At 39.0% G+C, this 144,179-nt stretch overlaps 1 protein-coding gene across 5 annotated transcripts; it reads right to left on the reverse strand.

Moving 5' to 3' along the window:
* Nucleotides 1–15,223: 15,223 nt before the first annotated feature.
* On the reverse strand, nt 15,224–106,567 carry plekha1b (pleckstrin homology domain containing, family A (phosphoinositide binding specific) member 1b). 5 transcript variants are annotated; one of them, XM_060842039.1, is made up of 13 exons: nt 106,461–106,567; nt 53,821–53,981; nt 53,049–53,105; nt 47,134–47,179; nt 46,461–46,558; nt 40,624–40,758; nt 39,481–39,618; nt 38,554–38,622; nt 36,227–36,291; nt 32,600–32,663; nt 25,326–25,412; nt 24,305–24,375; nt 18,171–18,480 (listed from the first exon to the last, which is right to left on the reverse strand). In XM_060842039.1, exons 2-13 carry the CDS (start codon nt 53,959–53,961, stop codon nt 18,261–18,263), a joined length of 1,191 nt encoding a protein of 396 aa, XP_060698022.1. In that variant the 5' UTR covers nt 53,962–53,981; nt 106,461–106,567; the 3' UTR covers nt 18,171–18,260. The 5 variants fall into 5 exon arrangements, with proteins under 5 accessions (XP_060698021.1, XP_060698023.1, XP_060698025.1 ...); XM_060842041.1 differs by lacking the exon at nt 18,171–18,480 and adding an exon at nt 18,534–18,555; XM_060842038.1 differs by lacking the exon at nt 24,305–24,375 and having other exon boundaries at nt 15,224–18,480.
* Between the last annotated feature and the right edge of the window lie 37,612 nt (nt 106,568–144,179).

Genomic DNA, 144,179 nt, shown 5'->3' on the forward strand with positions numbered 1-144,179 from the left:
AGGCTTATTGTAGAACAAATACTGTACAGAGATTCTTGAAAAACACAGGGGGTCTGTTCGAAAGAAGGGTCACTGGACCCGAAATGTTAACTCTGTTTTCTCTCTATAGATGCTGAAAATGTGTTGCTGGTTAAAGCACAGCAGGTCAGGCAGCATCCAAGGAACAGGAAATTCGACGTTTCGGGCCAGAGCCCTTCATCACCATCTCTATAGATGCTGCCAACCTGCTGACTTTTTCCAAGAATTTATATTCTTGTTTCGGATTTCTAGCTTCCCCCAATTTAGAATCGTGGAATCCCGACAGTGCGGAAGGTTGCCACTCGCCCATTGAGTCCGTACCGACCCCCAAAGACCATTCCACCCAGACGCAGCCCTCTACGGTATCCCACCATGGCCATTCCACCTCGCATACACACCCCTGAAACCGAAAGACAACTTTTGCATGGCTAATCCCCTAGCCTGCACATCTTTGAACTTCTTCGTTTTACCTTCCTCAGAAGAGATTTGTTGGTGTCAGATTTCCAAGATCAGCAATATTTTGCCTTTAATCAAAGGCTTCTTACAGGATATTTTCAGACCGGTCTTCTGTTACATTGGCTCAATGACAATCTCTGGTCGCCTGTGGGGAAATCTCAAGTATCAGTCAAATATCTAGATGTTGCAGAGGGACGTCTCAACCAGAACCAACTCAAAGTGGCTCATTACACCTAAATATCTCCCAAATCATAGTATGTTTTTAGTAACGAACCTACATCTATTTTGCATTTGGAATAAATGCAAACAAAATTTGTTATTGCATTAGTTATATAATTTGTTGCAGCATTAGTTACATAATTCAGTCTCTAGCTTAACACTCAACTATTCATCTTTGCATCCATGTAACAACCCAAGGCGCTTCATGAAAAACAATATTTGTAACCAACCCATTAGACGAATTAGGACATACCTCATGCCATGTGGGACACTATCTCTGCACCTCAAGAGCACTCACTGTTTCAGATTATGAAGGTTCCCAGTAACTAAACACGGTTTATGGTAATCAATTATTCGACTTGCAATTGGGTAACATTTTATTTGTAGACAAAATTCCAGCTTTCTTTCCCAATAAATATACTTTGTTCAAGAAAAATGGGACAGGATACCTAACTCACCAAATTTGCACAACTGAAATGCAGGTGTGGCACAGTAACAGATTAGTCATGGTAAATGCAGGCTTTCAGGGATATATTGTCTGGATGTTATGCTCTTTGGAAGGTCATTGAATACTCAGTATAATGGCCTCTATCTGCACTGTCGGGATTCTGTGATAATGACTCTATATATACTGCTAAATGTAAATGAAGATCAAGAGTGCATTGATGACTAATTTCTTTATGCCATTTATCTTTTGATTCAGGGTTAAGCAAATGGAAATATTGAGCTTGTCGTGTAATCTGAATTGCAATTAGAACTCATTCAAGAACATTGTAACAGATGTAATCTTAACAAGATAATGCGAAGGAATACCTGTATATTTCTTGCACTGCTCAGCTAAAATGTTCTGCTGTCTTTTGTCTTGCAAAAGGTAAAAATGTGTAATATTTTGGCACAAAAGCAAAACACTATAGATACTGGAAATCTAAATTCAGCAGGTCTGAGAACACCTGTGAAGATAGAAAAGAGTTAATGTTTCAGGTCATAACCTTCACATCCATATACTGAACTAGTTTAGTTCCAGAATAACGTTTTTGAAGATGGTGTTTTATAAATCTGGATGGAACATTAGCAATGAATCCTCCACCATGCACTGACTTGTTCCAGCAGCTGTCAGTTCCTGTGAATGGTTCCTTTCTCATACTTAACAAGTATACAACAATGCTAATTGTGTTCTCTTCTAAAAGCTCATTTCACAATTACTTAATATGCTCATATAAATGAGAGTCTGGTGCTGCTATTTACAAAAGTGTACCTTGAAATATTAACCCATGTTGTTTATAATGCTTTGATGTGAAGCGTGCTGGTGTTTGTAGGCTTTTGTCATGAGTCAAAACCACAGAGTCAGCTACCCCCATCATACCTTTTCCTTCCAGGAGTCTACTGCGCTCTCCCAAATTCTCATTTTTCTTCAGTTTCTTTCCCATATCCCTTAAAGTTCTCTCTGAAATAGTCTTGTCTACAAGATTGACTTCTTGAATCTTGTGGATAAACTGTCAAAACCCCAAATCCTCCTATCCATCACTTGCAATAGCTTTTTCTTCCTGCTCTATTTCTGTCAAGGACATTCAGCTGCAGGGTTTTTCAGTGACCAACCTGCAAGGTGGACTTCAGGATATGCAACAACGCAGAGTCGCCGAGCAGAGGCTGATGAGCTGAGAATGGCATCAACCAGGATCTTGAGTTCATGTCACACTATAAGTGACTCCAGTAGGGGAAGATTTTGATTTTAAATCTCTCCTCTTGGTTTCCAAATGCCTTCAGGGCCTAGCTGCTCCCAGTCTTGCTAATCTTCCAGATCTCAGGGAGCATCTAATTCTCATCTTTTGAACATCCCCAATTTTAAATCACCCTGCCATTGATGACAATGCCTCCGTTTAATTAAGGATTTAAGCTCTAGAGTTCTTTCCATTCATCTCACCCACTATTTTGCTTTCTGCCTTTCCTTAAATTGCTTCAACCAATTTCTTTGAACAAGTCCTTCATCATCTGACCAAATATCTCGTTAGATGGCAGTGTCATTTTTTTTTTGAAGCACCTTAGAATGTTATACTAAAGGCTCAATTTTTGTTTCATGCACTGTAAATGTTCTTTTAGTTCTCAGAAATTTACTAAATATTATACTCAGAATAGATGAACATTACCTAGCTTCAATGTTTATTTTCAGAAAATTGTTATGGAGTCAGTCATACAACACAGAAACAGATCCATGAATCCAACTTGTTCCTGCCAGCCAAGTTTCTCAAACTAGTCCCATTTGTCTGTATTTGGCCCCTATCCCTCTGAATCCTTCCTATTCATGTACCTGTCCAAATGACTTAAATGTTGTAACACACCTGCGTCTACACTTCCTTTGGCAGATCATTTACAAACCACCGGCTAGAAAAATTTGCTCCTCTGGTCCTTTTTAAACTTTTCTCCTCTCATCTTTAAAATATGCTCCCTAGTTTTGAACTCCCCTACTAATGGAAAAGGCCTTACTATTCATCTTATCTATACCCCTCTCAGTTTTATAAACTTCTAAAAGGTCAATCCTCAACCTCCAACATTCCAATGAAAAAAGTCCCAGCCCATTCAGGATCTCCTTATAACTCAAACCTTCCACACTTAACGTGTTCTGATTCTGCCAGAATAAAGTTTGACAACAGGCACCTCTCTAGCTGTGCAGCGCAGTTGTGCTGAAGTGCATGTAAATTGATGAGATGTTTTTAAGAGAATGAACTTATTTGTAATGTTTGAAGATATATTCAAATTCTGTTAACATGTATACAAAGTTGAAATACTTCATTAGTTGTAATTGAAAAATTTGCTTTATATACCATTAATTAAGCACTGATCCCATTGTTTTCCAAAGCATAAGCGATGAAACTAGCCAGAGCAGCAACTGTGGAATAATGATGTGAAAATCCTTCACAGAAGTTTCCAGTCCCCCTTTTTCAAAAGCACTTATTTCCCAAAGCATATGAAATAACATTCTAGAAAGAACATCAACGCAAAAAATAATAGAATCCTGAAAAGCAGGTAATGAGAAGTGTGCCGATATAACCTTTGAAGAGGTCCCTCATTAGTCCCAATTCAATTATTTTCCTGGTCTTACAATTTTCTCCATTTCAAGTATCAATGCAATTCATTGTTGGAAATGTTGCTGAATCTGCCACGATGAAGCAGTCTATTCCAAATTGCTGATATGTCTGGCCATCTGCTCATCCTGATTTTGAAGATAGAGGCCATCTGGCAACTATGAATGCTTGGCTGACCTCTAGGAATCATGAATAGTTTCAACCAGTAGGGATTATTCGTAGCATTGCTTTCTTGTCAGTTTGTCAACATGTACAAGTACTTCATCTTTCTTTGCAATTGTTTTCATACTATTTTTGCAAGATTGGGAGATGTTAGGGAGTTTTCAATAGGAGTTTTATTGGCTGTACTTAATTAACATTTTCATAAACTAAATTGAGCAATTTAGAATGGCTGATTCTTTTATTTGAATGCATTTCAAAAAACTTGCCATCATATGTTGTTTTCTCAACTCAATATCAAGAGGATATTGTAAACCTGCTACCAAAGGAAATATGACATTAAATCAATGTAATAATCCAACCACAGAGTCATACAACATACAGATTCTCCATATCATAGAATACAGAACAGATGCATTTGAATCCTCAAAAAAAAAGGCCAATTTTAAGTTTGCCTAAGGATAGAACCCTAACATCAATCACTGTATCGGTAACATTTATCATACAAATAAAATAGTTAAAATTGGAAAGAGATTTAAACAAATCAACAAAAATGTCAAGGTTCACAAATTGAATAACCTGGCAAGGTTCCAAGAGACTTCAGGAACTTTAATCCACCTCTGCAAAATGGCACAGGTGACCAGTGAGTCATGACCTGCCATATTTTGCTAAGGTTTTCTGGAGGTGAAGGGGTGGAAATCAGATCAGTTTAGAATTGTAGCTTCCAGATTTCCCAATTGCTCCTGCCGACATGGGGTTGATCGCTCTTGGAAGACAAATTCAGCCACAGTCTTCTCTGTGCCAATTTACACAAATGAGAAACCGTTCCTTTACTTCAGAAGACAGCATTATATCTGTCAGTCACTGGGGATTATGGCAAGTCTAACTATCATGAGAACTGGCGATGAACAGAAGATGGCAGCAAAAATCCCACATAGCAGCTTACAGTCATAGAGATGTACAGCATGGAAGCAGACCCTTTGGTCCAACCTGTCCATGCCAACCAGATATCCTAATCCAATCTAGTCCCACCTGCCAGCATCCAGCCCATATCTCTCCAAACCCTTCCTATTCATCTACCCATCCAAATGCCTCTTAAATGTTGCAATTGTACCAGCTTACACCACTTCCTCAGGTAGCTCATTCCATACACTTACCACCCTCTGCGTGAAAAAGTTGCCCCTTAGGTCTCTTTTATATCTTTCCCCTCTCACCCTAAACAAATGCTCGCCAGTTCTGGACTCCCCAACCTCCATGAAAAGACTTTGTCTATTTATCCTATCCATGCCCCTCAATTTTGTAAACCTCTGTAAGGTCACCCCTCAGTCTCCGAAGCTCCAGGGAAAACAGCCCCAGCCTCTCCTTGTAACTCAGATCCTCCAACCCTGGCAACATCCTTGTAAATCTTTTCTGAACCGTTTCAGGTTTCACAACATCTTTTCAATAGGAAGGAGACCATAATTGCACGCAATATTCTAACAGTGGCCTCACCAATGTCCTGTACAGCCGCAACATGACCTCCCAACCCCTGTACTCTGACCAATAAAGGAAAGCATACCAAATGCCTTCTTCACTATCCTATCTACCTGTGACTCCACTTTCAAGGAGCTATGAACCTGCAGTCCAAGGTCTCTTTGTTCAGCAACACTTCCTAGGACCTTACCATTAAGTCTATAAATCCTGCTAAGATTTGCTTTCCCAAAATGCAGCACCGCGCATTTATCTGAATTAAACTCCATCTGCCACTTCTCAGCCCATTGGCCCATCTGGTCCAGATCCTGTTATAATCTAAGGTTACCCTCTTTGCTGTCCACTACATCTCCAATTTTAGTGTCATTTGCAAACTCACTAACTGTACCTCTTATGCTCGTATCCAAATCATTTATGTAAACGACAAAAAGTAGAGGGCCCAGCACCGATCCTTGTGGCACTCCACTGGTCACAGGCCTCCAGTCTGAAAAACAACCCTCCACCACCACCCTCTGTCTTCTACCGTTGAGCCAGTTATGTATCCAAATGGCTAGTTCTCCCTGTATTCCATGAGATCTAACCTTGCTAATCAGTCTCCCATGGGGAACCTTGTCGAACGCCTTACTGAAGTCCACATAGATCACATCTACTGCTCTGCCCTCAATCTTCTTTGTTACTTCTTCAAAAAACTCAATCAAGTTTGTGAGACATGATTTCCCAAGACAATTCTTTCAAAAAGGCAGCCAACAGCACAATACAGATTTACCATTTGCATACTTGGATACCATGCTGGCCAGATAGCATGCGATTATCAAGTGACATGCAGCTCTTAACACTGAGAAAAGATAGCTTAAACATGTACTCAGTAAGTAATCAACTAGGAGCAGCTGAAAATCCAGCAAACAAGACAAAAATGTATCTTTTGAATCTAAAAAGCCCAGAAAATAACTACAAATTAACAAATCTATTATTGCTTACAGTCAGTGATTTCTTCAGCTGCCATTACTTGGTAACTTAAAACTTATTTAATCGGCAAGTTTTCTTGTACATTATCTATTTCACTCCAAGCTATGCCTGTTCCATGATATTTAACCTAATAAAAACAGGCTGAATATTTCTGTTCCCCATCTATATATAGTTAATGAGTTGAGAAGGTTTGTAGCTCAGGTTGGAGGTGCTAGATGTAAGCTTGCTTGCTGAGCTGGAAGGTTTGTTTTCAGACGTTTTGTCACCATATGAGGTAATATCGTCACTGAGCCTCTGGTGAAGCACTGGTGTTAGTGACCAGCTTTCTGTTTGTATGTTTAGTTTCCTTGGGTTGGTGATGTCATTTCCTGTGGTGTCATTTCACCAACCCAAGGAAACCCAAACACAAATAGAAACACCAGTACTTCACCGGAGACTCACTAATGATCCAGTATATAGTTAAACCAGCTCCATACAAAAGCATTCCATACACTTTTTAATCAAAACTCAGATGTCCATCGCTGGTAGGACCTCCTTGGAAGTTGCTCAAACAGGCAAATAGGACACCTCAGGATCCTGATTTGAAGCATCAGCAATTACTTTCAGTGCCACTATACCAAATGCCATTATTGAGCCAAATGTTGTTTATAAGCAATCCCATGCGAGCTAGAAAGTGCCTTCCAAAGCTTAAGCAGATAAGGCCTGGAATTCCAAAGGAGAGAGAGGAGGGTTAAATCTTCAGAAAATGAAGTGGAATCACATTCAACTAAAATTCCTCCCAGTTTCAAATCCAGTCTTAAGTTTTAGGATGACAGCTTAAAGTCTGGGGAGTGAGCTGGCAAGCGAACAGAAAGTTTTGGATTCAAGGAGACTTTGCCAAGAGATTCGCTTCCAGAGAATGTTGTTATTTGATTAAGAACAGGAGTATTTCCACATCTAATAACATATTTTCATCATGCTGATTAAACAAAGTCACCACCCACTTGTCTATTTGTGGGGAATTACTTCTGAATAGCTTCTGAATTTCTCTACTCAAGTTATTCCACTTCAGAAAAAAAAAGTGTTAGGGATTAAAATTTTATGAAAATATTTCAATTAAATGTGGAGGACAGCTCTTTACAACTGCTTTGAAGGAGATATACCTTTATTGATCACCCCACTGTTAGCACAGTTTATTACATTTTTCAAAGCTTAACCTTTTCCTACTAGAAGTTTGGGATGCACATATTTGAACCATTATGAATGGCAGGTTTTCACTGAATATTAGATTGCCAATCCCTACTAGAAATGGTACATGTTTGAGATCAAAATTGAACAAATGAAAACAAACATTTTAGGCTGGAACAAGAGATTACATATGTTAAGAGGAAAAGTAGACTCAATTTAGAAATCTGGAAAATTGGATTCATAATGAAACATCATTCACTGTAATGGAAAAGAGAGTAAAGAATATGCACGACATAAAACACAATGAAGGTATAATGTTCAATAAGTCAGATGCAGAGTTCTTAACTGGAGACATTTTAAAGATGGTACTTCTACACTAATGGAATAAGCACAAGCTAAAGAAAAACTAGTAGACTAAACATGACATGAGAGGCCAATATGCATGAAATAAGAAAAACTAATGAATCTGTAGAAAGGTAGATGGAATGAAATCACTGGGCAGAACACAAGACCTACAATAAACAAACAATTGAAGAATGTCAGGCAGCATGGTGACTTAGTGGTGAGCACTGCTGCCTCACAGTGGCAGAGACCTGGGTTCAATTCAATTCAATAGAGAGAAAACAGACATTTCAGGTCCAGTGACCCTCCTTCAGGATATTAAAGACAGAAGCAAAAGTATTAATTTATCAAATTAGAAGATAAAGATGATGACGGTTGAAAATAAGAGTTGAGCAACTGAGCAGTATAGCAATAGTTAAAGAGGTGCTAAAAAAGGCTGGAGGCACTCCAAGTGGATGATGTGCATTTCTAGATTGCTGAGGAGCAAGGGAGTAAATTGTAGAACCATTGACAGAAATTTTTGATGTGTCTGAACACAGCAGAAATTGCTGTGGAAATTGGACTGGAAGACAGTAAATATGATGCCATTGTTGAAGAAAGGGGCAAAGATTAACCTACAGACTTGTCATCTTAACAATAATTGTGGGGAAACTGATAGAGGCTGTAATATGGGATAAGAAATATACACATCAGTAAATTAATATCAGACAGTTAACATGATCAGGGCAGATCATGTCTGACAAATTTAGTTGAGCCTTTTGACAAGGTGACAGGCAATGGATGAGGGTAGTGCTGTGGATATTGTATATTTGGACTTTCAGAAAGCATATGTGTCACATGGCAGATTGTTTAGCAAATTAGCAATGTTTGGAATTGTTGAGCCCTTCATTGCATGGATCATAAGGTGGCTAAAAGATAACACGTAGGGACTGATGGGGATTTCTTGGACTGAAGGCAAATGGAGTGCTGTTCCCCAAAGATGGTGTTGGGATCTTTCTTTTTCGCATTTATATAAACACTTTGGAGATGGGTGTCAAGGGCAAAATCTCTACATTTGTAGACAGAACTCAGCTAGGGAATATAGTAAATTGAGAGGATGATGCTGAGCGACTTCAGAGGGTCATTGACAGATTGGGCAAATGGGCAGACACCAGACAGATGCATTTCAATGCAGAGAAATTAGGTTACGCACTTTGGTAGAAGAAACATTGAGATGTGTTGGCTCAAATGGTACAACTTTGAAGGAGGTACATGAGGAGAAGGACCAGAGAGTTCAAGTGCATAATTCTCTGAAGGTGGTCAGGCAACATGAAACAATGTTAAGACAGCTGATGTGATCCTTGGGATCTGGAGGCGGAGTCCAAAAGCAAGGGAACGAATTGCACTGATGAGACTTCACTTAAAACAGAATAGAAATAGGCACGGTAAATGAAGCACAGAAGATAATACCAAAATTAGCATTACTGACATGAATACCTTCAGTCATAAAGCAGCTTTGCAGGGACAGATTGAACCTATTTAATGAAGTGATGTCCTCATTAAGCGAGGATATTTCAAAATTTCTTTCAAGATATGATAGTAAAATAAGGTATTGAACCTACTTATAAATTTTATATCAACATTAACCAGGAAGTATTGTGGGACCAAGTAATCCTTACTCTTTGTTTTAGGAACAGGATCTCATTTGAAAGCCCCATGTTAAAAAATGTAAATGTCCGATAGAATAACTTTTTCAGTTTGCAGTCAAGTGCACACATTCCACCAAAGTCGCAAAATACAAAATGGCTAGTGAGACAGTATTTTCACTGATAGAAGTAAAATTTTTCTGATGCCCCAAAATCAAATCTACCATTTAATGAAATTAAACTTTGCTCAATACAAAGGTAGATTTTGTTATGTTTTGTTTATATAATCCTTGCATTAAAATTTGCAGTTAAGGAGCTAGCTGATCAAACTACATGACTCGCAATTATTATCAAAATACTGATTTCTTAGTTAATACCTCAGAACTAAGATGCCTGGAGACTCCACTCTGCAAAAGTTCTAGGTCATTTACATAAGGCAGGAAAGCAATTATTTCATGCTTAGTTTAATGGGTGGCTACTTACAACATTGTGGTCTCAAAAGATGACACACCAGTTATTCTTAGCTCTTATAGGGAAATGGCTGTAATTCATAATTAAGGATAGGTAACTGAACACCTTGAAACTCTTCAGCTGATTAGGAAAAAACCCAACAGATTTGTAAAGGATAGTTTGTGCCTAGGAAATCTGATGGAAGCTCTTTTCAAGAACTAAGGTGAACAGGGAATGCCCATGAATGTCATTCATATTGACTACCAGAAGGCATGTTATACAATCTTTTTGAATTAAAACTCTTGATATTAAAAGGCAAATGATCAACTTGGTTAGGAAATTGATCAAACGGGGGAAGGAATAATGAATAGGTATGAGAATTGGCAGACCTGACTGCTAGTGCCTCACAAAAATCTGCAATAAAAATAAATGCTGGAAATGATCAATGGAGAGAAAAACAGAAATGCTAGAAATATTCAATGGAGAGAGAAACACAGTTAGCATTTCATGTCTATGTCTCATGATCACAAATTAAAAACTCAACTCAGATCCTTTCTCCACAGATCCTGCAAGACCCAGAGTGTAAATTTGAATATAAAAGGACAGTAGTCATGTTGCATCGATCTAAAACTCTTGTTCGATCACAGCAGAGTACTGCAAGCAAATCTGCTTAGGAAGGCTATATTGGCTTTGGAGCGTTGTTTTACTCAAATGATATTTGGACTCCAAAGATTGAGCCATATGGTAAACCTGATCGTATTTGCTGGAATTTAGATGCTTAAAGGGTGATTTCAAAGTTTTCCATTAAAAGAACAAATATAGTTTCTCCCAATCCATCTTATTTCTTTAGTTAGCGAGTCTAGGACTAGGGCCTTCAGTCTAAAACTAGAGCCAGACCTTTCAGGAGTGCAATTCAGAAAAAGAAGTTCTTTGCTCAAAGGGTACTGGAGGTTATAATTCCGAATGTATCTCTGTGGGAGAAAATGTATCGATTTGACTTTCATTGTAAGCAGAACAATCCCTGAAATGTCTTCCGAACACTGGACTATTGAAAGTTCATTTGTAGTTGGTTATTTTTAGTGTAAGGTAGCATGAAGAATCAAATCTGAGCAGTCGAAGAATTTTCTTTCAACCAATGGTGATTAGAGAACGTTTGATCTGTTATTCTTTCTGACAAAGTACAAGATTTGCATCCACACTGAATCATCTCTGCAAATAACAGCTGATGGCAAATAAATTATTTTTAAAGCTGATATTGATAAACGTAACCAAAAGCATACAGAGATATGAAGCAAAGATGGGTATGTGGCTTATGATAGCAATGATGTCACTGAATGGCAAAACAGAAACGTTGGAATTGGAACCTATGGCATACCTAATCTCACCAATGTATGCAGAACATTGAACACAAGTTCCAACTAATTCAAGGGACAGCTTTATTCAGGGTTGAAGATTCCACATTCAAATAACCAGACAGCAATTTCAGTGTTTCATCAGAGCCTGACTTATGGGTCACATTAAAGTTTCCCACTTTTCTGGTGCAAGCCTGCCAGAATTGCAATAGTGGACAAGTACTGCCAATTTGCAGCCACTATTAACATTATTACTGTTACCAAACAGTGCCAAAAATATATTTAAGCAAACAGATTTCCTAATTAAATATGCTTGAGGAGGAACTTGCATTTTTGTAATACTTCAGCACGTGTTGAAGTACTTCTTAGGCAATGCATTGTTTTTGTAGTCATTACTTTATATAGTGGAGCACCTCACGCAATGACAAATGCTCTGTAAACCTGCTTTGAGTAATGTTGCATAATGGAAATATAGGCTCTTTCAGGCCCTAAAATTGGCACAGGCTGATCATCTTATTTAGAAGCTAACAGCTTTAACAGTCCACTCTGTCCTTAAGATGCAGAGAGCAGCTGGGCTGGGCAAGATGGACTGATTTCAATTAGCTCGCACATTGCCCTTGGTAAAGACTCCTGTTGTATTTTCAAACAAATAGGAGACTCCTTGGACATGTCTTTGACATTCACCTACATTTAAAAGAATGAAGCCTATATTTCTTGTATTTGAAAGAATGCTAAGCTCAAATTTATTGTTAGGAGTTAAAATTCCTTTCAAAAGATGGATTCATAAAGCTAGGCATGGCTATTCATAGTCATGCTATGAGTCACAATATTCTGGTACTGTGTAGGTGGCTCAAGCTAAAAACTCGTCAGATGCTCTTTATTGAATCAGAAAGAAATGATAGTTATATTCAAATATAAATACAATTTGAGTTTTAGTCAGGGTTTCTATTGTAACTTTACATCATGTTAAAATTGGAAAATCATGAATTACTATTTAAATTCCAAGCTTCATCAAAATCTAAGGAGAAAACATTCTCAGTGATGCAAACATAATTCAAAACTTTTCAAGAAATACAGCAATCAAATCAAAGTCAAGATATTCCACATTTAACCACAAGACGTCGCTGTTTTCTTTTGACATGGACCAACTAAACATGTGCATGATGCACCCTTCTTACTTCAACCTATGGCTCAGTGCATCTTTGTTCTTTACTTTGGCTTCTTTGCACTTTATTTACTCAGCTTACAAAAAGTAACAAAAATTTTAGCAATGCTCAACCAATGATGCAAGTTTCTGAAGCTAAGCCATAAGACAATACAACAAAAATGTAAATAATCTATTAGGCGGCCTCTCCCAAAAGATCATGGTCAATTTACATCATTAAGGATATAAAAGGACACATGTCACGTACAAATCTAAATAGAGTAAAATTAAAGTTTGTATGCAGAGGACAATTGCTGTGCAGAGTTCTTCAAATAGTATATTTATGCCACAGCTGAAGAACCTACAATCAATTAAGGCACAAATGAAAGGTACACTCACCTTTGTTTTACTCCGATATCAGCAAGCTTCTTCATTCTTAGCGAGTTGAGGGAGACAGCAATATCATTAACTCAACTGAGTTAAATCCGTGCAGCTGAAACCACTACTTTCAAATGAATGGTCTTTAGCCCTAAATGTGGTAATCCTACTTGGAGGCACATCCTGCAACAAGCGAAGAATCTCCAAATCTTCAGCGGAGGTAGCAGTGTAACCCATGCCTCTAAAGTACACTACCTTAGTTCTAAAGCTATACAGCACAAAAACAGACCCTTCAGTCCAACTCATCCATACCAACTAGATATCCTAAACCAATCTAATCCCATTTGCCAGCATTTACCCATATCCCTCTAAACCCTTCCTATTCACATACCCATCCGATGCCTCTTAAAAGTGTTATTATTGTACCTGTCTCCTCCACTTGCTGTTGTTTGTTCCATACATGCATAACCATTTGTGGAAAGGTTGCCCTTTAGGTCTCAGACTTTTATTTTACTAAGAGCTTTTACGAAAAAAAAGCCTCAAGAGACTTCCCTTCAGCTTAAGTATTTAGTAAGTTAAGCTTTTAGGGAAGATTTCAGTGGCAGCAACCCAAGTAAAAAGGAGCAATTCTGTGAAATTCAGCACAGGCGCCTATGTCCTCACAGAACTGGCAAACATTCAAATTTAGACATGTGTAGCCCTAATGTTGCTGAGTTCACAAAATCATGGCCATAGTTACTCTAAAGGTTGCATGATTACGACTTATCCTGGTTTAAGTTTCATGTATACCTGGAAATCCATTACCTTCACTACACTAATAAACTGAAAACTACTAAAAACCTAAAAGACAAATTTGCTACAGATGTAGATTTACTTTTTTCAGGGTCTTAAGTAATACTCCCTTACAAAACCTGGCACTTAGGACATGTATATTTGTTCATTTGTGAGATGTGGGTGTCACTGTCTGGCCAGCATTTATTTCCCATCCCTAGATGTCCTCAAGAAGGTGGCTGTGAGCTGATATTATTCATATATTGTCTACTTTAATTGTGCTAATGATAAAAATAATTTAGCTTAGAAACAGACCATTCAGTCCAACTCGTCCATACCAACCAGATACAATAGACTAATACAATTTTACAAATCCAGTTTCCTTACTATGGTTTAACACTAGTTTTGCAATGAAATTCTGTATAAATGTTGATTCTAAAATCCTGTTTTACTCATCCTAATTTATTGAGCATAGAATTCTCAGGCTCCATTTATCAAAAATAAGTGCCTGCATATTGATTAAAAATAGTTTAAAAGCCACTAAGAAGCCAGCAAATTCATTGTTATATTAGATTTGTGCACCCTCAGAAGTTCACACTGCTTGTAGGAATCTGCTGTTGTACAACATGGGTCAACTTTGGTTTATTGCAGTAAACAATGCCAAGCTGACAGTAAATAACTTGCAATGTTATGCACATTTACTGAGAGACTCCTTGAATATTTCTATAATTAAAATTCTTAGCCTACCATTGTGCTCTAATGATTGACAGTGTACATGCACACTGCAAGGTCTTAATTTTCTAAATTATATGCATTTGCCCCACACTGAAGGCTAGCACAGCTAAATATGTCAAATAGTACATGCTTAGCACAAAATATACAGTATATAGATGGTATTACTTACTCTTCATTCTGATTTCATAGGAAATCATAGAAGATTGCACCAATTCGTTTGGACCTAAAGCAATAGTTTAGTGAAGTTGTAGGGCCTTCATTAAAGATTGGAAACAATCGCTATATGAAAGTCATCATTCTCTAGGTAACGTAGAAAAATATCCACGCAATCAATTTAGGATGGAAAAGTTTCCTGTAGGTGGAGTCCTAATACCATAAGGCCTGACACATCTGCTAAAGATTTTATACTCCGCAAATCAAGAAAACAACGAATGGAAGTTGATTTTGCAAAGAAACTTTCTAAATATCTCCATCTGATATCTAATCTACAAATATGAAACAAGCTTTTTAAATCTGTGTCTTGCTTTCTTCCTTGGAGAATGCACCCAAATATTCACTTAACTGCCCAATCATCAGTCACTTGCTTGCCCGTATTTGTCTCTCATGAAGAAGGCAAAAAGCTCAGGGGGAATAGTTAAATAATCCCACAAGCATTCGGATTCTGAAAACAGGCTGTCAGAACACTCAAGGCTTTTAATTCTTGTACAGATTTATAAAATAATAGAAAATGTTGCTTCTTTAGCAATTGATGTCCCAAACAGCAATTGATTGAAACGAGTATGGGAAAGGCCTTTGAAATAGGAAGAGTTTAACTGCACTAAGAATGCTTAATGGTGGAGCACATTCAAACATCTGGTTGAGAAAGGCAACAACAATATAAAAATCACCACATGGTTCTTTATTGTCTTAGATGAACAAACATCATTCAGGACAAGCCATACATAACCGTCAAAAATAATTTAAACATTTTTATAGAATTATATAAAAAGTTGAGCAAAGATAAATAAAAGCTTCTGTTAGCAGACTAATACACATTTTTCCAACTCAACAAATTGTAAATTTTCAGTTCACCAGTAGTTAAATACCGTCCACCACGATAGTGTAAATGAAAATCAAGACTTTCACCCAATTCATATATTTGCAAATATTTTCAATAAACAGGAGTAGCACATGCAATTTCAGAAGCGGTACCTGTGCCAATAAGCTTAGCAAATTTACAGTTACAAAAATAAAATATTGAACTAAATATATCAAGATTTTACAGGAGCAACAGATAATTTTTCCCACAGGTTTTTCAATTATTTCTAGTCAAACAATGTTTCCTCGTGGGAAAAAAAAGAGTTGGGTAAGAAATCACACCTATATTTTTCAATTGAATTAATCCTTTTAGTGAAAAAAACAAGGTTTATAGCTACTAATTTTTTTTCAACGTCACAGTGAAAACACAGGAGAAAGCAACTTTAGTGTATTCAATAGGTAATGTCAGAAGCACACCCGTTCTCAGTTTAAAAAAGTCATCTGTGAAATTCTAATTGTGCTACAACTTTTGATAACTCTTTGACAAAAACCGTTCTAAGCAGCTGAGACTTGTATTCAGCAACACAATCTGCAACTGACGATTAACAGAAAATAATTTTTACAGGTATAGTCAAAACTACACTGATTGATAAATCAAGCCAAAGCTTTACATTAAATGCATTTTATTCTGGCAAAACAAACTTAGACAAGCAAACTCAAAACTAAGGCATATTTGAATTAAAAAACCAAGACAAAAAAGACAAAATAAAGCTGCATTTGAAACTATCCATGTCAGTACTTTGTTTTTCCTCAAGTGTCATAGCATCACAGTTATCAAAACAATTAAGCCAACTCTTTGAACTTGGTAAAATCTAAATGTATAGAGATCCTCCACTATCAATTTCTCTTTAGACAAATCTTTTAAACAATTTAATTCTATTATATATTTTGTTTAAAAACTATAGTAACTAAATTGCGGCCAATTTATAGTATTAAAATTATTAAAGCTACCATTATTTATGAAAATACACTAGAAAGTTATTTGATTGATGTAAAGAAACATTGCAGGATAAGGTCCAACAATGTCATATTTTCAAGAGCAACATTAAAAAGTACCCTCACAAATTATCTTTAAAGTTACAACTACACAACCTTCCACCAGGTTTGCCCCTTCCCAGCAAGTTCCAAGCTAGATTCCTAAAAATTATTTCTTAGCTCAGCCTTGGCATCCAAGACACTCCCTCCTCACAGAAAGTGGTAGTAATGAAAAGGAAATTAGAAAACCACCACATTTCGGCACCCAAGCCTCAACACATCACAACAATGGTGACCCCAAATTCTTGACAAAGTAACTTTACGTTAGTGCATTGGTAGAAGTCATTGGAGAATCATGCAAAGGATTCAGCTGTGCTATTTAAAAAAAGGACATTACGTCAATTAATTCCTGAACAGACTGCTCTTTAACATCAGGCACAAAAACAAAATGACTGGTAAGAAACAGATGATAATTCAGGAAAAATTATATAAAGCTAATTTTCTATACAGAATAATGAAAATTAAATGCCAATTTTTAAAAAATAATATGGATACAGTATTTGTGAAATAAATATTTTAAGCCAAACATTTTTTATGAGAAGTAAGTATATCCTATAAGGTACAAACTGCAGAAATACTAAAAGGTTTAATAAGTCTGAAAACTTTAGATTTCTATTCATACTAATAAAATGGGATTAAGCAGATGCAATATATTTCATTTTGGCAAATAACATGGTATTTTCACCATAAATTAAAATTATCGTTATGGACTCAACCTTTGCATAATGGTCTTCTCTACATTCATATTCAGACCAAGAGTCCTTTCAAGACTTTACAACTATTTAAGTTTCACCAGTTTAAGTTGTGTTTCTCATGGTGGGGGGGTGGAGAGAGAGAGAGAGAGAGAGAAAGAAATGCACAAATGCGATGAAATATAGTTGGTAGATTGAATAATGCATCTGTATATTTATCCTGTGTACATAATTATGTACCTTAAAAACCTCAAAATTTAATGTTTAAATTATATGCAGTGTCAGTACAAAAAGCCTCCAGTAACTTCTGCAGTTCACAATTCGTGAAATATATATTGCACAGGAAACCACTAAAAGATCCATAATATTCTAATAGTTTAAACTTGAATTATATTAAAACAATTACATTTACGACTTCCTCCAGGAACTGAGAATTCAAAGTTCAAAGCTCAAGAAATTAAAAATGTAACATTGTACAATACAGATCAAATATTGATACATAAACAACTTGTACCCAGAGATTAAAGACAGGCACTTTAAGCAGTATGGGATTTTGGTGCATTAAGACACATACAGGCCACAAGATAAGGATCATACACAGTACAACCTGAAGCTGTCAATGTTGAGCAAAGCAAAGTCTAATATTTTCACAAGGAAAACCCTCATTTTTCTTATAATATAAAAAAAAGACTAACCTGTACATTTAGTGACAAGGTGCAATTTCTTTGGAACCACAATGGTACACCACACTGTTCTTTAGGCACAAACAAAGTTTTTTTTTAAAACAAAAATAGAGTAGGCAGATAACTGAATACTAGATTGATCCAGATCCATAAATGCCACAGCATGGAATCTGCTAGAGAGGTCAGCAGATGCATTTCACTATGCAGACTAATGAGGTGAATTTAGAAGCAAAGTTTTGAATGAGAGAATAAGATAATCCTCTTCCTGACTGATCTACTCCCATTTGAGGTCTCAAACAAACGATTTGGATGACAGCACTTTTACCTTCAACATCTACTTTTAAATGTCACTGACAGGAAGACTGACATCATCCAGATCCAGTGGAGCAGGATAATTCTCTGGCATGCCATTTTTACCTTGAAGGACTGAATCTTCCTTTGTCATTTTGGCAGCTGGTTTTCGGGTAGAGACAAGCGGGATCTTGTGCTGCCCTGGCTGAGCCATGGTAGAAGACTTGTGAAGTCCTCGCTTCTCCTCGTTATGTTGGGGATTGTGGTCTGCGCTGTGGCTGGCGGAGGCAATGAGGGGATTATAGGCGGCTGGTGTTTTTGAGGATGATGAGACAGTACTGGATTCTGTTGTGGAATTGTCAGAAGGCTCCTGTAAAGAGGATTGTTGGTCAGACACACAAGGTCATTAGTGGCATGTCAGTATTTCAGAGTCAGATTTTACTCTCTGTAAAACAAAAGCAGAAAAAAAACCACAAAGCAAAGCATCAGCAAAGGCATTAAGCATAAATGCTGTAAAAAGGAGAAGCAAAGCATTTTGCCCAGCAAGATAGGGCCAGTGCCTGTAACATAAGTGCAAGAATACGCTAGATGGTACACAAAGCTGTACGTGCCAAAATAAACTTATTGATGGACTGTGGAAAGCCAGGATCCCCAAAGTTTTTGAAAGGAGTTACTAATTTTGTAAAATTAGTGGAATATCATGCAATCCGTGCCTTTCACCTGACCTGTCAAACTGGTTTAGAGGTTTCTCAAAGTGTGTGTAAAGTGTAACTAAATCAAAAATACACATCATGTAGCTTATTTTGTCACACTAACTGTTTTAATTATCACTAATAATTACTTTTAAATTTTGTTTGCCAGGTATCCAAGGAGAGGCATGTCATTGATATTAATATTGAGGGAGGAGGATGTTCCCTCCCATCCCCAATTGTGAATGCTTGTACTTACGAATGCAATCCCACACAGGGATGTATTAATAAATTTTAAAGATCTGATGTATTAATATTTCCTCATACTTAAACAGCTACTTTATATTGCTGGAAAAGCGCAGTAGGTCAGGCAGCATCCAAGGAACAGGAGAATCGACGTTTCGGGCATAAGCCCTTCTTCAGGAATAAGGCGGGTGTGCCAAGCAGACTAAGATAAAAGGTAGGGAGGAGGGACTTGGGGGAGGGATGTTGGAAATGCGATAGGTGGAAGGAGGTTAAGGTGAGGGTGATAGGCCAGAGAGGGTGTGGGGGCGGAGAGGTCAGGGAGAAGATTGCAGGTCAAGAAGGCAGTGCTGAGTCCGAGGGTTGGGACTGAGATAAGGTGGGGGGAGGGGAAATGAGGACGCTGGAGAAATCTACATTCATCCAGTGTGGTTGGAGGGTTCCTAGGCGCATCCCTTGTGGATGCAGGGTTCCTAGGCGACCTCTCCGCCCCACCCTCTTTCCGGCCTATCACCCTCACCTTAACCTCCTTCCACCTAACGCCCCTCCCCCAAGTCCCTCCTCCCTACCTTTTATCTTAGTCTGCTTGGCACACCCTCCTTATTCCTGAAGAAGGGCTTATGCCCAAAACGTCGATTCTCCTGTTCCTTAGATGCTGCCTGACCTGTTGCGCTTTTCCAGCAACATATTTTTCAGCTCTGATCTCCAGCATCTGCAGTCCTCACTTTCTCTGAGCTACTTTATATTTTCCTACACGGTCTTCTGACTTGCGTACAAATTGACTTGCGAATGGACATAAGAACACAGCCTGTTTGTTTGATTAGATCTTCAAATAAAAAGTAATTCAGGCTTCTGTAGCTGATGAGGGGAAAAAATGAATTGACACACAAGAATAATAGGCCATTCACCACAGTGAAACTAACAGGGCTCACTAATAGACTCACCCAGGTATGCTTAGCTCTTTTAAAATTTATTTTGAAGCTGCAAGTGGCTGCAGGTGCAAGTCAAGTGAAAGTGGGAATTTGAATCCCAAGTCAACAGGACAAGAAATTTATCAACTAGTTAGACTGTGCAAGTTCATTCTTTCATGTTTTTTAATAAGGTAATTTATTTGCAATATAAGTGGAAAGAAAACATTTACCTCTACTACATATTAGTATTGATTGCGAAATTGATAATACAAGGACTGGGAAGGAAGAATGGGTACATTCAATGGCAAACCAGAAACTAGGAGAGAAATTTGGAGAAAGTGGAGAAATAAAACAATGACAAAGCTTTTAAAAATTTAAATTGTTGAAATTTCCAGCATCAAATCATAAGACATTTCTAACAGTTAATTTTCTGTGTCATTGAGTTTGATTGGTAGTAATTAATACATCCTAAAAATGAAAAGGCCAAGGCTTAGAGAATTGGATGACCTGTTCCACCTGACCACAAGCATGGGTGACTTGGTTACAATGGGATTTGGAGGCCCAGGTCTTGCTGAGCGAGTAAATCACTCATTGTGAAAATGAATGAAAGAACAAATAAGCAGACTTCGTTCCCAAAATTTTGCACTGAAAAAGAGGATTCAGTGAATAATAAAAGCTTCATTGTTCTCAGAGATCCACCAAGCATAAGTGCAGGAGGAAAGACAATTTCTGGTCAAAGATGCTTCCCATGGCAATCCAAGCAATCTGGAGAGATCTGTGCACTTGGACTCCATGCAATGCTGGAGGATGGTGGTGTGTGTTGCACGCAGGCTTCCTCAGTTCAGGAATTCTCTGCTAATTGAAGTGGATGATCAATCAACATCACAACTCAGCAAAATGGAGATGTGATCACACTGAAAGTTGAGAGTAATGTTCAACTACCTCCTGTAAAAACTAATTTGTAGATAGTAAACAGTGAAACATGTCTGGGGAGAGGTTTTCAGTTGGGAATGTCTTTCTATAGAATTAGTTGCATACTAAATATTGTCAGAATCGACCAACAAGAAAAAATAATCTGAAATTTTGTCATGTAATTCACTTCAGTTAGTCATTGGGAATTCGCTGTCCAGGGACCTTTAACAATTTGCTTAGCAGCAGAGTCAAGTCACATTCGACCTTCTCAAACAAAGAAAGCAAATGATAAAACTTAGTAAACAAGAAAGAAACAAAAGCTCTTCATATGACTCCTGGACATACAAATCACCAAAATATCTAAACTTGTAAAAGCATTCTCTGGGGATCAAGGGATCATGTTTCAAAGAACAGTCCAACACGCAAGTTCCAAAGTAGGCTAGCTTGATAAATCAATCTCATGAAGTTAACGAGTTTTGAGAAGATTTGTAGGTCAGGTTGGGGTTCTGGATGTAGGTTTGCTCGCTGAGCTGGAAGGTTCATTTTCAGATGTTTTGACACCATAACTAGTTAACATCTTCAGAGAGCCTCCGGATGAAGGAATGCTGTGTTTCCCGCTTTCCATTTATATGTTTGGGTTTCCTTGGTAGGAAACTTAAACATATAAATGAAAATGAACCTTCCAACTCATGAAGCAAACCTACATCCAGATTCTCAAGAAGTGAACAACCATGAATGAATCTGATAAACAATATACCATAGACAGGAATGCTTAATATTATTGTCACACATGGCTCAGAACAATGTTGAAGTAACTATTCAAAAGCAATACATGAAGCACTAAAGTTCATTTGGCTAGGATACAAACAGAATTAAGACCATTTGACTTGCTTGCTAATTGGGGTACATTTTAAAACTGCTGCAATTAAGACTTAGAATTAGATTTTAAAAACAAAAATTTTAATTTTCATCTTTACTCATTTTGATAAAGACTACAAGTGATTAACTCAGTTCATGTGCCACTTCTGCTTGAAATTCAGAGTCTTAAAAAATGCAGCCCCTCTCCAAGTACAACATTGTATTATTCAAAACATCTCCTGTAATTAAAGCGTTATTTTGGACATACACATTGAGATTTTGACTAACATTTAAAATATTTTACTGAAGTTTTATGACAAATTTGAAACAGTATCATCCTAACTTTCTATAAATCCTGGCATTTCACAGGAATTTAGCTCAATTGTCTCTATTTAAAGCAATTGTGATAAACATTATACCAGGTTGACAGGCACAGATGAAACTCTTGTTATCTGTGATCCATTACTGACTGCTGATTACTGTCCATGGGAGCACTAACAAAACTGAAAACTTTAGTCCCAAAAGGCGCACAGGAAAGAAACTTAGTTCATGAGATACTTGCATGTAATGACAATTACACTAAAATATATATCAGGATATACTTATGTAAATATGCCAACCACATATTTCACATAGTTAAACATCTCATTTCAAAATTTTTGCAAATCGTTACTAAAATGTAGAAATCATATGCAAATATTTTAAAAAGCAAGCTAAAGAAAAAGGTATTTTAAAAATCAAGATAGACTGACAAGTTAATACATGACTAAGGAAAATCGAAAATAGTACAACATCAATTCATCCAGAATTCACCCAATTAATATGTTGATTAGATGAAGCAAAGAAAACCTTAAGCGGTTAAGTTTTTTTTAAAAAATAAAATTTGTCTTTGCAGACTATGCTATAAAAACACTTATCTACCAATTGTGTTTTAGTAAAATATCAGAAACAACTTTTAGAAAGATACACCAAATCTAAATTACCACATTTGCACTAAATTAAATACATTATCAAGAATAAAGATAACAAAATCTTTTTAAAATACTTGACATAGTTGAATAAGAACAAAGTGAATATTAGTAGGCCTTCCTTTAGGCTGCAAAAAGAGGCCTTTGCTCTCACCTAGTTTGATAATATTTTAATAAAGCACATTTCGTTTCTGAAAAAATTTGTTTCAAACAATTCACAAAGCATGCAAGAATTTAGTGAAAGTGGCAATTTGCAATGAAGCATCTTCACAGCATGTATCACCATGTACATATTAAATAGTTTTGGGATCTGTTAAATATTAACTATTAAATCATCCTGTCACTATCCTGACATCTCATGCAAGAAGGTCAGACAACTAACAATTAGAAACAAAAACAAACCCCAAATATTTTGCACATTAAATGAATAAACTTAAAAAAGCAGTTTTGAAAATAAAACACTGAAATCAGCATAATAAAACAGGAAGATCTAACCAAATCTAAAAATTCTACACAAAGTAAAATTCAAATTTATGCCATCTTATATAAGATGATAAAACATTTCACACAAACAATCACACAAATATGCTCATGCAACGCAGTTCTCTCACAATGATCTCATACATCCCAGAACATATTTAACATGCAAGGACAAGAATACAAATAGTACTTAAGGTCAGTAATCAATTTGTTAAAAGAATTGTTAACAAAGCATTAATATATGGCTAATATATGTGCTATTGCAAAGGTAAAAGATCAGCTGTGCCATAAATAAAAATGAGGAAATATGAACTCTCATGCAAATTAATCAAAATGGCAACACACCATGGAGGATCGCAGGTGAAGGCATATCTAACTTTTTCTTGACAGTTATGGTGTCCCAATAAAAAAGTACTATACTTTTTATTTGTATTTATGTAAATATTGTGAAGGAACTTACAATTAAACTACCAATTGGGGATCAGTTTTTAAAAGAGCTACTCACTTTTATAAGTTTAACTTGGAAACTATAGAATGGTTTGCGATTTTCTGTACTTTATCATTTAACAACTCCCCTCTCTCGTAATAATTGTACCTACATCAAACCTTGCTAAGTCACGATGACATTGAGTCATCAAGAAAACAAAACTCAGGTCATATTTTTCAAAGTTTTTTTTTTTAAAAATCCCTCTTGTCAGATGGAATACTCTTCCAATGCACAGAGCTCTATCAAGAGCCCCTGTCGGTATATTGAAATGAAGGGTAGTCACATTACTAACGCTATAACTATCTGACAGTGAAGCTTTGTCTGGCCATAGAAATACAATTAGAGTTTCAACTGAAATTTGATGGCATATTCCTAGTTCTACTTGTGGCACATGCTAGGAAGGAATCAATGGTAGATGTGAATTACATGGATTTCAAATCAATAAGTACTTCAATTAATTTGCAGAAGGAGAAAGTGGATAAAAGTATTAGTTTAAATTTCTGATCATTAATCAGCAACTGAACTAATAGTTTGAATGTTCACTATTTTATGCCAACCAAAGGACTAAAATTGCTTCAAGCACACTCAGCAATTACTAGATTCTAATCCTCCTTAAAAGACTTGCTTTACATGAGAGCTCACATACGTGCCGCATTCACCAGTTCTTGATGTATACCTCTGTATACAAGGATTCGACAGCCTTCTGGCTTGCCGCATCTGGAAGAACAGTGCAAAGCTCAGATTAGAGTATCCTAAACTCACAAAGAGCAGAGAAGTAGTAGAAAACACAGTCATAGACTTGCACATTAAGATAGATCTTCGAAAGCCAATCAAAATCAATGTATTTCCTTATCCATTTTCTAAATTGATTTGATATTTTAAATGTTTTGCACTTTTATACATTATATTTTTTTGTAGAATCTAGAACCAAAAAGAGACTTATGACTGTGTAATCTCTAGTGGAAAGTAAACCAAGAAAGCTACCTTGATTAAAGAAATAAGAGGAGGAAATACTGTAATCCATGTGCAGCATAGTTTGTTTGTAGAGAACAAACTTGCAAAAGCAACTTCAACCACTTGAGCTTTACCAGCACAACATTCAATGTTAAACTAGTGCAAACTGACATGGTCAGTTTAGAATATACAGCGCACGCTGGAAGAAACACACTCAGAGTTATATTTGATGTGCCCATTTGAACAGAAACCACTATTTAACATACATAAAAACGCCCTATCACCAAATAAACTCATTCAAACTTTCTCTAGCTACTGTTTTGCATTTTCCATTTTACAGAAATATCAACTTTACTAGCAATCACATTCTCCTGCAAGCATTATGTTTATTTTAATATGTCTAATTAACAAAATAGCTGGAGATTTGATTACATAAAGGATGCAATAAAGCAGGAAGCACAGAAAACCAACAGAATTTATGTAATTGATGCTAGTTTTCTAGACACTATAAATTATTGATAAACAGAAGTACAACAGAAACAAAAAAAATGTTTAAGAACTACTGGATAGGGGGACAGAAGATTCTAAGGCACGCCATCTTGAAGTTAATTTTTCTATCATTTACTTTATTAAAATTATATTGTCCATGCTTGTGACTGTTCTTGTAATATTAGTGATTGCAAGCATCTGCACAAAATAATAAAAAGACATACAGAAGCTGATCTTCCAGGGCCTCGCTGCGCCACTATTGCCCCAGATATTGCCTTGATCCAGTTGTGCATATCTTCAGGACTGTCAGTCTAAAAAAACAAGAATCACAACTGACTTGAAGCAAAATGTGTATTCATTTATTCTATATTGTCAGCAGAATACCACTCTGAATCTTCACTATTTTACCAGAATAAACCATTCAATATTTAGCATTTACTTCCAAACTAGAGACGACATTATGCTTGTTTTCAGGAATAAATTATCTAGTGACACACATTAGCCTTAGCTATTAAATGCAAGTTTTTCAATTTTAGTTCATTAGCGAATGCCAGATATAATGTACAAATAATCCCAGCTAAGATATCTTGGGTATTACCTTGTTTTAGGATAATTTAAACTTACATCCAGAAAAGATTAGGAAAAGAATGCTTTCAGCAGCCTGCTTTACCTAAAAAAAAAAGTTTAAGTGGGCAAGATGTTCACTAACAGTGACGCTTCCTCAGACTGTAAAAGCACTCACCAATCCTGCCAGAATAAGTGAAAAGTACCTTGTACTCATTCCATGGAAACTCTATTAGCCCTTTCCTGATGGCAATTAACATGGCAGGGGAATTTATGAAATGGAATACTGAAAAGTTACAAAGATTGAAAGAAAGTTGGAGTGCAATGAAGAACAGTCAAAAAGTTACCTTGTTTTAGCTGAGATCACCCACTGATGCCAGAAAATGCAGTTATAGAGTCACAGATGTACAGCATGGAAACAGACCCTTCAGTCCAACCCGTCCATGCCGACCAGATATTGTTCTTAATTATTTTGTAATGAAATGAATCTAATCATAAACTACTGCTTTGTATATTTATCTATGAAATAAAGCTGTGAATCACATCATTTCATGCTTTGTTTTGAACTCTGCCTTGAGAGACTAAAGAAATACAAAACAGGAAAATCAAAAGCCCAGGACAAACTGTCAAACAAATTGATAATACGCAGTATGAATTTCCAGAGAAGCAAAATATTCAGACTACTACATGAAACTAAACTGAAATGGCTCAAACTCAACAGTTTTTTAATGTCCAATATAATGTAATTATTTAGGCGAGTTAAGTAATTGATAAAAACTTGAAAGATTGCAAAAGGTGTCATGGTCTGTCCCTTGATACTCTCATGGCATAGATTGTTTTGGGACGATAGTCTGAAAAATTGCTTCTGAAAATGGCTCAGTAAGAGCGATAGGATCACAGAAGTGAAAAGATCTGGTTTCTCTCATCAGCTGTAGAAACTGATCATTGGCCAAATATATTTACTACACCTAAAGTAACCTCCAAAATGCAACTGAACTTTGATCTTACCCAGCCCTTTCTTATAAAAATAAGAGAGCTCGCTATAACAAATCCAAAAACTGAACTCAAAATATCAACTGTGGTCTTCTTACCGATGCAACCTGACCTGCTGAATTTCCCTAGCATGTTCTGTTTTTAGTCCAATTCTCACTCCATTAACAATTCAGATATCCAAGTTTTCCTGGATCCCATCTGTATGGGCATTAATCTCAAAAAGCATAAGTCAGTGGGTCAATGATTAATGATCAATGTTGGCACAAGGCTCCACTGCATTGCTTGGGACCTCAGTATGACCAGCCAGTATGTTTCTCTTTCCACAGATACTGCCAGATGTCCGGTTTCTCCAGCACTTTCTTTTCCTCAACTTCAAAATACCATAAAAACAGGATTTAAAGACGAATATGGCATTCTCTGTACCTTTTAATGAATACATCCTGAAAGGTGCTAAGTCATCAGACTACTTCTATCAGTCATGGTCATGATCATGTAGAGGCTATGGTACAAGTCGAACAATTCAGCGATTGCACCAATGCACATATATTCACCAAGATGATTACTTAGCAAAACTAGAAAAAACAAATATTACACAATTGGCAATTTTTAAAACAATGGAGATAACGGTCAAGAACCAGTTAATCTTCCAGGTTTTTGGATCAATAAACAGAAAATGTGCCATAGCAAATTAGTGGAAAGAGGATATATAATATTGTAAAAAGTAATGATAGGTGAATGTACTCTCACTCTCTCAGCAGAGTAGGTAAGGGCTGTTTGGCAGTGGCTGCTTGAAGACTCGGTGACGTTTGTTTAACGGTTTAAATTTGAAAGTTTTGGTTTTAAAAAAGCGCGGAGTGGACCCGGAAGCTGGTGTAGCACAAGCTTACCTAGGTAAGTTGTTTTTTTTTCCCCTATAAAGGCACGCAGGAGAGGAACCCTAGGCACTACAAAGGTAGAGCCTCCCACCCGCCACCCTCCTCTAACCTAATAATAAGACCCGTCATGGTAAGAAGGTAAGTGCTGCATTTTGCTTATTATAGTGTTCAGATCTAGCTTTTTTTTTAAAAGGTTACTTTTAGAGGGATGGCAGTGAAGGCAGTGCAATGTTCCTCTTGCAACATGTTTGAGGTGAGGGATGCCATAGTTGTCCCTGTTGATTACACTTGCAGGAAGTGCACCCATCTCCAGCTCCTCCAAGACCGTGTTAGGGAACTGGAGCTGGAGTTGGATGAACTTAGGATCATTCGGGAGGCAGAGGGGGTCATAGATCGGAGCTTTGGGGAAGTAGTAACTCCAAAGATTGCAGACAGATGGGTGACAGTAGTGGGACTGGGAGGAAGCAGCCAATGCAGAGACCCTCTGCGGCCGTTCCCCTCAAAACCAAGTATACCGTTTTGGATACTCGTGGGGGGGGGGGGGGGGGGGGACGACTTACCAGGGTTAAGCAATGGGGTTCAGGCCTCTGGCACGGAGCCTATCACCGTTGCTCAGAAGGGAAGGGTGGAGAAGAGCAGAGCAATAGTTATTGGAGACTCGATAGTTCGGGGTACAGATAGGCGGTTTTGTGGGGGCGAGAGAGACTCACATTTGGTATGTTGCCTCCCAGGTGCAAGGGTATGTGATGTCTCTGATAGTGTTTTCCGGGTCCTTAAGGGGGAGGGGGAGCAGCCCAAAGTCGTGGTCCACATTGGCACCAATGACATAGGTAGGAAGAGGGATGAGGATGTTAGGCAGGCTTTCAGGGAGCTAGGTTGGAAGCTCAGAGTTAGAACAAAGAGTTGTTGCCTCTGGTTTGTTACCCATGCCACGTGATAAGAGTGTCGAGGAATAGGGAGAGAGAGCAGTTAAATGCGTGGCTACAGGGATGGTGCAGGAGGGAGGGATTCCAGTTTCTGGATAACTGGGGTTCTTTCTGGGGAAGGTGGGACCTCTATAAACAGGATGGTCTACACCTGAACCTGAGGGGCACCAGTATCCTTGGGGGGAGGTTTGCTAGTGTTCTTTCGGGGGGTTTAAACTAACCCTGCAGGGGCATGGGAACCATGTAGCTTCAGGGTGCAGGACCTGGAGTTTAGGGAGGTTAGGAACATGGCATCAATCTCAAAGGAGGGTGCCTGTAAACAGGAAGGTGGCTTGAAGTGTGTATACTTCAATGCGAAAAGTATACGAAATAAGGTAGGTGAACTTGCAGCGTGGGTTGGTACCTGGGAGTTCGATGTTGTGGCTATTATGGAGACATGGGTAGAGCAGGGACAGGATTGGTTGTTGCAGGTTCCAGGGTTTAAATGTTTTAGTAGGGTCAGAGGTGGGGGTAAAAGAGGGGGAGGTGTGGCATTGTTTGTCAAGGATAGTATTACAGCGGTGCAAAGGACAATGGATGAAGGCTCGCCATCTAAGGTAGTTTGGGCTGAGCTGAGAAATAGGAAAGGTGAGGTCACCCTGTTAGGAGTTTTCTACAGGCCTCCTAATAGTCTGAGAGAAGTAGAGGAAAGTATTGCAAGGATGATTCAGGAGAAGAATGAAAGTAATATGGTGGTTGTTATGGGGGACTTTAACTTTCCAGATATTGACTGGGAAAGCTATAGCTCGTGTACATTAGAAGGGTCGGTGTTTGCCCAATGTGTGCAGGAGGGTTTCCTGATACAATATGTAGACAGGCCAACAAGAGGTGAGGCCATACTGGATTTGGTTCTGGGTAAAGAACCAGGCCAGGTGTTAGAATTGGAGGTAGGTGAGCACTTTGGGGACAGTGACCACAATTCGGTGACTTTTACTCTAGTGATGGAGAGGGATAAGTGTGCACTACAGGGCAAGAGTTATAGCTGGGGGCAGGGAAATTATGATGCGGTGAAGCATGACTTAGGATGCCTGGCTTGGAAAAGTACGCTTCAAGGGGAGGGTGCGATTGATATTTGGAGCTTGTTCAAGGAGCAACTATGGAGTGTCCTTGATAAGTGTGTACCTGTCAGGCAGGGAGGAAAGGGTCGTGTGAGGGAGCTGTGGTTTAATAAGGAATTGGAATCCCTTGTTAAAGGGAAGAGGGCGGCCTATGTAAAGATGTGGCGTGAAGGTTCAATTGGGGTGATTGAGAGCTATAAAGGTAGTCAGGAAGGATCTAAAGAGCAGCAAGGAGGGGACATGAAAGTCCTTGGTTGGTAGGATTAGGGAAAACCCAAAGGCTTTCTATAGGTATGTCAGGAATAAAAGAATGACGAGGGTAGGAATAGGTCCAGTCAAGGATAGTAGTGGGAAGTTGCGTGTGGAGGCTAAAGAAATTGGAGAGACACTGAATGAATACTTTTGTCAGTATTCACTCAGGAACAGGACATTGTTGCCGATGTGAATATTGAGTCACAATTAATTAGAATGGATGGCTTTGAGATATGTAGGGAAGAGGTGTTGGAAATTCTGGAAAGAGTGAATACAGATAAGTCCCCTGGGCCTGATGGCATTTATCCTAGGATTCTCTGGGAAGCAAGGGAGGAGATTGCAAAGCCATTGGCCTTGATTTTTAATGTCCTCATTGTCTACAGGAGTAGTGCCAGAAGACTGGAGGATAGCAAATGTGGTTCCCTTGTTCAGGAAGGGGAGTAGGGATAACCCTAGTAACTATAGGCCGGTGAGTCTTACCTCTGTTGTGGGCAAAGTCTTAGAGAGAATTGTAAGGGATAGGATTTATGAACATCTAGATAGGAATGATGTGATCAAGGATAGTCAGCATGGTTTTGTGAAGGGCAGGTCGTGCCTCACAAACCTTATTGAATTCTTTGAGAAGGTGACTAAGGAGGTGGATGAGGGTAAAGCGGTAGATGCGGTGTATATGGATTTTAGTAAGGCATTTGATAAGGTTCCCCATGGTAGGCTACTGCAAAAAATACGGAGGTATGGCATTGAGGGTGAGTTGGAGGTTTGGATTAGGAATTGGCTGGCTGGAAGACGGTAAAGGTTCATCTCGGGGTGCAGTTACCAGCGGTGTTCCGCAAGGATCTGTTTTGGGATCATTGTTGTTTGTCCTTTTTATAAATGACCTGGAGGAGGGGCTAGAAGGTTGGGTGAGCAAGTTTGCGGATGATACAAAAGTCGGTGGAGTTGTTGACAGTGAGGAAGGATGTGGCAGATTACAGCGGGATATAGATAAGCTGCAGAGCTGGGCAGAAAGGTGGCAAATGGAGTTCAATGTAGCTAAGTGTGAAGTGATTCACTTTGGTAAGAGTAACAAGATGATGGAGTACTGGGCTAATGGTCAGATAATTGGTAGTGTGGATGAGCAGAGGGATCTTGGTGCTCATGCACACAGATCACTGGAAGTTGCCACCCAGGTAGTGTTGTGAAGGAGGCATATGGCGTACTGGCTTTTATTGGTAGAGAAACTGAGTTCCGGAGTCCTGAGGTCATGGTGCAGTTGTATAAGAGTCTGGTGTGGCCGCAACTGGAGTATTGTGTGCAGGTTTGGTCACCATACCATAGGAAGGATGTGGAGGCACTGGAATGGGTGCAAAGGAGGTTTACCAGGATGTTGCCTGGTATGGTAGGAAGATCGTATGAGGAAAGGCTGAGGCACTTGGGGCTGTTTTCATTGGAAAAAATAAGGTTTAGGGCTGACTTGATAGAGGTGTACAAGATGTTTAGGGGTTTAGATAGGGTTGACCATGAGAACCTTTTTTCACGTATGGAGTCAGATATTATGAGGGGGCATAGCTTTAACTTAAGGGGTGGTAGGTATAGGACTGATGTTAGGGGTAGGTTCTTTACTCAGCTAGTCGTGAGTTCATGGAATGCCCTGCCAGTAACAGTGGTGGACTCTCCCTCTTTATGGGCATTTAAACGGGCATTGGATAGGCACATGGAGGAAAGTGGGCTAGTGTAGGTTAGGTGGGCTTGGATCGGCGCAAATTCGAGGGCCGGAGGGCCTGTACTGCGCTGTATTTTTCTATGTCCTATGTAATGCCGGACTGGAGATAGACAGTACTGTGTCGTATGGTCTAAAAACACAATCTAGATAATAAGCTTCAATATTATATGCCACATTTTTAATGACTATCAAAACCTAAAAGCAGTGTTCAAAATCTGCAGTTAATTATTATTCTTAGTGTCACACAGCACAAAAAAAGACCGTTCAGTCCAACCAATCCATGCTAACCAAAGTCGCAAACTAAACTAGTTCCACCTGCCTGCGCTTGGCCCATATTCCACTTCTTATCCATATACTTATCTTTTTTTTTTAAACTTTGTAACTATACCCACATCCACCACCACCTCTGGAAGCTCAGTCCACACATGAATCACAAAAAATAAACTGCCCCTCATCTTTTTTTCTAATCTTTCTCCTCTCACCTTGAAGATGTGCCCCCTACTCTTGAAATCCCTCACCCTCTGGAAAAGACACCTGCTATTCACCTTATCTATACCTCTCATAAATGTCTATCAGGTCACCCCTCAATCTCACTCCAGTGAAAAAATTCCCAGCCTATCCAGCTTCCCTCTAATTCAAACCTTCCATTCCCAACATCATCCTGGCAAAGCTTTTCTGAACCTTCATGTTGCTACTGTCCTTTTTTATCTAAAGTCAATAATTTGCCTTGCAAGTTCAATGTATCAAACATCTTTTAGAAGTCCATGTACACCATATCAACAGCTTTATTCTTGTCAACCTTTGCTGTTAACTCTTCCAGCATGTTAGAAACAATTTTCCTTTAGAAATTCATGCGAGTCTTGCAAATTAACAAACATTTATCTGAGCGATTATTAATTCTCTTCTTGAAGTAATGAAGTCAGGTAATATTACATGCATCTTTTGATTACAATTTCACCTTGTGCTAATGGGCTTTTTTTGCCCAAAATGTATTTTACTTTCATCTGAAACACGTTTAAGCAAACTGTACTTGTTCATACAAAAATATACTTTTAACTTTTATGCAACATAAGTAACAAACTTACTTACCTGGACATAAAATGTTCTAAAACTAGTAACTATCTCAAACAAGTTATCACGCAGCAGGATTTCTCTGTAACAGAAAAAGTATTGTTTTAAACAATCATTTTATTTTTCTATCCGTATCATTTAGATGAAAAGACTGTCAAACTGGCCGACTCGTACACTTACCAACACCAGCTGATACACAAGATTAATCATTATTACTTCCTCCTCTTAGGGGGCAAGTACCCAGCTTAGCCAGTTCAGACAGCAATTGCAATTCAGAAATTAAGTCAAATCCATACCATCCCTCTGCACCACAACATACTTTTAAGCATAAAAACACATTTTAAATTCAGTGAATTAAATCTGATCAGTTTATAACAGATCTGAGCTGACTTCATATTGTTTTCGGACTTGCTTAACTTTTCCACAACTGGATGGAGCAAACACTAGTGGAATACAAAACAAAACCAAAATGACTTACATAGTGATCAGATCTGGCAGCAGCTATGGAGACAAACAGTGAATGTCTCAAGTCAGAACTCAAGGAGAATAGAAATTTGTTAGGTGTTGGGATGGGGAATAGAGACGTGCAGGAAAAACTAAAATGAAGGTTTGGAATAAGAGAGGGCTGAAAAGGCAAAATCAAACAATGTCATGGAACAAAAAGGTAAAGAAATGGCAATAGCTATTGACAAGAACACACACATTTGTCCAGAGGAAGCATGAATGGCAGGATAGTCAACAGGTCTGTTAAAAGCAAAAACACAGAAAACCAACTGCACATTGTAGTATTCCAGTGATGCTCAACAGACAGGGGACAGAAATTGAAGTGAGGTGGAGGTATTCTACAAAGCAACGACATATTCATATTTGGTCTCTGCAATATAGAGGAGACCCGAATTATCGACATATTCAAAAATGAGTTGGAAGGGCCTAAAACAAAAGGATGCTCCATGCCCACAAAAAGACAAGTGTAACTAGTACCTAAAGCAACATACTTTAAATGAAGAAATTATGAACACTTTCTTGTCAAATTGTCTGTGACAAAACAAATTCAGTCAGATGATGAAGGGTGCTAGTCGACAGATGTTGGTTAGACCTTTGCTCGAGGTAAAACTGAATAAATCTGTTTTGGACCAGACCAAACCCCTTCAAAACATATCAAGATAGTCTAGACCCTAACCTTTTCTTATTTCAAAGGCATTCCAAATGTGATTTAATTGGTCAAACTACTCAGCTTTAAGCAACTGTTCCAATATACCAACATCCAATAAACACCCTCAGCAAAGGCAAATAGACAGGAGATCTCAAAAACACAAACCCAGCAGTATGGAGATAACAAGCTTTTGGGGAGGGGCCTTCTTCAAAAATTGTATTTTTAACTGAAAAGCAAAACCTGGCTCTGTCCTAACTCCACCCACTCATGCTTCTTTTGTCTACTTAAAAAAAAGACCTAGCTAGACAGCTGGGTTCAGCAAGCAGCTTCATTCAAAGTTTATAACAGCACTCTCCAGGTGCACGTCCTGCCCTGATTTGCCTTTCCAAAATGTAGCACCTCACATGTCCACAAGATATCCCAACCCAATCTGGTCCCACCTGCCAGCACCCAGCCCATATCCCTCCAAACCCTTCCTATTCATATACCCATCCAAATGCCTCTTAAATGTTACAATTGTACCAGCCTCCACCACATCCTCTGACAGCTCATTCCATACAAGCACCACCCTCTGTGTGAAAAAGTTGCCCCTGAGGTCTCTTTTCCCCTCTCACCCAAAACCTATGCCCTCTAGTTCTGGATTCCCCCACCCCAGGGAAAAGACCTTGGGTATTTACCTCATCCATGCCCCTCATGACTTTATAAACCTCTATAAAGGTCACCCCTCAGCCTCCGACGCTACAGAGAAAACATCCTCAGTGTAAATCAGCCTCTCCCTATTGCTCAAATCCACCAACTCTGGTACCAACCTTGTAAATCTTTTCTCAACCCTTTCAAGTTTTACAACATCCTTCCAATAGGAGACTAGAATTGCACATAATATTCCAAAAGTGGCCTAACCTACGTCCTGTTGTAGTTGCAACATGATCTCCCAACTCCTATACTCAATGCTTTGACTTAAAAAGCTTTGTACATCTCTGGGACTAATTCCATCAAAAGAAACAGGACAGAATAAATCCTTCTTAAGGCACATCTCGTAACAGACCTGCAGACTATTCTGGTGGGGGTTGGAGGTGTAGTGACTGAAGAATGACAGTGAGCAGGTAGCAATTAGAGCCAGGAACTAGAAACAGTTGAAATAATGTAATGTCAGAAGAGTTACATTGAGCACACAAGGGATGGGATAAGAGGAGAAAGAAATAGGATCAGGGTAGGCAGAAATATGTTCAGTGAGACAGGCACAGGCTGAAATGATGGGGTCTCAGAACAGTCACTTTCATCTATTTTAGAAAAGTAGAAGTGGGTCATTTGGAGTTAGGAATCTCACCCCTTCCCATATAATCATAAGAGGCGTAACACTTCACTCACTGCCCAAGGACCCAAATACTCCAAGATGAAGCAGCAATTCATTTGCACTTCTCCAATTCAGATTACCATTTTTGTTTTTCATGACACTGTTAGCTCTATACTGGACACATCAAAAACAACTGGTGATTGTTTTTTTTGTGGACTGAACAGCGATATGGGTAAAGCACTGACCCGAACATCTGCTTCCTTGCCATTTTAATTTACCTCCTTGCTCTCATGCTCAAATTTCTGATCTTATTCTGCTGTAGTGTTCCAAATGATGCTCAAGGAATAGTATCACACCTTTCAATTCAGCACATGGACTCAATACCACATCTCTCTGCCCACCTCCCCCCCCAAACTAGGAGTGTGTGTAGTGGTGGTGGGGTTACAGACTAAGAATCCAGGGTAGATCATTTAGGACCGGGATGAGGAGAAACTTTTTCCACTCGGAATGGCAAGCCTGTGGAATTCTCTGCCAAAGAAATTGGTAGAGGCCAAAATAAGGAGCAGTTTCAGTTCTTACGGGTACAAGTTATGGGGCAAAAGCAGATTCAGAATATTGAATCGGATGATCAGCAATCATCATATATTTGAATATTTGGCTCTGAGCGTCAAATTGTGCAATGTTTTTATGTGTACATTTGCAGTACAGATAATACTTAATGATTACACTTAATATTAGATATATTACGTAAATCATTTCTGAAGAGTCACATTAACTTTAATTCTAAGATCAACTATGTTAAACACTAATCATTGATTACATCAATTGATCCGATAGGGCAAATTGGTTGGTATGCTACCTCCAGCATGCAAGTCATGAAACTGCAAAAAACAAGATTTAAATGTCAATTTAAATTTCAGACAGGAATTCTAATTCCCTTACACCCTATCTAAAGGTTCTACATTACACCCCACTGGTTTTCCTAAATGAATCTTCCAATCAAAGATATTTTCCCGAAACTGAGTACCTGCTCTTTTAATTGTCTTCATGTAAGTACACCCAGAATACATTTAGCATCAGAGTTCCAGAATTTTGACCCGGCAACAGTGATGGAATGAATGATCAATTGAGCTATAACTAACACAATTGATTCAAACAGAGGCTATTTCCTGCCCCCATGTAACAGGATAACACTAACCTTTGTTTACACTCCTGAACCTTAATAACTTCTTTAAGTGGTATACTACGAAGTGGTTCCTTATCCTGCAAGAAAAACAACTTGTTTTAAAAATCACGTTTCCACCCTATCAGACAAATATTTTAGAACTTTAAGGAAACAGACTACTACTTACGGATGCAGCATTGTCTAACAAGGATGTTGGTTTCATTTTTAAAGTTTCCATTTTAAAAGTACAGTCAACAAAATTGCAATCAGCAATTTAAAAAGGTGGGTTTCACAACTGTAATGTACCAGGAAGTGGTTAAAGTACCAGTCTTGATTCAGTGCATAGTGCAAAGTAGAGTCACCGAGGGACTGTGCAAACTGTTTCATTTATATATTCAGTAAATACAATGTCAACTTATGAATTTGGGGGAAATGAAAGAAAGCTTTCAATACATGCAATCCTGTAGCAAATACATGAGAAGAAGGTGATGAAACATCGGAGCTGCAATCCTTTCGGGTAACCAAAACTTAGAGCAAGAAAAGAGGCTTATGATCAACATTTACTTTACTTAGAAGAACCAACTTCACCATTCCTTTTGCATACCATCTGCAGTTTTATCTGACCATTTTGCAGAGGTCTGTTGGCATCCTGAGGAACGTGTAATGTCACCAAGTTTAGCAACAATTAGCAGATAATTCAACATGGTTACAGCCCTGAGACTCAGGTTTGTTTTTAAATTAGTAATGCATACTCTTACAAAAGTAAGCGAATCAGAAAACAAAGCTACTGCTAATCATTTCAGTTGATCCATATGTTCACCATTGGGAATTCCACTAAATTGATACTAAACTCAAATGCAATATCACTGTCTGAGGTAGAGAGATCTGTTGAAGTAGAATTTAAATGTTTAGAGACTTTTATCACAATTGATTTTAAATTAACTTATTAGTTGTCTTGAAAAATATTGCACCAACGTATTATTTTCTCTTGGAAATTTATACACAGAAATAATAAACTATATTATTTTCCCTTGGAAAATAATATAGTTCATTATTTCTTTGTATAAATTAGGTGAACTTCATCAGATGCTCAACAGGTTTGAACTAGTAAAGAAAATCTGGGTAGTGGTTTAATATTTGTTCTTTAAAGAGGAAGAATTCTTTCTCTACTGTTAAACATGTTCTAACAATTCTGTATCAGTCTCTCAAGAGTAGTAAAAGCTTTCTATGCATTCTTCTGAGTTGAAATTTAAATAAAGTTATCCTGCACAGTACAAACTGACAATAGATTATCGCAAATTCAGATGATCTCCCCAAGTTGCAAAATATTCTGCTTTTGCTAAAAAGTATGTTTTCAAGCTGCATTATATACAGTTTGTAGCTACAGCGATTACAATTATATACAGTGTTTGACAGCTTCAATTCCCCAAAGTGCTTTACAGTACACTTTCAAGTATAATCACTGCTGTACCACAGGAAATGCAGCCAACAAATTGCATAACGCAAGGTCCCACAAAATGTTATCTTATGCCCTACATAATTTCATGTTCCTATATTTCTGACTGAGAAATAAAGTGCTGGTTAGGACACAAGAAGAACTCTTCATAGTCCATCTAACCAGAAACATTGTGCTTAGTAGACAGAAGAACCTTAAAGGCAATTTCCCCACCCCCCACAAAATAGGAGATATAAGAAGTTTTCTGGCACTCTGAATACATTTTCATTCAAGTACTCATGATTGCTGCTGCAAATAAGCATGAAATTTTGTACTGCACTATATGCAGAAGTTTGGTTAAATCAGCCACAGTATGTTGCAATAACAAATGCACCATGGTATAGTTAGTTATGAAAACACAGTCTTTTAAAGGTTCATTTGGATTTGGTTACTTAAATGGTGCCAATTAAGAAAACCATGTTCTACCTACTCTCATATGTTAACAGTGGTTTTAAAAGATTATTAACATGACACCAAGCAGCTCAGGTCTGTCTTACTACGGAAATAAAACAAACGTAAAATTAGTAAACTAATTCCAATGAGATTAACTAACCTGTTATTTATATTACTTTTCTTTTAGCAATAACATTTATACCAATAAAGACTCCTTTACATACAGTGAGTAAGCGCTTACCATTACTTCTAAAATATTGTAGGTGCCATCTTGAAACCTGAAGGTGGACAAAGTAAGCAAATTTGCATCAGCTTGAAATGTTTCCTGATGCAAAATTTTCTGCAACTTTATCAGTAAGAATTGATCAATAAAGTTATGTGATTCCATAACTTTGTAACTATAGCGACATCACTACGTGATGATCACAATGACGTTAGCTTGTAAAATTATTCAAGATTAAAAGTGGCATACCAGATCAGATTTGTAATAGCTTATGGAGTTTTCATCTAGTATGAAATGTCTTCTTTTCCAGTTTTTCATCTGTAAAGACAAAAATTACAATTAAAAATCCAAGTTTTAGCAAAATGTGGTCAACTTAGGTAAATTTCATCATTCTAATCATTTAGCTAAAAAGCTCACTTGAACTGTATTGAATAATTGCGTGCAAATACTTGCCTATAGTGTTAAAAACTGACAGATTACAATTAAAAATCCAAGTTTTAGCAAAATGTAGTCAACCTGGGTAAATTACACTTTAACGATTTCATACTTCAGTTATAACAGCTGAATACTAAATTTTTCAGTTATGATCATTCTGCGTTAAAATAATCTTACAGTCAGAGTAATATAGCATGGAAACAGACCTCTCTGTCCAACGCGCCCATGCTGACCAGGTTTCCAAAACTGAACTCGTCCCATTTGCTGGTGTTTGGCCCTTTTCCCTTTCCTATTAAAGTACCTGTTCAAATGCCTTTTAGATGTTGTGACTGTACCCCCTTTACCACTTCCTCTGATAGGTCATGCCATACATGCATTACTCTGCATAAAAGAAGTTGCCCCTCGGGTCCCATTTAAATCTTTCACTTTAAACCTATCCCCTCTAGTTTAAGTTGAAAGATAGAAGGGATTGAAACATATGAATAAAAGGGTACATTTGTACAATGTTTAAATGTTTCCAGCCTTTGTTTATAAAGGCTTGTTGTATAAAGTCATGGTGCTAATTCTTAAACAGAATCTAACTGAAACATGCTGAAACACCAAGAACTGATCAATTCTAAGGTAAAGCAAAATACAAAGCTGCCTAACAAAAATAAAGAAAAATCACATTAACGTGTGCCATTATGGCAAGGACCTACAATCAGGCAGAGTTTAATACCCAAAACAGTCCTGGTTACTCACCACTGCTCCTTGTTTAACACAGTAACCACTTTTAATGATTGCTTGATCAGATGTAGGTTTGCCAATAAAATATGTTAACTGACTTTGAGAACGTTTCAAATTACTTTTCTCCATTCCTTCAAGATATTCCATCCCCTCCTGCCAGAAGAGACAAAAATTGAAGGCATAATAAATCACAACTAAAACCTATTCTAACATTATCAATATTAGTTAATGCCATTTGTCATACTTGTTGATATGATTTGATGGATCGGAGTTAACATATTCACATTGTCTGCATCCTTTCAGCCTAGACTGACTTGAATAAAATGCAAGTCAAGACCCCAAGACTAATTTTACCATAACTTGAGACAGAATCATGTCTGTAAATTAGCAATATGGATAGAAATGTTTTAATTATTGGGAGGAGTACTGTCAATTATAAAAGTCTATTTAAAAAGAAATGGGCAATTTTTCAATGACGCTGACATAACTGTACCCGCAAGATTTACTTCCACATGATTTCAAGCTATAAATGTGCAAAGTTTGAGGCAAGACCACTTCCAGAATCTTACAAATGATAACAATAGGCATAACTGTAGCAACCCAAGAGTAAAAACAAATTCACCTTCAAATGTTTCAACACCCACAGTAAATCACAGACAATGGATTTGAAAAGTTAGGTTACTTAAATCCCAGATACATAAAATATCAATTCCCTGTGTAAATGTGAGAGCAAAACTGATGCAATGCAAAGCTTTTTTAAAAAAAAAGGACGGGACTACAGTATTATGCCTCAGCTCCAGTTACATGATCACCCACCCTTCCCAAGTTTATTGTTATGTTCGTATTTCTCACAACACCATTGCATATATTAGATTAGCCATTCTTTCCATTAATGTTTAGCAGCTTTTTGTGATGTAACCTACACACTATGATCACTAAAATTAAATCAATTTATGGCCAAGGATTCTGCATACAATTATTTCAGGCAAATACACATTGCACTTTAAAAAAAATGTTTATACATATTGATTTCCATACTTTTATTTAATGAAGGCTAAACTTTCATACTGTTTTAAGTTTTACAAGTTATATTGCACTAAGATATTTTACTTTATTATAATTTGATAGTTACATTAATAGGATCATTTTGTCTTTTACCTGATTAGTCTGTGTAATAATTGGAACACCACCAATAATTTCAGTCTTGTATGGCCCTGGCTTCCTTCCACATGGTCCCTCCATAAGGCAATTTTGGTTATCTGTGTTCACTTGAACATCTAATGGTTTTGGTACCTGTTTTAAAACATAACCATAGCTGCAGTGCAACTAGCAACATACGCAGCATGACTGATACATAACAATTTTTTTTTATCTAGTACTTAAGAAATTAATAGCATTATCCAAGGTCAGTGGCATTGACAGCTTTCAATTAAAAAGTTTACAAATAACTAATCTTGATATTTTCAGATAGTTATGCAAATTCTAGCTAGGTCACTGATGACGGTGCAGGTAGGCTTTATCAGGAAAGCAAACAAATTACTAACAGAAGTAAAAAGCATCTAAACCCGATATTTGCCCCTGATGCTATTGGCAATTTAGCATGACCAATTCACCTGACCTGCACATCTTTGGATTGTGGGAGGAAACTGGAGCATCCGTAGGAAATCCACGCAGACACGGGGACTCATTGTTTGCTTGCTGAACTGGTAGCTTTGATTTCAGATGTGTCGTCACCACCAACCTGATCCACAACCTGAGCTATTAGTCTTTCCAAGGTAGCAAACATAAAATATCAATTTGCACCAGTCCCAATACCAAAGTAAATAGCTCGAGAATTAATTGCTTTAATTAATTCAGAATGTAAACTATTAAGCACAAAAGCATTTTATGAAAACCAAATAAATTCCACTGTGGGCTACTTCAGGCAGCAGTTAAGAATCAACAATTCTGTCATAGTTGTGAAAAAATGTAAAAAAAAAGGCAAAGTCCCAATGCCAGAAAACATTTGAAAAAAATAATAAACCTAACAAATTCAATCATTTTGACAAGTATTTCTCAGCTTGCTTTAAAAACCTATTCAACGTCTCCAAGTTCCATCATGGTGCTTACACATAACTTTTCTGGATTGTTAGCATTTGCCAATGGTACAATGCAAGGAGAGTCATAGAAATCATTGAAATCCTCCAGTGTGGAAACAGGCCATTTGGCCCAACAAATCCACACCAACCCTGCCATGAATATCCCACCCAGACCCATTCCCCCAGCTCTCTACATTTTTTCTGACTAATGCACCTAGCCTATACATCCCTGAAGACAATGGACAATATAACGTGGCCAATTCACCTAACCCGCACATCTTTGGATTGTGGGAGGAAACCCATGCAGACACAGAATTCGCAAACTCCACACAGACAATTGCCTGAGGCTGGAATTGAACCTGGGTTCCTGACGTTGAGGCAGCAGTGCTAACCCCTGAGCCACTGTGCCACCCCGCAACACAAAGCCCAAGTCAACACAGCAAAGAGTCAGGGGTCAGGTTTACAATGCTTGAGGAAGCTGCAGAGACAGAGGAGGTGGCCATGAGTTAATTAAATATGAGAAGGAGTATTTCAGCTGGAGAATGATAATTTCTTTTAAAAAAATTCATTTTATTCTTTACTTTGCTTCCTAATTAGTATGCATGGACAGTGATTAAATACTTCTGATGTAAACTGAGCATATGAGAAATCATAAGCCAGTGTATACCAGCAATTTCAGGCTGGAATATGGCAGGACTTGGGATTGCATAAATGGGGAGCAGAACATTGGATAAGCTGAAGTGTAGAGATGGAGAATAGGAAACTGACCAGCACGATGCAGGCCATTCTATTCTTAGCAACCCAGAATGCAATCTCTCTTTTTTCCTTCCACTATCTCAATCCCTTGTTATAGGACTATATAGAGTCTTACAGCTCGTCCATGCCAACCCAAGTTTCCCAAACCAGTACCACTTACTTGCATTTGGCCAATATCCCCTTAAACCTTTCCTATTCACTTACCTGTCCAAACATCTGAGAATGTTTTAACGCATCAGCATCTACCATTTCTTCTGACAGTTCATTCCACATATGAACCGCCCTGCATTACAGAAGGTTGCCCCTCAGGTCACTTTGAAATCTTTCTCCTCTCACCTTAAAAATATGCACCCCAGTTTTGAATTCCCCTAGCCAAGGGAAAAGCCCATGCCCCTGATTTTATAAACCTATGCACAGTTGCCCATCAACCTATCCTCCTAAGACAAAAGGTCCCAGCCAATCCAGCCTCTCCTTATAACTCAAGCCCTCCAGTCCTGACCATACTCTTGTAAACTTCTTTCTGAACCCTCTCCAATTTAATAATTTCCTTCCTGTAGCAGGGTTTGAAATCCTCAAGTCTAGTCTCATTTGCTACTAGATCAGTCAGACGAGACACGCATCCAAACATATTACAGGGAACGTTCCAAACCAAACGATCAGGGGCTGCCGATAAGGTACATTTCCCATTTAAATCAATGGGTTCACGCCCTATCTGCAATTTCAGGCTGCCGCAGTAGGTCTTGGAATGTATCCCTTGAGGGTAAGAAGGGAGACTATTGTATATCTAAACATTTTTGTAATGTAAAGTGACTTTCACTAAAATGAATGACTACAGCAAACTTTAATCGATAAACATTAAAAACACAGATCAGGGTCATTTACTCCATTATTTTAAATTCTAATCACTTCTAATTATCCACTTAAGTTAAACGAATTGTTTTTTTATTAAAAATGGAAAAACAAAGCAAAATTTAACAAAATATAATAATTTGACTCTAGTTAACGAGCTTGAAATATTCAAATGTTACAAGAATGAAATAATCAGGCAATGATGTGTATAGCATCATGGTCAAGTATGAGAATCATTGTTCTAAATACTTTCAGGACTCAAATGAAGTTCTAAATTTGCCTAATCCTAAAATGCATAAAATCAAAAGAGAAGTATTTCCTAAAGATAAACATTGAACCAGAAAAACTAAATTCCTGCCATCACCTATTTAGATTTAATTTGCAAAAACAAGTTTTTTTTAATTTTACACTCTGAGCAGCTCCACAAATGTACATCTTCTGAATAACCTAGCTGGAGATGAGACCAACTTGCAAGATGATGTTGAACTCTGGGATCAAAATGGCATTACTCATTAAAAAATAGCAAAGTTCTGCTAATTACTTTTCATTCAAGGTTTGTGCGAAGATTTGTAGCTCGGGTGCTCGTTGTTGTGGTTCTGTTCGCCGAGCTGGAAGTTTTTGTTGCAAACGTTTCGTCCCCTGTCTAGGCGACATCATCAGTGCTCTGGAGCCTCCTGCGAAGCGCTTCTTTGATGTTTCTTCCGGTATTTATAGTGGTCCGTCCTTGCCGCTTCCGGGTGTCAGTTTCAGCTGTCCGCTGTAGTGGTTGGTATATTGGGTCCAGGTCGATGTGTTTGTTGATGGAGTTTGTGGATGAATGCCATGCCTCTAGGAATTCCCTGGCTGTTCTCTGTCTGGCTTGCCCTATGATAGTAGTGTTTTCCCAGTCGAATTCATGTTGCTTGTTGTCTGCGTGTGTGGCTACTAGGGATAGCTGGTCGTGTCGTTTCGTGGCTAGTTGATGTTCATGTATGCAGATTGTTAGCTGTCTTCCTGTTTGTCCTATATAGTGTTTTGCGCAGTCCTTGCATGGTATTTTGTAAACTACATTAGTTTTGCTCATGTTGGGTATCGGGTCCTTTGTTTTAGTGAGTTGTCGTCTGAGCGTGAAACTGAAACACCTGGTCAGCGGATCCAAACACTCCATACAATCAACACAGGAATTCTTGGACGTCATCAGGAATACACACATAGACAAAGAAGAAACCATGATCTCATTCAACGTGACGGCACTGTTCACTTCGATTGACAAAACCCTAGCCAGAGAAACAATAGCCAACCTACTGGACATACAGAACAGAAAATAGGCGGCGGAACCTATCAACAAAGACGGCATACTTAAACTACTGGACTTGTGCCTCACTACACACTTTACATTCAACAATCAGATATACGAACAAATCAACGGAACACCCATGGGATCACCAATCTCGGGACTCATAGCAGAGGCAGTTATGCAAAGGTTAGAACAAACAGCCCTACCACAAATTCAACCCAAACTCTGGGTCAGATATGTCGATGACACGTTCGTAATCATCAAAAACACGGAAATAGAAAAAAAACACACCGGATCATCAACGCCACACTCACAGGAATCCGATTCACGAGAGAAGAAAAGGATAGCCAACTCCCATTCCTAGACGTGATAGTACAGAGAACACCGAACGGAGAATTCACCACAAGGGTACACAGGAAAACAACACACACAGACCAAGTCCTAAACTATGAAAGTAACCACCCCAACACACAAACGAAGCTGCATCAGGACACTATTCAAAACAGCCACAACACACTGCAGTACACCAGAACTGCAAAAAGAGGAAGAGGAACACCTATACAAGGTATTCGCCAAAAACGGATACCCGCGCAACTTTATCAACAGATGCCTAAGAGACAGACCACAGAACGAGGACATGCCACAACCAAAAGGACTAGCCACACTACCATACATCAGGAGCGTTTCAGAACTGACAGCCAGACTACTGCGACCCTTAGGACTCATAACGGCACACAAACCAACAGCCACGCTCAGACAACAACTCACTAGAACAAAGGACCCGATACCCAACATGAGCAAAACTAATGTAGTTTACAAAATACCATGCAAGGACTGCACAAAACACTATATAGGACAAACAGGAAGACAGCTAACAATCCGCATACATGAACATCAACTAGCCACGAAACGACACGACCAGCTATCCCTAGTAGCCACACGCAGACAACAAGCAACATGAATTCGACTGGGAAAACACTACTATCATAGGGCAAGCCAGACAGAGAACAGCCAGGGAATTCCTAGAGGCATGGCATTCATCCACAAACTCCATCAACAAACACATCGACCTGGACCCAATATACCAACCACTACAGCGGACAGCTGAAACTGACACCCGGAAGCGGCAAGGACGGACCACTATAAATACCGGAAGAAACATCAAAGCAGCGCTTCCCAGCAGGCTCCAGAGCACTGATGATGTCGCCTAGCCAGGGGACGAAACGTTTGCAACAGAAACTTCCAGCTCGGCAAACAGAACCACAACAATTACTTTTCATATCCAGTTGGACTTTTTTTCTGAGCCTTCACTAGCTCTCTAAAATCATGAACACTATTTTCATTTTAAATATAACTTGCAAGCTCAGGTTTTGCATTTCAATAATTTTGAAGTTAATTTGTGAATTTTTAATTTGATTATTGAAACAGGAAGCAATTTTTTAACATCTTGTATCAGTATCAATTTTAAAATTATTAGAAAGATTTTTGTTACTCTCTTAATCAATGTTACCAGGTATCAGAATAGCACTCTGTCATGATTTCCAATCTCAGAGTTTGGCAGGTAAATAATATGATGTGGAATCCTTCAAGCTTCAATTATCTAAATTTACAGATCATAATGGTGAAACCATCTTCAAAAGTGATTTTATAGCAAGACCAAAGCAGTACATAAAATGCCCAATTAGCATTTACACTTAAGTCTCTCAAAGTCCTAAATACTTCTTCCCTTCAACTAGTAACGTCTTTTAAAACGTCACTGGCATGTGAATATTGCAGAGGCTGCAAAGGACATGTTAAAACAAATGAATTGTCTCATTAGTATTTAGGTAACATGTTAAATTGTTGCTTCATTAAGCAAAAGTAAATGTCTCACATGTACTCATACTGGCAAATAAAAATACAATTTTGAAAACACTCCTCAAAATTTTAGTGTACCAGTGAAAGTATGAAATGGAGGTTAAAATAGAATTTAAAAACAGGTCAATTTTTATCCTTTTAGTGGCTGCATTAGTAAAACCTAAAAAAGCTTGACTTACTGTAATCTTGGTCGCTTTGTTCAGTATATTCACCCACTCAACCAAGTCCTGCTGATCATTAGCTTGAAGAAAGTACTTTCGCATTCCGGCATTAATGACTGTTAAGACACAAGTCAAAATCCTGATTTTAGACTCACTGATTTAAGTATGAATAGTTTAGTCAATGACAAATACATTTCTCTTTGAAAAGCACAATTAACATTCTGTGAAGGATTCATACACAAGTCCTAACACAGTTGACTCCATGGAAATCACACAGCAAGTTGAACTTTCCAAATTGGCAATTACCAGCATCTGGATGTCTCTGTACAAGTTGCCAATTCAGTTAATTTTAAACAGCAACCATGCTTAGAAGGCAACTCAAGTTATGTTCTGTGGGATACCTTCAGGCTGTGATAAGGTGTTACAATTAATACCGTTTTGCAATGCTACAGTACTGAACAGGAAAGATTTGGAGGAATATGGGCCAGGTGCTGGCAGGTGGGACTAGATTGGGTTGGGATATCTGGTCGGCATGGACAGGTTGGACCAAAGGGTCTATTTCCATGCTGTACATCTCTATGACTCTATAACATATAGCATATACACCTATTGGTAACATGATTAAATCATTAGTTGCACTGACGAATAATTATTTCAACTGAATAAACTGAGTTTTTAAAAAAATACTCACCAAAACAGTACTCTGCTTTTGGTCGCTGCTTTGTTGCATCACTGACCTAACAAATCAGAAGTACTAAGTTAACAAAATGGAGACATGGTACATTTGTCTTTTCTGTAAATTTAGATACGGAAGACAACAATTAAATGCAATGTAAAATTGGGATTTAAAAAGTGCCCTCAGGGTAGATATCTAAAACCATGCCTGTTTATGGCAGTTCATCTGTTGAAGTTTATTCATAATTATGAACTTTCCTGTTGCATTCGACGCTCGGTATAAAATGCTCATTACACATAAGTGTGCATCACTGATAGATATCGTGCATTATTAGTTTCAAGGAAAATTTACAACCATGCAAAAATGAAGTTCATTAGACAAGAAAGAAACGACGGCAAAGCAGCAAAAATCTAGATGCTATTTTTAAACCAACCCCCAAGAAATAGTGAGGAAAATGAACTACAGCCGACCACTTTTGGACTCTTTTTTTTCGTCGTTACCCTGCACCCAGAACTGCACCTGAAAGGGATGATGTTTCTCGGTGTCTTAATACAGTACTGTAATTCAGCAAACTCAGAAATCACTTCAAGTTACCTTCTAGTCTTTTAGGATAAAGTGTTAAATTTATCACATTATTTCATTAAAATACATGATTTTAACATTTACTTAGACTATACTGTGTTAGACTAACGATTTTGGTTTTGAGCTTGATCGGTATCTTTACTGGTCTGCCCCAACTCTTTTTTCATAGACCTTTTTCCATTTTGTTATTGCATGATTTCCCAAAATGCAAAGTTGCATGAGAACGCAAACATGCTTCTAGAACTTTAACTCAGTTGGTAGTGTATTTGTCTCAAGCCAGAAAATTATGGTTTCAAAGTCCACCAAGACTTTAACATGTTGACATTTCATTGCAGAACACAAGTTCTACCTTGGCAGAGACACTACGTTACAGTTGAGATGTTTATGTCCAGCCCTCTACTTAAGCGGTCATAAAAGATACAACATTTGAAAAGAACAAATGACGTCTTCCATATGTCTAGCCAAAATCTCAGTCTCAACAAAAACACTTTCTGGTATTGTTTGTGATAACTTGCTACATGGAATTTGATTGCAATAACAGAACTGAGCAAACAAATCAGAACGAAAAAGTTAAAAGATGTTTCACTCAACAAGCGTGCACTGGTATTCACAGAACAACAGGTTACAAATGTCACAGAAGTCAGAGAAGAAAAGATAGAAAAAGAAGCACCTAAGTTAAAACTTGTCACACATGGTAGAAATCAGACAAATCTGCACAAGGCATACAGGATGTTCTCCAATAATGCTTGTTTCTACAATGTGATTTGGCTGTAATATGATTGGTGATTTGGGGAACTTTTTTTTAAAAAATAAATGAACTCCCATTGACTAATACACTATTCTATCCCTGGCATGAAATGCTGCAGTGCGCTGAGTCCACTTTTGGCGTTTACTTTACCAAACAACCTCAAACAAAAGAGGTTAAATGATGGCAAATTTTTTCTGACTTTATTGTTTGATGCTTGAGGATGTTTTTAGAAATTATTGCAGGAGTAAAGATTTGGATTTCAAGATTCTCCTCATTCTGTGCAATGCACCAAGCCATCCTCCCACCTTTGGTAAACTTTCTGAAAACATTAAAGTGCTATTTCTACCTCTGAACACAACCCCCTCTCATTCAACCCATGGACCAGGCTGCAATAGCAACTTTTAAAGCTTATTATTTAAGGTGCAACATTCAGGAAGTGGATTGCAGCTGAGGGCAATTTTGGAAGAGCTTTTAATATTAAGAATGCTCGTGACATTATTGTGGAGGCTTGGGGTGAAGTCAATAAGGGCTGCTTGTATGCAGTTTGGTGAAAGTTTCTCCCAGATTTTCTTCATGATTTAAAAGACATTGAACCCTCAGAGAAACTTCACTGAAGGTTCACTATTGCAAAGCAAGTTGGATTTGAAGTGGAGAACGAGGATGTCAAGGAGCTGCTCAAGACCCGTTGTGAAGACCTCTCCACAACTGATCTACAACAACTTAGTGCTGCAGGGGAAACTGAAGCTGGAGATGAAGATGAAGATCAAGTCCAGGATGCAGCACCATAAGAGATTTCCACTTCTCTTTTCTCTTCTATCCTGAGGGAAGTAGTTGCAGCTCTTACAAGACAATGAAGACAATGCAGAATGCAGCAGGGTAGCAGTTTGTGGCATAAAGTGTCATTTGGCATCCAATGAACAGCTTCACGAAAGAAAAGATGGCGAAGCAGCAAAAACTAGATGCCATTTTTAAGCCAACGCCCAAGAAATAGTGAGGAAAATGAACTACAGCCGACCACTTTTGGACTAGTTTTTTTCGTCGTTACCCTGCACCCAGAACTGCACCTGAAAGGGATGATGCTTCTCGGAGTCTTAATACAGTACTGTAATTCAGCAAACTCAGAAACTACTTCAAGTTACCTTCTAGTCTTTTATGATAAATTTAACACTTTATCATATTATTTGATTAAAATACATGATTTTAACATTTACCTAGACTATACTGTGTTAGACTAACTATTTTGGTTTTGAGCTTGATCGGTCTCTTTACTGGTCTGCCCCAACTCTTTTTCCTTAGGCCTTTTTCCATTTTGCTATTGCATGACTTTCCAAAACGCAAGGTTGCATGAGAACGCAACTATCACATTATACAAAAACAGACTGTACCAAATATAGTATTCTTTAGTGGCTTAATACAGGCTAATAATGGTTAAATGATCAGACCAGTAACCAAAATCAGCGTATCACAATGATTTTACTTCTTGGCTTGAATACATCACATCAATATCCAATGGAAAATACAAAACTTGATTCCAATTGCAATTGAAATCTACAGATCTTTAAAAAGCAGTGCCATAAAACAGAAGCAAAAGGTGCTCAAGCACATGCACAGAATTACTTGAGGAGGAATTTCATCTCTGTACAGGTCTCACTTGGAGTGCTATGCCCATCCCATGTCATGTGTGACATTGAGTTTTTTTTTAAAAAGGGCACATAGCAGGACTGCCAGACCAATTGTCAATGTCAAGTACCTTAGTTACCCTAAAGAAGTATAAACTAAAGATTGATCTGATTGGAGATTCTAGCAGGGTTATAAGACTGAAAAATAGTAAAACAGTTCCTCTAATCAGGAGATGGAAGAGACAAAATCACAGGAAACTATAGAGTAGTTAGCTTGATGCCAGTCACGGGAAGGTGTTGACAACTGATATTAAAAAGGTGGTTAGAGTTGGGCACATCAAAAAAACTCAATCAGGAAGAGTCAGCATGGTTTTGTGAAAAGAAAATCACGTTTAGCAAATTTATAGAGTACTTTGAGGAAATCATTTGTGCCATGGATACACTTCTTGGATTTTCAGAAAACATTTGACAAGGTGCCAAACAAGACTAATTGTGCATGTAGAAGCAAATGGTGTTGAGAATAACATGCAAGTATGAATAGAACATTGATGGGCAAAAAACAAAATCTACATATAGTTTTTTCCCAGTTGGCAGAACGAGACAAGAGAAGTGCCACAGGTTCCTGTGCTGCAGCTTCAGCTTTTTTCTTTAGAACAAGTTAAACTGTTAGGTGAGGACTGCAAAGTCATGGTAGCTAAATTTTCAATTGTCACAAAGCTAAGCATGAAGGGAACACAAGGGGGTTGCAGATACATAGGCTGCATGTAGGCAAATGTCTGATAGACTATAATGTAAGAAAATGTGAAATGGTTCATTTTAGCAGGAATTTTTTTTTAAAAAAGTATGACTTAAATGGACAAGGAGGTTCTAGTGCAGGAGTCAAAAAAGGTAGCATGCAGGTACAGCAAATTAAGGCAGCTAAATGAATGTTATTCTCTAGAATGGCAGGTACTGAAAATAAAGTGAACACATTACACTTCAGTTTTACAGGTCATCGGTGAGACCATATCTCCAACAGTGTGCACAGGTTCCATCTCCCTTATTTAAGGAAAGATGTAAAAGCATTCATGATGAGGTTGTCTGTTTGCTCACTGACCTGGTTGGTTTGTTCTCAGATGTTTCGTCACCATGCTAGGTAACATCAATGAACTCAGCTGAGCCTTCTTGGTATTCTTCCTGCTTGTGATTTGTCTTGGTTTGTCGTGGTGGATGATAAAATTTCCAATTCGACTTCAGAGGTTGGTAAACGGGGTCCAAATCTGTTTGTGTTAATGGAGTTCCAGTTTGAATGCCAGGCCTCTAGGAACTCCCAGGTATACTAGTTTGTAATGTTTGAGAACAAAGCTGAGAAGAAATACCTATACAATGCATTCAGGAACAGCTACCTGGTAAGCACAATCCGCCAATTTGTGTATAGTGTGCAAAAACAGGAAGACACAACACGCACAGAGACTCTAGTCACCTTACCATACATCAAAGGCATTTCAGAGATGGGCAGACTACTCCAGCCCCTAGGCATCCTGGTAGCCCACAAGCTTAGAAGCACACTAAAACTACTGATGAATTTAAAGAGATCCCCAATCCACAGCCAGAACAAGCGTAATACACAAAATCCCTGCAAGGACGGCAACAAACATTACATTGGATGAGCTAGCAGGAAACTAGCCACCAGGATACACAGAGCATGAATTAGCCACCAAAAGACATGACTAATGATCACTAGTATCCATACACAAAGACACCAGATTGACTGGGACAATGCATCCATCCTGGGACAGGCCAAATAAAGAAATGCTCAGGAATTCCGAGCTGCCTGGCATTCAAATTGGAACTCCAATGGCAAACAGATTTGGACCCCATTTACCAACCTCTTAGAAACAGAATTGGAAATGGTATCACCCACCACAACAAACCAAGACAAACAGCAAGCAGGACAGAACGCTCCATTGGAGGCTCACTGAGGATGCTACCTAGCATGGTGACGAAATATCTGAGAACAAATCCACTAGCTCAGTGAGCAAACAGACCACCTGATCTACAACCTGAATTATAAATCTTCTCCACAATCACAAGCATTAGGGATAGTGCAGAGACTATTTCCTTGTGAGATACCTGGCATGTGTGGGCTGTCATCCATAGACATGTTGGAACGGACTGGACTGTGTTTAGTCCAAGGTCCTGAATGATCATATGAGGTGTGTGCGCCAGTGGGGGGTGAGAGAAAAGAGGGAGAGCAGAGTCCAGAGATAGGAAACACAGTTGTCAAATTAGGTACTGCCTTTTTTGGATAGAAATGGAGAGAAATGTTTGGCACTTTGCCACAGAAGGCAACAGAGTCAATATTGCTGAGTATTTATAAGGCCAAGAGGGACAGTTTCTGGTCAGGTAAGAGAATCAAAGGGATGGGAATGTGGAATTTACAACACAAGCAGATCAGCCATAATTTTACAATCTCTACAATCTTACTGAATAGCGGATGGACCCAAGACTGAAAAGTTTATTTTCTAAGTCCTATGCTTGTACTGAAGTTTATGAAACATCACCTGTTACTATTGTGATTTTTAAGTGATGTGTTTCAATTGAGTCGAGCCAGAAGGATGAGTTATCACAAATTTAAGTTGTGTAAAGTCAGATGAGGCTCCACATTGGAGGAATGTCTTTTCATAGGCAGGTGAGCTGGGTAGCTGCCTACCATTGCTAAGATTATCAAAATTGGCTTCTGAAGGAACAACTCTTAATTTCAAAAGCTACAAGTTTGAAGTACGTTCAAAATCTGAGAGTTTGTATCTGACCACTAATGCATTCCTGCAGTCTTATACAGCACATTGAGGTATAGGAATATCATCATTGATGCACTCATACAACCTTGAATTACATGCCCAATTACCTGATTTCTGGAATTTCTCTGCATTTCAAAACGCTACCATTTTGATTTTTCTATTTGTTAGGACAAACAAATTCCATCAAAACTAGTTAATTACCTTTGAGATGTAAGTAAGTTTAAGAGCCCCAACGTGTGATGCACCTGACGGCAGATTCTAAAAATTAAGCCAAGACAAAAAAAAATGAAATCAGCTACAGCATTAGCCTTTTCAGACAACGTGCTTATCAGCATAACAATGAGAGGTGCTGCAGTCATGAAGCCATTTCCTAACAAAAATTTCCTTCACTCGGCTGTAAATGTGTATCTACAAGACAAATTACTCAAGGAAATCAGAACTTTCCACTATGTAAACTACCATGAATTGAGAATGCACCATCTTGAAACCACTGATCAACCAAGCCAAGGTGTTTTTGTTACATTTTATTCAATGACAAAGGGCTTATGCAAGAACAATTCATAGAATAAAATCATTATCTTTTAGAATTTAAAATATCCTGACATGCAAATTTACAGTTTTTATTGTTCTATTAAAAAGGTGTCTTCAAACTTCAAAAATGTTCTGAAATCATTAAAAACAAACATTTGTTAAAATCTGCCTAGAATTACTGAATTGAGTTTGTACAAACTGCTTTGTTCCCGTTATTAAATAAGTAGGTTCAAAAAGCAACAATGAATTGCTGAGTTGAAATGCATACAAGCGCATCACTAAAATACATATAGAACGAGTATCACTTTACCATTCACATTGTATTTCATGAAGCAGTTTGAGGTCTGGTGTAAAACCCAGCCCAACGTGGAGCTGCCATTTATTCCAAAGTATGATAACAATATAAGTTTAAAAGTTGTTAAAAATGCATAATAAAACTGACCTGTGGATTGTCCATGTACCATAGCAAACTGTCAGCCCGTGTGTCCAGTATAAAGTATCGACGCAGAAATTTTCCACTGTTTTCATTTTCTTCAATGTCTAGAAATCCACAAATACGATTCTGTCGATCCACATAAGGCATTTCTGAAGCTCCACATCACACTACAAGAGAAATAGACTGGACTCAACTAATGCCTCAAATAAACTGGCATAATTTAAAGTGGATTCCAAAACGTATAGTACTACATTGTTTTTCCTTTTGGTAAAATGTTATGACCTCAAAATGTAAATGTCAGATTGCAGCATCGAATTTCTCAGAAGTTGCTCAACGCACTTCACACTGCGCAGTGTATTTGCTTAATTGGACCTACTATGAAAGCATATTCACAACGAAAGGGTAGCGCTAGCATAAAACCATATTATTGACTCAGTGTAGATACTAACCAGTCACTTTCAACAAAGTGAAATAGTATACAACTCCAAAACTGGGAATACATACAGGAAGATTTCTCCTCCCCGTCCCCCCACTGGCTGGATTTTCTTTTGGGGTTGAGGGGGGGAATAATGCAAATTGTATCAGAGTTATTTACAGCACACAGGCAGAGACCAGTGTTTATATTTCACAAAAACACTGCCCACAATTCATGGATCTTTCCATTATTCCATTTGATTTGTCTTTTTAATTTGCTATCCCTTTCCGTGAGAAAGGAAAAAGAAATCATATTTCTCATCAGAATGCACATTGAAGAAATCTGAAGATGAACTACACCCTATCTAATTTTGGCACATATCTTTTGAGCAATGCTGTACCCTCAATTTGAGGGATCAGGTGAATTTATATTTCCCTCAACCACTTGTTCAAGAGTTCAGGAGTCTGAAGCTAGCTTTTCTCTTCCTTCCCAACATGTACAGTATTGGTACTCCAACAGATGAACATTTTGCATTTTCATACTGCTCGTGTGAAGAAAAAAAAACCATATGAAATGGCTGCGACTGCACATCAGGCAAGGATACTCCTGAACCTCAACATTGATGTTACTGCATTAGTATAAAATTCAGGAAAAATATTAAATTGAATACATGCAATATTCTGAATGTACGTCGTTCAGGTAATGGCTTCAGAAGACAGCTTTAACAATGCATCAGAAGCTTTCCAAAACTATAATTCAGCACTTGGACCAGTCAGTTGAACTTCAGTGGTGGGGAAGCTTCAAGCATGTTACTCAGGAGGTTACTGGTAGGCACATGAAAAAGTTGGATTGATGAAGAACATGGATATCTTAAGGGAAAAATCATATTTAGCCAACATGGAGCTTTTGAAAAGGTAACAGAAATGATCAAGATGATAATGCTGTGAATGTAGAGTACATGAACTTCCAGAGAAAATTTGATGTCGGGCCACATATTAGATTTGAGAAAAGTTTAGTTCATGAATTAAAAAGGAGCAACAGCAACATGGATAAAAGAATTAGCTGAGCGATAGAAAATAGATAGCAATGGTCAGCTGATATTTTTCATTTCCTGGGGGTCAGTATTGGAACCCTTGGTATCTTGATACATACCAATGATTCACACTGTTATACAAGGCACAATTTCAAAGTCTGCAGAAGATAGAAAACTTGGAAGTTTTGCAAACTGTAAGGAGAACAGCGTAGAACGTCACAAAGATGGTGACATGTTGGTGGAACGAGCAGAAAGGTGACAGAGAAAGTTCAATGTGGGATAAGTGTGAAATAATTCAATTCTGGTAGGAAGCACATAGGGTGCAGGAAGAGGGGGGGACCTGGGTGTATGTGCATAGATCACTGAAAGTGCCAGAACAGTGAAATTAATAAAACATACAATATTGTGAATTTTATTAGTAAGGACATACAGTACAACAGCAAGGAGTTAAGTTTTTTTGTCAGAAACTTCAGTTGAGGATAGATAAAGGAGTTTAGTCTGTTTTCCTTGGGCAGAAGGCAGCTAAGAGGAGATCGGATAGTAAATTTCAAAACTGTAAGTAGGCTGGATAAGGTGGTTAGCAGGAAATGATTTCCATTTATAAGGATCAAGAATAATTTGCAAAGGAAACAAATGAGACATGACAAAAAACCCTTTCACACAAGTAGTTTGGATGTAGGATGGTCTGCCTGGAAATGCGATGGAGACCGATTGAATTAATACATTCAAGAGGTCGCTGAATAATTATTTAAATGGAAACAATGTGCAGGGGTAAGGGATGTGACAATGCTGTCACTAAGGTTATTTATTTTTAAAATGGTGGTTGTAAGGCAGAGGTGGCAAACTGGCTACTGAAGACAATTTAAATAAACTAAAACAATCTGCGCAGCCTTTGGGGTCTCAAAAGAGTCAGAAGGTTGTGAATGATTCCTAGCAGCTTTTCTCTCCAATCCTTCACTTGGAGAATTTTTCTGCTGGATTGGAGAATTGCAGGTATGAATCGATGTCTGAATTTGCCTTTTTGCCAAAGGGTGTGTTTAATGGGATGTTACTATACTGGAACAGTTAATTATGGGTATTGTATCTATTATTTGGTTACATTTTCCAATAATTAAGTTATTCTAAATTCCTCTCTTTTGTGTTTAAACTATAGTGTTTAAATAAATAGCGTTCTGCTTAACATCAAGTAGTTTTACCAGTGGAGTCTCATCTGGAATATGGCACTTCACATGTACCTTTAAAATAAGTAAAGTTAGGGTCTCGGCTGCCTTAAAATAGAAGAGTCTGGTCTAGTCCGGTCTCTAACAGGGGACATGGTTTGCATTATGTCACAATTCTAATTTGGAGTACAGGATCCCACAGAATTCATGCATCAGTACTGAATTTTAATCTTGCTCCAGTAAAACTTTATGGGCAGTCTTGTTCCATACTCCTTATGATGGAAATCATTTTTCATTTCAACATAGCTTAGTGACAAAAATTACTTGCTACAGGTTCCCACGATGCATTGTGCATTCATTGACTGAAAAACAGGTGTCATGATACAGAAGGTCAAACAATAACACAGCTAAGAAACAGTTTAGTTTCGGCTTATATTAAATTAAAAAATAAAACCTGCAAATTTTAAGTCTAGTTAGCACTATTCATCAAGTTTATATTTTGAGAACAGGGGAAGAAATGGAAAGCCATATGTACTGTACAGTATTTTAGTCAAGAGTGTGTGGTGCGTGAAAAGCATAGCAGGTCAGGTAGCATCCAAGGAGCAGGAGAATCAGGAATGAAGGGCTTATACCCAAAACGTCTATTCTCCTGCTCCTTGAATGCTGCCTAACCTGCTGTGCTTTTCCAGCACCACACTCTCGATTCTTACCCCAGCATCGACAGTCCTTACTTCCTACTGTTTAGTATTTTATACTAATACAAAAAGTGCACCCACGTCATGATATGGTTAAGTCATACTTTTATAGAAACCAGAACTTATTCGAGTTATGCAAATGGTATGTAATACTTGAAGCAATTTTTTTTCCAAATACAATGTTTCGACTTAAATTGCATCTTGAACAGATAGGAGTAGTTCAACCACATCAAACTCAGACCAACAGCACTAAGAAAAAAAATCCTAGTTGCCGTATTCACAACTATTTTGAGAAATGTTGCAGCAACAAAAAACAAGGGCAGCATTGCAGTCCAATGGCTAGTCTCACAGCACCAGGGACACCAGAAAAAAGGTTCCATTTCAGCCCTGGGTGACTGTGTGAAGTTTGCACATTCTCCCACGGTCAGCATAGGTTTCCACCAAGTGACTCTGTTTCCCCCCACAGATTGAAGATGTGCAAGCTCTTCATGGATTAGTCATGGTAAACGTAGGGTTTTACGGGTAGGGGAAGCGGAGTTTGAGTGGGACACTCTTCAGATGGCCAGTGCAGATCAATGGGCCAAATGATATTGCAGGGATTTTATGAAAAAAGTTTCTAAATAGGTTACAATAGTATTCAGCTGAAACTATTTAAAGAATAATAAGTGCATAAGTGTTTCTGTAAAAATTAAGCTACAAATTCCCTTTGCAAAGTTCTGTAAATTATCATCTTCAATCACTTGCATCCCCTTACAAAATCAAATTGCAAGCTGGAGATTTTGGAAATGAAAATACCTTCTGACCTATCCAAGGCTTAACCAAGATTTGATTTAAGCTTACAAGAATTGTGACTAATTATGAGCCAACTGGAATAGTTTCCAGTAATTATTGCAGCATAGCTCTGTATACACCAAAAGGAAATAATAAAATACTTTGTCAGTCATTCATTCATTAAGCTTTCAATATTAGATATCCTCATAACATACAAATAACCTTTAAAAATGCAATCGCATGCCTGGAGAAAATCACTAGACTGAAACATAAGCATGCCTTACTACATATAATTAAGTAGAATATATAGTACAAGCGAACTAAATTGCGCTGATGTCTAAAACTAAAGAACAGTTTAGTTCACAGACACCAGGGATCCACGAACTTCATTAAGGAGCTTAAGGTGAGGGAACGCCTGCAGGACAGTGACCATAATCTGAGAATTTACCCTTCCATTTGAGTGGGAGAAGCTGGAATCAGACAGAACAGTATTGAGTAAAGTAACTAGAAAACCATGACAGAGGAGCTGGCCAGAGTCAGTCAGAAGGGGAATCCAGCAGGAAAGACAATGGAGTAGCAATGGCAAAAGTTCCTGGGGATAATTCAGAAGGCACAGCAGAAATTGATCCCAAGGATGAAACTACATAAGAAGGGGAGGATAAGACAACCATGACTCACATGGGAAGTCAGAGATAGCATAAAAATTACAAAGATGACAATTTGATAAAAATTAGTGGGAAGCCAGAGTATTGTAAAGCCTTTTCAAAAGGAGAGGAAAGGTAGAGCAGTAGACATTGGATTTTAGTAAAGCCTTTGTCAAAGTAAACAAAGTTCTACATGGTAGACTAATTACTAAAGTTAGGTCACATGGGATTTAGGTGAGCCTGCCAATTGGATACATAATTGGCTTAAAGGCAGGAGACAGAATAATGGTGGAGGGTTGCTTTTCAGATTGGAGGCCTGTAATCAGTGGTGTTCCACAGTGATCAGTTCTGGGTCCTCTTTTATCATGTATATAAATGATTTGGATGAGAATATAGATGGCAGGATTAGTAAGTTTGTAGACAACACCAAAATTGGTGATGTAATAGACAGTGAAAAAAGGTTTTCTAAGATTACAAAAGGATCTTGATCAAATGAGTTAATGGGCTGAAAAATGGCAGGTAGAGTTCAATCTGGACAAACGCGAGGTATTGTATTCCGTTACAACAAGCAAGGGTGGGGCTTACAATTATCGGTAGGCCCTTGGTTGGTGTTGTAGAACGGAGGGACCGAGATGTACATAATTCTTTAAGTTTACTTCACATGTAGACAGGATGGTCACAAAGGTAATTGCCACACTTGCTTTCATTACTCAGTCCTGAGTATAGGAATTGGGATGTTATGTTGAGGTCGTACAGGACATTGTTGATGCCTCTTCTGGAATACTCAGTCAGTCAGTTCTGGTTGCCCAATTATAGGAAGGATATTATCAAGCTAGAGAGGATTCAGAAGAGATCTACCAGGAAGTTGCAGGGTATGGAAGGTTTGAATTCGAAAAGGCAGGCTGGATAGGCTGGGACTTTTTTCACAGCAGCGTAGGAGGTTGAGGGGTGCCCTGACAGAAGTTTATAAATTAATGATGGGTATCGATAGAGTTGATGGTAACTATCTTTTTCCCCAGGATGGGGAATTTCAAGATGAGGGGGTATATTTTTAAAGATGAGAGGAGAGAGATTTAAAAGACAGATGAAAATTTTTGTTGCAACAGTGATTTGTGTGTGGAATGAACTTCCTGAGGAAGTGTTGGACACTGATACAATTACAACTCTGAAAAGACATTTGGAGAGACACACCAATAGGAAAAAGGTTTGCAGCGATATGGGCCAGGAGCAGGAACTAGTTTAGTTTGGGATTATGTTTAGCAAGGACTAGTTGGACCGAAGGATCAATTGAGGACTGCTGATACTAGAGATCAGAGTCAAGAGCGTGGTGCTGGAAAAGCACAGCAGACCAGGCAGCATCCGAAGAGCAGGAGAGTTGACGTTTCAGGTAAAAGCCCTGCATGGGGCGGGGGAGGGTGGAGAGATAGGTGAGAAGGAAAATAGACAGGTCACCAGGGCAGTAATGAATTGGAAGGTTGGATCTGGGATAAGGTTTGGGAGAGGGGAAATGAGGAAACTGGTGAAACCTACAATGATGCCATGGGGTTGGAGGGTCCCGAGGCGGAAGAGGAGGCTTTCATCCTACAGGAAATCGGGTAGTTAGGAAAAAAAGTGATGGAGGTGGTCCAGGATCTGCATGTCCTTGACAGAGCGGGAGGGGGTGTTGAAGTGTTCGGCCCGAGGCAGTGGGGTTGGTTGCTGTGGGTGTCCCAGGGATGTTCTCTGAAGCCCTGTGAGTAGGGGTCCTCTCTCCCGAATGCAGAGGAGAATGCATCAGGAGCAACGGGTACAGTAAATGACATGTGGAAGTGCATGTGAAACTTTGATGGATGTGGAAGGCTCCTTTGGGGCCTTGGACGGAAATCAGCAGGGGGCACAGGTTTTGTAATTCTTGCGGTGACAGGTGAAGGTGCCAGGAGGGGAGTGTGGGCTGGGGGTTGGGGGTGAGTGGTGGACCTGACAAGGGAGTCACAGTGTAATGTTAAGATTAAATGGGTCTCTCTCTCTCTGGCCATTAAAGTAATATTAAAGGGTTAAACTGCAGTGTCTTTGGGTGGGGATGAAAGACATAAAAAATGCAAATGACTACCAACTAATTTACACTTCATTTAGACATTAATCCCCTACTATTGTCAAGTTAAACTGTCAATTCAATGTCTTCCATTCAGAAATGCTTTCTGGCCAGAGGTATGTCGCACCTGTGTTGTCTTGGGAAAGCTGAAAATGTGTTGCTGGTTAAAGCGCAGCAGGTCAGGCAGCATCGAAGGAACAGGAAATTCGACGTTTCGGGCACAAAGCACTAAGTCAGGAAGTTGTCTGCATTATGATTCCCCAAAATTAGGACATTAGCATTTGCATTATCTCAGAGGATGATCTCATCCTGCCTTTGTACCTGGGGTAACCTGACTGAGTGACTAGTGGTTGTCTTGAGTGGCATGTGACTATGGGGGAGTGGCCAGAGAATCTGCAAACATTGCAACTGACCTGTATAAAGGGGATGTGCTTGCTATGTTCAGAACCTCACTTTGACCCAACGTCAAAGGGGGGTCATCTAGCTTGTACTGTACTGTGCTAAATAAATTTGGTTGCTTGTTCATAGAAGCTACTGTGTTGCAGTCGCATCAAGTGTGTAAGAAACTCAAGAGTAAAAGAACCTGAACAATGGAGGAAACGGTCTTTACTGAAAGTGGATTGAGTGGGGAGGGAAATATCTCTGGTGATGGGGTTCGTTTTTGGGTGGTGGAAATGGCGGAGGATGATACAACGTATAAGGAAGTCGGTAGAGTACAAGGTGAAAACCAGACGGTTCTGTCCTTGTTGTGCTTGGTTGGGTGAGGTTCAAGGGTAGAGGTGCGGGAAGTGGATGACATGCCCTGGTGGGCATCGTCAACCACGTGGGAGGGGGAATTGTCATCTTTAAAGCAGGAGGTTATCCAGTGTGTTCTGTGGTGGAACTGGTCCTCCTGGGAGCAGATGCAGCGGAGGAATTGGGAATAAGAGATAGCATTTTTTACAGGAGGCAGAGTGAGAGGAGTTGTAGTCCAGGTAGCTGTGGAAGCCAGTGGGGTTGTGGAAAATGTCAGTGAGTCGGTCACCATTGACGGAGATGGGGAGGTGCAGGAAGGGGAGGGAGGTGTCGGAGATGGTTCAGGTGAATTTAAGGTCGGGGTGGAATGTGTTGGTAAAGTTGATGAACTGCTCAATCTCCTCATGGGAGCACGAGGTGGCGCCGATGCAGTCAATATAGTGAAGGAAAAGGTGGTGAGAGGTACCAGTGTAACTACAGAAGATGGACTGTTCCACGTAACCAAATAGACAGGCATAGCTGGGGCCCAAGCAGGTGCCCATGGCTGCCCCTTTCATCTGAAGGAAGTGGGAGGATTCAAAAAAAAAGGAGAAATTTGAAGGTGTGGACCACTTCAGCCAAATGAATGAGTGGAAGACCGAAGGGTCTGTGCCTATGCTGTATGACTTGATGACAACTGAAAGAAAAATCAATTAAGTAGAGAGATGATGAAATAGGAGGTAAGCTAGCTAGTAACGATAGTTTGCAAGATTTTTTTTGATATATAAAAGAGGTGCCAAGTAGACACTGGACCACTGGAAGTGAAGCTGGAGTAGTAGTAATGGGGAACAAAGAAATAGCAGGGGAAATGGCATCAATCCTCATGGCAGAAGATAAGAGTAGCATATCAGAACTTTGAGAGTGGAAGGGAGCAAAGATGAGTGTAGTCGCCAAGACAAGGTGGTGATGGAGCCACAAATGTCTGAAAGTGTATAATTCAGCTGGATCAAATAGACTATAGCCCAGATTTCTAAAGGGGATAGTTGAAAAGGTTGTGGAAGCATTGGTGGCGATCTTTCAGGAATGACTGGAGTCAAGGAGGGTGCCAGAAGACTAGAAACTGACAAATGTAACACCCCAGTTTAAAAAGAAAGGGAGACAGAACATGTGAAACCTACAAGCCAGTCAGTAATTGATAAGATTTTAGAATCCATTAAGGAAGAGACGGAGGTGTACTCAAAGGTGCATGGTAAAATAGGGCATGGCTTTGTCAAGGGGAAGTCATGCCTGACAAATTTGGAGTTCTTTGAGGAAGTGACAAACAAGTTAGACAAAGGAGATCCAGTGGACATGATATATTTGAATTCCAGAAGGTTTTTGACAAGATGCCACACAGGAGGCTGCTAAGTAAAATAAAAGCCCATGAGATTAGGGTCAAGGCCCTGGCATAGATGAAGAATTTCCAGACTGGGAGGAGGCAGAGAGTGGGGATAAAAGGGGTCCTTTTCATGATGGCAGCCAATATTAATGAAGGTCTGCAGCAGTGTGTGTTGGGACAACTTTTCACATAAATTACATTATACATTAACACTAACAATCTGGACAAAGGAACAGAGGCCACTGATGCTAAGTGTGCAGATGACACAAAAGATGCATGGAGGCTGCAGAAGATTTTGGACAGGCTAGGAAAGTGGCTAAAGACTGGCAAATGATGTACCATGTCGAAACATGGAAGGTATGCACCTGGCAGGAAGAATTTATAAATCCATCAAGAACAAAAGGGTAACTAGAGAGAGAATAGGATCCCTCAAAGACCAACAAAGGCAGCCTATGTGTGGTGCTGCAGGAGATGGAGATACTAAATGAGTAATTTGCAGTGTTTACTGTGGTGAAAGCCATGGAAGATACAGAATGTAGGGAAATAGATGGTGACATCTCAAAAAAATGTCCATATTACAGAGGTTGTGGTGCTAGATGCCTTGAAACTCAATAGTGGGTAAATCCCCAGGACCTGATTGTGTGTATCCTAGAACTCTGTGGAAACTACAGAAGTGATGGCTGGGCCTCTTACTGTGATATTTGTACCATTGATAGTGACAGGTAAGGTGCTGGAAGACTGGACGTTGGCTAACGTGGTGCCACTGTTGAAGAAAGGTGGTCAGGAAAAGTCAGTGAACTATAGACCAGTAAGCCTGACGCCAGCAGTGGGCAAGTTATTGGAGGGAATCCTGAGGGACAGGATTTACACATGGAAAGGCAAGGATTGAATAGGGACAGTCAACATGGCTTTGTGCATGGGAAATCATGCTGCACAAACTTGATTGAGTCTTTTGAAAAAGTAACAAAGAGGATTGGTGAGGGCAAAGCAGTAGACATGATTTATATGGACTTAAATAAGGCATCTGAGGAGGTTCCCCATGGGAGAGTGATTAGCAAGGTTAGATCTCATGGAATACAGGGAGAACTAGCCATTTGGATACAGAACTACCTCAAAAGGTAGAAGACAGAGGGTGTTGGCGGAGGGTTGTTTTTCAGACTAGAGGCCTGTGACCAGTGGAGTGCCACAAGGAACGGTGCTGGGTCCACGACTTTTCATCATTTATATAAATGATTTGGATGTGAGCATAAAAGAGGTATAGTTAGTAAATTTGCAGATGACACCAAACTTGGAGGTGTAGTGGAAAAGGTGAAGAAGGTTACCTCAGATTACAACGGGATCTTGATCAGATGGGCCAATGGGCTGAAGAGTGGCAGCTGGAGTTTAAATTTAGATAAATGAGAGATGCTGCATTTTCGAAAAGGCAATCAGAGCAGGACTTGCACACTTAACAGTAAGGTCCTGGGAGTGTTGCTGAACTGCGAGACCTTAGAGTGCTGGTTCATAGTTCCTTGAAAGTAGTCAAAGGGAAATAGGAGACTTAAGGCGATGTTAGGTATGCTTTCCTATATCGGCTTGAGTACCTAGGAGTTGGGAGGTCATGTTGCAGCTATACAGGACATTGCTGAGGCCAAGTTTGGAATATTGCGTGCAGTTCTGCCCTCCTTCCCATCAGAAAGTGAAGAGAAATGGAAAGATTAGCAACAGGATAGCATACGTGCAGGCGGATTTAAACTCAAGGCAGACTGGGAATGCAGAAAAAAGGATGGATAACTTAGGACATCTTATGACTTCCAATATCTCAAATGATAAAATTAGCATTAAGGCACTTTACCTGAATGCTCGTAGCATTCATAACAAAGCAGTTGAGCTAATGGCACAGATCATAGTGAATGATTATGATGTGGTAGGTATCACAGAGACGTGGTTACGGGGGGTCAGGACTAGCAGTTAAGCTTCCAAGGATTTTCAACTTATCGAAAAGACAGGGAGGGTGGGCAGAGGGGGTGGGGTTGCCTTGTTAGTTAACAACAAAATTAAATCTATGACACTGAATGACAGCGTCGGATGACGTGGAGTCTGTGTGGGTGGAACTGAGGAACCACACAGGCAAAAAAAAAACACCATAATGGGAGTTATGTACAGACCTCCTAACAGTGGTCAGGACCAGGGGCGCAACATGTACCGGGAAATAGAGAAGGCATGTCAGAAAGGCAAGGTCACATTGATCATGGGAGACTTCAATATGCAGGTGGACTGGGTAAATAATGTTGCCAGTGGATCCAAGGAAAGGGAATTCATGGAATGCTTACAGGATGGCGTTTTGGAACAGCTTGTCATGGAGCCCACAAGGGAGCAGGCTATTCTGGACCTAGTGCTATGTAATGAACCAGACTTTATAAAAGATCTTAAAGTAAGGGAACACTGAGGAAGCAGTGATCATAATATGGTAGAGTTCAGTCTGCAGTTTGAAAGAGAGAAGGCAAAAATCGGATGTAATGGTGTTACAGTTAAATAAAAAGGTAATTATGAGGGCATGAGAGAGGAACTGACAAAAATAGACTGGAAGCAGAGCCTAGCGGGGAAGACAGTAGAGCAAAAATGGCAGGAGTTTGTGGGTATAATTGAGGACACTGTACAGAGCTTCATCCCCAAGAAAAGAAAGATTATCCGGGGAGGGATTAGACAGCCATGGCTGACAAAGGAAGTCAGGAAATGTATTAAAGAAAAAGAGAAATCCTATAAAGTGGCCAACAGCAGTGGGAAATCAGAAGATTGGGAAGGCTACAAAAACAAGCAGAGGATAACAAAGAGAGAAATAAGGACGGAGAGGATCAAATATGAAGGTAGGCTAGCCATTAATATTAGAAAGTTTCTTTCAATACATAAAAAACAAATGACAGGCAAAAGTAGACATTATGCCACTTCAAACTGATGCTGGAAGCCTAGTGATGGAGATAAGGAAATAGCAGGAGACCTTAACAAGTACTTTGCGTCAGTCTTCACAGTGGAAGACATGAATAATATCCCAACAATTCAGGGCAGTCAGGGGGCTGAGTTGAGTATGGTTGCCATTACAAAAGAGAAAGTGCTAGAAAAGCTAAAAGGTCTTAAAATTGATAAATCTCCTGGCCCCGATGTGATAGATCCTAGAGTTCTGAGAGAGGTGGCTGAGGAAATAGCTGAGGCATTCGTTGAGATCTTTCAAAAGTCACTGGAGTCAGGGAAAGTCCCGGATGATTGGAAGATGGCTGTTGTAACCCCCTTGTTCAACAAAGGATCAAGACAAAAGATGGAAAATTATAGGCCAATTAGCCTAACCTCGGTTGTTGGTAAAATTCTAGAATCCATCATTAAGGATGAGGTTTCTAAATTCTTGGAAGAGCAGAGTCTGATTAGAACAAGTCAACATGGATTTAGTAAGGGGAGGTCATGTCTGACAAACCTGTTAGAATTCTTTGAAGAGGTGACAAGTAGGTTAGACCAGGGAAACCCAGTGGATGTGGTCTATCTAGACTTTCAAACGGCCTTTGACGAGGTGCCACATCGGAGGCTGCTGAGCAAGGTGAGGGCCCATGGTGTTCGAAGTGAGCTACTGGTATGGATTGAGGATTGGCTGTCTGACAGAAGGCTGAGAGTTGGGATAAAAGGTTCTTTTTCGGAATGGCAGCCGGTGACAAGCGGTGTCCCGCAGGGTTCAGGGTTGGGGCCGCAGCTATTCACATTATATATTAATGATTGAGATAACGGGACTGTGGGCAGTCTAGCGAAGTTTGCCGATGATACGAAGTTAGGTGGACAGGCAGGTAGTACTGAGGAAGTGGGGAGGCTGCAGAAGGATCTAGACAGTTTGGGAGAGTGTTCCAGGAAATGGCTGATGGAATTCAACGTGAGCAAATGCGAGGTCTTGCACTTCGGAAAAAAGAATACAAGCATGGACTACTTTCTAAACGGTAAGAAAATTCGTAAAGCCAAAGTACAAAGGGATCTGGGAGTGCTAGTCGAGGATTCTCTAAAGGTAAACATGCAGGTTGAGTCCGTGATTAAGAAAGCGAATGCAATGTTGTCATTTATTCCAACCAAGCGGGTTGGAATATAAAAGCACCGTTGTGCTGAGACTTTATAAAGCTCTGGTTAGGCCCCATTTGGAGTGCTGTGTCCAGTTTTGGTCCCCACACCTCAGGAAGCACATACTGGCACTGGAGCGTGTCCAACGGAGATTCACACGGATGATCCCTGGAATGGTAGGTCTAACATATGAGGAACGGCTGAGGATCCTGGGATTGTATTCATTGGAGTTTAGAAGATTTAGGGGAGATTTAATAGAAACGTACAAGATAATACATGGCTTGGAAAGGGTGGATGCTAGGAAATTGTTTCCATTAGGCGAGGAGACTAGGACCCGTGGACACAGCCTTAGAATTAGAGGGGGTAAATCCAGAACAGAAATGCGGAGACATTTCTTCAGCCAGAGAGTGGTGGGCCTGTGGAATTCATTGCCGCAGAGTGCAGTGGAGGCCAGGACACTAAATGTCTTCAAGGCAGAGATCGATAAATTCTTGATGTCACAAGGAATTAAGGGCTACGGGGAGAATGCAGGTAAGTGGAGTTGAAATGCCCATCAGCCATGATTGAATGGCGGAGTGGACTCAATGGGCCGAATGGCCTTACTTCCACTCCTATGTCTTATGGTCTAAATGTGCTGGCTCTGGAGAGGTCCAGAGAAAGTTTACAAGAATGATTCCAGGGACAAAGGTTTGTCATACAAGGAAATGTTGCAGGCTCCGGGTCCATGGTCAATAGAGTTCAGAATGATGGGGGTTCTCTCAAATGAAATCTACAGAATACTGGGAGGCCTGGATAGAATGGATCTGGAGATGATGTTTCCACCAGTAGCAAAGACTAGGACCCAAAGACACTGCCTCAGAGTGCAGGGATAACCAATTAAAAGGAGATGAGGAAGAATTTATTCAGTCAGAGTGTGATGAATCTGTGGAACTCATTGCTGCAGGAGGCTGTGGAGGCCAAGTCATTGTGTGTATTTAAGACAGGTTCTTGATTAGCAAGACACAATCTAAGGTTGAGGGGAGAAGGCAGGAGAATGGGATTAAGAAATATATCAGCCACAATTGAATACCGCAGCAGACGCGATGGGCTAACAGCCTAATTCTGTTTCCCTTTTTCATGGTCTTAAGGACACTTTCCAGATGAGGTCTGAAATAATGTACAACTGCATGCTGCCTCAGTGTCACAACTAAAATGCTAGATTAATGGGAGCCATTGGTAACCAAGCTACTGACTGCACATGTTGAAAAGTAAAATGGTCATTGCCAATGATCAAGTGTTGTTTTTATATTGTTAACTGTAGTCACTTTGGTGTGAGAATGGCCATGTGGTCCACATAAAAAAAAGTAAGGTGGTAGGGGATTAGGATTTCATACAGATTTTATGGTTCCATGGTATCAAATTCAGTGAGAAAAGAAACCTTTTTTTATGGCTATTGCAAAACAACTATGAAATTGAACAACTCTCTTCAGTTTGAAGAGTTTTGGCGGTTTTCTAAAAGTATGTAACAGGCCTACATACATACTTCAAAAACAAGTATAATTATATGACTATTTCTCTTAAGAAACTTAGACTGTACAAATTTCAGTGTCAAAGGTCTGATTCCTGGAAATTCCTAACCAAAGAAAGTAGTATTCTCAAATTGTCCCAGGCAATAGTAGCAACTGAGGTAATAATAGGAAAAGGCTACTTTAACCAAAACATTGAAAAATCCCCGCAGTATGGTAACAGCCCACACTGACCCTCCGAAAAGTAAGCCATCTAGACCCATCTCTTTACTATTCTACATTTACCCCTGACTAATGCACCTAATCTACACATCCCTGAACATTATGGGCAATTTAGCACGGCCAATCCACCTAACCTGCACATCTTTCATCTTTGGATTGTGGGAGGACGCTGAAGCACCCAGAGGGAGACACAGGGAGAGTATGCAAACTCCACAAAGATAGTCACCCAAGTTTGGAATCGAACCTGGGTCTCTGGCGCTGTGAGGCAGCAATGCGAGCCACTGAGCCATCATGCCGCCCTTTATGTTGACAGGCACTGGAACTCCAGAACAGTTAGAAGTACAATTAGACAATTTGAGAATATTTTAAATCATTTGGATTGGGTGGTGCTACATTATCTTCATTTACTAACTTTAGAGCTCTATAATAAACAGAGAAGAGCTGCTTCTTCAGGGACCAGTTTTTAAAAAAAGGTGACAATAAGAAATGAAATTGTCATTTCAATCACCCTGAGAAAAGCAATCAGAAATTGGGCACAGACAACCAGATTGATTATATGCTTTAATACATGGCAAGCCAATGCTCTGGGTAGCAGCTAACCAGAGTTAACAAGCCATCTAAGCAACACCTAGGTGCCAGTAAAAGATGTCAAAAGATCTTCTGTCCACAGCACAGAACAAAAACGTGCCGAGACAATCAGAAGTCATAAGCTATTAACTGATTTACTGCCTTTGAGTATAACTCCTTTGTACTGGTGATAAATTTAGTAAGTGTGAAAACTGTGAAAACCAATCAGCCTGATTGGCCTCATGGCGAGTCAGGAATAGGGCAACCTTTTGTTGAACACTGCCAACTTAGTTAATTGTAAGACCTAAGTCAATTGAAGTTAAATTCAATACTTAAAAACCTTAGTCGCTGAAGCCACAATTTGGATCTTCTGAGAAATAGATTAAAACATGTTCTATGAATTAGGATAGTGCGGTTGAGCATTAGGCCGAGGAGGAGCCACTTCTGGCAAAAAAAAAAGACACTGAATGAGAACAGGACTGTTTCGGTTGAAGATTATTGTGCTGCTTTTCAGCGGCTTCAGTTTCCATTATTCTTTGCTGGGATATGAACATCACTGGCAAGGATGGCATTTATCACTCATCCCTCATTAACTACCTTCTCAGTTCAAGGGGTAAGAGTTAACCACATTGCTGTCCATCTGGACCAGATGAAGCAAGGATGGTAGATTTCCTTAGTTGGATATATTAGTGAGCCAGTTGGGTTCTGTTGAAAGAAAAGTGACTACAACTCTATGATCACCATTACTCAGGATAGCTTTCAATTCCAAATTGCTTTTCATTAATTTGAATTGCATCAACTGCCGTTGTAGAATTTGAAACCATGTTCCAGAGCCAGCCTGGGCCTCTGGAATACTGATCCAGTGACATAATCACCATCTCCTGCAACCAGTCTTAGAAACAAAAATCAGCAGCAATTCCTCCAAATCAAAGAATGGTCAAACATTCCTGGCTCTCATACAAACAAAATGGTGGGGCAGATATCAGCCTGCACTATCACTGTAAATTGAGGATCAGGTTACGAATGCTGGATTTTAAACCCTGGTGCTGTTGGTGAATATTCTCCACACCACAAGATACATAGGTTGTGACCATGCAGTAAACAGAAGCAAGCAATGGATAAAACTGCTGATAAACATCAGCTCCTTTAACAGTTACCTTTAAGAGTGGTCATGTTCTAATCTTCAAGGGTTGCACAGTGCAACAAACAAAGCAGTAATGAGTGGTGAGAGGTTGATCTGTTTTTAAGACAGTTTTTAGACTTGCACTACTGGTTAGTTCTTAGCTTTAAGATTTCTGATACCAGTTCAGATTGTTGGTACATCAATGGCACTGTTGCTCATTCTACCTAAAGTTTTAAATATTGTTCCACGAGATAATTCAGAAATTCTTATCAGTGGATTTTCATCTATAATTAGTGGAAAAACGTGAGCTTGGTATTGACTGCAAATTCTCATTCATTCAATTGCTTATTCAAGTCCAAACCACAAATGCAGATTACACTTTCAATAGTGATAGTCTGCTTTTTACCTTTCTCCTATCTGAATTGATATCCCACCCAGCAAGCTCATCAGAACATAGGACATCGGAGCAGAAGCAAGCCATTCAGACCATCACATCTGCTTAACCAATAAAATCTCAGCCGATCTGATACGCCTCAACTCCACTTTTCCTATCTTTCTCCCGTAAATGTTCCCCTTAATGACTAGAAATCAGCCTATTCCAGCCTTGCATTTACTTAGTGACCCAGCCTCTATACTCTGCAGTAAAGAATTACAGATTCACCACATGGAAAAAAATTCTCCCCATGTGTCTTAAAGTGACAACTCCTTACTCTGAGTTTATACCCTCTAGGGGATACAATATCTCTATCTACCCACTCAAGCCCTATACAAATTTGATGTTTCAACAAGATTTCCTCTCATCCTTTAAATTACAAGGTGTACAAGCACAAACTATTCAACCTATCCTCATAGGAAAATCCTTCAATACCTGGAATCCAACCGAGAGAACCTTCTGTGAACTGCAACTGCAAGTCTACCGGCCTTTAGATAAGGGGACCATAAAAACAAAAAACACTGAGCAGGAGTAAGCCAGTTGGCCCTTCAAGCCCACTCCGCCATTCAATAAGATCATGGCTGACCTTTTTGTGGACTCTACTCCACTTACCCATGCTCTAACCATAACCCTTAATTCCTTTACTCTTCAAAAACTCATCTTAAATTTAAAAACATTCAATGAGGAAGCCTTAACTACTTCACTGGGCATGAAATTTCACTCGTTCACAATCTTCTGTGTGAAGAAGTTTCTTCTTAGTTCAATCCTAAATCTGCTCCCCCTAATTGAGAATTGCCCTCGTGTCTTTGTTTCACCAACCAGTGGAAACATCCTCTCTATTTCTAGAGTATTTCTTCCCTTCATAATTTTATATTTCTAAGAGTCCAATCTCATTCTAAATTTCAAATGATTATATCATTCTACTTAGTCTCTCCTAATAAGCCAACCCCCTCAACTCTGGAATCAACCCCGTGAACCTCCTCCACAATCCTTCCAGTGCCAATGTATCCTCTCTCAAGTTAGGAGACCAAAACCACACACAGTACTCCAGGTGTGGGGCCTCACCAGCACCCTCTACAGCTGCTTTTAATCTCAATCCCTTTAGCAGTGAAGGACAAAAATCCATTTGCTTGCTTAATTACCTGTTGCCTGCAGACCAACCCTTGTGTGATTCATGCACAACGACACCCAGGTCCCTCTGCATAGCAGCTTGTTGCACGATTTTACTATTCAAATAATAGTCCTTTTTACTGTTATTCCTAACAAAATGGATGACTTCACAGTTATTAACATTGTACTCCATCTGCCAGATGTCTGCCCACTCAAGCTGTTCCTCAAAATTTCAGTCATCTGCACGCGTTGTTCTATCACTCATCTTCGTGTCACTGCAAACTTGGACACTACACACGGTCCCGAACTCCAAACCATTTATGTAAATTGTAAACAATTCCAGTCCCAACACTGATCCCAGAGGAACACCACTAGTCATTAACCAAGAAAAGCACTCATTTATCCATACCCTTTGCTGCCTGTTAGTTGACCAATCCTCTATCCATGTCAATAGATTATCTGTAACGCCAAGCATCTTTACCTTATGCAATAGCCTTTTGTGCGGCACCTAGTTGAATGCTTTTTGGATATCTAGGCACATATCTACTGGATCCACATTGAGCATGCTAGACAATGTCTGAATAGAATTCTACTAGATTAGTTAAGCATGACCTGCCTTGCGTGAAGCCTTGCTGCATCTGCCCAACAGGACAGTTTCTAACTAGACGCCTTGCCAGTTCTTCTGCGTAATAGACTCAAACATTGTCCCCACTACAAACGTTAACCTCACTGGTCTATAATTCCCCATCTTCTGTCTACCTCCCATTTTAAAAACAGTGGTGTCACACTTGCTGTTTTCCAATCTGCTGGAACTGCCCCAGAGTCCAGCAATTTTTGGAAAAGTATAAGTGCATTTGCTATTTCGCCTGCCATCTCTTTTAGTACCCTGGAATGCATTCCATTCCATTAGGGCCAGGAGACTTGTTTATTTCTAGCTCCATTAATTTGCCCAACCTTACCTTTCCCATGATAATGACTGTTTCCAGGTCCTCACCTACCTTTGTCTCCTTGTCCATTACTGGCCTGTTATTCATGTCCTCCACTGAGAGGTCTGACAAAATATCTACTCAATGCCTGGCCATTTCATCATAGCCCAGTACTAAATCCTCCTTCTCATCCTACAATAGATCAAAATTTTAAATATCGAAATTTTTGCTGTCTTAATATTCTGAGCTAGTTTACTCTTAATCTTACTTTTCTTTATACCTTTTTTTGTGGCTCTGTTGACCTTTAATGTTTTCCCAATCTTCTCATTTCCCACTGATCTTGACCACTGTATGCTTTCTCTTTCAATTTGATAGCCTCTCTTACTTCCTTAGGCACCCATGACATCTTACCCCTTTTGCTACAGTCGTTCCTTTACATTGGTATATACTTTTGCTGAGTACTAAGAAGAATTGCTTTGAAAAAGTCCTCCACTGTTGGTCAATTACCCCACACCATAAAGTCTTTGCTTCCAGTCTACTTTAGCCAACTCCTCCCTCATCCAATTGTAGTTGTTTCCTTAAGCACAGGACCCTGATATTGGATTTTATCTTCACACTTGCCATCTGTATTCTAAATTCAACCATACTGTGATCACTCCTAAGAGGATTCCTAACTATGAGATCATTAATTTTCTTGTCACATTACACAGGAACAGATCTAGGATACCTTGCTCCCTCGTCAGTTCCATTACATACCATTCAAGAAAACTATAACACATACATTCAATAAATTCAAGGCTACCCTGACTGACCTGATTCAACCAATCGACATGTAGATTAACATCTCCCGTGATAATTGCTTTACCATTTTTACAGGCATTAGTTATTTATTTGCTTATTGCCCAGCCCAATGTGGTATTATTTGGTGGCCTACAGACTATGTCTATCGATGACTTCATTCTCTGTAAAATTATATCATCTCTCACCACCACCCTGATTTCATCCTTAACTATCAGAGCTGCACCATCTCCCTTACCTTCCTGTCTGTCCTTCCGAAGTCAAACACTCTTGTATATTGAACTCTCAACCATGTCTCCGTAATGGCAACTAAACCTTATTCATTAATGATTAGATTAGATTAGATTCTCTACAGTGTGGAAACAGGCCCTTTGGCCCAACAAGTCCACACCACCTCTCCGAAGAGAAACCCACCCAGACCAATTCCCCTATCCTATATTTACCCCTGACTAACAGCTTGTGGGCGGCACGGTGGCACAGTGGTTAGCACTGCTGCCTCACAGTGCCAGGGACCTGGGTTCAATTCCCGCCTCAGGCAACTGACTGTGTGGAGTTTGCACGTTCTCCCCGTGTCTGCGTGGGTTTCCTCCGGGTGCTCCGGTTTCCTCCCACAGTCCAAAGATGTGCGGGTCAGGTGAATTGGCCATGCTAAATTGCCCATAGTGTTAGGTAAGGGGTATATGTAGGGGTATGGGTGGGTTGCGCTTCGGCGGGTCGGTGTGGACTTGTTGGGCCGAAGGGCCTGTTTCCACACTGTAAATAATCTAATGCACCTGCACATCTTTGGATTATTTGTGCCTTTAACTCATCTTCCTTTACCTGAATGCTTGTAGCATTTGAGACAAGACCCTTTATGCTAGTTTTGATACCCTCTATGAATTCTAACATCTCCATTAATATCTGAGTCACTCTTCCTTTTAACTACTTTCATAATCTATGTTAAACACTCCTGCTGCTAACCTACTGCCTTTCTTCCTATTTACCATCATACTTCTGTCGGTTTCCCCTTCCCCATAATTCACTAGTTTAAAGCTTATTTATCCTTTTTGCTAGAACACTGGTTTCAGATTGCAACAGTCTCCACGTAAACCATCGGTACAGAACTCCCCTGTTCCAAAACTGATGCCAATGTCCCTTGAAATGGAACCCTTCTTTCCCACATCACTCCTTTAGCTATGTGTTTATGTCCCTAATTTTCTTATCCCCAAATCAATTTGTACATGATTCTGGTAGTAATCCGGAGATTATAACCCTTGAAGTTCCTTAATTTTGTTCCTAGTACCCGATAATCCCCTAACAGGCCCTCCTTCCTAGCCTTGCCAATGTTGTGGTCCCTGTCAGGACCAACATCACATGGATCCTCCTCCATATTCAATTTCCTTTCAAGCTGGTCAGAGACGTCCTGCACCCTGGCACCAGGCAGGCAACACACCAAGCAGAATTCCCAATCCGGTTTACGGAGGAATCCGTCCATCCCACAAATTGTAGAAACTTCTACAACTACAAATTGACTTTACTCCCCCTTTTTGAATGGCCTCCTGTAACAGTGCCATGGTCAGCTGGCTCATTCTCCCTGTAGCTCTGTTCCTCATCCACAGGGATCAAGTACAATGTACCTGTTGGACAAGGTCAAGAGCTGAGGCTCCTCTACCTGCCTCATTTGCAGTCACACCCTGCTGTCCCTAGTCACTGACTGAATTTGCGATGCTTAATCTATCAGGTGTGACTGCCTCCTGAAACAAAGCATCCAAAACTTTTCCCATTCCCGGATCTGTTGGAGTTTGAAGCTCAGATTGCAGCTCATCAACCAAAACTGCTCTCAATATTCTAGATTATAATCTGATCAATGGAGAAAGTGAGGACTGCAGATGCTGGAGATCAGAGCTGAGAATGTGTTGCTGGAAAAGCACAGGTCAAGCAGCATCCAAGGAGCAGGAGAATCGACGTTTTGGGCATGAGCCCTTTGGTGAACGCTTTTCCAGCAACATATTTTCAGCCATAATCTGATCAATGTCTTGTATACTTTTAGCAAAATTGCCCTATTTTTAATCCTCCATGGCTTGTGAAATAAAAGCCAACAGTCCATTTGGCTCTCTTAGTACCCACTAAATTTGGATAGTTTTTTTTGCGATTTGTTCACAAGAACTCCCAAATCCCCCTTGAACTTCACCTTCCTGCAGTTTCTCTTTTTAAATAAATATTCAGCTCTTCCTGCCAAAGTGCATAACCTCGCATTTTCTAAATTCGATTTCAACAGCATGGGTTGAGAGCACAATGCCAGAAGCCTGCTGGGAAGGCAGATTTGAATATAAAATACCTAGCTTGTATATCACTGGAGCAAAAGCTGATCAGGAGTGGGAGTGGAAGCAGACACTGTCACAGGGACTGCTGGGTAAGTAAACTAATATATTTGGGCAATGGCTAAACTCAAAACACTATACTCGTAGTGTCTCCTAACTGTCTTCCTCCACTTACCAAAAAAAACGTTTGTCAGGAGGATTGGTAAAGCAAGGTTGTTTCTTTTTAAACAATGTCTTTTATCAATTTCGAGCAGTGGGGATGGAAAGCAAGGGCAGTTGCATGTCCCTCTTACAGGCAGTGTCCCTGCTGACTTCACTTTTGAGAAATGCAGCCAACACCAGCTCTTCACAGGTGGTGTTAAGGAGCTGGAGTTGGATGAAGTTTGGATCATTTGGGAGATGAGGGGGGTGATAAAGGAGCGTTACAGGAAGGTAGTCACACTTAAGTTACAGGATTAAAAAGGTAGCTTTGTGACTGTCAGGAGGGGGAAAGGGAGTAAGAATCAGTGCAGGGATCCCTTTTGGCTGTTCCCCTCCATGATAAGTATATTGCTTCGAAAAGTGTTGGCTGGGGAGGGGATTAGGGGAATGCCACAGCGGCCTGGCTGTATCGTTCAGAAGGTTGGGGGAGAGAATAGGAGAACAACAGTGGTAGGATACTCAGTGGTCAGAGGAACAAATGGGAAATTGTGGATGCAAACAAAACTCCTGGAAATCTCAGATCAAGTCTACAGAATTCGTAAGGGGGAAGGGGAGCAGAAGTTGTTATACATATTGGTACCAATAATATGGCTAGAAAAAGGGATGAGGATCTGAAAAACTAATATCGGGATTTAAGTTGGAAGCTAAAAGGCAGGATGAACAGAGTAGTCATCTCAGGATTGCTACTAGTGCCACAGGCTATTGAGAGTAGGCACAGAGAACAAGTGCAGCCGACCACAGAGCTGCAGAGTTTGTGTAGGAGCGAGGGCTTCAGATATGTGGATCATTGGGATCCCTCCTGGGGAAGATCGGACCTGTACAAAGGGGACAGGTTGCACCTGAACTGGAGGGATGCTAATATGCTGGGCGGGAGGTTTGAGTGCGCTCTTCGGAAGGGTTTAAATTAGTTAGGTAGGGGGACGGAACCAGAGCGATGGAGTAGCTGGTGAACAGCATGCATAGTCGGTGAGGAAGGTGTGTGTACCGTACCTCTGAGTGTAAGCCAGAAATGAGTTAAGCACAGTGTCCTGAAAAATTCAAAAATGTAAAATTTGGCTGTGAAAAAAATAGCTGAGCTGAGTTATGGTACACAACAAAATGCGAATTTGGCCAGTTTAAATTATGCCCCAAGATATCAAATTCCAATGGAATGTGAATTTTACTGTTTTGACAGCATCAAACCAATGAGACGATGCAATGTTTTGGGGTATAAAAATCAGCTTTTTTTGATTAGCTAGCGAGAACGGCAAAGAGCGCCAACAAACAGACTGCCTGCAGAACTGCTCTCTGAAAGGTACCTATTCATATGAAATCTATGCAGAAGACTGAAGACACAAAGATCTTTGGAGGAAGACAAAGAAAAACTGACACAGCTGAGTGGTTTTGCAATTTGTTTTTGTAAAACCCAATCAGGGTTTTTATCAAATCAGATCGGTATGGTGTTGCAGTGTGGGAGGTAGACAAAAGGAGAATTACAGTGTGGATAATTGTTGTTTAATAATTAAAATGTTTAATTATTTAAAAAATAAACAAACTTTTTTTTCCTTTAAATACTGGGATTTGGTTGTTCTTTGTCACTCATTTTTATAGATTACAGTGCGAGGTGAGCTTTTTTGTGTGCCTGGTTTAAATTAGCAGTGGTGTTTACCCCATTTTTTAAACAAAGGATAGACAGTTGATAGGGCTAAGTTGCAGTTCGTGTGATGGATTGAAGTGTGTCTATTTTAATGCTAGTATCTTCATAAGCAAGGGTGCTAAACTAAGAGCATGGATCAGTACTCAGAGCAACAATGTTACAGAGACTTGGACATCACGGTGGCAAGAATAGTTATTAGATGTTCGGGGTTTAGATGTTTTAAAAAGGAATAGAGAGTGAGGTAAGACGTGGGGGAGTGGCATAATCAGGGATAGTATAACAGCTGCAGAAAGAAATCATTGAGGAGGATTTATCTACCGAGTCATTATGGGTGAGAGTCAGAAACAGTAAAGGAGCACTTTACTGGGAGTTTTGGGATACAGTTTTGGCTGTCTGGATTCAGACTTATCTGGCCCAGAGAAAAACAAAGAGGGTGGTAATTGATGGAAAGTATTGAGCCTGGAGTTTAGTGACCAGTGGCATACTGCTGGGACCTCTGCTCTTTGACTGTTATAAATGACTTGGATGAGGAAGTGGAAGGGTGACAGATGGAGTTCAACCTGGAAAAGTGTGAAGTGATTTACTCTGGAAGGTGAAATTTGAATGCAGATTACAGGGTTAAAGGCAAGATTCTTGGTAGTGTGAAGGAACAGAGGGAACTTGGGGTCAACGTCCATAGATCCCTCAAAGTTGCCACCGAAACTGATCAGGTTGTTAAGGCAGCGTATGGTGCGTTGACTTTTATTAACAGGGGGACTGAGTTTAAAAGACGCAAAGTTATGCTGCAGCGTTATCAGGCCCTGGTTAGGTCACAATTGAAATATTATGTCTCGCTTTGGTTGCTTCATTATAGAAGGACGTGGAAGCTTAAGAGGGGGTGCAGAGGAGATTTACCAGGATGCTGCCTGGACTGGAGGGCATGTCTTATGAAGAAAGATTGAGGGAGCTAAGGCTTTTCCCACTGGAGCGAAGGAGGATGAGAGGTGACTTGACAGAGGGGCGCAAAGATGATGAGAGGCAGACTGTAAAAAGTCAGACACCTTTTCCCAAGGTGGAAATGTCTATCACAAGGGGGTATAATTTACAGGTAATTAGAAGAAGGTTCAGGGGAGATGTCAGAAAAAGGTTCTTTACAGAGTGGTGAGTGTGTGGATGCACTGGCAGCAGTGGTAGTAGAGTCAGATATATTAGGGATATTTAAGCAACACTTGGATGATAGTAAAATGAACGGCATGTAAGTTAGTTTGATTATAGAGTAAGATAAAAGGCCAGCACAGCAGAGGGCTAAAGGGCCTGTACTGTGCTGTTCTATATTTTATGTTCCAAATGCCAAGCTTTTTTATCTGTCTGCAGAGGAACCTCTTACCTGAAGGACACAAGTGGGGAGTATTTCATTCGGTTAATTAAACGCCAGATTAGAGCTGGCCAAGCATTGGGACCTTGTAATCTTGTAGGGATAATTTCAAATTTGGTAATCGAATGCTGGATAATAGAGGTTCCTCCTTATATCAATCTGCATACTCACTGAAGTCCTCACTACTTGCCTTCCGACCCATTATGTCATCCAAAAGCTTCATGATAGAAGTGAATGTACTATCATCCAAATTAACATATATTAAATAACTGCAGCTCTGCACTGATCCCCGTGGCACTTCAGCAGTCATGCATTGCTGGTTTGAAAAACATTCCTTTTCCAACTCTGCCTGCTTTTAGTTAATCTTCTATTCATGCTGATATACTACACCCGACACCATGGGCTGTATCTTAAGAAGCATATATCAAGCGCTTTTTGGAAATCTAAAAATATTAGATCTACTGGTTCCTGTTTATTTATTCTGCTTGTTAACTCCAAAAAGTTCTAATAAATTTGTCAGGTTAGATTTCCTTTCATTAAGTCATGCTGGATTATTTTATATACTTCTAAATGCTCTGGTATTACATCCTCTAACAGACGAAGATTTTCCCACATTAACAGATGTTAAGCTAACTGGCCTGTAGGTTAGCTTTTACTTTAAGAAAGGTTTTATGTTGGTAGTTTGAAATCCTGTGGGTATTTTTCCAGATACAAAAGGAGTCTTTGAAGATTACTATCATTGCATCCACACACTTTATTGCTTAATTTACATCCTACGATTTTAAAGGATCAGTTCCAGGGTCCTAATAAAAGGACCATTAGTTTTAAAACCTTGATTATTTAGTATTTTTGGAATGCTATCAGTGTCCTCTACAGTGAACATTAAATACATAGCATATTCAACTCCTCTATTTCCTGGTTTCCTATAATTCCCTAGCCTCATGTTCCAAAGAGACTATGTTCACTGTAACCTCTATTCCCTTTTAATGTATTAAAATAAGCTTGCTAGCCTTTTGTATTACTTACTAGTTTACCCTCATTTTATTTCTTCCTTTTTTTAAACTTAGTCAGTTTTGATGGTTTTTGAAACTTTCCCAACGTTCTGGTTTACCACTAATCTTTGCCACATTTCAATTTGATTCTATTCTCAACTTCCATGGTTAACCACAGTGGTTTATCCTCTTTGAGGATACTTCTTCCTCACTGGGATAAATCTTTATTATGAGTCATGAAATTTTTTTTTTAAAACATCTGCTATTGTTCCTGAACCGTCTTTTTACTAAACTCCCTTCCCAGTCCACTCCACTCAACATTGGGCTGAGGAATGATTCCCTGGCCAATGGAACAAATACTATTAGAGGGGCCTATATATTACTCCAATGTCTTCTTCACCTTATTTCTTGCCTTGATTCGTTTTCTATCTCACACGAACAAAGCTGTCCTTTTGAAAAGTCTCCCAGTCCCGAAAATTTAGTTTCAAACTCTGATCTCCTTATAGCCAATACAAAGACATGGTTACAAGATCATACATATTAACATCTGTACCATTTCATTTATTTTGTTCTGGATATCACAGGCATTTAGGTGAAAAGCCATAAATTTTGCCATATGCTCTTCTCCACCCCTAGACCCTATTTACCTGCTGTTTTTTTATTCTTGTACATTGTCTAAATAATTGCCCTGCAATGCTACCATATCCTCTTTCTTTTGAAGCCTACCTAGCCACCTCCCAAACACTTCTTCCCTGCAATTAAACCAGCTGGACTATAACCTGGTGTTGAGAGATATTGGACTATGAATAGGCAGAAAAAAGTGAAAGGAATGCATGCACACACCATGACAGTTGCAAATTATGCTCGTATGGATAACAAAATTACAAATATTAGATATTAAGAGATACAACTTGCAAACAGCAGCAAAAGCCTAGTCCTGAGAGCAATTGATTAAAAAAAGGGACGACTAGAGTATGCCAGTAAATTTGCATTAAGGGGCTTCAAAAACTTCTAGAAGTATGCAAAAAGATTAGCAAAGACTAATTTATGCTCCATAGTGTAAAATAAGGTATTTGCCAGAGAAGCGAGACGCGACAGAGCAACTAAACAGTTACTTTAATTCTATCTCCATAGAAGATAACACAAGTAACTTAGCAGAAATGAAAGCAAGGGTCTACTGGGAAGGAGAAATTGAATGAAATTAGTACAAAATAGCGCTGAAGGAATTGATGGGCCTGGAAGCGAATAAATCTCCAGGTTGTGATGATCTACATCTTAGGAAAGACGACAGACCATGGGAATGGTGGATACGTCGATGGTCATCTTCCAAAATTCTGCAGAGTATGGAACAATCCCAAATGATAGGGTGGCAATGTAAACAACATTTTAAAAAGGGTAAGAGAAAATTAGATACTTGTTAGGATAACATCAGTAGGAGGGAAAATGTTGGCAACTAGCATAAAGTATGCAAAAACAGGGCACTAACACAAAACACTAATGAAATTAATCAACATGGATTTATGCAAAGGATATCAATTTAATGAATGATCAAGATTTCTTTTGAAGAGTAACTATAAGAATACACAAGGAAAAACCATCGAATGTGGTGTATTTAGATTTTTAGTAATCTTTTGATAAAGTCACACTTTAAGAGATTGAGGAGCAAAATTAAAATCACACGGTGTTAGGGACAGTGCATTGGCATGGAATATTGACTTACACCAATGATCAGCAGCTTTAACATTTTACACAGTGATGTAAATGGGAACTTTACTTATATTTTATTATGTAGGTTTCTGGTTTTCAAATTAGTAACCAGTTGATTTTTAGTGCATCTAAAGTTATTAATCGAGAGACAAAACCCCTCCTGCACAAAGCCATGTTGACGATCCGTAATAAGTCCATTCTTTCCCAAATTCAAGTACAGTATTCCCCCATTTTCAAAAGTTCGCTTTATGCGACTTCACTTTTATTGAAGACCTGCATTACTACCTGTTTCGCTAACTGAAAGAAATCTGAAGGGGATTTTTGCTTTTACGAAAAAAAAGGTCAAATATTTCCCATACAAATTAATGCTTCTTCGCTTTATGCCATTTCACCTTACGAAAGATTTCATAGGAACGTTCTAATTTTGGATAGGCAGGGATTCCTGAAAATCCTGTTCCTTAGGAAATTTCTCCAATTATTTCCCTACCACTGATAAGGTTTATCTGTCTCATTTCTTGGATAATCCCTGTTTCCCTCCTTAAACAAAAAGGAACACAGCTAGTCTCCTGGGACTTCACCTGTGGCTAACGGGGATACACAGATCTCGTGTCTCAGCAATCTCCTCCTTGCCTCCTTCAGTACTTTGGGCTAGATCCCATCAGGCCGTGGAACTTAATTGGGATGTTGTGAAATTAGGATTAGCACATCATTAGTGGTAGTTAAGTCAGTGCAGATTCAATGGGCCGAAGGGCCTTTTCTGTGCTATAATACTAACTGGCCAGCATTTCAGTATCCAGTGACTTTCCTTTTTAAGCATCCATACATAGAACAGTATAGCACAGAAACATGCCTGTGCTGACCAAACTGCCATGTTAAGATAATCCCATTTGCCTGCATATGATCCGTAACATTTGCTGCTTGCTCAGGTGTCTAAATGCCTCTTAAAAACGTGGCTGACATTTCTGCTTTAACCACCTCCCGGACAGTGCATTCAGCACCTACCATCCTCTGCATAAAGCTTTACACATCACCTTTCAAAAAACTTTCCCACTCACTTAAACCTACTTTTTCTTATATTTGACATATCCACTCAATCCAAGCCTCAAATTTTACATACTTCTCTCAGATTGCCCTTCAGACTCCAATGGACTAACTTGGATTGTTTCTTCCAGATCGACCTCTCCTTATACCTATGGCACTCCAATTCAAGCGACATGCTGGTAAATCTCGACTTTATGGTTTTGAGGCCTGGCTTTACAATTAACTGTTTTCACAACACTGGTAGAATTATATGACTAAAACTCCAGCTAAGGTCAGAGAACTTGAAGCTGAAGGGAGAGTTTTTTTTTTCAGTTTTTACTTTGCATTTGCAGCAGTCCAATGAAGTCATTGGAATAGGATGGCTGTATACAGTACTGTTACTCGGAGAAAAAAGGTAGAAACAAGCTTAGTTACCTTAGAGTCGGGTGTTAATTTTTGTCCCTGACAGGAAATGTTGGAATGAGACCCTGAAGAGACTATTTAATGCAGAATACATTTAAGCAGATGCATGGTAGTTCCAGTCCACAAGTTGAAGTCATAAGATCTAAATCCATTAAGATGATAGTGTTGATGTTCCTTTTGGTTAGCATGGACCAGCTGGGTCAAAGAACCCGTCTCCAAAGGACTGTGACTACTCTATAACAGGAACTCTGGTGTGAATACTGAACAAGTGATGTATTTGGTACTATAGAAGATATGTTTTTGGATATTTACCAGGGTTGCATTTTAAGTATTCTACAAAAGCTGTTTAAAAGGAACGCTTTGGATTACATAGATTTTTAATTAGACAGTAAAAAATAGAGTTGAAATCCTAGTAAATTGTTTGCTCTATTTTATCTTCATTTCTATATAATAAATTTGTTTTGTTAAAGCAAAACCTACAGTATTGGACACCTGACATTTCAGCAAGAGACTAGCTTGTTAAAACTATAGCAAATCAAACAATGATTGATCAAGCCATGCTCCTAAATTAAATTTGACTTGTCTGGTAATATATCTGTTAGAATGATAAGATTAGAATATCCAGGAAAGCTGAATGCAAGCATGCAAGGCTTTTCAAAATAATCATCTCTGCTGCTTTAAGAATTACAATGGTAGGACTAATGATGGGATGTCCACTGCATATTCAGACGTTCAACTTCTAGATTTAAACAGGGTTTCTGCACCTTAAATAAAATTTTTAAAAATTCAAAGACTTTTCCACATTGAAGAAATTTTCAGCAAGTCAAAAAGACTGGAGCAAGTGGCTCTCAGCTACAGACATGCAGCATTTCATATTGTATTACACCAGCCACTCATGTGTCTTCCAGATGCAAAGGAAGTGTTCTCAGAATCCTTCATTTCCACAAGAACAAATATTCTCAACTAACACCAAAAGACCAGGAGCAGGAGATAGGAATCAGAGGGGAAAAAAAGGGCTGAGCGATCAGAAGCCGGAGGACGGTTAGGAACTGGGAAAGAACCAGAGACAGGGATGAGGGCCACGAAAACCCAGGTAGGGAATACAGACCAAAAAAAGGGAGTCAGAGGGGAAGAGGGCCTCTTGGCTCCTGAGCCCCCCGCTTACTGCACTCCCTTACCCCCAGCTCCTGGGCCCTATTCACTCCTGGGTACCTGCACCATCCCACAACTCCTTCACTCACAACCTCATTCCAAAATTGTGCATGCTTTCCTGGAGGGAAGCATTTGCAAGTGTCAGTGAGCACTGCCTTTATTCATTTCACCTTTGTCGCTGACTCAACTAAATCAAAACATTACTAAAGCTTCAAAACTACATTTTTTGTTGGATATTGTAATAACTAAAACCCTACATTCGTTACCTTCACAACAACAGACATTAGCAACAAAATATTAACATGAACCATGCTGTTCATGCTGTTAGAAGCTTTTAGTACCCGTTTTTCTTTGTTACTTCTCACTCAAGTGCCAACTGCTCCTTTATTTTTTTTGCTAATCTCTGCACTGTACATATTTTCTTTCAAATTTGATACTATGCTCAAATTTGTTAACAGAGGATGGCAGATCCTTCTTGCAGCACTTTTTCTTAATGGTTAAGACTGGTACCATCACAGGGAAATTCATCTTCAACTGGACGGAATTGAAGTTCTCAGCTGAGGGTTCAGTTTCTGACCAAAATGGACCCCACTAATCTCGTGGTAAAGAATTCTTCAAATGAGATCTAGGAATTCTTCTACGAGCCAAAATGTCAGCATGAGCCCAATGGAGACAACAAATTAACCAAACAGTCGACAGAGATATCCATGGAACAACATCCAGAGAGTCAAATTGGACACCTCCAGTATGCTGCTGCCCTAGGCTCAACATGTATGCTCAAGCAGTCATGAGATATGTTAACACTGGATTCAGCCACACTCACAAGATAACTCAGAACATCACCCAAAGCACAACACCATCCATGCTCTCAAGACCAATCGCAACACTGCTACCAAACTAGCAGACAAAGAAGGAGCCATCGTCATACAGAACAGAATGGACTACTACTACCAAGCATACTAACAACTGAACAAGGAATGCTAGGCAACTACCTACCAATTCTATCAAAAAACACAATCATCAACTCAAGACTTTTGATCCAGATCTTCAGAGTATTCTATGCACTCCCATCCCACGTACTTCAAGAGACTTTACAAAGTCCACACACCTGAATGTGCCATCGGAAATGGGACCTGCGTGCGAGTGTGTCTCTCTGGCAATGTGAAGAGCATCTTGAAACCCACTGTACAAGGAACCCCCCCCCCAGCTTGTCGCAGCACTGTGGATTTCTTACAGAAACTCAGCAACTACTGACCAGTCGAACCAGAAACATTCCTCATCACAATGGTTGTTTGGACACTCGACATCAGCATCCCCCATGACAATGGCATCACTGCAACAGGTCAGTACTCTATACCAATAACTCCCAATTTCCAAACACCATCCTACAGCTCAGCTTCATCCTTGGCCATAAAGTCTTGACCTTCGACAACCAGTTCTTCATCCAGATACATGGACCAGCCATGGGGACCAAATTTGCACCCCAATATGCCAACATTTTCACCCACAAGTTCGAGCAAGACTTCTTTGCTGAGCAGGACCTTCAAACAATGCTATACACTAGATATATCTATGGCAATCTTCCTTTGGACTATGCTGAAGAATCACTGAAACAACTACATAGCAATATCAAAAAGTTTCATCCTGCCAGACTTACCATGGATTACTCTTTGGAATCAGTCTTGCATACAGTCTCGCACACAGGTTCCCATTCCTGACGGCACATCCAGGTGTGTTGGTATTGTGTACCTTCACAGCCTTCCACATGGCAATGAGCATGTCGCCAAGATCATCCCGATGTTGCCACTTCTCGCCTTTAAACCACCAAATTTTAAACAGACCATTGTTCACAGCAAACTATCTAGACTTCAGGATAACACTGACTATAACACCACACGATGGCAACCTCTGAAAGACACGTCAGATCATCAACATTGATACTACCATCACATGTGAGAATACTCGCCATGTACATGGTAAGTGGAACGTGTACAGGGTATAAGCAGGCAGGGGTAAAGTTCTGAGTTTTGTGAAACAAGAGGTTCAGCTGAGCATGACTCAGATTAGATAAGAACTTGCAGTTAACAATGGGGTGCCAGAGGCAAGGGTAATGGTTGACCAAGGAGGAAAAGCAATCATTATGTCGAGCTATTTAACGAGATGAGGTAGCATTCAGTACGTAATGTCATTTAACAAGGTGAAAAGTATTTATTACGTGAAACCAGTTAACAAGGTTAAAAACATTGGGTAATACTAGATGGCTTAATCTTTACGTTACAATCAACAAGCATCAATAAGTTACCCAATCACTATGTATGTTGCCTTATTTGGATGCTCCTCCATTTGAAATGACTGCATAGCTCATTGAGAAACTACTCTTCCAGAGAAGACGTGAACTCATGTCCCGATGCACACAGGCAATCATTCTCTCCCCCTCCAGGGCCCAGAATAAAGATGAAGGAGGTTAAAAACTACTGTCCGAGCGATTGGGGGAGTGAGTGAGTGTGTTTAGATACTCAGCTGAGCTACAGGCAAGGATGCCCTGAGATATGGTCTATTACCAAACCGTGCACATGCTACAACAGCAGATGAATGAACTCCACACAACAATCAGGGAACACTTCAATGGTGAAGGTCATTCAGCTTCTGATCTTTGGTTAAAACAATCTTCAAGGTCGCCTTCAAGATACATGACCAGAGTCGTCGAGCAGGAACTGGATAGCCAAGTTCCGTTCCCTTGGGATCATGTCGGCCTACATGTGATCCCACCACATTGTTGTGTATCTGTAAAATCTTCATTACTCTCCTGTTTTGACACCATTACCCTGACAAATTGTTATGATCTCTCTGGCTTGCACAGTTTTGGATTATTTATTTTGGTTTGACACTCAACATGCTACTCTTATACCCATCACATTATTCCGATCATTTGGTTTATTTCCAGCACTGCCTTATTTAGTCTTTTGTAATTATCTCGGCCTCATTTAAAAACAGATTATAGGTCATCCCTATGCTTGTTATTCAGCTGACACTTTACTTACTGTCCAACATTTTTGATACCTGCTTATTATTCAGCCTGTCGCCACTCCACTCACACCATTTGTGTGATCTTTTGATCTCTCTACCTATAAACCGTGTGCGCACTCCTCTCACTTCACTTGATGAAGGGGCTTACACTCCGAAATCTCTCACACTTGTGATTTCAAATAAACCTGTTGGACTATAAATCTAGTGCCGTGTGACTTGACTTTGTCCATTCCAGTCCAACACTGGCACCTCCACATCTTAATGGAATATGTGTTATTTGAAATTGATTAAATAGCTCCTTAAAATGTCTGCCACTGTTTCTGTCATCTTACCTGATATTCATTTTCCCCATTGCACCATGACCAACATTATTCCTGGCTCTTATACTTACCTGTAAGTTCAAGTCACTATTTTAGTCCCATCCACAAAACCAATGTGAAATTTTATTGTGTTATGATCACTCCAACCCACAGATCTTTTAAAATGAGGTATTTTTATTTCAGCAAGGCATTGTCTATATGAGACTACTGTCAGCAAAACAAGCTACAGTGCTTTCTCAACTAAACAGTCTCAGTTTAAATTACAGTATTTAATGCAACATCAGAAATTGTATAGAATGTGAAGTAAAGAGGAACAGATATACAAGACTAAGGAAGAGAAGGCAGAGCAAATGGCACTGAGAATATGTATAGGGTATAAGCAGGCAGGGAAGGAATTAAGCTCTGATTTTAGTGAAACAAGGGGTTCAGCTGAGCATGACACAGATTAGATAAGAATTTAGAGTTAACAATGGGGTGCTAAAGGCAAAGGTAATGGGTTAACAAGGTGGAAAAACAATTATGTAGAACCATTTAACAAGAGGAGGTAGCATTCAGTATGTGAGGTCAGTTTAAAAAAAAGGTGAAGAGTATTTATTTGAAGCCAGTTATTCATTGTGTAACAGCAGATGGCTTAATCTTTACTATTGACACTTGCTGATTGTAACAGTCACCCAAACAGTATGTATGTTGCCTTATCTGGATGCTTGTTCTTGTAAAAAGACTATAGTTCATTGAGAAACTGCTCTCCAGAGAACACTGTGAATTCATGTCTGTGCACAGAATTCACAGGTCATTCTCTCTCCCTTCAGAGCCTGGGATAAAGATGAAAGAGGTAAAACTATACTGTGAGTGTTTTGCTTCAACTGGAGGGGATGGAATGACAGCACTAATTACAAAAGCTGATTCACTGTAATGCAGAGATAAAACTAATCTGCACTTTCATAAACTCAAACATCTCAAGATGGTCAACCATCATGTTAGATGAATTTTAGTTATCATGAAGTAAAGAAAATATAAATAGCAATCCTTCGAAAGAAGACTGGAAGAGTTTTGAAATTGTAAGCATTATTCCCCCAAATTTATTTTACTTCAATTCACCAGCTCTATAACCTCTCACTCAACAAATCTGGGATCTCTTGAGGTTTACTCCTCACCCTGGCCCCACAGGCCTTCATTCGTTCAGCTCCCACTGGTTTTGAAATCCTTCCTCTCCTCAAAGTTCCATCTCAAAATCCATCCAAAGCTTTACCCCTACCATTATTCCAGATATCTCCTCCTTTGGTTCAGCTAGTATTTTTTGTAAATTTACCTTCTTAAAATTAGGATGGGAACCACATGAACATACAGTTTTGCTGTGTTTGCTACACAAAGGCCCAATTTTCCTCACCACGAATAGCAGAATGGAAAGATTGACGGAGTGATATCTATTAGAGGGAGTTGGAAATTTTACATAAAACTAGAACATCTGGCAGCTATCTTATCAAAAAGGTATTACTCGGAATTGGCAAGCTGACTGTGCAACAGTAAAGGCAAAATTTATTTTCTGCCTACTTCCATCATCTAGTGTATTGTGAAGTGTAATTTCAAGATGCAAAAATAAATCAAGATTAAAAGTTCTGCCATCCCGCTCTGCCTCACCACCACCCCCCCCCACCCCCCCAAAATTAAGCCATCTTCCGTTACACAATGAATGTTCTTAACCTTGTTAACTGGCTTCACATAATGAATACTTTTTATTACATACTGAATGCTACCTCATCTCATTAAATGGCTCTACATAATGACTGCTTTTCCTCCTTGTTCACCCATTACCCTTGCCTACAGCACCCCACTGTGAACTGTAAGTTCTTATCTGATGAGAGTTATGCTCAGCTGAACCTCTTGTTTCACAAAACTCGGAGCTTAACTCTTTCCCTGCCTGTTTATACCCTATACACATTCTCATTATGACACTAGTTGTTTTTGTGACACTGCACAATGTAATAAAAGGTTATAGTTAATTTTATTTTTATCTATGCATTTTATGCCATAGGTATCACCTGCCTAAAATACACCATGTCCAATCTTCATTTGCACTGAAGCCACTGGAAGGTAAGGTGTATATTCAATCAACACCACAATATTGCCAGTTTTACAGTGCCAAAGTCGAAATTAATTTCAAAATTAAATGTTCACCTATTTCCTTCACTCCGAATCTGTTGAATTGAAATAGTAAAGAAAATCAATGCTGCATATTTATATATAGCATTGGAAGCAGAAGTCAGGAATTAAGGAAACCTGGGATAACAATACTACTTCTTATGTAATTATGTCACGGTTTATAAACTTCCTCCAATGGGAATTTCATACTTGGAAATTGACCATTGAGGGGGAAGATCTTTTTCCCTTGCCCAAAATAACTTTGTTCAAACAGAGTCATTTGGTTCATCCTGAAAATTAAATGAAATTGAGAAGCTATTTTCCTAGTTTGGTTGTACATGACACAGATGACTTTAATATCGAAGAGGTTAAAAAAAGAAAATCACAAGTGCTACGGATCCTCAAAAAAAAAATTGTGTATCAGAAAAAGGTTTGTATCAATCATTTGAATGGAGATAGCAATGTTTAACTATTTTTGGTCTGGTGAAAGGAAACCCCCATTTGTTGTGTGCTGCAGTCAGCAATAATTACGATTTCTGACAAATGATTAGAAGCTTCTGTAATTAAGTTAGAGATTTTTTTAGCCTGTATGCAAGATTGTGGAAATTTCAGTTCATGTTAAAACTATTTCATAAGGTACTGATTTAAATCTCCACCTAGGTAACAAGAAACAAAGCACACAGATCTTGGACAACCAAAACATCTTTATGTTAAAAGAATGTAAATAACATTTTTAACCACTAATCCCCAAAAACCTGTTTGCACTGCACAAGAAAAGGTGCAATCATTTTTCCTATTCTGTACAATAAATTTAAAATCTTCAAGAATCTAAGCCACAAAATCATATGCAAAGAATGGTTTTAATATACATATGGACTTCGTATTACACATAGCAATACTTCTATACCATTTAAAATCTCATGATAATACAAATGGATACATGTAAGTGATCAAAGAAAAACGTGAACATAATTAAGCTTATCCTTCCAAAAACGTAGGGCTCAGAATTGTGTTGTTTTTTTGAAGGGGGTTCTACTACAAGGCTTCAAGATTTCTTGCCATTTTTTTAAACCAAACTCATCCCTATTGTGTATCTCACATCCAATCTGACCTAACTCACCACGTACCATTCACAAGACAACTCTACACTCAATAGATAACCTGGGAATTTCAGTCATTTGCAGCATTGTATTTCTAAAAGCTGATCGAGCATTGGACAAGTACTGTCTGTCTGGAGGTGACCTGCACTATTCCAGAGATTTGCCCCAGACATGGCAGTCAGGAGGAAATTAGTGCCCTGCTTCATTGGAATGACCAGGAGATCCTGTTGGATACAGCGACAGATGCAGGATTTCTTCTTCCTCCAGGGCCAGTAGGGGAGGCCATGACACTAAACCAAAGCCACTTGGTCGGAGGTTGCCACCAGAATAAAATCAGTGCTCACCCTCTGGACGAATGCACAGTAGGAAAAAGATCAATGACCTTCTTCTCTCCACTAGTTTAAGTGCCATCCCCTTTTCTCCAATATCTCCCACTCACTCACTTATATTTATCCATTACCCAACAAACCTTCTGCTCGACCACTATCACAACTGTTTGCAACACCTTTTCTTACGGTCACCCTCTAATACCTGACTGCATACTCTCAGTGATGTCTAATTACTCACATGGGACACCCCTACCTATATAACACCTATGCTACCAATTTTCCTTCATATTTACCCCCCCTCTCATTCCAGGAGGGGAACAGTGCTCACTAGGGCAGAAGGACTCAAGGCAAACAATGGGTTGCCTGATATTAACTTGCTTACCCCTTATGTGAAGAGCATCCTGACTGACCACACTGAGTAGGTGACCATTTCCAAGCCCCTGGATGGGTATTGTAGGCTGCCCTTGACTTGATGTGTTGCAACCCCCTGAGCAAAGGCCATCACCCTTGACTTGACAGAGTCCTGACAACCACGACAAGTTTAATTCCTTTGGGTCTGTGCTAAATGACAAAACAAGACAGAAGTTATGAACCTGGTATCTCTGACTAAAAAAAGGGGGGTGGGGGGGAAAATGCACAAAGACAATGCAAGGCAGGAATGCTGTGAGAATCCAGGTAGGCTCAGAGACTGAGCCCTATGAAGAGAGTGAAAAACCCAGAGATGGAGCCCAGCCAGTCCATCAGCATACCCCTGAGCAGAGTGTCCTTCCTGCAGCATTACAGCCCAAGATGCAACATTGAATTGTGGAAGCAGTTTCAGTAGATAAGAGCACAAGATAGCTACATTCCACATGTTTCTGATGTCCGTGCTCCTGGAAGAGGGGTGGGTACACATGACTTATATCCATAACATGTCCTGAGATATTTGATACTTGGATACTTGGTGTCCAGATGAAAGTAGGTTTAAGATAGAAAGCTGAATGAGGCGGATTGGGCAGTCAGCAAATAGTTTAACAAACAATAACCCCCTTGAATTGACAACCTGCCATGCTATTTGTCAAAAGCATGGAAGTTAGGGCGAGATGCTTCTATTACCAAGACTGGCCTCGCCAGACATTTCCCCTGATTCTGTCAGAAATCCCATCATAGCCCACATTACTCAGGCCCTGGTAAGATTCTGCCCGTAGTGTCTGTTCTTGAAGGGCTTATAACGAAATGGCGACTCTTCTGCTCGACTTACTATGCTTTTCCAATGGCACGTTTCAACTCTGATCTCCAGCAATGAAACATTAAACCAAGGTTCCATTTACCCTCAAAAATGGATATATATAAAAAAAACACCTTGATACTATTTAAAGGAATTCTTGCAGGTGCTGTAACCAATTTTTCCCCTCAACCAATACCCATAAATAAATTTGTCAGTATACTGCTGGGAGCTTGCTGTGTGCAAATTGCCTGCTGACCTTCCTCTATTATAACATACTACCTACAAAGTGCTACTTTGGTTGTACAGTGTCTTAGGGTGTCCTGACATCAGGAAAGGACAAAAAAAAATTAAAGCCATTTTCACTGTTTTACACTTAATAATTGATGAAATCCAAAATCTTTCAGCTTTTGGACTGTAATATTCAAAGTAATCTGCTGCTACACTTACTAGATTAAATGAACCATATAGTACATAGTACAGATCATGGAGGATATTGGTTAATAATTTATAAAGAAATAGGTGATGTGTTTATCACCCTTAATCACTGTTTTCTGATGTCACTGTTGGAAATTGGATCCATTTAAAACAGAACTTTTGTCACATACTGTTATATGGGGTCTTAACTGTTGCTACAGCAGTTACTTGCTTTCCCCAAAACATTTTCAAACAAGAAACATTGCAATAAATATCACAAAAGGTTACTACGTTTCATGAGCTAACATCAAAGAGTCTGAAATCATAAGTGCAATCGGATAGTATAGACAAGCAAAATACTGCACAAGGAACTTCTAAGAAAAGGACATTAACCTGAAATGCTTGTTTCGCTGATCTGAATAGTTCCAGCATTTTTTTAAAATGGCAATATAAAGTTAGAGTAATACAGTTTGAATAAGTCATGAAGGTTTTCATGAAGTAGAAAGAAGTGCCCCCCTCCCCGGCCGAGAAGGTTCTTTTTGCCAATGAGTTAATAGCAATATTTTCATCCTCTACAAGATCACTGATGAGGAAAAACAACATTCTGAGGATTACATGGAAAGAGATTATGTTGCTGGCACAGGAGGCGTGATAGTGGCATCAGTGAGCAAGTTTAGAAAACACCTGTACAGTGTGGCTGGATAAGATAATCACTAAGACCTAAAGACTATAGAGGAGGCAGTGACATAGGTCAACTGAAGATCAAAGGCAGCAAACAATTCATTGAAGAGATTCAAGGAGGATAGACAAATGGCATATGCAAGGATCAAAAGGAGGCACTATGTTCAAAAAAAGCAGTTGTGGTTCAGGGAACTGAAAAGGAAGGGGGAGCAAATGAAGATTTGGAAACAAGCTAGAGGAAAAAATGTTAAGGTTGCATGCTGAGAACAGCTGACAAAATGCACGTGTAAGCGGACAGAGAAATTGAAACAATTCAAGTTTCATAAACAAGGTTACTCTCTTAATTTGATACCCAAACATTTTCAAAATTGTTTTAGGAGATAATTCAAATCTAAAACATCATTGGCAAAAGATTCTTTTTGAGAAACCCTGTTACACTTAACAGTGAATACACACATGGGTACACCACAAAGACTACAGCTGTTCATGGAGAAGACCCATCCATTGAATGAAACTGGAGACGGGTAATGAATGTAATTTGACAGCAATGCCCACATCCTAAAAATAAATTAAAATTATAGTATTAAACTAGCCACTAAGAGTGCAAGAGCAGCACTCAGATTTTCTCATTTGTGGTCTTTGGCTTCTACTCAAGCCTTCGACAAAGCCAGGATCAAACACCTGCCATAAAAAAAAATCCTAAACAGGACTTTACAACCCATCATTACGTGGAAGAAAGGAGCTGGAACACCAATTTAGTGCTCTATATTTGAAGAGCTGAATTGCATTACAATCCACTCAAGGATCTGTTCAAGAGAAATCTGAACACCTAAATTTTGACCAATAGGATAATGCTACACTATTTCATGCTTTGAAACAAAAGATAGCACAAACTTACATGCATACATAAATAAAGCAAATATAGTCAAGTTAAGTTAAAATAATATTATGCAAGGCCCTTAGATGTGCTCAGAATTCTTGGGGGAAGAACGGATTTATTAAAATTTTCCTAAAAAACTATTGACTTGCATAAGGAACAACCATAGTTTCCAGAGGTCTTTGGCATTATCATCTTCAAGTGTTCTCAGCACCAGCTTTTTGTGGAGGCACACTTAAAATTTTCCAACTTTTGACTGTGCATTCCTCAGTTCTTTAGCTCGAAAGTATTGAAAATAAAACTGAATAATCTGTCAGTAGCTATCTTTAGCACAAAACGTCACAAGGATCACTGTCAATTCTTCAAACAAGGAAATTTATATTCAATATAATCAAATGTCACCAACATTCATGTAGTGAATGGAGAAATTAGACTTCTTAAGAAAGATGCAGACCTTTACAAAAGTAGCCACCTCCCAGGTTATTCACATTACATTCAGATCAGATATTTAATCAGTTTTACAAGATGCTTCCCAAACTACTCCCAAGGCTTCTGTCATTCAAATATGAATTCCTAAAAACAGCAAAAAAAAGTTAAAATACACAAACTAAATATTGAAATTACTAAGTTTCCTTTAAAACTAACAATTTGTTGCAATTGTTATTCAACTAAGCTGTATATAAATCAAACAATACACAAATGGAGTAAAAAAAATTGCTGGAAAAGCTCAGCAGATCAGGCAGCATCCATGGATAGGAATCAGAGTTAGTCTTCTCTGAGAAAGGATCATTGGACCCAAAAGATTAAAGTGATTTCTCTTTGTAGATGCTGCCAGATCTGCTGAGCTTTTCCAGCAATTTCTATTTATGTCTCCGTTTTGCAGCATTTGCTGTTCTTTTGCTTTCTACACAAATGGAGAATGCAGATCCAAATACAAATATTCAGATTTATTGCAAGATGTGATCACCATAAACTTTTCAATGATCTAGTGCTATATTCTGTGCATGTAAATATAGTAACAGATACTAAAACAATTCCAAAAATATAACTGCCATTAATTATAACAATACATTGCAATGCTTCAATGCAGAATAATCCCAAATTAGGTTAGTCAGCCCTGAACAAAATTAATCACATAAAGGGCATTAAAATAAAGTCAAAGCCTTGTGTCACAACTGTCAGCACTGTGGAACTCAAGTGACCAAACCAACAGAGATAGATGTTAAATGCAAAAGAAAAAACAAAAATGAATTTCAATGAGAATCGTCAGGAGAAAAACGTCAGTTAAAAGTTGAAGGTTGATGGCTCTCTTTGGAACAAAAGGGAAAACTGAACGAGAGATTTTGAGGGAGTACGGAAATAAGGGAAAATGATTGGGAAGGGGAGTGGGAGTGGAAGCCATGTGCAAACATCTAAAAATGTAGCAGCTTCATCCTTCTGAACAATAATTCATGGCTTTAATATTATACTTATTCAAAATAGGAGAAAGGAAACAGAGGGCAACCACATGCAGCACAATTCAGTGATTAATCAACACCTTGGCTAAAACAGGAGACAGTTAAAAGAAGTCAGTTTACTTTTCCACATGTTAATTTGTGAATTCTATTTCCTTCTATTTTACATGCCAATTTTCACGCAATTGATCTGTAATAAATTTCAGTTCTGACAACAGGACTATACATGAACTATTGCCTTTACAATATCGCCACTTTATAAAAAAGCTCCAATTTCTGTTTTAGAAGTTAACCAAATGAAGATTAACAATTAAACTCTCAATATTTTACCTGATCTATATTACATATTTCAATTGCGTGAGTCTTTAACTTAGAGGAACACCATGGGAATTCTAGTTTGCAAATTAATTAAAGAATTAATTAATTAAATGTGTAGAACGTAGTAGTACATGTTAAATTCTGACTCCCTCACCAAAGCCTAATATTGGTTAAAACTGGTCCCTAAATGCTCTTTTCTATGAAACTAATTAGAATATTACTGTAAAAACCTCAAAGATGCACTAGACCATAAGCCCAACTTCAAATCAAAAGTTGGATGATTCAGAAAATGCTGAAATACTCAAATTTAAAAAAAGACAAAAATCTGTGACAGAGGACTGCTTTCAGAGTGTAACTTCATTCACAGAATGGAATCCATAAAATCCATTCCATAATTTCCCTTCATCTGTTTAATTCTCATGTCTTCCATTAGTGCCCTCACAATATAGTTCTATAAATTTAGGCATTTCCACAATTCTAACCCCAGACATCAACTTTTGATCCACAAGGGAATCAAAGTGGAGTAGACAGGAAGGTGGAGTTAGGACCACAATTAGATAGAATCAGTTCTACAGCATGGAATCAGACCCTTTGGTTCAACTTGCCCATGCCAACTAGACATCCTGAACTGTTTTAGTCCCAATTGTCAGCAACTGACCCATTTCCCTCTGAATACTTCCAATTCATACACCCATCCAGATGTCTTTTAAATCACCATCTCTTCTGGCAGCACGTTCCACTCTCTGCCCGAAAAAGGTTGTCCTTCTGGTTCTTTTAAATTTTTTTCTCTCACCTTAAACATATGCCCTCTGGCTTTCAACTGGCCTACCCGGGACTATTCACTCTTTCCATGCACCTCATGATTTTATAAATCTCTATAAGGTCATTCCTCAGCCTCTGATGTTGAGGGAAAAGAGCCCCAGCCTATTCAGCTCTACCTATAGCTCAAAAAAACTCCAGTCTCAGCAAAATCCTAGTCCGGTATCCCTGTTACATACTCAAGTCCAATAAAATCTAATGCTAATTCTGAGTGGCAATACAAGTCATTCCTTTTCCTGATGGGGAAATTTTTGTGTAGTAATTTTAGAACAGTAAATTTAGGTTATTGACATTACACACCCTCAAGTACATTTGCAATGGACAATGCTCTTGAATAATGATTAACATAGAATATACACAATTCACACAAAAACATTGTACATTTGAAAGTTGTATGTACTGCAATAAATCCTTGTTTAAAATTATTCTTCAGAACTAATTTACAAAATTTTGGGCCTGTTTCATATTCCAAGACCGTACAAGTCATTGAACACATACTTAACTAGGAACTGGTTTGAACAAGTCCAAGTGCGTTTGGATTTTATTTTTCAGCCAAAGTGTTCAGTTAGGGACAATGGCCCCACAAAAGGTTTGAAGGAAACAGATCTCAACATGCACATGCATGTTTCTTTAATCAGCACCACCTTGTAAAACTGAATTCTAAAAATGTAACAAAATATCTTCGTGATATCTAATTACATTTAAAAAGGACTGTGTTAAAATACTCAACTGAATGATATAGAAACAAAGTGTAAATTTGGCCAGCATGTCATGCAAAGTCAAGTTATTAGTGGGTGTATAACTCAGCTGGTATACCTCAGAGTGCAAATGTAAAAAGACTCTGATTGCAATATACAGAAGATTCCTTCAACAAATTAGCTACAACTATGCTAAATATTAGTGCAAGGAAGAAATAAAAACTTTTAGTTCGAATAAGACAGAGCAGCAATAGCTGTTAACTGGATTTGTATGCTACATAGCTTACCATTCGAAAACTAATTACTGCATAGGTACTGCCACAAAATCAAAAGTATATAATTGCTAGCATACAAGTTCAAAATTCTGCATTGTATCAGTGGTTTTCATTGATAAAGATTTTTTCCAAAACACAGAAAGACTGCCACGTTTAACATGCAAATATGAATGTCCTAAATATATACATCCAGCAAGTGCATACTCAACATGATACTACTATGGGACTCAACATACAAAAGGTCCATTTTCACACCTGCTGGAGAATTTGCCGTTTTTCAGCTGAGTTGGATAAAAACAGATTAAAACCTTTGCTCAAATTCAACAAAAAAAATGCAAAATCAACCCCTGCAGCTGCTATAGAAAATCGACCCACTGCTCCTGACCTTGTAACTGAAAATATTTGCATTGCTAAGTCATACCTGTGCATAGCATAAGCACATTTCGAGCACACCTCCATGTTTACTAACTGTAAACAAACATACACTATTTTATTCTTCTACATCACAATGAGATAATCACATATATAACATGTAACTTCTCACCTACAGAATAATCTACCCATTTGGGAAGGAAATACTCTAGCTATCTCCACCACTTAGAATTAGCGCACTTTCCACAAAGATGGGGGTGGGGTGGGGATCACTTGAACAATTTAGCTAAATTGCTGAGAAACTATTAAAAGCTACGGGCTTTACACATCAAGAGAGTTATAATCCTCTTAGATTGCTCCTATAGCGTCATCAGCATACAGCATGGAAACAGACCCTTCAGTCCAATCGTCCGCGTCGACTAGACATCCCAATCTGACCTAGCCCATTTACCAGCAATTAGCCCATAACATTCCAAAGCCTTCCTGTTCACATACTAATCAGATGCCTTTTAAAATGTTGTAACTGTACCTGCCTCCACCACTTCTTCATTTGGCAGCTCATTCCACGCACGCACAATTCTGAAAAAAGTTAACAGAGGTCCTTTTTAAATTTTTCCCCCTCACCTTCAACCTACATCCTCTAGTTTTGGACTCTCCCACTCGAAGGAAAAGACTTGGCCATTCACCCTATCCGAGCCCCTCATGATTTATAAACCTCTAAAGTCACACCCCAGTCTGACGCTAGAGGGAAAAAAAGCTACAATTTATTCACCCTCTTTTTAAGGCAAACTCTTTAGTCCCAGCAACATCCAAGAAAACCTTTTCTGCACACTAAATTTAACAACATCCTTCCAATTGAAGGACTTTCAGAATTGGATGCAGTGTTCCAAAAGTGGTTACACTAGCATCCTGTATAGCCACAACATTACATCTAATTCCTCTCCATAAGCACTGATCCTTGTGACACACCACTGACCAATAAACACAAACATGACAAAGGCCTTGGTCACCATGGTGTCTACCTGCGATTCCACTTTCAAGGAACTATGCACCTGCACCCCTAGGTGTCTTTGTTCAGCAACACTCCCCAGGCATTACCATTTACTGCCGAAGTCCTGCCATAGTTTATCTTACCAAAACGCAATACCTCATTTATCTACATTAAACTGCATCTGCCACTCCTCAGTCCACTGGCCCATCTGATCAAGGTAGGTCTTCTTCACTATCCACTACATCACCTATTTTGATGTTATCTGCAAACTTAAACCATTCAAGGCCAACTCAAAAAATTAGGACAGCACTGTTACTCAGTGGTTAGCACTGCTACCTCACAGCACCAGGGATCCTGGTGTTCAATTCCTGCCTTGGACGACTGTGTGGAGTTTGCACATTCTCCCCATGTGTGTGGGTTTCCTGCCCCAATCCAAGGGTGTGCAGGCTAGGTGGATTGGCTATCTAAATTATCCATAATGCCCAGGGATATGCAGGCTAGGTGGATTAGCTATGATGGATGCATCGATAGTGGTGTGGGTCTGGGTGGGACGCTCTTCAGGCCTACTTCCACACTGTAGGGATTCTACAAATTGAATAAGTAAATGACTTATTCCTATATTCATATTGAAATCGTTGATATAAACAAAAAGCAGTGGACCCAGCACCAATCCTTGCAGCACACCACTAGTCATAAGGCCTCCAGTCCAAAAAACAACACTCCACCATCTCCACCAGCATCACCACCCTCTGCCTCCACCACGGTATTCTAACAGATGAAAGGCTTAACAGACAACCAGTTTTTCAATGTATAATTTCAGTTACATCACACTAAATTTTTGCTATAAATTCTGTGTGTTAGGATTGAACCCTCCACTACCACCTGATGAAGGAGCGACGCTCTGAAAGCTAGTGTGCTTCCAATTAAACCTGTTGGACCATAACCTGTTGTGCGATTTTTTTTAAACTTTGTACACCCCAGTCCAACACAGGCATCTCCAAATCATGACTATTTCCCAAAGCTTCCATATCCTGCTCTACAGTAAATACAGATGTGAAATTCTAGTTTAGAATTTCACCCATCTCCTATTGTTCCACACACACGCAATCTGATTGATCTAAGGGAGCCTTACCCCTCTTTAGTTAATCTTTTGAGTACCTTTAATGTACTTACAGAATCTCTTAATTCTCAACTCCATTTGCCAATACTATCTCATGTCCCTTTTTTGCTCTCTTGATTTCTCACTCAAATATTCCCTTTATACTCTGAGGCTTTCCCTCAATCCCAGCTATCTATTCCTGACATATGCCTAGTTGTGTTTTGGCCAGCACCTTAATTTCTCGAGTCATCCAGCCATACACCTGTACCTATCACAACCTTGCCTTTAACATTAACAGGAACATACTACCGCATTCTTAAAAAGGTCTCACGATCTTATACTGAACAACCACCTGATGAAGGAGCAGCACTCAAAAAGCTAGTGTTTCCAAAGAAACCTGTTAGACTATAACCTGGTGTTGAGATTTTTAACTTTAAAAAAGGTTTCTTTCTTCCTTCCCAACCATCGCACTACCTGTGAATAGCCTACCTCAAATCAATGTTTTAAAGCTTTGCCCAATACCATGTCACTTACTCCAAATGTGAACTTCAAATCTTTGATCAGGTCTATCCTTTCCTGTAAGGATTTTAAAATTAATAGAGTTTTGATCACTTGGCCCAAAGTGATTCCCTACTGACAAATCAGTCATTTGCCCTGCCTTACTTCGCAACAGAAGATCAAGTGTTGCTCCTTCTCCAGTAGCTACATTCACATAGTGAATAAAAGTTTTCTTGGACACACATACATATACTCCTTCTCACCCAAGCTCATAACTTTATGACAGTCCCAGATTATGTTCAGAAAGTTAAAATACCTTACCGTTACAACCCTAATTTCTTTGCAGATATCAGAGATCTCCTTACATATTTGCTTCTCAATTTCTCATTGATTATTGGGGAATCTCTCATACAATCCCAACAAGGTGATCACCTCTATCTCATTTTTAAGTTCCACCAAGATTGTTACATAACAAGCATGTTTGAAAAAGTTGTTTAGATCATTTTATTCAACTCTTGCCAGAGTACACTACAAAAGTAATATGAGATTCATTGCAAACATGTCCAGCTGAATGCATGTCTGACAGCTGCACAATACTTTCAATACCAGACTCTCAAAAAAATAAAATCAGTAAAAATTACAAAGCCATCAGCTTGGTGCATGTTTCACCAATAATTAAGTATTTTGTACATGAAACTTAATTTTTTACCAAAAATTGGGAAGAACAAGATATTCAACTCTCACCTGGTGCATCATGGATTGTGGCAGTTCAATTCCTTCCGAGTGAAATTTCTCCATTATCCTCCAATTCCTTTGCTAAGTACAAGTCTAAGAAACTCATTCTTGAGTGTTTGAAATATTCCAGCTTCACAGCCTTTTAAAGGAATGTAAGTTCCAAAGTTCCTACCAGCCCTTGTCAAAAGTATGTTCCCTTAATTCACTACTGAATGACATCCTTGCAATTTTATGTCACCTTGTTCTGGGTTGCAACAACAGAAATCAGGTTTTCTGCATCTATTTGACTAAGTTCCTTTATATTTGCACTCTCAATGTGCTCATACCTCAGCCTTTAAATATCAAAAAAAATCCATGTTAAGTCCATGCAAAATATCCTTAAATGTAACATTTTTAACCCTGGTATCACTGTACTCTACCTCCTGCAGGTCAGTGTTACTTTCATGAAATTTTATACATCTGGCAACATGCTCCCTCCCTTAACTGTCTTGACCAGGAACAAAGTATTTCTGATACAGAATGTTAGCCAGACTCTGGATTTCCAAATCCAATTAATATAGAACGCTCCCTTAATTCTTTTGATAATTTTTGCATCCTGATTGCTGTAAAAAAATTAAGCAGTGTACATGAACACATAACAGGCTCTCTATCATTAATACTCCAACTCATCTTGCTCTGATTTAATGATCACGTGCTTTCACATAAATGAGTTCCAACTGCTATAGTTTTGCATAGTCCTCAGACTGACCAGAGTAAGTAAGTAGTCTTATTGTGTTTAAACTAGCTGCATCCCACAGATCAGTGTTGAGAATTCAACTATTCACAATATTTATTAACGCCATAGATGACACGATAGAGCCCAATATCAAAAGATTTCTATCATAGACAGCATTGCATAAAACTTCAGATTAAGTAATCAGTCAGTGAATGAGAAAGCACGATAGCAAACAAATTTCAATTTAGGCAAGTGAGAAGGTCTTCATTTTGTACCTTTGATAGATTTAGTAATGGTAAAAAAAGTGGAAACAATTGAATTCTAAAAAAACCAGAGGTTCCCTAATTTTAAAATCTATGGTAGGATACAAAAAAAAGTATTAAATGGAATTGTATATCTGTAGGACCAGAACATAATAGGTTAGAAGTCATGATTGAATTATGGAAACTATTTTGTGCCTCCATTGCAGCTGTTTCAATGACACAAACTTCCACTTGTTTCTAAAAAGGATTTTTCCTCCAACTGAGGAATCCACATGATCCCTCCTGTAGTGAACTGGGCCCTCAAAAGATGTCTGATACACTTGTGGCACTTCTGTCCTAACCCATTTCTCTCCATCCCAGAACCACAATAGGTCTTCCCTTATCCTCACTTTGCATTGCACTAATCTCCACATTCAAGGGTTCAATCTTTGCTATGTCCAGCATGATACCACAAACAAGTATCCAAGGGGACTATTCTTCTGCAAAACCCTGGTTACTTGTACTCCAACCCTAATCCATCTCAGACATCTTCCCTGCAATCACAAGTGGTCTAACACTTGCCCATTTACCACCTCATTATCCAAAGCTCTAAAAAAATCCTTCCAGATAAAGTTATGATTGAAAGAAGTGAGTCAATCCAGTCTATGCATTTTTTGGTCACAATGCAGTCTCCTCCACTTTGAAATCAAAGAGAGATTGGGTGACCACTTTGTCCACAAGTGTGCCCCTGACTTTCCAGTCACTTGCCAATTTAATACATCATGTTCCCATCGTGCTCAAATTGCTGTCCAAGGCCTTATTGCTGTGTCCTCGGTGGAGGCACAACACCATTTTTTCCACTTAGGCATGGTATAGCCTTCTGGACTCAGCATCAAAAGAACTTCTGCAGGACCATGAACTATATTCCTCCATTTTGTTTTGACATTTACCACCAACCCTTCAGTTTCTGATTTTCTTAGCTCAATTGAAAATAAAACCATCTATATTGTCATTAATACCTGTTCTGGATTTAATTTCTTCCTCAATGATCACTTCGCACTTTGCTATTTCTTCTGTCATCCCTTGCCCTCAAATCTTTATTCTCCAGAGCAGAAAATAAGTCATTTTTTCAATTCTCTCTTCAGTTCCAAAGAACTGAACTTTTGGACTAGAAACATTAACTCGTTCTCTCTCCACGGATGCTGCCAAATCAGAACTTCTGCAGCATTTTGTTTTCATTTCATATTTACAGCATTTTGGCTTTGTACGTAAAACTGGTGTTCAGTTCTGGGAGAAACTGAGGATTGCAGATGCTGGAGATCAGAGTCGAGAGTGTGGTCCTGGAAAAAGCACAGGTCAGGCAGCATCCGAGGAGCAGGAGAATCGATGTTTCGGGTATAAGCCCTTCATCAAGGATCTGGTGATCCTGCTCCTCAGATGCTACCTGACCTGCTGTGCTTTTCCAACACTACACTCTTGACTTGTATTCAGTTCTGGACACCATAACTTTTTTTGTGTTTAGCTGAATAGCCTGAATCTGTTTTTAGACTGTCCTGAAAAGTTTGATCAAGTCACACCTTATATTAAATTCCAGAGAATACAATTCTGGCTGTGTGTGTTTGTGATACTTTTACCTTTTGGAGTTCAAGTATCATTTTAGTAAATGTATAATTCCTCCAAAGCCAGTCCAAAGATGTGCGGGTCAGGTGAATTGGCCATGCTAAATTGCCCGTAGTGTTAGGTAAGGGGTATATGTAGGGGTATGGGTGGGTTGCGCTTTGGCGGGTCGATGTGGACTTGTTGGGCCGAAGGGCCTGTTTCCACACTGTAAGTAATCTAATCTAATCTAAACTTAGGATATATTGGCTTTGGAGGAATTATACATTTACTAAAATGATACTTGAACTCCAAAAGGTAAAAGTATCACAAACACACACAGCCAGAATTGTATTCTCTGGAATTTAATATAAGGTGTGACTTGATCAAACTTTTCAGGACAGTCTAAAAACAGATTCAGGCTATTCAGCTAAACACAAAAAAAGGTGACAAATGGTTGGATTTTTGTGCCACAAGTGGCAGGTGATGCAGAAATTGGTAGGTTTAAAATAGTGTTTGACGGGTTTTCTTTAAGTTTTAGTTAGGTTGCAGTCAACCACAATCTCATCGAAAAGAAAAAGACTCAAGGAATTAGATCATCCACTCCTGTAATATACCCCCTTGTATCCAGGCATCCCATGTTCTTATCAGATCAGGCAGCACCAGTTAAGAACTCAATTTGACAGCTATCACACCAGGAACACAAATGCTTCAGTCCTCTTCATAGACATCTGCCCCAATATAGATAGTACAGTGTGCTTCCAATACTGTGCTTCATGTACTATGAAACTTACAGTCACATAATCAGATTTGGTACAGATAAAGCTTGTAAAACCCCCTCATATATGAAGGAACAATATTAGAACACTCAGCCCTTCAAGCCTGCTCTACCATTAAAATTACAGCTGATTTGATTTTAACCTCAACTCTACATTTCTTCATATCCCAAATAAGTTTTCATCCCATTAGTAATCAATAATTTACTTACTTCTGCTTTTTTAAAAAAACCAAACAATTCAGCATCCACTGCCTTCTTGAGGAAAGGAATTTCAAAGACAACCCTCAGATTAAAAAAATTCCCCAAGTTTCCTGTTCCAAATAGGCACCCCTTTCTTTTTAAACCATGACCTCTTCACACAAAACAGCATAGGGACAGGCATTTCAGTTCACAATGTCTTCACAGACCATGATACCATTGCAAACTAATCTCATCAGCTTGCATATGGTCCATATCCCTTTATTCCCTGCCTGTACTTGTCTGTTTAAATGCCTCAAACATTGCTATCATGACTTTCTACCACCTCTCCTTATTATAGATTTTCTAACAAAAGGAAGCTTCTTTTCTACATCCACCCCATCAAGTTCCTCCAGGATCTTACACATTTCAATTAAGTCACCTGATTCTTCTGAACTCCAGATGATCAAAGGCCTAGCTTGACTTGCCTTCCCTCCCCTCAAAGAAATGTATTCATTCTAAGCATTCATCTACTAAACCTTCTCTGAACTGCTTCCAACACTAATGCCTTTTTGCAAGTACAGTAACACAGTATTACAGATGCAATCTCCCAAATGTCCTGGATAACAAGCATTACCTCCCACATTCAATTCCCCTCATAATAAAACATAACATTCTATCAAGTTTCCTGATTACTTGCTGTAGTTGCATACTAACCTTCCACAATTCATGCACTAAGACACTTAGGCCACTCTGCAGCCTCTCACCATTTAGGCAATGTTTCCTATCTACTGTCAAAACTGACAGACAATCACTTTGCCGCAATGTATCCCATTTACCATTCCCAATTAAAGTAACTCTTGGACATGAAGTTTTTTAATTTAAAAGCTGAACCTCTCAACCTGACGGAAAAGTGCTCAGATCCGAGTATCTTTTCCATAAGTGTGACAGCAATATTCAACGAGGTCACGAAAAACCAACAAACCATAAAGCAGAAGTATATAGTTAGAAGACAAATAAAAGCACTGTGATAAAACATATGTTTCTCATCGCTCTAGAGCAAAGCGAATACATACAGTATTTAACACAGGCACAGCGCACTTCGATTGAACACGAATCTGGCTGAGATTATTAGTATCTCAGTTCGCGGTTTTAGTCGTTTTGAGGCAGTCTGAGGGGGAAGCTGTGCAGTATAATATTCCCCGATAGGGAGCCGACTTTGAGCAGCCAATCGCCCGCCCGCGAAAGGCCGACGCTACGACTCTCTGCTCCTACCCCTTCCCCCATTACAGCACCGCGACGCCCCGCTCAGACCGGGGGCACAATCGGCGAGTAGACAAACACATTTGCCCGCCTGTCACACTCACCCATCGGGGAAAGAATGAGGACAGCGGCTCCGACCTCCGCGACGCTCCCCGCAGAGCGAGCTCCACTCACTAAACCATCGCCAATATCCACTTCCGGGTCAAACACCACGGGGTCACCTCGAAAACGGATCTGGTGTCACACCACTGCGCGCAAAGGCCCCTGGGTGTTGTAGTTCGCCTTCCAGGGCAATACGCTGGAGAAGCAAATTACTGCAGGTGTCGGGGTCATAGAATGCTGGAGAAACTCAGCAGATCTAGGCAGAGAGAGAGACAATTAATATCCTGGACTAGATCGCTATCCGTGGTCATGGTGCCATCTCTATATGACCACTGCGCATTCAGACAAGTGTTGGCAATCCAGAGGAGCATTTCATGTTTTTTTTACTCTTGCAACTCGTAGCTCGCAATGGGAGAGTTTTCACGCAGTTCTCTAGGATTTCTCACCAAGTCACTCCGAGCCTGAGAAGATTCTGCGCTTAATCTAATTGGGCTTGATGAGTATCCATTTGAGATCCAAAATTGCAAACATAGTTCTGAACAGGAATGTCATGAACCAGAACAACTCATTACATAAATTTACGGAAAATTACTAACAACCTTTTTTTATAAATCCCATAAATGCTATCTACCACCGTGATAATGAAAAACTAATCTACAATAAGTTAATGATTTCAGAAGAGTGAAATTTGTGAACACATAAATTTAGACCTAAATTAATAGATGCCACCTGGATGATTGGGAACACATTTTTAAAAATGGGCAATTCAGTCCCTTTATGCTTATTTGGTAAACAACAAGTATTCACAAAATATGTATTAATGGAGAGGTACACTTACTAAAGTTAGCTCCTTACTCCAGAAAGAAAAATCTGCAGTAATTCTGTCTTTGAATCAATTGAGATCTGCAATGCCTGATGGGTATCTATTCAAAGTGTTGAAATTATTTGAATGAAGAAATTCTCCTTAATATTTCTGAACTCTGTTTTTTGTTATTTTCAACCTGTGAGCACTGCCTTTTTTAATGTTTTCTTTGGAAGTAATCCTATTGATTCACCTTTTATTAACACTTTATCTATTCGTTAAACTCTTCAACGGTAAATAGCCCAGATTTCCAGTTTTCACTTGTCTATTTTTTGTAGATTCCCTGCAGTATGGAAACAGGCCATCCGGCCCAACAAGTCCACATTGACCTGCTGAAGAGTAAGCCACTAAGACCCATTCCCTTACCCTATATTTACCCCTGACTAACACAGCTAACACTATGGGCAATTTAACATGGCCAATTCACCTAACCTGCACAACTTTGGATTGTGGGAGGAAGCCAGACTACCTGGAGGAAATCCATGCAGACACGAGGATAATGTGCAAACACCACACAGACAGTCACTCAAGGTGGGACTCAAAGCCAGGTCCCAGGTGTTGTGAGGTAGCAGTGGTAACCACTAAGCCACCATGCCACCCCAACCTCTGTGCTCAACCTTCTGATGTTGAGAATTAGTTGGTGACTTTTCTCTACCCTGGCTTTAATTCTTGTTGTGATCATTGTATAGAAACGTGATGTAGTACTTATGTTTTGACTGTTATATTACATAGTTCCAGAAGAACATCTCCTAAGATTCAGTATTTTGCCTATTTTGTTTCTGCTCGTCAGTGTTGGTATGCTGAATGGTGAAGCCGGATACAATTACAACATTTAAAAGGCATCTGGAAGGGTATATGAAGGATTTAGAGGGATATGGGCTGAATGCTGCAAATGGGACTAGATCAGATTGGGATGTCTGGTCAGTATGGATGAGTTGGACCAAAGCATCTGTTTCTGTGCTGTCTGACTCCATGACTCTATAAGTGTACTATTAGCCCAAGATGTGACATGACATCATAACAGGTGATCCTAACAAGATGACAATGATACATAAGCTATAATGATGACCATGTCACTAACACTAATTGTTGTAAAAATCTATTGGGTTAACTGATGTAAGTGAGATAAGGAAATCTGCCATTCTTATCTGGTCTGGTCTACCTGTGACTCCAGATCCACGGCAATGTGCTCGACTCTTAACTGCCCTCTGAAATGGCATAGCAAGCCACTCAGTTTAACGCCAATTGGAAATGGGCAATAAATGCCAAACTGTGATACCATGAAAACATAAATTTACAAAAACAGCTGACAATATGTAGATGTGTGAGACATCCACATTGTCCTGATTTAGTGAGTTTGTGAGCCAGTTACCTTGAAAAAAGTTGGCACCTAATGAAGCATCAATCCATAGTTGCAATGAAACTTGTCACAAAAGCCTGTCGCTTACAGCAGAATGTGACTGGCCCGACATTACATCCTATCCTTGCTAAGAGAAAGGAACCTGAAGAAGAATATTAGCTTTAATGGATTTGTTTATTAATTTAGACTTTGCCTGTTTAGCACCACTGTGTAAATTATAAATTTATAGATTATAAGTTTGCATTAGAAATCCTTAAGAAGGTTTTTGAAAGTATTGTTTTGTCCTCCGCTGTCTTGTTAATAAACTATTTCCTCAAATAATGTAAACAAATGCATTCAATGTATTCAAATATAACTCCTATCTGCCAATCTAAAGAACTTGATTATCTTAAATGGATTCACATGTCCAGAAAAAAGGGTTATCACACATTTGATAGTCCTGAAATCAGACCTGAGGATTTAGTATGTGATTAACTCACATGTTTTGATTCCGAGGCAGGCAGTACTCAAGCTTCATGAATGCACCTTCAATACCAGTTCCTACCAATCATTCCACTCACCTTGGACAGACATTAATTCACCACACCCTAATTACTCATCAACCAAGAATCTCTATCATCAGGACTCATACCACACATTCATATGCTACGTTGCACTATCACACACACATTGTCGCAAAGCACAACCCCAATCTCACAGTTTGCACACATTGATGTGGCTGACATGGATGAATAGTTCACAATGAAGCAAATTACACAATTCTCTGACACTTTACACTCTATTCCAGACAAAAATAGAAGTTGCTGGAAAAGCTCAGCAGGTCGGGCAGCATCTGTGGAGAGAAATCAGAGTTAACGTTTCGGATCGAGTGACCCTTCCTCAGAACTTTATTACACACAATTGCAGGACAAGGGTGATACACAAGTGGAGATAATAGGAGCTCACTAATTTAACTACCCAAATAGAAATCCTATGTGACAGAGGAATGATGGACATCAAAAGAACGAGCAGCTCAAAATTGGCCATTCATAAAATACTTGCAGCTGACAGCAGAAGTTGAATTGTGTTCTTAATAATTTGTCACCTCAAGGTTTAGCACATCCCTCACTCTGGGTGACTGACTCTAGTTCAATTATGAGTATAGAAAAGCATCCCAGGAAGAACACCAAACATACCAAAAGGTAGCGTGACAACCTGCTGCAGACACAACCCAGATTTAATGTTGTGAAGCAGCAAAAGCAGCATTCCATAGGCCAAGCTCAACATTTGCACTACACAAGTATCAGACAGTGGTCATTTCCAACAAAACAATGTCTAGTCACCACCCCTTGCCATTCAACAGCATTTGATCAATGGAAGTCAAGGCCAAAAAACCAGCAACAGAGGGTGAGAGACTGCAGAAATTCAGGCCTGTAAAAACCAGGAACAAGAAAGTGTGAGACACTGGAGGATTTAATGACCAGAAAAACAGGGGGAGAAAGAACAAGTGATTGGAGGGATTCAGGTCTTTCAACCCAGAGTGTGAAATAGTGAGTGATTAGAAGGGTTCAGAGTGTATGAGAGGGAGTGATCAGCGGGGTAGATGGTGTGAAAGAGGGAGTGATTGGAGACATCCCAGGCTGTACTGCTGTTGCTGCTATGAGATTGAGGACTACTTTTGACGCAAGAATCAATGTGTGACATCACATGAACAACACAAGCTCTTTGAATGGAACTGGTCATTTCTCTTATTGGAACTACCAACTGACACAAAATGAGAGACAGCAGTTTAAACCATAATTTCTAAACTAGCACAGGGAAAGAAAGAGTTTAGAGGCACAAGAGAGGGAACTGTTTTGTGAGTGCTTTCCACTAATCTCCAGGTTATAGTATATGGTACAGAGTAAGGTTAGGGTCATTCAAACTAAGGAGAGTTAAAGAAGGTTAAAAGTTAAGGTTTAGAAGTAACTTAACCAAATGGAAAGCCCATTCTGTAGTATATGTGGAGTTGTGGATGTTTCACTGGACCAAGACAAACCCAAGTGCAGACTAACAATGTTAGTTCAGCAGTATCTCGATAAAGCAAAGACCTCTCCCTCAGCCACGATATTCAGTTTTTAATCTTGAATTAATTTCCATCACTGCCAAGTTAAGTTGAAAATGTGTCTCTAAGAGTCAAAGTAATATTTGAAACATGTTAGATGTGGAATAAACCTGTAAGATCTCTGACTTTAAGGGTATTTTTCCTAGAATGCAAGAGCAAAGATATACTGCGGAGGTCTTACCGGTCAGACCGCATTTGGAATACTCTGAGCAGTTTTGAACCCCCTAATCTAAGAAAGGATGTATTGCCATTGGAGGGAGTCCAGAGGAATTTTACAAGAATGATCCCCGAGGATGAAGGGCTGATCGTATGAGGAGTGGCTGAGGATTCTGGGTCTGTACTCAATGGACTTCAGAAGGATGAAGGGATGGTTCATTGAAACTTACAGAATACTAAGAGGACTGAATACAGTGGACATGGAGAAGATATTTCCCCTATAGGAGAGACAAGGAACTGAGGACACAACCCACAGAGGAGGCATGACCTTTTAGAACTGAGATAAGGAGGAATTTCTTCAGCCAGGGAGTGGTACATCTATGGAATCCATGGTCATAGGAGCTGTGGAGGCCAAGTCACATTTAAGACAGAGATAGATGGGTTCTTGATTGGTCAGGGGATCAAAGGTTCAGGGGAGAAGCAGAAGAATGGGGTTGACAATCACGTTGACCACAGTCGAATGTTAAAGGAGACTTGATGCTTGAATGATTGAATTCTGCTTCCATATCTTATGGTCTCATGGAAATTATAGTGGACAAACAATGTGCATTTCAAGGCAGTATTTGAAAGTGTCAATCATTAATCTTACTGTGTACTTAAACACCCTTGCACTCAGATACGACATCAAACGTAACTATCATCTGACAGATGTACCTTTATATCCAATTTGTCTCTTTGTCACATCATTTCTTGCCTTTGTTTATTTTGTTGACATGACTATGACCAATGCTATTCTGAACATTCCTGTTTTGTTGCTCACCAGCTGCAAAGTACGTGTCCCACAGGCTCTTCATTCTTATCATGTGTTACATGAACTCATTGACTAGCAGTACATTACAACTATAGAACTCCTTACTTCCCTCAATTTTTAGTGTTGTTGTGCTGTACTCAAAGCTTGGAATCATTTCTGCATTGTTTCTTGCTTTATTTTTCTTTTAACTTTCACTCTGTATGACCTAATAATACATGGCACCATGAAGCATAATCTTTCATTTGGTTTCCTTTTTAAAATGCAACATACTCCAATATATTCAAGCCACTGTCTGATTTCATTCAAGACATCACACAGCAACTAAGCCTCTCCTAACCCTATGAGTTCAGATAGCATCTGAATTCTAATTCCAAGATAAATGATGTGTTGGAATCAAATGTATTCTTGAACAGAACATTTCAGCAAAATTTAAGAATTGTAGTTCTTTTATAATCGAGAAAGAAATACGTTTGTAGTCTCTATGATTCTATGACTCTACTAAAGGTTCAATAATTTTGTCATAGAATTGTGTTTTTATTGCCAAAGGGTAGTGGAGACAACAATGATTGATGTGTCAAATGTATTAGAATTTAGTGATGCTGACTTCAACAATGAAACAGTTTCTGTAATTATTTGATTGAAAAGTAGTGATAGGTCTTTGAAGTTTGAGTAATAGGAATATGTATTAGATACTGGGTGCTGGAATAATTTAAAACACAAATAGTTCCCAATGAATATTTTGATGTTTACATAACTTGGACTAAAACTTAGATTCCAAAAATTAAGTGGTAACGTATTAAAATCAAAAAACTAAGCTCAATTGTTGAACAACTCCACCATGTAAATAATACCATGTGATTTGGAATCTACTAAAGGCTTGCTTTCAGTCTTGTAAATTCCATCAACATTTAAAATATTATATGTTAATATTTAGTTGTTTAGCACCATGTGAAAAAAAGATCATGGGATATGGGCTTCACTGGCCCGACCAGCATTTATTTCCAATTCTTAGTTACCCTGGAGAAGGCGGTGGTGAGCTGTCTTCTTGAACTGCTGCCGTCTGTTTGGGGCAGAGACACCCACACTCCTGTTATGGAAGGAGTTCCAGGATTTTAACCCAGTAACAATGAAGGAACAACAATATATTTTCATGTTAGGATGATGAGTGGCTTGGAGGGGATCTTGCAAGTGGTGCTGTTCCCATGCATCTGGTGCCCTTGTCTTTTTAGTGGTCATGGATTTGGAAGGCACTCTCTAAGGAGCCTTGGTGAATTTCTGCATTGTATCATGTAAATAGTATAGGCTGCTGCTGTGAAACTTCTGTAGCAGTGGGTATGAATGTTTGTGGACATGGCACTAGACAAGGAGACTAAAACCTAACAAGAAGATGAGGCAGGAATTCATTGCTATGGAAGGAAAATCAATAATTGGGAGAAGTGGAATTCCCAGCTTTTGGGAAGGGAAAATATAGCCATTGAGTTAAGCGGTCTGGTGTGTATGGGAAATGCAATTAAGGGTTTTGCTGTAATAGTTGATTGGTAACTTCTTCTCCTATTTCATATGTTTGGATGCTTGTAAATAGAATACTGGCAGCTTGTGCAAAGTAAGTGGATTATTGGGGCATTGAGTGGAGGGAGCTGATTTGCAACCATCAAGAAATACCAAGGTTTGGGTTGTGATTGAAATCTACCTCATTGTATGGGGGCCAGCAGCCAAACAATAGTTTGTCTATTAAGTCAAGCCAACTGAAAATCATATTGTCCTCAAAAATTAATGAAGCATATAAATGGTGAAAAATGTTTAATTCTATGATTGAATTGTTATCCTTGTTAATTATTAGCATTTTCTCATGAGCACATGGGTTATAAATAGCTTAATTTTTGAAAACCAATTAATGAAACACACATTGTCCGACAGAGCATTTACTTTAATACTTGTAGTTTTATTGACAGCAAGGATTCATTTTGTTCAATGAATCTAGAAAGAAAAGTCTTCATATGTAACTTGCATTTCAGATCATCAGATGGGTCAAATAGCCACAAGTAAAAATAGATATTCCCTGGGCAGCCTGATTTGGGGGCTGAAGAGTTTAGTGTGATATAGTCATTGAACGCTCCATCATTGATCAGAACTTCTGCACCTCACTTGAAGGATGTCCTGCCTCAGAGTAGTGCTAGCAGCACAACTAAAAGTTGATAGGTGCAGGTGTCTTGAGGTGGGAACTAAAGGGGAGGCCCTGGGTAGTCAGGATTGGGAGGTGAGGCCAGGGTGGAAAGACTATGAAGGTAGGGAACACCGAAAGAAACTCAGTGGTGGGGGTGGTGGGGAGGTGTTAAAACTGAGGAAAGAGGCACATCAGAGAGACAACCCATTGCACCACTTTCCTGACAGTTGTAAAGCATGGCAAACTGTTGGGCTGTGCCACCAAGCCCTCCAGCAAGTCCCTGTCCTCGCTTCAAAACTGTGGCATGGTGGGAAGTGGTGTTGTTTACTTCTGGTCATGAATTGGCTATTGAAGGTTTTAACTTGCAAGGGAAGATGGGCAACCCTAGGACTTATCTGCATGCTCACTACGAAGGTAGACAGGCAGGAGGCTGGAAGAACACAGGAAGGCAGGCAGCATCAGGAGGTGTAGAAGTCGATGTTTCGGGTGTAACCCTTCTTCAGGATGAGGGATGGGTGTTGGGGGAGCTGCAGATAAAGGGGAAGGCAGAAGCAGGGTGGTGAAGTGGGGATAGATGAAGACAGGCAGAGGGTATGACCTGGTTGGTCAATAGGAGGAACGAATCCGGTTAGGAGCAGGGAGCAGTGGTAGTGAGGAGGAGGAACTGGGAATGGAGTTGGGGGATGGGGAGAGAGGTTATTTGAAATTGGAGAACTCAGTGTTGTTCCAGTACGATGGTGCACAGGTCAGGACAAGGCAGGTAGGTAGACAGTGTAAAGGCCACTCATGGATTTAAACAGCTTACACACCATAGTTCTGCTTGCAAAACTCATAAAATTCTGCCTTATAGCTAAAACTGCTGTCATCCAGAACAAAGATTTAGGTGTACTTTAAGGAACACAGAGCACTTCTTAAACCACCTAAGGCGATATATCCACTAAAAAGGCAAAGAAAGCAAAATGTTTAAAAGTAGGAAGGTTATACCACCCATTGAAAGCATCTGTGCATGTGTCTGGATAGCAAGCCCTGTTTCTAGTTGAGTCCATGATTAGGTCTCAAAGCTGTAAGGTATTAAATTGAAAATTAAAATGAAAGCCTAGCAGGCCATTATCCTTGCCATCCTGCTGTCTGGTATAATGGGTCTGTCTTATTCACCAGGTGAAAGCTCTGAGCATGTTCAAATCTGGGGATTGGCTTGGTTGTCTTCAATGCCTGCAGGAATGACCACAGTGATTGGGGATTTTGGAGACATAGGGTGATAGGGAGGGACTGTGTGAACTTGTTAGGGGGAGTATGTGATCAAGCTAAGTTGTGGTCATTCTTGCCTCAATATGGGGAGGGTGCAGGACCAGCAAAGATATTATAGAGTCATAGAAGTTTACAGCACAGAGACACACCTTTTGATGCAACTCGTCCATGCCAACCTGATTTCTTAAATTAATCTAATCCCATTTGCCAGCCAGGGATATTTAGTTAATATCCCTGTAAACCCTTCCTATTCATAGACGGATCCAGATTCTTTTAAATGTTGTTATTGTACCAGCTTTTCCCACTTCCTCTGCCAGCTCGTTGCATACACACACTACCATCTGCATGATAAAGTTGCCTCTTAGGTCGCTTTTAGATCTTTCCCATCTCATCATAATTTAATGTCCTATAGTTTTAGACTCCCCCTTCACCCTATTCCAGCCCCTCAGGATTTTATAAGCCTCTATTAGGTCACCCTCAGCCTCTGGCATTCCAGGGAAAATAGCCCCAGCCTATTCAGCTTCTCCCTACAAGTCTCCAACCCTGGCAACATCCTTGTAAATCTATTTTGAACCATTTTAAGTTTCACAGCATCCTTCCTATAGCAGGGAGAATTGTATGCAGTATTCCAAAAATGGCCTAACTAATCTCTTGTACAACTTGACCTCCCAACTCCGATATTTAATGCACTGACCAATAAAGGTAAATGCCTAACCAAATGCCTTCACTATCCTATCTACCTGCAACTCCAGCTTCAAGGAACTATGAATTTGCCCTTCAAGGTCTCTTTGTTCAGCAACATTTCCCAGGGCATTTCCATTTGAAACTTCAATAGTCAGGTGCTCTCAGGGTAAAGCAGGGACATTAGTGGTTACATGAGAGGTTTGAGGGACAGAGACACTACACAATCAGCAGTGTGAGGTCACAGGCAGCACTTGCAAGTCACTGTAGTGAACAGAAAGTTGAAATTTCACCATATTACTCAAAAAATCAACTGTGCAATAGGTTTTAATATCAACAGACACAAACTCAAAGTGGGAGAAGTAGGAATAACTTTTTGAAAAGGAGTGGAGTTCAGACCTAGAATATGAAGATACCTAAAAGATCACTCCAGTAATCAGGAGTCCGGTGATTCCACACTATTCATTTGCCTTCTATTCAGTTAAGCAGAATATCATTTGTCTCTAGTTGAGACCACTTGAAGGAAATGGATACCATAGGGGCTGGAGTGCATTATTAACTTCCAAACTGACATTTCATTTTGAATTTTCTTGATTTAAGTTTTGAACATTTGGTTTTTGTTACAGTGCTCCTTCAACAAGCTAATATCCTTTAATCCAGTCTAATTTGTTTAATTTGATTTAATTAACATTAAGTGGCTTATAAGAGCTTCCTCATATTATCCAGCCTGATCTCATCTTGTAAAGAACTGATTGAGTACCTTGTGCCCTGATTGAGATCTTGTAATATCTGAGGTCAACAAGAATGCTCATGTGAGAGCCTAACCTGGAATCTCAAGGGGAAGAACTTCAGGGGGTGAAGTGTCCCTTTACTAAATATTTGTACTGTCTCTCACCAATCTGCTGCAATTTTTTAGAATTGTTCTTAGGATGTGGGCATTGCTAGCTCAGCCAACATTTGTTGCCCATCCTTATCTGCCCAGAGAATATTTAATAGCCAACCTCAAGAACAGTGATAAATTTCCAAATCAGGATGGTGGTGCCTCGGGAGGGAACTTGAAGGTGGTGAATTTTTTTTAATGTATCGCTGCTGTTGTCTAGATAGAAGTGATTATTGGTTTGAAAAAACTTCTTCGGCGAATTTCTGCAGTGTACTGAGCGTTGGTGGAGGAGGAAGTCTTTTTTTAATAATACATTCACAGGATCTGGGTGTCACTAGCTAGGCCAGCATTTCTTGCCCATCCCTAATTGCCCAGATGGTCAACCACATTGCTGTGTGTCTGGAGTCATGTGTGGGCCAGACCGGGTAAGGATGGCAAATAATGATCCCTAAAGGACATGAATGAACCAGATAGGTTTTTTCCAACAATTGGTAATGGTTTCATCGTTGTCATTAGACTCCTAACTACAGATTTTTATTGAATTCAAATTCCACCATTTGCCATGGCAGGATTCAATCTCAGCTCTCCAGAACATTACCTCAGTCTTTGGATTAATTTCGAGTGATATGGTGAAATTTCACTGGACCATCATCTCCCCCAGATGTTTGTGAATGTTGTGCCAATCAAATGTGCTACTTTGTCCTAGATGGTGTCAAGCTTCTTGAGTGTTGTTGGAGCTGCATTTATCTGGTAAATTGGGGAGTATTCCATCACATTCCTGACTTTTGCCTTGTAGATGGTGGATAGGCTTTGGGGAGTTAAGACATGAGTTACTTGCTACAGTATTTCTAGTTTCTGACATGCTCTTGTAGCCACTGTATTTATGTGGTGAGTCCAATTGAATTTCTGGCCAATGGTAACCCCCAAGAAGTTGATAGTGGGAGATTCAGTGATAGTAATGCCATTGAATGTCAAGTGGTGGTGATTAGATTGTCTCTTGTTGGAGATGGTCATTGTCTGGTATTTGTGTGGTGTAAATGTTACTTGCCACTTTTCAGACCAAGCCTGGATATTGTCCAGGTCTTGTTGCATTTGAACATGAACTGCTACTCCTATCTTTTCTTTCCAGTTGGATTTGACAACAGCTGGAACTGTCCTTGGCAGATGCTGTTTTGCTCTCTACTTTAAGTTTATAACCATCAGGAAGACATCCAAGACCTGTAAAAACATCTTTTTAGTATAAAAACACAAAATTCTTGAGAAACTCAGCGGGTCTGACAGCAATTGTGGAGAGAAAAGCAGTGTAAATATTTGAAGCTCAACATGACTTCTTTAGAACTGAAGATGAGAAGTTTCTGTAGTACTTTAAAGTAAAAAGTCTTTTGGAACATATTCTGTATGAACTCATTTATTTCATTTTTCACTCAGCAATTTGTTGTGAAAATTCTGAAAGACAGCTGATTTAAAAAAAATTAAACTTCTGTCAGCTTTTGTTCCACTATCCAATTCGAAGACCTTTAGACCACCCCCACTTCTTTCATCAGCAAGAACCATTCTGTTCTCAAACTTAAAAACTACGATAAAGGTCTCATTGTACAGCTGGATCAGTTCACTTGTTAAGATATCTTTTTTGATGTGAATCGCAGAATAGTCTGTATTCAGAATATTTCTAGTTGCTTTTAGTACACAAAAGTCTAAAAGAATGTATTGTTTTCTAGCTTTATTCATATGAAAATAGATGTGAAATTCTTCAGTGTGTCTGACTGAAGAAAATGTTCCACAAACAGTGGACAGCTTTGAAGGGTAGTGTTAAGTAGAGTTCACGTTTAAAACGTAGCTTTCAGTTTGCTAAAATGGAATCTTGGTTTCTATGATGATCTGTACTCTGTTATTCAAATGCCAAACCAATTGAGAATGGTTAGGTTCAGATTGTATTTGTCTTTGAACCCTCTGATTTGCACCCAAGTCAGCTGAAAATTCCCTTGTTCAGAATTTTCACAACCCCATGGGGGCAGCTTATGAGGTGGGGAGGCATGCAATTTCAGAAAGTCTCCGAGATGAGCTTCTGCCTCCTGCTTCCCAGCTAGCAACAGTAAAATCCCTGACAGAAAATGGCTAGATGGCCATCTTCTCTTGTATATGTAACCTTGCTGTATGCAGAACATAGAATTTGTGGAAGCAATTCTCTTCAACCTTCATACTTCATTGTATTGCAGCTGCTCGCCTGGTGTTGGTGGTAGCTCCAATCATGGCCACCTCTGCTGCTGCCTCAGCCTCAGCAACACTCTCACTTGTCACACAGTGTAGGTTGCCAGCTTCTCTTGTGATGTACCACGCTGCCCTGGGCTCCCATCTCCCAGAACATACTTCAACCTCTAAGCAGATGACCTGTCAATTGGACCTTTCCTAGTAAGCTAGACAGGTAGACTCCTTCCTGAAACTTAAAGGCTTGCAGCACAGACTTCTGGATACTGACACCACAGGGAATTTCCTGGCTCCCCTACTTTTTCTTTCAGTCAGCTGCTTCTTAGTATTTGAAGGGTACTTGTGCCAAGATTATATAATATTATTTTACAATGTAAATGCATGAGAGTCTTGATTTTTGTCTTGGCAAGTTACCAAAGTATTACTAGGACTGGCTTTGTTGGTTAATCACTGACAATCAAATTTGTGATCTTCTGTGGTATTGCCAATCAACAAAATAAACTCCACGAATATCATATGATCATAGTTATTTTTTCCATTCACAAGTGAAGAACAGTGTGCTTCTCAGTTTAATTAAGCATGAGGTGAGCATTTTCTTGTTTTCACTTTTGTCAAAACTTGAGCCTAAAGTCCTGAACTTCTGAATACAAAGCTTTGTTTTCAAGTGCTGCTTGGATATGGGATGCAGAATGCACAAATTTAGCATGATGCTACAAACTAGCTTCTAACAGTTTCAAACCCACTGTCAGTGTACACTACAAAGGCTATTATCAGTTTTGGATGTAGGTTTGCTCGCTGAGCTGGAGGGTTCATTTTCAGACGTTTCATTACCCTATTAGGTAACATCTTCAGTGGGCCTCAGGCGAAGCAATGCTGAAAATTCCTGCTTTCTATTTCTATGTTTGGGTTTCTTTGGTGATGGCATTTCCTGTGGTGAAGTCAATTCCTTTTACTTTTCTTAGGGGGTGGTAGATGGGGTCTAACTCAATGTGTTTGTTGATAGAGTTCGGGTTGGAATGCCATGTTTCTAGAAATTCTCGTGTGTGTCTTTGCTTGGCTTGTACTAGGATGGATGTGTTGTCCCCATCAAAGTGGTGTCCTTCCATATGTGAGGATACTAGTGAGAGAGGGTCATGTCTTTTTGTGGCTAGTTGGTGTTTATGTATCCTGTATGTTCAATGTAGTGTTGTTACGGTTCTTGCACAGTATTTTGTAAATGGCATGAGTTTTGCTTGTTGTCTGTATAGGGTCTTTCAAGTTCATTAGCTGCTGTTTTAGTGTGTTAGTGGGTTTGTGGGCTACCATGATGCCAAGGTGTCTGAGTAGTCTGGGAGTCATTTTTGAGATGTCTTTGATGTAGATGAGAGTGGCTAGGGTTTCTGGACATGTTTTGTCTGCTTGTTTGGGTTTGTTGCTGAGAAATCGGCAGACTGTGTTCAAAAAGAATTCAAAAATTATTTTGAAAAGTATTTAGAAAGAATGTGTACCCAATGAACACAGTCTACAGATTTCTCAGCAACAAACCCAAACAAACAGACAAAACACGTCCAGAAACCCGAGCCACTCTCCTCTACATCAAAGACATCTGAGAAATGACTGTCAGACTACTCAGACCCCTTGGCATCATGGTAGCCCACAAACCCACCAACACACTAAAACAGCAGCTTGAAAGACCCTATACAGACAACAAGCAAAACTAATGTCATTTACAAAATACAGTGCAAGGACTGTAACAAACACTACATTGGACAAACGGGCAGAAAACACTACATTGGACAAACAGGCCACCAGGATACATGAACACCAACTAGCCACAAAAAAACATGACCCTCTTTGACTAGTATCCATACATATGGATGACGAAGGACACCACTTCGACTGGGGCAACACATCCAACCTAGGACAAGCCAAACAAAGTTACACATGAGAATTCCTAGAAGCCTGGCATTCCAACCGGAACACTCACCAAGCACATCGAGTTAGACCCCATCTACCACTCCCTGAGAAAAGGAACCAGAAGTGATTTCACCACAGGAAATGACATCACCAACCCAAAGAAACCCAAACATATAAATAGAAAGCAGGAATTTTCAGCATTGCTTTACCTGAGGCCCACTGAAGATGTTACCTAATAGGGTAATGAAATGTCTAGAAATGAACCTTCCAGCGAGTAAACCTACATCCAAAACCTCAGCCTCAGCTACAGATCTTCTCAAAACTTGCTATTATCTGTTCCCAGCATACTCCAGGTTACTCCTTACCATCAGAGTTGAGGAAAAGGGAAATTAGCAATTTGACATTCCCATTTATCTCAGATGCAAAATCAATCTCTCTCCATTACTGTGGTGTGAAAATCAGATGAATTTGTTAATATGTTAAAATAAAACTCAAACAATGTTGGTAATTGACATCACATGAATCAGTTTCAGCAGTCTTTATAGTTTATAGTTAATATTTTTAGCATTTAGAAATGTTAATCTGTGCAATATACCAATAAAAGATCCACACCTGAAATAATAGTTATTCTGTACTTTCCATAGATGATGTCCAGAATGCTAAATGTTTGGCATTTTGTGTCTTTTATGTTTTCTCATGTTCTGTATTGACACTTCAGACCAGTGTCTTCTGCAATTAAAAGGCCTTTACCATTCCTGTTTAGTACTTTGGCAATAAAAAGAGTTCACTGTAGTTTTGCAGGCATACGTTTACTAACAGGAAACTTACAAAGGTAAAATGAAGTTGACATCCCCTCTGAGGTGAAATTTTTGAAACAAGTAGTTGTTTCTTAATAATGGTATCTCATTCACTCATCTTACAACACACTTCTGGATAGTTTGTTTTCTGTTCCTTTGAAAGATACCGGGAAAAAAAGAGCAAAGGTCACATAAACAGGCATTGTCAGTCCAGCCACCGATAGGACCTGAGAAAAACATAAGGATCATTAATTTTCTTTGACACAAACAATTTTATATGAGTACGTCATTTGTGAAAGAATACAAAAGCTGTTTTTATATTGTGGCCTTTGCTTTGCAATGTACAGCCAATATTCCTGTAGGCTGTATTGTAAGGTCCAGCATTGCATGCACGCGCTGGCTGTCCTGACATTTTGGCCAAAACAGATCACATTTACAGAATTTGTGTGGCATAACATAAAATGTCACTACCAAAATATGCTAATCCTTCTCCAGTGTACATTTTAGTCTATTAATAATGTCAGAACGGAACTATGGAAAACAGAAGCTCTGCACCACAGAAAACGTCTGCTTAAAAAATTAAAAACATTAATTTATCACTACAATAAAAGGATTCACCATTATTTTTCTAGTACCCCTAAAGTAAATAACATTATAATTGAATTTATAATTATTGCATTTCATTTTACAATTAGCATATTACTTTGTTAATTCTTAATCATTAGGCTAAATTGTTCATAGGAGTTTTAAAAAAATCTTGTGGAAATTGTTTATTTGAGATATTGAACTAATTACTAACCTGACTTTGGCTGCATTTCTTGGTGGTGCCAAATTTCTGGCATACGTAACCAGTACTAAAGACTTTCCATTCTTCATCAACCAGAGCCTGTACTTGAATTTCATATTTCACATCACGTTCATGTCGTAAGCTAAAGGCTTTGTGTTCAGTAATTCCAAAAGGCAAACTTGGATCTGCAGGACTTATTCTCTGGAAATGAACAGTATTTTCAAAAAAACAATTAATATCAGTGAAACCAAGAGGAGTTTCACTGAAGGTTCACTGACCATCGATATTCAATTCCTTTAAGGCCTGTGGATTGTTCAAACACCTTTATTCATACTAAAAAGGAGGGAATGTAAAAGTGGAGGTTGTATGGTATTGGAGAAAACTTGGGAAGATGGCAGTCCTAGCAAACTTAATCTCAGAATTTAATAATCATTTTTTACAATTCCTTTTCCTGCCCAACAGCCAGTAAAATTGGAAGGCTGGCAATTGGGTGAACTAGGTGAAATCGTTAGGGATAGCTCCTGGAAATTTGGAAAAGAACAGTGGAGGTAGGCTCAATAAACAGAAACACAAGGGGAGGGATTCTGGCAGATGTGAAACTCAAAGCAGTCCAATTGAGGAAGTGGTTATTGAAAGTTGAAGGATCAAGTCATTTGTACCATCAGCGAGCTGCAGTGTAATTTAATTAAAGATTTACCTGAGAGACCAAGATCCTCTCAGACTCCTCCAGAGTCTCACATTTCCACAGAAAGTGTTTACCTACTTCATCCAACTTCTCACTTTGCTGCTAAGTTTCTCAAGCCTTGGGAAACAGGCTAGATTACATTAAATTTAGATCAAGTTCTGAGCTGGTTTAAATATTGTAAAGAGATGTCTCACCTCAAAAAATCAGAATACATGCATATCATGTAACCCATCTACAAACAATGGCAACGGTAGTGGACTGGGTCATATTCCATAATTCCTGCTCATTGTGAGGAGGATTATTACTGATCCCATTACTTTATGTCATCAAAATATTCTCCCATTCTTCATTCATAGAAGAATAACAGATACAAAAAGAGGAACTTTATTTCCTTAATTTCTAACAGATATGAAGATACTGAATTAAAGGAAATCACAATACAGCAAAACTGAAGAGTACTTGATTTATTAACAAATTTATAGAATGAATCTTTTGGCAAATACAACACAAGGTAATTCCTATCTGCAGTCCGAATTTGAAATATATTTGTTTGGATTTTTTTGTATGTTGGTTAACAAAAATGTTACAATTATGAGGGATCTAGGTGTACAGGTCCAGATATCCCTGAAAATAGCAACACAAATGGATAAGGTGGTCAAGGCCAGGGCATTGAATATAAAAGTTGGCAAGTTATGTTCGAGGTACGAAACTTTAATTAAGCCACATGTGGAATATTACATGCAGTTCTGGTTGCCATACTACCAGAAGAACGTGGAAGCTTTGGGGAGAGTGCAGGGAAGGTTTACCAGGATGTTGCCGGTCTGGAGGGTTTTCGGTAGGAGGAGAAGTTGGATAAATCAGATTGTTTTCACTGGAAGGACAGAGGCTGATGGGTGGCCTGATAGACATCTACAAAATTATGAGAGGCCTAGATTGGGTGGATAGTCAGAGACTTTTTCTCAGGATAGAAAGGTCAACTATTAATAGGAATGATTTAGAGGGATATGGGCCAAGTGCTGGCAACTGTGACTAGATTAGGTTAGGATATCTGGTCGGCATGGACGAGTTCGACCAAAGAGCCTGTTTCCATACTGTACATCTGTATGACTCTAATATCAAGAGGGCATGAGTTCAAGGTGAGAGGGATAGGTTTAGGGAAGATGTACAGGCAAGGGTTTTCACACAGAGGTTGGCATGTGCCTGGAAGTGATGGAAACAGGCACATTAGCAACGTTTAAGGTGCATCTTGATAGTCACATAAACATGAGCCAACAGAGGGATAGAAACCACCCATGGGCAATAAGTAGCAGGTCTAAATAAGGAATAGGAATTGGCGCAGGCTTGGTATGCTGAAGGGCCTTTTCCTGTGCTGTTTTGTATTTTATTGTATTACATACAATCCTGGCCACTAATATTTTTCTCTCTCCATATATTGTTGTGTTGTGCTTTTGCAAAAGTCAACAGACTGCCCATAACTTTTCAAACTAATTCTTCTTGAATGTACATATGGCAAAATTAATATTTAATAAGAAAGGCCAAAAAGTCTGTGAATGAGAACAAGTTAGTAGTATGTCTAGGGCAAGTGTATTTCAATATTTATGCATGCAGGTGAGTGCACAATAATCACACAAGATCCGAAATGTTTGCCATTTTCTCTGATTCAAAAATTGAAACATAAATTTCTCTGCTCCACTTCAAAATAAAAACCATGTGTGCAAACAAGAATTTCAATTAATGTACTTTTGTAAACGCTACCAATTAGTGATGAATAGATTCACCCACTTCATTATGACAGCAACTGTGCATGCAAACCCATTGACAATGCTTTGCCCTGGGACTAATGTCTGACCATAACGAATTCCACTGTGTATCAGTCACTTTGTAGATCTCCTTTTCTTTCTTGCAGATGAATACGTGTTTAAAGTAAATTAATTTTATTAAGCTTTTTCCCCCAATCATTGTACTTAACTAATGTTTTAGTCTCTTATCAAAGTCTATGTGTTTCTTGTTGATATGTGCAATGTTAAGTCTCAATTAGCCTGAAGAAGAGCACTGGTCTGTGGCTGGCCAGCCATCAGATGAACTGCACTTGAAAAAAAAGTTCTGTAGTGTGTAACAGTACCTTAAGGAGGCATTTCTGGTACAGTAGTCAAGTCCCTAAGTCTGAGACTAAAAGCAGGTTTAAGTCCTAACTGCATCAGAGATATGTCATAACATTTCTTAACAGATAGTACCTTCAGGGACCTTGTGGTGCAGTGACAGTGTTGCTATCTCTAAGCTAAAAGACCTAGGTTCAAGTCCCACCTTTGCCAAAGCTGTATAATAACATTTCTGAGCAGGTTGATTAGAAAATACCTAACAGAACAAAATTTTGGTGGATCTGCATTTGTGACATAGGATTCCTTTTCACTCCGGGGCTCATTATTTTCAGTAGCAAACCTCATAATCATTTGTGCAGGGTTACATGATAACACAGAATCTATGCTGACATAAATGCCAGCAAGTTATGGACCTCTGAATGCCACATGGCCAATTGCGCACTGATAAAGATAAGGAACAAAGAACAAAGAAAGTTTACAGTCCAGAAACAGGCCCTTTGGCCCTCCAAGCCTGTACCGATCCAAATCTATCACCCAATTCCTAAGATTCTGTATCCCTCTGCTCCCCACATAAAACCATGTTGCCTGTCAGTGATAAGCCCATTTCCTTCCAAATATAAATAGATCCAATTCCTCAGTACTTTCTCCAGCAACTTTCCCATCACTGATGTCAGGCCTACTGGTCTGTACCCCGGACTACCCCTACTACCCTTCTTGAACAGGGGGACAACATTAGCAAAGATGTAAAGAAAACAGTGAGCCCACTGTAATCAAAGCAACTTTCATTGATTATGTAAGGGGAGACAAGTGACCTGTGTTGTATCTCCCTCCATTGAAAAACAGGATCAGTCAAATCACAACAAAATGTGACATTGCTACTTAACATGATGAATCTCGCCCTGCCTCAGCTCAGTCCATACTCACCAATTCCCAAAGATAGAGCCTACAAGTCCTTGTCAATTTGACAATGAGTTTCATTTGTAATATCTGTGCAAGTGGTTGTTTCAAGTTGGAATCAAACATCTTCTGGATTCTGCAAATAATTCATCTTTTCTTCTCTCTTGCATATTAACATGCATGGTCTACCATTTGTTCCAGACTACAGACTTGAATATGTGCCAGCAGACTTGGATATGTGCCAACTTTGCCTTTAAGGATAAGAGTTGTGGGGAATGAGATGGGGGAGTTGAACCATTGAAATTCCTTCACATAGCACATACTTTTTCTCATTAAAGCACACAGAAGTTTTCACTTCCACAACATTATTTGCCTTCTCCTTAGTCACAAAGTTTCAACAATGGTCAATTTTTAAATACTAATCTTTTACCATTCTCTTTTTCATTGTGCATGTTGATTGACTGTGTTCAAAGAATTTGTTTAACATGTGCCAACTTTTTCAAACTTATTCCAGAACTCCTGGTATGTTCTCCAGGTTGACAGCAAGTTCTGTCTTGTCATGCTAAGTTCCCATGCTCTGCATATTTTGAGTGAAGGCACTCCTCATCCAAATCTGCTGATGTTATAATGTTTATGGCATATATCCAGAATCTTGTCCAATTGACAAACTTTGTAAAATATTTAGGAGAAATATAGGACTGCAAATGCTGAGGAGTCATGTGGTGCCTGGAAAATATCTGATCAGTTAATTGTTTAACAAGCATTAAAAATGAAAAAAACTGGTGACAGAACAAGGAGTTGGCCATTCTGTCCATTGTATTCATACCAGCTGTCTGCAAAAGCAATTTGTTAGTCCTACATTCCCACCTTTATCACTTCACGCTGCCATTTTTCTTCTCTTCAGATAATTGTCCAGTTTTGTTTGAATCTGCCTCTCCCATATTCTCAGGCAATGCATTTCAGATCCTGAAAACTTCTGCATAAAGAGGTTTTTCCTTTTGTCATCTTTAGTGCTTTTGTCATTCATCTTAAATTGGTGTCTGACCCCTTCTACTAACAGAACAGTATCTCGCTATCTATTCTATCTTGAACACTCCTGATTTTGAATAACTTCAACAAATCCCCTCTCAGCTTTTGGTCCCTGAAAAGTACGATTCAATCTTTCAAATCGATCCATGTAATTGAAGTTCCCCATTCCTGGAAAGCATTCTTGTAAATCTTACTGCACCCTCTCTAATGTCTTCACGTACTTCTTAAAATGTGGAGCCCAAAATTGGACACACTTTTCCAAATGCTATAAGTGGTTCACCTTAACTTTCTTGCTTTTACATTGCCAAGATCCCTTTTGTCTTTTCAGCCATTTTCTCAACATGTCTGGTCACTTTCAACACTTTGTGTATGAATACTCAAGAACTCTGTCAGGCCACTTGTAATTTCTGTGACCTTGAGGCATTGGTTAATTTGAATGTGGAAGGTTGCAGCTCCATTGTAATATCTATGCAAGCTTCTCCTATGCTTCGGTTCGATATTCCTGACCTTTGGCCATCCAGTTTGTCCCACCCAAAATGGGAGCACAAGATGTTTGCTGTTATGCTTATGGTCTTCAATAACCACTGGCCTCCACATGGGCATCATCAGACCCCTAACAAAAATCCTTTCAATTTAATTTGGTAAGCTTCCTTTCACATTTTGTTCTTGTTACAGTGTTCTTTCAGATTGATAATTTGCTTACTTGTTGATTTAGTTGCTCAAAAGAGTCTGCACACAGGTCTCTCTGCTAACCTGACAGAATTATATTCTTTATTTTACATCATCATTTCTCATTTTTTCTACGAAAATGAACCATTTCACACTTCTCCATATTAACTTCCACATACCTCATAGTCACTACTTCCACCAGCCAGTGTGTGTCTGCATGTAGCCATTATTATCCTCCTTGCATCTGTGAAACCCCCTGTGATTATACTAGATAAACTACAAAGAAAGTGGGCATTATTCTGCTTTGAGAGTGTGGTGCTGGAAAGAGGAGAATCGGGGTTTCAAGCATTATTCTGCTTGTATAGCATTCAAAGTGTAGACTGCCAGACCATTCCACTATTTCTATGATGAGATGCAGTAAGAGAACTGCCAAAGAAAAGCAGGAAGAAAGACTTGTTAGGTGATCATTGAGGGGAGAGCAGAGGATGTTGTCTACATGAATTTTAGTAAGGCTTTCGACAAGGTCCCTCCTGGTAAGCTCATCCAGAAGATTAAGATGCATGGTATCCACGGTGATATGGGCGCATGGATTCAAAATTGGCTTTCCCATAGAGGGTGGAGGGTAGTGATGGAAGGGTGTTTATCATGCTGGAGGTCTGTGGCTAGTGATGTTGCGTAGAGGTCTGTACTGGGACCTCTGCTGTATCAGATATATATGAATGACTTCGGTGAAAATGTAGATAGGTGGGTTAGTAAATTTGTAGTTGATACAAAGTTCATTGGAGTTGTGGGTAGCGTAGATGGTTATAAAAGGATATAGCAGGATATAGATCAGTTGCAGAAAAGGGCAGAGAAATGGCAGATAGAGTTTAATCTGGGTAAGTGTGAAATGCTGCACTTTGGGAGATCAAATGTTATGGAAAAGTGTACAGTTAATAGCAGGACCCTGAACAGCATTGATGTACAAAGCATTCAAGTGCATGGCTCCCTGAAAGGGCCACACAAGTAGACAGAATGGTAAAGAAGACATATGGCATATTGGTCAGTGAATTGAGTACAAGAGTCAGAATGTCATGTTGCAGTTTTATAAGACTTTGGTCAGGCCACACTTAGAGTATTGCTTTCAATTCTGGTTGCCACATTACAGGAAGGATGTGGAGGCTTTGGAGAGAATGCAGAAGAAATTTACCAGGATGCAGCCTGGATTAGAAGGAATGAGCAATAAGGAGAGGCTAGAAAAACTTGGGTTGTTTTCTCTGGAGTGGCAGAGACTGAGGGGAAACTTGATAAAAGTCTATAAAATTATGAGATGCATAGATAGGATTGATGATCAGAATCCTTTTCCCAGAGTCTAAAACTAGAGAGCATGCATTCAAGATGAGATGAGGAAGGTTCAAAGAAGGTGTGGGGCAAGTCTTTTTTACACAGGGAGTTGGCAGGAGTCAGGAATTCGCTGCCAGAGGTGGAGGTGGAGGGCGATACAATAGGAGCATTCAAGGGACTTATAGATAAGCACATGAATATGCCGGGAATGGAGGGATATGGGCCAAGGGCAGGCAGAAGGGATTAGTTTAATTTGGCATCATGTTCTACACAACATCATGGGACAAAGGGTCTGCTCCTGTGCTGTACAGTTCTATGTTCTCTATTCAAAAGACAAGATGAGTAAATTATATCACGCAAACTGATGAAAGACCCTAATGTCCTGCAAAATGCTCTGGAAGGGCAAGGTATGTGAAAAAAATTGATCAATAGGTGAAGCAAGCTGCTTCAAGCTGTCACGGTGCAGTAGCAACACAAGTGATGCTCATCACTAACATGCTACTATCAAGCCAAAAAGACATTATGCCTATTACCCAAATGAGTAAAGTCATATGAGAATTTCAATGCTGCTGTGATGTCAAGTATGTAGACTGTATGTCCCAAAGACTCTGGATCATATGAAATATCACATCCCCTTGGCTGTTCTCAACATGTATGATACTGAATCCATCCAACTAGCCTGTGCTTACAAAACTCAAAACACAGTGCATAACATTAGATGTGTCCCTCTGAGCGACATCATTTGCTAAATAATCCAAAATGTGTAAAGATTTATGCTGACAACCACATTGAGATTATCAATCTGGCTTTCAATGTGGTGCAGTTGCACATATGGAAATTGTAAGGGACCTTTGTATTTGTTTTGTACTGTAAATTGAACACTGAATACAGCTAAAAAGTACGAGCAGAGGATCTTCTTTGCAATTTGAAGATCAAGTGGCATTGCATAGTGCACACATAAGCTACACGCAAAAAAGCTGATGTTACTTTTTGGTGCAGTGAGTTAGATACTTTGAGACAAAGGGATAGCAGGAGTCTTTAAGTCAAGGAAAAAAGCTGCCTAATAACAGCCTTCGAATTGGTCTTTTAAAAACCTGTTTAACTCAACAAAATATATAATGGCTATTTTCTGCTTTATTTCTCAGAGCAATGCCTTGATCAATCAAAATCACCCTACCTGGTTAACAATCTAAATGAAGTTTGGGTCGTTAACTGTCAGTCACAAGATATTGATGCATTCTACATGGCAACGCCTCTAACAATCAACTTGGCAACAAATGAGCACTCTTCTCTCATACAATATAAATGATGTTTGCTCTTTAATTGTACTCTTGCAAACGTCCTGATGAGTTCAAGATGAAAAGCTTTGACAAAATTTTTCAGAAAAATTAAAAATTTCTAATAGTGGATGCAGGTTGGGAGTGGATGCGAACATAATGGACTTGCTGTCCATGCTATTTTATGTGCTCCTGCTTTCAAATAGCCCAGCGAGGGAGCTGTAGAATTCACCCCTTCATCCAGGTCCACGATATTTTAAGGCAAGTGTCTTCTTTCTTAGAATTAATTACTCATGAGAATTTCTGTCACTTTGAATCAGAGAATTTTTGAAATTAACCGCAGTCTCCTTATTTGTAGCCTGGAGATTTCCCTTCCTAGGTCGTTTTATACTTCGCCACATCCAGAGCATAGTCTCCGCAGGGCCACAATCTCTTATAAATTTGTACACTATTGGTGAATTTTTTTGCAGCATAGACTTTTATATCCATTGACAATTTAGTTGGCACAACCTCATTAGGGTCATTAAATTACTCATTTTGAAATATCTGCCTTTTACTTTATTTCAGAATGCTTTAACCAGTTACTGACTTCTCCATATAATGTTATGCAGAAAGAACTTTGTGATTTAACTACATGCATGAGATGGTCATTGTGTGTGTCATTCAAGGTTTTAATTAGGCTTGCTAAATGCATTTGTTTTCTGGAATGCCTTCCATTTTTTGACTTTAGGTTCGCTTCTGTCAAGACCTTTCTTCAGGATTTTCCATTTCTCATACCAATTTTGAATAGCACCATCCATGTGACAAGGTTCAGAAATACCTTGAAGTTATTTATTGTGCCACATATTCATCCGGTGTGAAAAAATGTCAATGCTGTGACAGGTGGCAAGGCAAATGTGTTTTCTTGCTTTGAGATAATTAAAGATTGTGTGTACCACAATAACAGCCACACCCTTAGATGGTGAGCTGACACTTATTAAGAGGTGTCACTCTGCTAACTTTTTTGATCCCAGCAAACTGATAGCAGGACATGTTTTTGCATGTTAGAAACCAACTTAAATTGGGGGCGGGGGTTAAACTTTGCAAAACTAGAACAGAACAAGTATCTTGAGTTGCTGGTTTAAACACAGACACATAAGCCAGTTGAAATCACAATTTTGCCACCATCACGAGATTGGGGTTTTGAATTAGTATTTTAATTTCAGTTGTCTTTTTCCTACACAAGAGGAACTTTGAGAAAATGTTTCACATAATTATCTTTCAAAAGCAAAGGTTTGTCACCTTTTTATGGGATTTGTGCATTTATGATGTATTGATTTTATGTTGAAACATCAATGTGTGTACATTTTGCTTGATTTTATTTGCTCTGCTTCCAAGGTATATCTGCTAAAACCCTCCAAAACTTACTTAAGTAGTTCAACTACTCATGCAGAAGGCCAAACTACACAAATTTCCTCTGTATTTTTGTGAGCAGCATGTTGTCACGGAATTACATCCAAAACTTCAGGCTGTCATCATCTAGTCACCTGATATCAGCATAACTGAGATTTCTGAAGTTCAATAGTGATTTTCATAATAGTTTAAAAACATCGAATCTGTCTTCAGATCAGCTCCACACTTAACAAAGGCTTTGTAAATCTCTGAATACCTGAAATGTTTAAGACTGCAATGCTCCGCTAACAAAAACAGTCAGAATGACTGAGCAGCAGGGATTGCTTTCCAAATGAACATGCCCATATTCTGCATAATAACATAAGAAGGAGAACAAGAGGTTGTGGGGGTGATGTGATTTTGCATTTACCCTGTTGGGGGTGAAGCTCTTTCTTGACACTTTTTTAATGTTTTAGCATAGCAACAAACCAAATTGACTCTTCATGAAAACTGGTGTACTTTCCAAGTCTTAAGCTTGCCTCAGAAACCAGGCTATATATTTCTGCATTATGTTTGAGCATTCAAATAGGAGCAGGAGTAGTAATACAGAAATGAGGAGGAATCTCAAATCTTAAAGGATTGTTACTCTTTGGAACTTTATTCATTGAATATATCCAAGGCCAAATTAGATGTTTGATTGATCAACCTTTCCTCAAACAATGACACTTTCTTTTCCAGAATCAGATTAATGAACCTTCTCTGTATTGCTTCCAATGCACATATATCCCTTAAATAATGAGACCAAATCTGGACACAATTTTCCAGATGCACTCCCACCATACCCTGCACAGTTGTAACAAAATTACATCTATATTCAATCGCTTTTGCAACAGAGGCCAACAATTCAATTACCTTCCTAATGAGTTGCAGCACATGTATGTTTTCCCTTTCCTATTCATCTCCAGAGATATCTCCAGATGTTTGTACTTCTGCAATCGTTTTCCATTCAAACAATATTTTGCCGTTTTGTTCTTTTTATCAAAATGAAGAACTTCAAATTTTCGCACTTTATACCCCATCTGACTATATTCCTTTGCAAACTCTCCTCTTAACAACTTGTCCTACTTCACTTTGTATTATCACAACATTTGGCTACAGTATGTCTCTCTGTCTCTGGAATTAATGTGGTATATAAGCATGGATAGAGGTTTGGCTAACTAACAGAAAACATATGTTTTCTGTTTGTCAGCCAACCCTCTAACCATGTTATGTATCACACTGATATTATGAGCTTCTATCTTGAACAATGACTTTTTATGTGGTACTTTATCAAATATTATTTGGACGTCCAACATCTGATGTTTCTTCTTTATCCACCCTGCCTTTTAGATTCTGAAAGAAGTCTAATAAATTTGTTAAGCACAATTTATCTTTCACAAAACCATGCTTATAGTATTTTTATTTTCTAACTGTCTTGCTACTCCTCATTAATAATGGATTTCAGCATATTCCTGATGACAGATGCTAAACTAATTGGTGTATAGTTCTTGCTTTCTGTTTTTCTCCTTACTTGAGTAGAGATGTCACATTTGCGGTTTTCAATTTGCTGGGGATATTGTCTTTCCAAAATCTAAGGAATTTTGTGAGATTACAACCCATGCAATCATCATCTCTGCAGTTTCTTCCTTTAAGACCCAGGGATGTAGACCATTCCCTCAAGTCAGCCTTTAGTCACATTAGCTTTCCTAGTACTTTTTCTCAAGTGATCATTATTGTTTTAAGATTCTCCATCTTTTCACATAAAATGGATCCAAGAAATTTCAGAGTTCCTGGACCAAAAGGCCTAGGTTCAGGCCCCACCTATTCCAGAAGTATGGCATAACACAGCTAAATAGGTTGATTTAAAAAGAATTTCTGAACTAAAATATTTCTTTTCGATGTAGGTTATCTCTGTTCGAGTGCTATAGATTTTCCTGCAAAATTTTAACACAACTTATTAACAATAATAAAAATTATCTTTTATCAATAATTGTACTTTAAAACCCACCCTGCTTTGCACAGTCTTCACTTCCACTTTTTCTTATGTCTGCTCGTGATGACATTTATTTGCAAATAACTCAAGAATTGCGGAAGAAATTAATGCAAATTTATGCAACAAACTGTACCTAAAATATGAAATCATGGTTTTAATTTCAGAATACATGGGAAAAGGTCTCTCAACCTTTCAAAAATGTTTTCTCCACAGAGACACTAAACACGCAATTCTGCAAAAAAACTCTGTAAAGCTAAATTCCAGGACAGTTGTGCAACCTCACAGCCCATCTTTTACAATGACCTGACAGCTGTATGACTGCAGATACATACATTCAATCAATCATGTAGACTTCTCCTTGTAACAGAATTGCATTCCTAAAAGATATTTTTCCAGCTCTTGAAATGGGTGAATTGTCACAAGGTCAATTACTTTTATTGGCAGTGTTCCATATATTCATTAAGGTCAGAGGGTGAAAATTCTTTTACTGTCTAGTCTGGTCTAATAGTGAATAATTTTATATTACGTCTATTTCTATGCTCAGTTTACATTATGCAGATTTTGGTTATTACATTATCCAGAGCTCTCTGCTTATTATTAACAAATAAATCTACACAGTAGGAATAGAATTAGACATGTTGCCAGGAATGTTTCCTATATTAGGATGAATAATGATAGTTCTAATCTGGGAACAAATACTACAACATAACTAAGAAAGCTTCACTCTGACCCTACATTTGGAATGATTATCAGAAGTTTGCAAAGGATGTGCTATCAGTCCTTGTGAATAATATTCATTTCCTTTAAATGTACTGATGACCAGATACATCATTAAACAGCACTTTATTTGCCTGTGAAACATAGCTGTGTTGTGAAGTTAGTTGTGGATAAAAAAAATTAATCTGATGCATATTTCCATGTATGTTTCTTGTTCCTCTAAATGTTTCTTTTTGACATCATTCTAAAATATATAGTGAGAGAAGAAACCTCATACTATACGGTACTGTTAAAATAAAGTCTCCTCATTATTATGCCAGTTTGCTTCATTGCAAGCAGACAGTGCATCATATGAGAAGTATCATTGCCTGCAGTTTCCATTCGGAACTTAATACACAAATAAAAATGCTGCTCTCAAAGGAAAACTTTCCAGACTGGACTAAGCAAGATTCCGTATTTTTAAGGCCAAATCAGTTTGATTATTGCCTTACCTGCATGAAAAAACTGCAACTGGAACCTTTCTTTTCTTGAATAGCTTTGAGTTCAAAATAAAATCCACAGTATGAAACAATTTGCGAATGGTACCACGGCTCCTATTTGTACATAAGAACCAAAACAAATTGATCCCACAAACACAAGCATCTGAGTTATTTTAAGTAGTAGTAAAGAATATATAACTTCAATGTTCAACATTATAAAAATATTCAATGCTATTGCTATCATCAGTCACAACTCTCATACAGTTAAGCCAGCTTTCAACTTTTACATGCTTACATTTAGGTCAAAAATTAAAAACTGATGTTCCAAACAGCCTGTTTCTAACACTGTTCACAAATATGCCAAATACATCTTTTAATGCCAGAATCTTAACTAATATTATAATTATTAAAGAAATAATTATTACTTTGTCTGCTCAATTTTCGTGATTAATTATTGAACTCAGCAGATCAGGTGCTTATTAATCTAGCATCCCATATTTCAGTAACAAAACCCCATAATTTCTGTCAAATAGAACAAAGATTGAAATGGGGGGGGGGGGGGATGCAATTGAAAATGCTAGTATTTTAACTTCAAGATGAGTTGCTAGATTACATTATGCACCCCTTCTTCAGATTGTGACTCTTTTCCAGAGGCATTCACATTAACTCAATGACTGCTCACCATCCGATGGAAATAAAATTTGTGCACCTTCAGCTCAATAACAGGAAAAAAAGTATCCATGATTTCAAGTGACAAGTGATAACTCTGTGCCCAGTGGTCACCCTGTATCAGATAATCATAACTAAGAGTGAAAGTAGTAAAGATGACAACTCCAGAGGAAGGACCCTGATCCTGAAGACCCGGTCACGAATGATGGAGAAAATGAACTTAGTTTCTCCACAAATGCTGATATAGCCATAGAAGTGTTTTATTTCAGACTCGGACGAATGGAAATGATTAAGCCAAAAAGTTTGTTACTGGCCTTCTTAAAGTAAGTAATGCTGATGAGAACTGGTGTACATAATGATAACAGTGCTTAACTATATCCATACTACAGTTTACTCCACTTAACTGTGTACGTGATGTCTGAATATCTAACAATGAGGTATGTTTTCTTGATTGCATTTCTCAAACCTTACGTTTATTAAATTCATGTTTACACAGAGTGTTGAAGGGGGTGTTTTCAGAGATAGTCAGTGCACTGGTGATTATCTCCAAAACGTCAGCAGATTCTGAAATGATTCCTGTGGACTAGAAGGAAGCAAACGTCACACCAGTATTTGGGAAGGGAGTGGGAGAGAAAACAAGGAACTACAGATAGGCCTACCTCTGTTGTAGGGAAGATGTTTGAAGCTATTATAAAAGATATGATTTTTTTTTAAAAATCAGATAATAATGATCCAATTGGGCATACTCAGCATGGATTTGTAAATAGGCAATCATGCGTGATAAATGTGTTGAAGGTTTTTTTGGGGATGTTACTAACAAAATTGAGAAAGCAGAGTCAATGGGTGTAGCATACTTAGATTTTCAGAAGGGTTTTGTTCAATCTCTCCAACCCCCTCTCTGTTGATTGGTTAGAACAACTAAAGCACATGGCATGTACTGTATTAAGGATTGGCTAACAGACAGAAAACAGAATAGGAACAAAGGGGTTATTGTTGCATTGGCAGGCTCTGATTAGTGGAGACCAGAAGGATGAGTATTTGATCCCCAGTTGTTCACAATATATATCAATGATTTGGAGCTGAAGATCAAATGTGATATTTCTAAACTTGTGGATAACACAAAGCTGAGTAGAAATCTATGTTAAGAGAAATATGTAAAGTGGTTCCAGGATGATTTGAAAGGCTTTCTGAATAGGCAAAGACATGGCAAATGAAATACAATGTGGAAAAACATTGAAACACTTTGAAACAAATATGCAGAATATTTCTTAAAATAAGAAAAGTTGGAAAGCATAGGTTACAAAGAGACATGGGTATGCTTGTTGATAAATCATTGAAGTCTAACATGCAAGTGTTAGCATGTATGCAGAAAGCTAATAGAAGGTTGGCCTTTATTGCAAAAGGACTTGGGTACAGAACCAGAAAAGTCTTGTTTCAATTGGAGAGGAACTTGGTCAGACTACACCTGAAGTACTGTGTGCAGTTTTGGTTCCTTATCTCAAGAAAATTATTGTTTCCCAAGAGGGAGTCCAATTAAAGTTTACCAGAGTTGTTCCCAACATGGCAGGACTTCCAATGAAGAGAAATTGGCAATCTGGGCCTATATTCTCTTAATCTTTGAAAAATGAGAGATAATCTCATTGAAACTTACAAAATACTTAAAAGGATAGACAGAGTAGATGCAAATAAGATGTTTCATCTGGTTGAGGAGTCTAGAATCAAGAGTCTAGATCCAAGATGAGGAGGAACCTTTTAACTCATTGGAGTGTCGACCTTTGGAATTCTCAATCACAGAGGTTGAGGGAATAACTATCCTAAGTATATTTAAAGATTGAGAGATTTCAGATTATCATGGCATACAGTGTTATGGAGAAGGATTGGGTAAAGGCATTCAAGTGTTGAATAAGCTATGATTATATTGAATGATGGGGCAGGCTTGACAGGCTGAATGACCTCCTCCTGTTCCAATGTTACTATGTTCCTGTATTTATATTCAGTGTTCAGTAGGCAGTTCAAAGTAAGATACTTAGAAAGATATACAGAGTAACATATTAATAGATTAACAATTTTAGGGCTGTGTAATTTCTGGGATCAGTCATTGTTGGGCGATTATAAAAATTCTGGTGACAGTCCTCTTTTAAGTGATCAGGGATCTATCAGGGAAGTTGTAGAGTTTGGACACTATCTCTCATTGAGTTTGTTTGAGGATTATTCCTTTATAGTATAACTATGGCTTTCTTTCTGGTCTATAGAAGATATGCTTATGTCATTTGAGCTTCTATAAAAGGGTCCAGTCTGCCAGCCACTTCCTTTGTTCCAGGCAAAGTTTATACATATATTCTGACAAAAGTAACTCTTACAGAGCTTTGACCCACCTTTGCACTTGACTTGTGCTTCATCACAGGGATGTCTCAGTTAATTCTGAGCAGTGACAGCTGTGCCAGCATGGATGCTACAGGGAAAGTTTGGGCCAGATGTTCTATGGAATGACAATCTCAAGCAGGTTACCATTTTGGCACTTCCATTATAATTAAGAAGGGAGCTGCACATTTCTGAGAGGAGATTCCAATCAGGCTCCTTCAGAAATGTGGGACTTTAATTCTGACCCAGAACTTTCAGAATTAAAGAGCTGTCAGAGGAAGACAGACACAAAACCCCTTTTCACAGCAACCAGCTGTCATAATTTGACATTTAAAGGTCCACAAAACCACTTCAACAGCTGCTGTCAAGTCATAAGAATATGAAGTAAATGAGATGTTAGGTCCTGGGAGTGAAGAGTGCCAGGTGAGTAGGCTGTTGAGGTGCGAGGTAAGTAGAATGCTGGAAAGGGTGCCAGCTGTGGAGGGAGTGGTGTGGCTAGGGAAGGATGCCAAATGTGTAAACAGCAGAGTCCCAAATAGAAGGGATGCAGTTGGGCAAAGGGAAGGGTGCCAGATGAGCAGGATGCTGAGTTGGAAGGGGATAGGTGTCAAGGAGTAGCTGGCAAGATAAGTGATGCAGCGTCATGGAGAGTGGAAGAAATTGGGTCTGCCTGAGAGTGAGGGTGGGGGTGTTGAGTCACATCCAATGCAGGGGAATATCAACAAGTTGGGTCTACTAGGATATCCAGTTGGGTTCAGTCTGAAGCAAGGTGTGTTGTGTCAGGTCCAGTAGAGGAGGGAGTCAGGTCAGGTCAGTCCAGGTCCAGCAGAGAGTTCAGGTCAGATTCCAAGGTGGAATTGGGAGGTCGGGTTTTGCAGGATGGTGGGTGTAAGTGGTCTGGGGGTTTGCATTTGTGAGGCGGGTGTACAAGATAAGTATAGTTGCTGTTAAATAGTTACTCAGGAGTTAGACTGTGTATTTAATAATCTAGGTAAAAATGTAATAATCTGAGTAACCTTTACTTAATTTCATTGGAATTCTCAAATCTTGGAGGAATTGTTCTGTGAAAAGTCCAATTTCCTACAGTATGGATTTCATACAGTTTCCAGGCGTTACTCTGACCTACGCTGGAATAATGACTGTCTATCCAACGGAAAATCCAAACTTTTGTTGCTTTGTCAATAATCCTAGCATGCATAACTTTCCAGCAGCCCACTAACTGATGCTCAGAAAGGGTTGTCTGAGTTTTTTTTTGGTATTATAAGCTGAAATGGAAATTGGATTGTTCTCACTGAAACACCAGGAGTTTTGCAATTTAATGTCTAATGCTGCATACATTATTGTGCTGTGTGATACAGTATTGTTTTTTGAAGTAGTTAAAGGGTGAAATTGAGACTGAGCAGCATCAAGACTCTTGGGGTTAAAGATTCTGTCTGATAATACTGCTTAATTGGGTAAACTGCAGATTGTTAAGAAGGTGTATGTGCCAAGAGCAGCAGAGAATAAGAAACATCTAGAGTCTACAGACAGAAAGCATCCATTCTCTTCCTCTCATCATGTGGGATAAAAGACAGAAAAACCGAAAAGACAGAATTCTGAAACAAAAGAAAGCCACATGATCAACCACTGAACTGAGGAAGTGAAAGAATTGAAAAGACTGAAAAATAATTTACCATCCTGTGCTCTGAGCTTCTGCTCTTTGGAATTTGATTTCCCTCATATATATTTATCCCCCATGGTATATATTTTAAACAATTTGTCTTTTGTCTGTTTTAATCATGCCCGAGTGTGTGCGTATTTGGGTATTTTGAAGTGATATAGTTTAAGTTCCATAAATTGGACACCTCTACTTTTCACTGTTCTTGTTACCATTGTGTGTTACAATAAATAATTATATTTTGTGTTTCTTTAAAACTTGGTGTGAATTGTATTTTTTCCTGAGTAGCAGTCAGTCAGGCAAATTGATGATTTTGGTATTCTCATTAAGATTTTATACACATAGACATTTTGTGATAGCTTATGGAACAGTGGGTCACAATTACCACTGCACTCTTTCTGGTTAATTTTTTACAACGTGAATGAAGAGGATGGAGCAGAACTAGAGCAGTAGTGTACACCTCTGTTCAGAGCCTTTTTGATATTTGCCCCAGTGAAACGCATTAGATAAGCTTCATGTGTTATCTAACAAGTGTTAATTGTGAAGGTTTGTTTCCGTGTTTGCCACTATCATCGACTATTATCTAATAACGTATTTCTCTTTCCAACACCTCTTTCAGCCCTTCAGTGTGACATTTTATCTGGAAGCAAGAATAGTAGATAAAGTACAATATGGCCACAGTTTTCTGGTGAAGATGTGGGGCAGTCCAGATTTCAAACTAGAAATAAAAGTATTGCTGATGCTGCACGTCCAAAATATAAACAGAAAGTGTTGTAGACACTCAAGAGGTCATCCCGATTTCAAACTATTCCCTGAAACTTTTAAGGCTGCATTTTTTTCATGACTGAGGAGTTACAGGCACCATGAGCATATCCACAGCTTCTCACTGGAAACCCAGAAGATTGAACACCAACTCCAGTGTTGGAATAGCTACACTAGTAATTAACTGATTGACAGCATTTGTCAATGAAAGAGGCTGGAAGCAAAGTCACTGCTTCCAGCGGTCATGTTCTGTACAGTTCAGGGAATTACTGTTCTTCTCAAGTATCTGAAGTTTGATCATAGATTTGATCTGATGAATCACAATTGCTATTTATAAGATTCTCTGGAAATATACTTTCCCGTTCACAGCATCTGAATTATTGAGTTATTTTCAGCTGTGAGGTGCTTCCTGTCATTTGTCTCAGGATATCACAAAGGAATTTATGACAGGTTAAATAAAATAGACTTCCTCTGAGATCTAAGTGAGTCATATGCCACTGATTTCCAGGCTAGCCCCACGGATTAATAACAGATAACATGCTTTCTTAATAAATAGATTATATTTGCAGGTAGCAAAATGACTTGAATATTGGTTCTGCTAATGTAATATTTAAGTAAATATATGTGCTGTAGCTTAATTCGTCCTATGTCATATCCTGTTTTCAAACCTGGCCAGAGCTGTGGAAAATTCTGTTGGACCTTTCTAAATGAATTGTGTGCCTGGACAGTAAATTCCACACATTTGCTTAGTGCAAAGTATTTTAATCCACAACATCTATTTTCGTTTCACTGTCAGGAGATGAATCAGAGTCTTCTGGTTCAAGATGTCATGGTGTTGAAAAAAATGTTTGGGTTTAGTTTATTGTCTATTTTAGTGCTATCCTCATTATTTCAATTACATTTATGCTGTGTAAGCTAGAAAGCTTAAAAAAAAACCTTCAATTTACTCCAGAGTTAATCCATAATACGTATCCTACTGAGGAATCAAGTCACTCAGCAGCATATTTAATACTAGCTACTCACAACTGTCATGCAAACCAGCAAGCAGTATAACCTTTTTATGTTGCAAACAATATGCATGGGATGATTATGCATTGGAACATCGGTGGTCAACTCGACCGAGGTAATGGGAGTTCTGTTGCAATACTTGAAAGTGGGAAGTGAGTCATTTCAATGGGCCAGGGCCACATTTTGTTGGTACTTCTGAATGAACTGGCTACTGACAGAGCTGTCATCCCTCGTAAAGACAGTGGACCACATCCTTGAGTTACCAGTGAACATTGATGGTACAGCATCTGGCAGATGAGTGCATGTTGTTGTTTTTGCATCTGTGTCTTTGAAGAAGGTATCATAAGGCAGATGGGTCCAAAAAAAGGGAGAGCTGTGTTCCTGAGGACAGGTAGTTCTATTAAATGGGATAGCTATTCCTACCAGGATACCCCTTCATGAGATAGAGTGTCTGAAATGGATGCCCTGAAAATCTCTGAAATTTACCAGCCTTCCCACCTCCCAGCCTGACCCAAAAAAGGCCAGTAAATTTCAGCTGTATGAATTAAGTGACAGAAATTAATCAGGTTAATATTAGAGCATGCTTTCTGTGTAGCAGCCTATTGCCCAATTCTTCTCTCAAAGTTAACTCTTGTCGAGATGAAGTTTATTCTTCCATTGATAATATAATTCAACAACTGAATATGAAATGGTACAGGTAGATTTCTAGGAAGTATTCAGTCAAATTCCCAAGAAAGGATAAAAGATAAACCAAAAGTAATGAAACTTTAAGTGAAACTTGCATGCCAATAAGAAATTTGCAAAAAAAGGAATAAATCAGTGAGATCAAGAAAGGCTGAGATGGATTGCCCCAGCAATTGAAGTATAGGGCTTTCTGGACCTAATCTACAATTGTTATAATATGTTTTGTAGGATGTGAGTATCACATGCAGACAGCCTCAAAAAAGTGGTGAGCAACAGCCTTCTTGAATTGTTGTAGTCAATATGGTAGAGATTCAGGTTCTGAAACTGAGTGGAATAGATTTTAAACTTGCCATATGAGTACACATGTGGTAGTGTGGGTTGGCTGCCATTATGAAAACTACATGATATTTGTTTAAAATATTTCAAGCAAAATGAAATTTGGTTCTTTTCTTTTTCAGGTGGAAAATCTGCAATGCCAAGTATAAGTTGATAAAATGCATAAAGATTAATGATAATAAAGTGGGGGAGAGAGAGCAAAAAAATCAACTGAGTGAAAGGAAGCACAATTTAGAATTATGTCAGAAGTAAACTTGCTTTGTTATGAAAACTTTTCAAGTGGTCTGCCAGACAGGTTGATAGAGATGAACATTTTTATATTTGTTCAAAATGCAATCAGATGAACTGATGAGTTGCCTGGATTTTTTTCAAACTTGAATAATCAACCTATTAGGTTTTCCTCATTCCTATAAATTATGTGAATTTATAATCTTGAGGATAGCATTTAATTGTTAGCTAGAATTGCCCTTAGGGCAACTGAATGTCAGACTTGAGCTCTGTATTATAAATAATATTGCCATGTATCATATAAAAATAAGAGTGATTAAAATAAAAATATTATCTTGGATTCAGATAACAATAAACCACTCAAGTGTCAGTTTATGATATCAGCAGAATTATTCAGCTTTTTGCAATTTTTTCCACCTACTGATTATTTCCATGTAACAGACTCAGAAATTTATGTGTTTCCATTGCTGGATGTTTCTTGGAACAAGCTATCAGCCTGTCAGCAGAGGCTGTACCTTGAGGGATGCTAGTCCACCTTAAGCAGAGCTAATCAAGCAACTCTTCCATGCTCACCACCAGCCACAGGCAGATCAGAAGGATTTACCGGTTAATAATCAATATGTTCGGCCATACTGTAAACACATCTTCCATGGCCATCCAGTCCTAAGTGGAACTTAAATCCAGAGCTTTTTGCTCAGAGACAGGCATTTTACCATTAGGCCTGAATAGTTACTGGGTCAAAATTCCAGTAAATGAACGGTGAGGTTCTGGTGGAACAAATGATGCCATTTAGTTTAAATTATGCGAGAGAGTAGCCATAGTAATTTTGTTCATTCACATCATTATTGATTGGAAAGCAGAGTTTCTGCATGTATGGGGTCACTTCGTTCTGCCTAAGAAAGATAAGTCCTACATTTGTATAGCACCTATTATGATCACAGGATGCCCCAAATCATTTTGAAGCACTTGAGTGTAGTGACTGTTGTAATGTAGGAAATGTGGCAGTGAATTGGTACACAGCAACTCCCGTAACCAGCAATGTGATAATGACAAAACTATCTGGGTGGCTGGCAGGTGGGAATAGATTGGGTTGGGATATCTGGTCAGCATGGACAAGTTGGACCAAAGGGTCTGTTTCCATCTGTATGACTCTATGTTTGCAGGATAAATATTGGCTCAACTGCTGGGTATAGTTCTCTAACATCACTTTGAGAGAGAACTCCTAAATTGTTTATAACCACCTAAAAACAGATGAGACGTCAATTTAATGCTTCGTTTGAAAGACAGCACTTACAACAGTTTAGCACACACTCAGGACTGCATTGAGTGTCAAGATAAGACTTTTGCATACAAGTTATGAACAGGGACTTGAACACACAACCCTCTGACTCAAAAGTGAGAGTGAGTAAGCTGATATTTTGCACTGATAAGTAACAATTTATTGATTGGAAAGATGGAAAGTGTGACTGTCACCTAAGCAATGGTACAGTAATTTTAACTATTTTTGG

The sequence above is a fragment of the Hemiscyllium ocellatum genome, chromosome 22 (assembly GCF_020745735.1).
Source record: "Hemiscyllium ocellatum isolate sHemOce1 chromosome 22, sHemOce1.pat.X.cur, whole genome shotgun sequence".
Lineage (NCBI taxonomy): Eukaryota > Metazoa > Chordata > Chondrichthyes > Orectolobiformes > Hemiscylliidae > Hemiscyllium > Hemiscyllium ocellatum.

Coding starts and splice junctions, on each gene's coding strand:
- plekha1b (XM_060842038.1), bottom strand. CDS start 53,961: ATGCCTTATGTGGATCGACAGAATCGTATTTGTGGATTTCTAGACATT. Junction 40,759..46,460: donor ACAAAGCGACCAAGATTACA/GTAAGTCAAGCT, acceptor GTTTTAAAACAG/GTACCAAAACCATTAGATGT. Junction 18,481..25,325: donor GCCCTGGAAGATCAGCTTCT/GTATGTCTTTTT, acceptor TCCTCTTTACAG/GAGCCTTCTGACAATTCCAC.